This window comes from Aythya fuligula, chromosome Z, assembly GCF_009819795.1.
Source record: "Aythya fuligula isolate bAytFul2 chromosome Z, bAytFul2.pri, whole genome shotgun sequence".
Classification (NCBI taxonomy): Eukaryota; Metazoa; Chordata; class Aves; order Anseriformes; family Anatidae; genus Aythya; species Aythya fuligula.
The window spans coordinates 26,572,897-26,716,662 of NC_045593.1; the positions used below are offsets into that span (position 1 = coordinate 26,572,897).

At 40.7% G+C, this 143,766-nt stretch overlaps 5 protein-coding genes across 9 annotated transcripts; 3 read left to right on the top strand and 2 right to left on the bottom strand.

Annotated features, from left to right (window-relative positions):
- Positions 1–876: 876 nt before the first annotated feature.
- Positions 877–2,429, bottom strand: MED18 (mediator complex subunit 18). The gene is made up of 2 exons (XM_032206114.1): positions 2,342–2,429; positions 877–1,740 (listed from the first exon to the last, which is right to left on the bottom strand). Exons 1-2 carry the CDS (start codon positions 2,412–2,414, stop codon positions 1,187–1,189), a joined length of 627 nt encoding a protein of 208 aa, XP_032062005.1. The 5' UTR covers positions 2,415–2,429; the 3' UTR covers positions 877–1,186.
- A 5,553-nt stretch (positions 2,430–7,982) lies between these two features.
- Positions 7,983–24,969, bottom strand: HMGCR (3-hydroxy-3-methylglutaryl-CoA reductase). Of its 3 annotated transcripts, none has more exons than XM_032205426.1 (20): positions 24,929–24,969; positions 22,591–22,786; positions 21,667–21,778; positions 21,020–21,107; positions 20,812–20,896; positions 19,359–19,464; positions 18,505–18,611; positions 17,935–18,051; positions 17,370–17,521; positions 15,865–16,109; positions 15,572–15,741; positions 14,843–15,037; positions 14,085–14,243; positions 13,791–13,948; positions 12,698–12,803; positions 11,542–11,712; positions 10,804–10,944; positions 10,545–10,703; positions 10,189–10,343; positions 7,983–10,045 (listed from the first exon to the last, which is right to left on the bottom strand). In XM_032205426.1, the coding sequence occupies exons 2-20, from the start codon at positions 22,753–22,755 to the stop codon at positions 9,991–9,993; spliced, it is 2,646 nt and encodes an 881-aa protein (XP_032061317.1). In that variant the 5' UTR covers positions 22,756–22,786; positions 24,929–24,969; the 3' UTR covers positions 7,983–9,990. The 3 variants fall into 3 exon arrangements, with proteins under 3 accessions (XP_032061317.1, XP_032061315.1, XP_032061316.1); XM_032205424.1 differs by having other exon boundaries at positions 15,572–15,744; XM_032205425.1 differs by lacking the exon at positions 24,929–24,969 and adding an exon at positions 23,924–23,986 and having other exon boundaries at positions 15,572–15,744.
- Positions 24,970–26,937: 1,968 nt separating this feature from the next.
- Positions 26,938–47,709, top strand: LOC116500536 (ankyrin repeat domain-containing protein 31-like). Its single transcript, XM_032205615.1, has 9 exons — positions 26,938–27,035; positions 27,799–27,854; positions 29,401–29,471; positions 32,796–32,842; positions 33,460–33,554; positions 34,575–34,615; positions 40,526–41,194; positions 43,871–44,148; positions 44,922–47,709. Exons 1-9 carry the CDS (start codon positions 26,938–26,940, stop codon positions 45,094–45,096), a joined length of 1,530 nt encoding a protein of 509 aa, XP_032061506.1. The 3' UTR covers positions 45,097–47,709.
- Positions 47,659–76,758, top strand: LOC116500537 (ankyrin repeat domain-containing protein 31-like; the record flags this gene model as incomplete). Its single annotated transcript, XM_032205616.1, has 11 exons — positions 47,659–47,848; positions 50,536–50,678; positions 54,002–54,146; positions 56,581–56,642; positions 59,109–59,623; positions 62,091–62,155; positions 65,178–65,309; positions 66,466–66,608; positions 69,109–69,268; positions 74,944–75,172; positions 75,690–76,758. Coding segments are annotated over 11 exons (2,853 nt in total), but the record flags the coding sequence as incomplete, so codon positions are not given.
- Positions 76,759–97,530: 20,772 nt separating this feature from the next.
- Positions 97,531–117,883, top strand: GCNT4 (glucosaminyl (N-acetyl) transferase 4). Of its 3 annotated transcripts, XR_004254280.1 has the most exons (4): positions 97,531–97,631; positions 101,515–101,715; positions 113,405–115,787; positions 117,873–117,883. XR_004254280.1 is itself a non-coding variant. In XM_032205293.1 (3 exons), the coding sequence occupies exon 3, from the start codon at positions 113,406–113,408 to the stop codon at positions 114,771–114,773; it is 1,368 nt and encodes a 455-aa protein (XP_032061184.1). In that variant the 5' UTR covers positions 97,531–97,631; positions 101,515–101,715; position 113,405; the 3' UTR covers positions 114,774–116,566. The 3 variants fall into 3 exon arrangements, 2 of the variants coding, with proteins under 2 accessions (XP_032061184.1, XP_032061185.1); XM_032205293.1 differs by lacking the exon at positions 117,873–117,883 and having other exon boundaries at positions 113,405–116,566; XM_032205294.1 differs by lacking the exons at positions 101,515–101,715; positions 117,873–117,883 and having other exon boundaries at positions 97,626–97,631; positions 113,405–116,566.
- The last annotated feature ends 25,883 nt before the right edge of the window (positions 117,884–143,766 follow it).

The window sequence follows — 143,766 nt, forward strand, 5'->3', positions numbered from 1 at the left end:
GTATACTCTTGCTCTTTTGTGCTGTGCACAGTTCCTGGTTTTATGCTTGTTATAAACACCTCTTGCATTAAAGGCTATCAGTTTCATGTATTATTTAGAAATGTGTCCTGGTTTCAGTTAGAACAGAATTAATTTTCTTCCTAGTAGCTGGTGGAATGCTGTGTTTTGGCTTAGGATGAGAAGAGTGCTGATAACACCCCGATGTTTTAATTGTTGCAGAGCAGTGCTTATACCAAGCCAAGGACATCTCAGCCTTTTGCTCTGTCCTGCCAACAGGCAGGCTGGGGGTGCAGTAAGAGCTGGGAGGGGACAGACCCAGGACAGGTGACCCGAACTAGCCAAAGGGGTATTCCATACCATCTGGCATCATGCTAAACAATATATAGGGGTGGCTAGCCGGGGGGAGGGGGCCGGACTGCTCGGGGTTAAGCTGGGCATCGGTCAGCGGGTGGTGAGCAATTGCATTGTGCATCACTTGTTTGTACATATTATTAGTAGTAGTACTATTATCATCATTGTATTATTATTATTATTATTATTATTTTCCTGTCTTATTAAACTGTCTTCATCTCAACTCACGGGCTTCACTTTCCATTTCTCTCCCCCGTCCCAGAGAGGGAGGGGGAAGGGTGAGCGAACGGCTGCGTGGTGTTTAGCTGCCAGCCGGGTTAAACCACGACAAAATGTTAATAGGTGGTATACAAGAACAGTACTCTAAAAACAAAACAAAACTGCACTGAGGTGTAGGTACAAAGGCATGTGAATTCCACTAAGTTTGATGGATTACTAGGCATTATGCTTTCTAGCACGTATTTCCCCAACAAGAGGGGGGGACACTACCAATACTAGTATTTAATGATGTTTTGAATGGCATTGTTTTTCTAGAAGTGTCTCATTTTATTCAAAGAATCACAAAATCAGAGAATTGTAGGGGTTGGAAGGGACCCCCAGAGAGCATTGGTTTCAGACCCCTGCCAAAGCAGGTTCACTAGAGCAGGTAAATCACATCCTTTTTTTCACAATCCACAAATGTGTGAAAAAATACATAGTACCTGCAACTAGCAAAACATTGCTACGTAGTCCTTTACTCCCCTCTCCATGTTTTGATTTACCCTCAAAAGGTATTTTATAAAAACAACCCTGAAGGTCCCTGGCGAAAGCAATGCTTAGCTCCTCAGCTTTTCAATCACATTAACCTTTTAGGGTCAATTTTCTCCAGATGCACCAAAGGCTTTAGCTGCTCTGCAAAGTTCCTCATGTCATCGGAGACCACATCCTGTCCGGCTGGAGCCACCACGTTAAGCTCCACAAGGTAGGAGAGGGAGAGCGGCTCAATGTTATCCGTGTTGCCCGGCATCAGGATGCGGAAGATCTTGTAGACCATGATCTTCATGATGCCCTTGCGGAAGACGTGCCCCTTGGCCACAAACTCGTGGTCCATGCGGAAGCCCATCTCCACCAGGAAGTCCGTCAGGTTGTCCGACGTGGCGATGTCCACGCAGTTGCGCACCAGCGCGTGCCGGTTCTTGTCCCCGATCTCCGGCTGGCCCAGGTAGCGCAGGTGCCAGGGCATGCCGCTCTTGTCGATGGAGCGCCGCGCCCGCAGCACGAAGGGGCTGGCCTGCTGCCCCTTCAGCAGGAACACCATCTCGTGGTCCAGGAAGGTCTCGGGCTCCATGTTGTCGCACAAGCCGCGCAGGCGGTGCAGCAGGCTCTCCAGGCTCTGGTCCAGGACGCTGCCTGCGGCGGACAGAGACACAGCGGCTGTTGCCGACACCCCACAGACACTGTACACCCCAAATACCCCCAAAACCCCCCAAACACTCCCAACACACCCCAAATACACCAAACATATCCCTAACACACCCCAAATACCCCAAACACACCCCAAGCACCCCCAACACACCCCAAATACCCCAGCCACCCCCCTAACAATCCACAAACACCCCAAACACACCCCAAATACCCCAAACACCCCCAAATACCCCAAACACACCCCCAGCACACCCCAAATGCCCCAAACACCCCAAATACCTCAGCCACCCCCCTAACACTCCACAAACACCCCAAACACACCCCACATACCCCAAACACACCCCAAACACCCCAAGTACACTCCCAACACACTCCAAATACCCCACACACACCCCCAATACCCCAAACACACCCCAAGCATCCCCAACACAGCCCTAGTACCCCAAACACACCCCAAATACCTCCCAAACACCCCATGCGCACCCCAAACACCCCCCAACACACCCCAGACACACCCCGAGCGACCCCAAACTCCCCACACAACCCCCTCCCCCGGGCCAGGGCCGCCTGCCCGCGGGGTGCGCACCCTGCAGCAGGTACTCCATCATGTTGATGGTGCCGCCCGTCACGGGCATCATGGTAACGGGGGGCGCCTCCATGCTGCGGCCGGCGGCTGCCCGGGCGGCGGCGGCGGCTGGAGGCAGGGAGGGAGGGAAGGAAGGAGGAAGAAAAGGAAGGGAAGGAGGCAGGGAAGGAGAGGCGGCAGCACCGCCCCGCGGCCCGGAGGGGGCCTGCAGGCTGCGGGGAGCGGAGCCCCGAGCCCCGCCGCCCCGCAGCGCCCGGCGCTGAGGGCAGCAAATGGCGGAGGGGCGGGCACGGAGCCGCCTCAGGCTGCTGAGGGCTCCCGAGGCCGGCGGGCAGCTGCCGGCCGGGTGGGTCCCTGGTGGTTCTGCCCCATGCCCTGAGTAGCGGTACAACACCAGCAGTGCCCTGGGCTGGGCCACATTGGTATTTGGGGTGTTGGTGAGCACAGGTGGCTGCCCCCAAAAACAGGGCGTCCCGGCCCCAGAGCCCCGCACCGGCTGTGAAAAGGCAGCGCCCTGGAGCCGCCGAGCTGCACGGCTGCAGGAGGAGGCTCTGAAGGGCACCCTGGTAACTGCACCCCTGTGCCTTAAAAGTATCTTCCAGAGAGCTTTTCTTTCTGCCCTCGTTGAGGACGAGATGCAGCAGGCACAAAAGGCAGTTGGTCAGGCAGATGGAGGCGATGGATGGAGAGAAATGCAGATAGAAATAGAAGCTCAACACTGTATTTCCAGCCTCCTGCCTAGGTTCTGTTCCTTTTAAAACTCCCGTTATACATCTGTCTGTGGAAGGGAGGCTGAGTAGCATATGGGGCTGGGCCTTTAACTCAGCTCCATATCACATTGTGAATGCACAGAGCAGAAACCTCCCTGCAGAGCCCCTGCAGGGAAATTATCTCTGCAAAACAGGCAGTCCAGCCTCATTTATATGTTGAAACAGCATCAACAGCGAAGGGAGGGTCAGCTGAGTGTACGCTGGATGTAATTTTTTCCTTCCTTGTTACTAAAACTTTTTTTTTTTTTTTTTCATCTCACAGCCTTTGGTTCTGAATCGCCACTTTGTCACCTTTGTCAATCAAAACTGCTTTCAGAATATGCACGTGGCATTTTCCATTTGCTGGCACTGAATTAATAGCAGAAAGCCTCCCACCCCACAAATCTGACTGCACAGTTGTTAAAATTAATTACTCTACAGTTATACAATAGGCAATTTATATAGTGCATTGATTGCACAATTAAAAATTGTAAAAGTTGTTGACAATTTCAGCACTAGGACAACTCATTAAGAGATCTCATGTCTCAGCAGGTAACTCAGAGGGATTTGGTAGTGCTCAGCCATTTTGCCACAATGATGTGTCACTAGCTGAGCTACCATCTTAAATTATGGGCATAAATTTACAGCATAAAGACAGTGATAGAGAAGGCAACAAACATCAAATAACTGATGACATTGTCAGCCTCATTGTAATACAAGTTATGGTTTATTCTGTGCTACCTTGCTAAGCAGGAACATTTGTCAAGTGAGATGATAGTTTAATGAGATACAAGTGACTTCCAGACTTGGCTGTGTCCTTAAACTCTTACCACCAGAGCAAAAACTATAGTTGCATGTAGTTTTCTATGCTATGTGATTGTCCCTCTCTGGATCTTACATTACCTTTTTAGGCTGCTTTGTCAAATATCAAAGTAATTGCCATGAGAACATCTCTTCAGTGAGTGTCAAGTACTGATTTGCTGAAGACTAACCCAGAAACAATTTTCAGATTGGAAACCCAAGATAGTTCCTGCAAAAGTGCAATTCTCTTTAGTCAGAAACTGTGCCAAAGTGATACCTCTCCATGTGGCTCATTTTTCTCACTAAAGATAAACTCTCCTTAGAGCTGATATTCTCTAAAGTTGAAGTAACTTTAAATATTTTACTATCATTAAACGGGACGAGCTCACACAGAGCAAGGTAGTCCAGTGCCAGCTCTCATATGCAAAAGAAAGAAAATAAGCTGGACTGCTGTACATATTTTTACACTAGCACTTGGCTTGTTCTGAGTACCTTTTTAAAAAGTTGTGCCTCTGGCAATATACCAGTACACAGTATATATAATAAAGTAGGCTTAGTATGGGCTAACCACTGACTGAGGAAAAAAAAAAAAAAAAAAAAAAAGAGTGATGGTAAAACTACTGCCCCCTTATTTTAATGTATGTATAATGTAAAAATATGACTTTCAGTCCAGCTTTACATAGCTCTCTGTCAGCAGGGTGACTGCCTCCTCAGAGTTCCTGAAGACCCCTTCTCTGAGACTTTGGATTAATAACTATGTAGTCTACAACATAAAGGATTATGTAGTATACAACATAAAGGAAAAGGATTGTTGTGTGGGGGTTAGCAGGGCTGATCAATAGGGCTCTAAACTAGTTATGAAGGGGGAAAGAGAAAAACAGGCACACCAATGATAAGCTATGGGATGGTATGCCAAAATTTGAGGGACTGCATGCTAGTGAGATCCTTCACTGTGCTCCATGAGGTGCTGGCAACAATGAAGTACATGTGAAATGTTTCTGCACCAATGCAGGCAGCATGAGGAACAAGCAAGAGGAGCTCCAAGGCCTCATTTTAAGGCCAGTTCTCTTCAATGTTTTCATAAATGGCTTGGATGTGAGACCACAAGCTGTTTTGAGTAAGTTTGCAGACAACACTAAATTGGAAGAAGCTGTTGACTCTGTCGAGTGTGGGCAGACCTTGTGGAGAGATCTTGACAAATAGAGAGCTGGGCAGTCACCAACTACATGAAGTTTAACAAGAGCATGTTCCAGGTTCTGCACCTGAGATGGGGCAACCCTTCCTATACATACAGACTGGGAAATGAGGGGCTGAAGAGCTGCCCCGCAGAAAGGGATCTGGGGGCTCTGGTCAACAGCAAGTTGAACACGAGCCAGCAGTGTGCCCTGGCAGCCAGGAGGGGCAACCCTACCCTGGGGTGCACCAAGAAGGGATTGTCCTGCTCTGCTCGGTGCTGGTGAGGCCTCACCTCAGTACTGTGTGCAGTTTTGGGCACCACAGTGTAAAAAGGACATAAAACTATTAGAGAGCATCCAAAGAAGGGCTACAAAGATGGTGAAGGGTCTAGAGGGCAAGATGTATGAGGAGCAGCTGAGGGTCTTTGTTTTGTTCAGCCCCGAGCAGAGCAGGCTGAGGGGAGGCCTCATGGCGGCCTGCAGCTCCCTCACGAGGGCAGCGGAGGGGCAGGCGCTGAGCTCTGCTCTCTAGGAACAGCGACAGGACCCGAGGGAACGGCATGGAGCTGGGACAGGGGAGGGTCAGGCTGGGGGTTAGGGAAAGGGTCTGCACCCAGAGGGTGATTGGGCACTGGGACAGGGCAGTGGGCACAACACCAAGCCTGCCCTGCTGGAGTTCCTGGAGTGTTTTGACAGTGCTCTCAGACACGTCCTGATTTTTGGGTGGTCCTGCGCAGACTCAGGAATTGGACACCATTATCCTTGTGGGTCCCTTCCAGCTCCGGGTATTTTGTAATTCTCTGATTCTAACTCACCCTTACTGTGGGACTGCTTTCCATTTGTTCTCAGAGAACAGCATTTTAACACAGTGTGAGAGTAGAGCAGCTTTGTTTTCTCACCCATGCCCTTATGATTCTCCAGCATTCTGCTGAAGCAGCTGGGCAGTCAGCTAGCTAGGGGCTTGGTTGCCAGTCTCAGTCACCCCACCACATCTGTACAGATAGCCTAGGAGTCCTAGCAGGAATGCTGTTGGGTTCTGTGACTGGGGAAGAACCTAAAAAGCTGGAGCTAAAGCCCTTAGTGTTCCCCTTAGTAGATTATGAAACTGACTGAATACATGTATAAAGCAGTGGTGAAGATGGGACAGTAGGTAATTTTGCATTGTAATGTATTATACAGTGCAAGGGCCCTAGAGCACTCTAGATTAAGGGAAGCTTCAGAGGCAGACCTCCTCCCAGAGGATGGTACAAGGCAACGTTGGGCCCAGCAGCAATCTCTGTGTAGGAGGACAAGACCCAGAATTGTCAGCACTAGGAGCATCACTGGATGCAATTGCAACTAAAGTAAGATACAGCTGCCTGAAATACAAACTTCACCTGAGGCAACAGAGAGTATCTACGGAACAGAGATGCTGTTGCAGGAATAATGAGGGCACTGCTTGAAACCCAAACCATTGTCTCTCTGTACCAGCAGGTGTCATGCAGTGTTACTGCCATAAGCAAAGTGATGCAGGAAAAAGGAAAGAACCTCAAAGGAGGTGAGACATGTCCCAGAAGACAGGCAGGGATGATACATCTTAAAAGCACTATGAGCAGCAAGAAGTCTCACTTCAATTTGAAAGGCAGCTAGGAGAGGGAGGGTGGACCCTCTGCCACAGCTTTTATCAGAACTGTATTTGCATTAGCAGCAAGGGTTCATGCAAGGAATATGAACTGTCTGGACAGTGCTGTGTGTTGACATCCAGAATCAGTCTGGATGAACTGAAACCCTTTTGTGGGAATGAAGCTGATTCACAGCCCCACTCTTTTCTGGGAGCTGGCATGCCTGCCAGACAACTCCTTGCTGGGGGTCTTTGCTGACACACACACATTCAGTAACCAAGAAAGCGTCTGCTACAGGCTTCTGGCAGCACACCTATGTTAGGTATGAACATGGTCTGCACCCCCTCAGTGTGCAGACCATGCAGATGAGGAAGCTACTCATCCTGCCAGTAAGATTAGATAAGGGATGCTTCACTGATAACTTCTTAGTCTGGCTGAAATCGTAGTGGACAAAAAAAAATAAAATGTAATTAGTGAGAGCTGGAGCTACAGCACTCCCAAGCCTTATACCTGCAAAACTGTCAGACAGCAGGAGTGGGACTTGCAGTGTAGCAGGGTGAAAGCAGAATCAGGGCATAAAAGGAAGTAAAAGGGGAAGCAGACTAGCTTCCAAGCAGCTTTTACAATTTTATTTTGCCAGGATTTTAAAGTATTTGAAAAAAACTACAGTAATTGTAATAATATAGCATTTAGTTTGCTGCAGCTTTGGGAACCTGATTCCAGACAGCTGAGTTGGTTTTACCATGGAAAGTCAGACTACCCATATTTTGCAGTGGTATTGAAATACCCTACTGCAGGCAGTGAAATAGGAATCCTGTAGTTCCCTAAATTTTAACAGATATGAAAGGGTAACCTGTGATTCTGGTATAAAATGCATAGCACTGAGGAGACTGGAAAAGAATGCAGATTGCTTTGTCTGGTTGATTAGAGTGATGGATGTGACAAAGATCAAACCAGTGAGGAAAAGGAAAAATACATATATAAAGATCATATCTGTTCTTTTAATCTTTTAAAGGAAATGTGCAATAGCAGAACTTGTGTTATCAGGCAGTTGTTGATGTGATCCTAACATGTTCTTTCACTTTTCCATACTAACACATCTTGCAAGAACATAGGCAGTACTGCCTATTTCAATAAAAATATAGTTTCTGGGTGAAAGCTGTGTTTAGAATTCAGGTGGTAACTTAAAAAAGTAGGTTTGAAACTTATTTTAGTAGACACATGAGAAACTGCCAGAAGTACAATTCAACAATTTTGTGAGAAACATAAAGAACACACAAATAAGCCTTAACAAAAGGTACCACTAATGCTGAAGTGAAATGGACAAACCACACAATTTAGCTTTTATTTTATTTAATGTTTACAGGCTTCTGCAATAAAATATTCTAGTATCATATCCCCACTGTGTTGAGTACTGTATTGCAGTCCTTAAGCTTCATTTTATGTTGCTTAATAAGATCAGTGTCTATGATAACCTTAAAATATCACAATTAAACCAGTAAGTTTTCCATTGTTTTACTGAAACTGAAAAAGTAGTTCTGTACCAAAATGTACACAATTTAGTAATAATACAAAATGTTAATTCTGCAAGACAGAATGTCAGTTAAATCCACCAAAATGAACACTGAATGACCATTTATTGCCAGTACAGTGTTACTTTAAATAAGCTCACTGAATGAACATAGAAACCAAGTAGTTCCTCCTTAAATAAAATGGTAGCTATTAACAACAATACTGCAGGAAGATAAACATTCATGGTATTTACATGCTATCATAGCATATCTAGCATGTATGACTTCATGCTTGCACAGTAGCTTTATGAGCTCATTACAGTAATATTAATTTGTTGATGTACTACAAAACAACTCATCATGATTTATATCGAAGTTGCACTTTGAAGAGCACCTCTGCTTGTCACCCCATGAAAAATGCCACTGCATTCCTCTACAAAATCCAGCTAGTCCAATCCACTGATTCCACCCTAAATCCCTTTCCACCCCTCTCCCCCTAAAAATCATCATCAAGCATATTAACAATTTCCCTCCTGTGATCAACTAGACAGGGCAAGGCATTTAACAATCTTCCAAAAAGTGAATCAAACTAGAATACAATTGTGTTTTCTCTATTACATTAAGAACACCTGAGACTGCTTCACTGGTCCAAATACAATATTTTAATACAAAATCTGCTGTATTAACATCTCATTTCACTGAATTCCTTTAATTAGTACTTTTCATTTAAAAAAGACTTCTTAAATAAATACTCCACTGCCCCCCCAAAAAATAATAAAAAAAAAAGAATTAAAACATTAAAAAAAACCTGTAGCATTAAAGAACAGTATGATTTTCTGGCTTCATTTGATCTCAGCATAAGCAGTGGATACACACTTATTCCTGGGGAATAAGTGTCAAACACTAAAAACAAAAAACATTTAGCAATATGCAAACACGTTGTACATTAAGAGACTTCTTTTAAGAAGTGTAAACATCTGTTACTGACTTTTGTTGTCTGAATGCACTCCTAACCAAGAAGTTCAAGAAGCTGCATTTGCTTAAATTATTATGCTCTGACATGTGATCAGTTTCAATTTTTTGTACCTGAAGAAAATGACAGAATAGTTGAGATATTTTCCCCACTTCAGTACATACTAGATTTAAAAGGTCAGCACTTTGTAGGTCACAAGTTTTCTTTAAAGGAATAACCTAAACTGTAGAGTTAAAATATTGAATGCTGCTTAGCTGAAGCAGCAGCAAAGAAGTACTATATATTGACAGAGGTTTCTATAAAACTAATGTGATTTAATAAAAAGGTCTTGGAGCCAAAGACCTAACACTAACATCTGAAAGAAATTAAAACTGGGAGTTCATGGTAAGTGATCAGGTTTGCCATCACTTTACGAAGGACCAGTGCATTCAAGCCAAGGTTGGACAAACCAACTAACAAAAAAGAAAAAAGGAAAAAAGCCACCAACAAAACAAACAACTGTACAAAGTACATATCACTTTTCACCTTGCTAGTTACTAGGAGTTTACAAGTTGAAGTAATGTCAACTTGTAAAAACATAGGACTGACCCTTCAGAAGATGATGTGTAAGAGTGAGAATTCCAAAGCTATGTTCAAGACAGCTGACAGGACTTCTTTCATGAAGTTATCTCTAACCACTGAAGAAATAGTCTCACGCAAGTCCATTATCTCTCAGTTTATCGTCCATGGAAATCTGAATCAAAGGTGATTTTCATTCTAAACTTCACAGATTACTTTTTTTTTTTTCCTGTGCGCCTAGTCAGTTGGTGGAACAATTCTTCATTTCAAAGCTTTAGTATTCAAGCTGCCTTCTCAGTGCAGGTTCTTTGCAGATCTTGTAGATTTATTTTTGACCTGATAAAAACAGTAAGATAACCAAGTCAGTTACATTACAGTGACAGACTGTTGCTAAATGTTACAAATATTAATATAATTGTTATTGATCATGTATACTTGTAAAAAGGGCAAATAGCAGAGAAAGATAGGAAATTTCTTACCTATTGTGGGTCATGTGGCTTTTGACTAGATGCCCAGCAGCAAGAGCTGCCATTAGAGATAACTCCCCAGCCATCACTGTAGCACATACTATTTTAGCAAGCTGACGGGCATTTTCACCAGGGTTATCTTGGCTTGCACCTTGAACCCCTAACATCTGGAGGGAAAAAAAAATGATGTATTACACTGTGAAAACTAAGTAAATTTATGCTAAATTTGAATATTCGAGTTTTTATAAATTACATCTAATCAGCTAGCTTTAAATTTCTTTAATATTAAGCTTAATTCACACAACAGTGGAACATAATAAAAACAATGTGAAAGCAAGCTTTGATTCAGGAAGCTTCCTGCTTTATACCTGCAAACAGGCCTGCTGCGGAAGCAAGTTGGTGCCTCCACCAACAGTTCCTATTTCTATAGATGGCATCGTACAGCTGATGTACAGGTCTTCATTGGTGGCACCAGTCCGCTCCATCAAAGTGATGCAGTTAGAGCTGCCCACATTCTGTGCAGCATCCTTTAGATCAGGAAGAAGAAAAAAACATCACATTCAACTGAAGTGTTCAGTTAAGAGCTACTCTACTAAAGAAAAGCTGATTCGGTATAAACAAACTTACCTGACCACAGGCAATATAGATAGCTGTAACAATGTTTGCTGCATGTGCGTTGTAGCCACCTATGCTGCCAGCCATAGCAGAACCCACCAAATTTTTGTTTATGTTCACTTCAACTATATCTTCAGTAGTTGTCTTCAGTACCTAAACAAAGTGATAGGTTGTCCCTTAATCAGGAGTAGAAATACCCTATTTCATGTTAATCAGCCCTCCCCCCTAACCTCATTTGCTTCCATATGGAAATTTGACTCAATCGTTGTCATAGATGCCTACTTTTACTTTTGTTCAAAATCATGCAAGACAGTAACGCAGCTTCAGAATAACTGGTATCACTTAATCATCAGTTTCTCCTGTTGTAGGGGGTATATAAACTTTGACAAGAATGCCATGTTTGCGCAAGACAACAAATGAGTGAATTGATAAAAATTACTGACTTTAATCTGTAAAAGTCTATCAGGCTGTGGTATAATTTTTCAAAGGAAAAAAATGAAACTCCTAATGCTTTCGAATAGATTAAATATATAGCACATTTTCCTTTCACTGGCCTTTCAAAGAAAGAATATATAATCTATGAGATTCTCATGTGAAGTGATATATTGTACAGCAATAGTCTGAAAATACACACGGGAATAACCTTACAAGGAACGCAACTAACAGTTAATGACTTAAAATGTGTATCAATTTTGTAATATGCATACATTTTTATGAACCAAACTAAGTAAAAAGAATGCAGACACCTACTTCTTTAACAACTTTAGCTGGAATGACTGCTTCACAGACAACAGACTTCCCTCTTCCTTCTATCCAGTTTATAGCAGCGGGTTTTTTGTCTGTACAGTAGTTACCACTGATAGCTATAACCTGAAGATCTGGAAACTCCTCATTAAGTCTTGCCAGAGCTTTTTCAGTACCCTGTTAGAACAGAAACAGGTATGTATCATTAATTGTTAGCGTATTGATTATGGTTGCAAAGCAAGCTACTCAAGACCACTGGAATAGCAAGATCAGATGAAGTCTAATCAGATCACTAATTACAGATGAGGAAAAGAACAGAATTCCACAAGAAACCTGAAACAGGCACATATGGTAGCACAATCACCATCCTTTCTCTACATTCTGAGAATTACATAGAGAATAACAAACAGCACTGGGTTCTTGCCAGTACGTATGGATTCTCTGGATACATTCCAGGAGAAAAGGCATACATTTCCCATACTAGAGATAACAGCATGAACCAAGTCAAACATGACAGGCAAGAAATTAATTCATTTTGAATGCAGTTGTAAAGAGCTTCTCTACACTAGGAAATCAGACAGAAGGTCTGCTTTATTTAGTACTTATCTAGGGACAGACTCATTTCTGTAATGGTTCTAAGAAATTTTATATAGAACCTTTATATAGACTTTAATATTGACTGCTGATTCTATCTCAGACATGACACATACGATGCCTTATGCTGTTTAATGGTCTTCCACATTCATATTTAAAAAATAAAGACCAAACTATCCTGCTGGCACTTACCAGATTCCTCATCCTTTATTTGGAAAAAGTGATAAACACAGTAACAGATTAATTACTGATGGGTAAAATAAATCTTTGGCCCAAAACAACAGAATGAGCAGCTTAACTTCTATATTATCAGGAATACTTTATTTAAAAAAAAATACAAAGTTACTTTAACCTTTTTTTTCTTTGGTTGTTCTCATCCTCTTCTTGTTTATGCTCAAAAAGAACAAGCATTTATATATATATATTGTTTTATAGCACTGCGAACAGAGCTGCATCTTGTTTTTCACTTTCCAGCTTCACATACCAGGTAATCACAAATTAATAGCATACAATTTATTTTAACAGAAATACACATTTATTAAAAAGACTTATAGGGTCTGAACCTTACTTTGGAAATCATATTCATTCCCATTGCATCCCCTGTTCTTGACTGAAAACGGATATAAAGGTTCCGACCAGCCAAACTTATGAGAAGTTTTTGTAGGCGGGCAAACCTGCAAGAAAATGTAATGATTACTAAAATCCTTCAGAATTTTAAGTAGCAAAATGACAGTAACTCGTAGCACAGTGTAGTTAACAGCACTATCTGCCATCTGTTCTCCTCCTCCCTCAGCATAGGAAAAAATCTTCAGCTACCATGCATATAGTTCTCTTAAGTAAATACTTCAAAGTGTACTGCTCCTGAGAGCATTGGTTGCCTTTTTATGCTTTCTAGACCTTGGAAAATTTTATGTCAGTTTTACAGCACGGCAAAATCTCTTCCATCTTCAGCAATGGTGCAAGCTCCATAAATCAAAGCCTTATTCCTACAGAGTAAGGGCAATCAGGAACTGGGAAATACTGCACTTAAACAGCAGCATGAGTTGATTATCACCAAAATACATGCATGTCCGTGGTCAATGCTTGTAGGATCAGTAAGAAACAAAACGGATTAGGAAGATTTACAGAAAGATTTCATTAACAAAGCAAGTAATCCTAAGTCTTAGAAGAAACTCTAGGATTTGAAATAAACTTATTCTTAATACAGTTTTATTTTTTTTTTAAATGTTTCTGCTCTAGTTTTAATTTACCCTATATTCACTGGAACCATCATATTAGTAATATTATTAGTAGAGCTAGATTCCAAAGCTTAAATTACTTTTAGTATAGTGCTACAAAAAATACAGCTGAGTTTTAGAGCTTTAATGTTTTTTTTTTTTTTTTTTTTAACTGTTTAGGCAAAATAAATAATGCATTAATACAAAGCAAGGGTATTTGTTGATATGACACAATTGTTTACCACTTACTGCAAAATGTTTATTACTAGCCTAGCTGTAAAGGCAGAGTTACTTCTGTTTTCTTAAGATTCACACTACATGGGATAGGCAAAATGAAATGTGCCATTTCCTGCACTGCAGCATGCAGAAATAAAATTAGGAGCTTTCTACCATTCACAGAAGCCTTGTATCAGGAAATAAGGCCACAATAACCACTGTACTAACCTACTAGTGCTGTCAAAAGCTTCTTTCACTATTTTAAAGCCTTCAGGGCTTTCAAGCCAAGCCTTCACTTCTGCAGCCTGGCAAGCGCTGGGCAGCCTTACAACAGGTCCTCGAGTCATCCCATCTGCTAGAATGCGGCTACTTGCTCCTCCACCGAGCTACAAATCAAAGCAGAAGAGGAAACAAAATAAGATCGCTGAAACTGAATTTTAGCTTTTATTAAGTCAAAAATATGCCTTCTATCACCCCCAAATACGCTTTACAGAAAGTTTAAGCTTGTCAAATGGTACTTACACATATTGCTCTACATCCTCTATTGGTGCTTGCTACAAGACATCCTTCTGTTGTTGCCATCGGAACCTGAAACTCTTTGTTATCCAGATACAATGGTCCTGCTACGCCTACAGGAATAGGCATATAGCCAATCACATTCTCACAGCAAGCTCCCATAACCTTGTAAAAAAATAATACAAAAAGGTATCAGCAAGATTACGAGTTGAGTGGCACAGTATCATGCTACAAACTGTTTATGTGACTACAGCAAGGTATCTTAGCTAGAAACCCACAATCCTATGGATAAAGCAAACAATTCCCAGCCCCAAGAGCTGTAGCTATAGTTTTCAACAGATGATACTGTTAAAATCAAGTATTTGACGGATCTATTAAATCTTACTAAGTCTTAAATGCTCTTCAAAATTTAATAGCGTTAAGTGAATTTTAAATAAGTTTTCATTTTAACTTGAGATCAGTGTAATATATTCATTCACCTGAACTTATCCTCAGTATTGGCAGAATTACATATTTATGAGATAAGGCAACTGCATATCTTGGTTGGAAATATTTTTGGGTAAGCTACAAAACTAACTTACTTCTCTACGTTTAGAAACATTGAAGCAGTAAAAGCTAGTGCCATATATTTGCCTTTTTTTTTTTTTTTTAATATCAGTTTTGACCAAGCTTGTTAGTTAGTTCACACTTATCACTTTAAGCAAATGTTTCATAGATTTTTAAAACTGTTCACGGTGAGTTTTACTCGTCTGCTTTTTACTTACCAAAGAATAATTATAGTTCCTATAAGGAAGATATTGCAAAGAAGAAGGTTCAGGGAGTTTCTGTGATAACATCTGTCTGCGAATGGACACGCCTCGCTCCTGAGTTTCCATCAGGGTTTCCAGTTTGTATGCAGGAATATGCTTAGCATTAACTAAGCTGATAACCTCAGCATCAGTGAGGAATTTTGCTCCCTTCTGGAAATGTAAAGGATGGAGAAAGTAAGCATAGATTCTGTTGGTGAAAATCCTTTTAAACGTTTCCAAATGAAAGAAGGTAACTTTACTTTGGTAAGATCAGATCCTATCTAAAAGAACTGCCAATGTCAGGTTTTTGATCATATCCTGGCCTACTATAAAACTTTTTACACCCTCTTATAACTGAACTTAATGAAACCTCAAGTACTTGGTATGCCATGAACAATGAAGCTGCTTCTTCTCTCCAGCCCCATCTTGGAGAGAGATAATCATAATAGAAGACTTTTCATGTAAAACTTCAAAAACCATACACCTTTCTGATTTCCTCATCTCTATTAAGAAATAAATGCAACAGAAACTGACTGGAGCAGAAATAACTTATGAAAGGGATTTGTGTTCTCCACCTCTCCTTTACAAGTTCTTAAAGCCATGTAACTCTTTAACATCAATGGGATCATTTCAAAGCCAGAAAACAAACTGCAAAAGTTCTTAAATCAGATTTTGTCAGAAGCTATAAAAAAGTTTTTTCTATACCTTTGCATTTCCAAGAATACGAACACATTCCTCAATAGAACGAGGTTCTTTAGGTAACTCGATTTCCTCCTCTTTTCTATTAATAACTGAGGTAGTTTCCACAGCGTTGCTGCTGCCAACTACAAACGTAGCCTTGGTTGATGACTCTGCTAATACAGGTTTTATGACTTCTGCTGTATAAAGATAATTAAAATGAACTTTGGTTTACAAAAATCTTAAGTTTTGTTTTCAAATATAACATGCTAATACAGGTTTTCATTATCTGTTGCAAAGACTCAGATGCTAAAAATTACCATTGTCATCTCTGGGAACAGAAGCTGCTTCTACTGTGTTAGATTTCAGATTGTTTTTCAAAAGTCCAGATTGTTTCCTGCAACAGTTCTCAGGGACCTTCTTCTGAACCATCACTGGAGATATTATGGGATTCTTCAGTGAAAGCGTGGATTCAGTCTCTGCTTGCTCAAAAAAGATGTATTTCACAGCAAGAAGAAGGGCTAATCCAAGAGTGATTACTTGCTCAATATCCATACTGGCCATTCTATAAAAGGACAAAAATCAATAATTAAATGTATGATATGATTTGTGTGTTTTAACAACGTTCTGACACCCATTTCTTTTAGGAAGGACAGTAGTTTGATCATCATTTATACACTTATTCAGATGCCAGTCAAAACACATTTTCTAACAGGGAATTCAAGTGTGCTAGTTTAGGGTAGAGAATTCTTTCTTTGTATTATTAGCATATGTATTTTCAGATTTCATTAACTATTTACAAAATCTTAGTTAAAGAGCAGTCTCAGTAAAAGAAATGACTACAATAATCACTATTCAACAGGTAAATCATATTCATTTAACACCTATCTCCCAATTATAAAGTAGAAAGAGTCAATCAATTATCATCCTCTGCCACTAATGACTACTGTGGTGCAAGCTGAATTTCTGAGACGGGGGGAAAATACTCTGTAAGACACAGTTCTGAATTCTCAGAAGAAATACTGAACCACAGCTGCTCAGCTTTCAGATGAGCTGAGGCAAAAGCAATACTGACATGGATCTCTTTTTATACTTTTATGTGAATGGTCAGAGACTGCAGAAATAACGACACTAGCACAGTCAGAAAGCTTAACTTTTCAGTGTGCTCTGAAAAGTGACAGGGTTGTTGGGAAAAGATGGTGTTATCATAGAATCAGAATAGTTTGGGTTGGAAGGGACTTTAAATACCATCTATTTCCAACCCCCCTGCCATGGTCAGGGCCCTCACCCACTACACGAGGTTGCCTAAAGCCCAATCCAACCTGGCCTTGAACACTGTGTGTTGGGAAGTGCACATCCACATCTTCTCTGGGCAACCTGTTCCAGTGCCTCACCACCCCCATAGTAAAGAATTTCTTCCTAATATCTAATCTAAATCTACCCTCTTTTAGTTGAAAACCATTACTCCTTGTCCTATCACTACAATCCCTGACAGAGTCCTTCCCCAGGCCCTCTTTAGGTATGGAGGTCTCCCCAGAGCCATCTCAGGTTGAACAGCTCCTGCTGCCTCAGCCTCTCTTCAAAGGAGAGGTGCTCCAGCCCTCCAGTCTCAGTTATGATGCATCCAGTAGAGCTGCCTCCTGATCTTTCTTATTACTTCAAGGAGACTAAAGTATAGCAAAATATTGAAGTATTTCTTACAAAATGTCATCTTAGGTTTCCAGAAATTCTGGTCAGCTTTGTAGGTTTGTTGCTGTTGCACCCTAAGGACCACTGCCTGGAGAATACACCATGACACACTTGTCTCTTATGTGAAGTCACTTACCGAGAAAGGTAGAACTGCCATAGTGAAACATTAGGTTCAATCCTCTTTGGTGCGTTCTCATCCAATCCCACTGAATTTTCTGCTGTACTGTTTTGAGAAGTTGGTTCTGCTATCCACCGACTATGGGCATGAACAAGAACCAAACCCAGTGACTGTATTAAAAACAAAAAGACAGACAAATATTTTTTTCAACTGTAATTAGTTATCTAACCTACTAAAATTAATTGTTTTCATTTTTTGTTTCCCATGCCTCACAAGTCTAAAGCTAAAGGGTTCTGTCCTCCTTCCATCTACATCATTTAGTACCCAGCACAGTCTTCCTCTTCCTCATTAGTAAGCAGAGGAAGCTGAACACATGTACACATGAAAAGCCAGAAGAGTTTTATATAGAAATGGCATACGCAGGAAGACTGTAAATGTATATACATGGGACATGATTAAAAACTACCACAGTTAGCTAGAGCAATGGACTGCAGAACACTAGTCTACAGAAAACAAAGGCTTTATTAGTTTTCCAAAGACACCTTACTGACTGCGTAATAACAGGTGAAATAAAGCCACAAACCATAATCATTTTGACCCTCTGTGTTACAGGATTTGGTTTATTTTCTTCTTCTTCCAGAACACGAGCAAAATGGCTAAGCTGCCATATCGGACGTCCTTCACGACTCTCTCGGGAAAGCTGTAAAAACAAATAAAACCAGGTTTTATTTAGCAGCTATCTGAAGAACAAGCAAGTGATCAAATAGAAATACAGTGTTAAAGCTTATTTACCAAAAAAGTTTTTTTTTTTTTTAAATCAAATTTGTCAACAAAAGAATTGGTATACAGTCTACTGTAGAGTCTATATTAGAGTTTAAACCCTGGATAGCCATTAATTTAAACTGTTTTGTTTTTTTTTTCCCTCCTTTGCTTTAGATTAGAACTCAGACCGTTGACTGTGATTTGTTTACAGTAGCATTAAGAAGTTACTGCCCATCAGCAGAGCCACAGTAACTCTTTCTGTGCATTCCCTCTGCTCACTTCAAAAGGAAGACAAACATGCTGGCATATACCTCAGTGAAGAAATGCATAGCCTAGCAGAAGTGCAGAGTCTGAATACTAAGCTCAATTGCTGTCTTTAGGTGGGTCTTACCTCTAATACCAGAGACACACAAGCTGGAAAGAAGGTCATGAAGACGAAATAGTTGGCAAGAACAGACATACAGCCAAAACAGCACATAATTTCAAGTTGTCGCACACCTACAAAAAAAAAAAAAAAGCGTGTTTATTTTTGTTTTTTTTTTTTTTTACATTTGAATATGCAAGGAGGCTTTTTATAATACTTGAAGAACAGTTTCTGAAACCATTAAACTGACACTGCAGATTATAGAAGGAATTGCCTAGATTAATGAAAAATAACCACATTAAGCCCTGACATTTTGTATTAGCCTGTTCTAAGCACAATATGTATTTACACAAAAATTGTAAAGTGTAAATGTAAATAAAAATAATTAGTTTACTATGATTTTTAAAGCTTTATGCTGGAAGTTTGAAACTCTTCCCTTATCTAAGCAAAGATCAGTTAACCAACATTATGTAATGAAAACCCTTGTAAAAGATGGCCAATTAAGTGTTCAGGAAATAAGAATATGTGCCCCACCTGCACTTTCACAAGTGTTAAAGTTACACATTACAGAATGCCCTTAATAAAGATAAATGAGCTAGCAGTGTAAATCATTCAAAAGTTAAAACAACAGCAAGAAAAAAATAACTATATGCTATACCACAACGAGTTTTTTCCTAGATATAAACAGGAAAACTGCTTATCAACATAAATTTCCCCCTCTTTCTCTGTCCCCCAAAATAGCCAAACAAATAGATTGGCTTTCCGTTCCCATAGATAACACATTTCTTGAAACACTTAATGTGTTTCATTTCAGCCTTTTTTTTTTTTTTTTTAAAAAAAAAAAACTGGCAAGACTTAGACCTTTAGACTTGATCACTCACCTGACATAGTACCAACACCGATCACAAGACACTCCACAAGTGCATCCAGTGTAAATGTGGGACCTAAAATTGCCATTCCACGTGAAATATTTTCTCTTACTTCATCCTAAAAGGAAAAATTTCTCTCCATTACAATAAGGACAAAAAAATCAAAGTAAGGTACAACATGCATAACATGATTAGTAAATTGACTGTTACAGTGATAAGGCTTTATAAAACAGACATTGAAAAATGAACTACTGTGGATAGAACGCATTCTTTAATTGCTTGGTTTCTCATAAGCTGTTATGCTTTGACAGTCTTTATTTATGCAACAGGGTTATTTAATTTCCAAATTCTTCATCTTTGGTTCATCACTATTCTAGGCTCCTATGACAACGATGAGCACAGACTTTAATTAATGTACACTCAGAAGATTAAGAGTTCTACACCTTAACACAAAACTGCTTCTGTCATGACATCTCAAAAGTTCTTCTAACCAGGTATCTGTAACCTAACTTGTTATATTTCTTTCTGTAACTATCTAGACTCAGCTTAACGAAAAAAAGGAATATAAAAGATACTGAAGTTTTCCCCTGGCAAAAAGAAATGAACTTTTTCCAAATGCCAGGCATGGATAACTCTAGGGGTCCACTGCTGTTTTGTTTTTCTCCCCGTTTGATTAATTTCAATCAAGGAAAAGCTGTAGTGAAAATGTATTTGTGATTTAAAAAAAAATAAATAAAGAAGGATATAGTCACATTTACATAGTGAAGTGAAATTAATTTTTTTTACAACATAGAATATTAAGAAATAAACATTCCCATGTACAATGGGCAAAACATACTGTTTATTCTTCACATTGTGCTGTATTAACAGCATTAATGTATCACAGAATGGTTTAGGTTGGAATGGACCTCTGGAGGTCATCTGGTCCAATCCTCCTGCTCAGCCTGGGACAGCTACTGCAGGTCAGGCACAACCATGTCCAGGCAGGTTTTGAGCATCTCCGAGTAGATTTCCAAAATTAGAGCAAGATTGTGCTTGTATGCCATAAATATGCCATATTTGTTCTGAATTTTGTCTAGAAATATGCTTTTTCCTGTACTAGCATTATAACTTTAGATATCTGTTTAGGTGCTGTTCCTGAGACCTACAGAATAATTTTCCTATCCATAACTGTTCTATGGAAGGCTTTGGTCTAGCCTCGCTAACAGAGGTATAGGCAATGCCATTTAAAGTTCTGATCTTATAAAGCACTCATACATAAAATTAACTTAGCTAACATGACTGTATCGTGGTATTCTTCACTTGGAACACTGACCTGGATTAATGACAGTACAGAACACAGATTACATCTGATCCTTTTTGCGTATCACTAATACCACGTTCACCTGTGCATCTCTCCCTGTGGATTTTTCATCTAGGAACACTAAATGCAAAAGCCCCACTGCAAGAAAAAAAAAAAACTAACCTGTGAATTGGAACTCAGTGCAAATTTGGCTAATGCACTTGCTCTTGAAAGATCGATCAGAAGTAGGAAAAATGGTAAAGCTTCACTGAAAAAAACAAACAAAAAACCAAACAGGAACACATTAGTAATCAAATTCAAGATTTAAAATTCACTCCACTGAAGAAAAAAAATTCAAGCAAGAAATCCATAACGATAATTCACTACTTACTTTAAACCTGTCAATTCTTTATCCAAGAAGTGAATTACCACTGTACTAAAAACAAAGCTTGAGAAGATTGTGAAGAGGCCAGCAATACCTTAAAAAAAAAGCAAAAATATTTATGTATTTATATACACACACACATATTTGGGGGGGAGTGAACAAAACCAAAATAAACAAAAAAAAACTTATACTTCTAAATCAATCTAGATGTTAATGAATGACAACTCATCTCAGACTGCATTAAGAGCAGTTGAAGTACAAACTGATATGGATGCACTTTTTATAAGGATATTTAAATCCAAGATTTGTACAGTATTCAAAATAAGACTTTGAAAAATAGAAGCCATAAACCTTCTCATTTATTATCTGAAAAAAACGAGAACTGGCTTAAGCAGCACTAATTACTAATTTTTAGAGTTTAGCATAATATATAGATATTTCAAGAGTTGTGTTTCCAATGTTCATACAATCCTACACAATGTCTCTTACAAAATTGCATTTCAATTTTTTGCTAGACAGCAGAATGTTCTGCAGAGATCTAAGTAAACCTGTTCTGTATATAAGTAATGAAGTGCTAACATTCATCACTGATTTATAGTACAAAAAGCAAACAATTAAAATGCATACACCAAATAGAAAATCAGATAGAGTACCTAAAATGTATTTTGATCCAAGTTGCCTTAGGTTCTGAAATTGGAAATATATATAAAGGATTGCTATACAGCGTGTGATTGTCAGTATTATGATGTCACTGCTCAGCACATCCTGCATGAAACACAAAAGGGATTTAGTTAGCGTTTACATTTATCAGTAACTTGTTAGGTTTCACTAATAACAATAAAAAAAATCCCCTGTGAAGCAGCACTTATGATGAAGGTGTTTTGTTTTTTTCCCCCTGAATGAAACAACAATCACTGCTAGCCTGCCGTAAAAATAAAATATTGCAAAATATTAATCACGTCCTTGTTCACAAAAAAAAATATTAGGTTTAATCACAGAACGGCTGAGGCTGGCAGGGCCTTCCAGCCAAACTCCCTGCCCAAGCAGGGACACCCAGAGCAGGGTGCCCAGGACCATGCTCAGGCAGGTGGCTAAAGACCTCCAAGGATGGAGACACCACGTCTCTAGGCAGCCTGTGTCTGTGCTCCATCACCTACACAGTCCAGAAGTGCTGCCTGGTGTACAGGGGTAACCTCCTATGTTCCATTCTGTACCCACTGCCTCTTGTCTTAGCCCTGGGCACTGCTGAGAAGAGCCCGGCTTCGTCCTCTTTCACCCTTCCTTCAGGGATTTACAGACACAGCTAAGATGCCCCAAGACTCCTCTTCACCAGGCTCAACAGTCCCAGCTCTCTCAGCCTTTTCCCATAGGAGAGATGCTGTAGGTGTAATGAAAACCTTCTGCAGCACACCACTGCTTGCATACAGCTTTAAAAATCTAGTATGGGAAAGAAGGCAATAAAGAGGTTTTGCCACAGTTATACTCATTCTAATATATCACAGCCTAATCTTATTCTACTGGATCCCATCAATTACCTGATTAACAATAAGTAGTATAACATGAATTTAAATCCTTACTTCTTCAAGTTTTGGGCATTCATAATTCCAGCCACAGATCTTATCGTTCCCAGTGAACATCTTCATCGACATCATACAGATGGTGAGAGTCACCGTTCCCACAATGACTTCCCATGGATGAGAAGCCACAAAAAGGCCATGCATTCGAAAGAGTCTGGACAACATTTTCAGGACTGTTTTTCTATCCTTAGCAAACCTGCAACAACGACAAAAAAATATTTCACACAAGCAAATTCGAGTTTCAGGGGAAAAGGACAGAGCTGTATAAATTCTTGCAAGTCATCCCTCAGGATGTCTCAAAGCCAGCTATGTAACAGATGAGTAAGGAAACTCATCTTCAAACTTCTGTTAAAAAACATATTTATTTCTAGTATTCTGAAATTTAGTATGATCTGCTCCTGCCTTCTCAGTCCACTTTTTTCTTAAAACAAACAAACAATACACATCTCCCTTATCTCTTTGAAGTGCCTTGCTTACAATTCTCCTCCACTCTCAGTTAACGTTCACATTTTTTAGTACCTCCTACTGTCATGCAGTTTCAACACCATTTTGACTCCAACTTCTTGTTTTTACCACCAGCATACGTAAGCACTCGCTAAATTCTGTTGCTTCTTTCTATCAAAAGATACTAACTTTGACTAAACAAGTTACCAACAAACCATTGCTGGTAATTCTCAACTTCAGCAGTAGGAATCTCAATGTTACCTTCCTTCGATTGTGTCTTCTCTACTTGCTGATAAATATTCTTTGCTGATTCAAGTTAATTACATTCAAAGCATTTCTTTCTTCACCTCAAATACACTAATCCTTCTCAAATATAGTATTCTGCAACAGTTCTCTGTACCGTAACTAATTCCCAGGTTACTGATGCATTTCATCATCCCCTTTGCTTTAAATGGATTACAAACATTCAGGAAAAATGCTCACACCTTTCCACGTAACTGAGAACACGGATGCTCCTTCTCTTGTAAAATCTGCATCCTAGTCCATTTGCTCTGTGTTGTACCTTTAGACTTCAAGTTCATCGAGGATATTTACTTATGTTTTATAGTGCACAAACAAAATGCCATAAAATTGTCTCTTAAAATACGTTAGTATCGGAACTTTGCTTTTCCCATTGCACATAATCAACAACTTCCAAAACTCTTACTCTGAATGTTAACTATATAGCCACATACTAAGGTTCAAAAGACTTAGATAGCACTCTGTCTTTTACTTCCAAATACAGAACTATATATAATGTCAGTACCAACCCAGCACTGTGGAGGTTTCCATAGCAGATTGAGGGCTCCACACCATCACACTGAAGTGGATAGAAATCCACTCATGTTACCTTGAAATTAACAATCCAACCACCAGGCTTTCAGGAAGACAGTCTTGCTATTTATTTCTTGTGCTCTGACACCACAAACGCAGCTGAAATTTGTTGTAGAAAATAATAAATCGAGGAAATCTATCTGCTCAGTGTTACTCAAGATGCCAGAGTCATGCTGGTTGTCAGACTGCCTTCCTACCAGCGCCTACTAAGCATCAATAGCACCGATGTATTTTTCTTTATCCTCCCACAGCGAAGGTGTCAGGACTTTTGTGTCTGATGGAGCCTACTGAGTAACATCATTAAGAGTACTGCCTTCCACATGAACAATTTTTTCCATTTCCTTTGAAAGGAAGGAAGAAAAAAGAAAAGCCCTCAAACGAAGACAGCTTGCTTGCCTTTTTCCCCAAAAATTCTTTTAAAGGTCAACATTACGCCTTGTTTTCCCCCTCTAACATCAGCTGCTTAGCATTTTATGGATTTGCCTACATAGTCTTTTATGAGTTTATGTTCTTCCAGAACTGTTTCACAGCAGCATTATGTTTTTTTTTCCTCAGCAGCACTGACAGTACCATTTAACCGGAAAGATAAAGACATAGTCAGGGTAATATCTTACTCCCAAAGATTTTGAAACACAAACGGAAATACAAAAGGCCTGGTAATATGCTGGAAAAGCACTGGTGCTGTTGAATATAAGGCTGCTTCAGGAAAACCAAAAATCAGCAGTTATCAAATGAGGATATAGAGACATCGCGAGGCTTAAAATTATAAATACGGCTCCGAGCGATGTTAACTGCCGGCATTTATAAAACCAGTTAAAGAACTGCTGCTAGGCCCAGGCAAACGCCATCCCAGAAATACATTCCATCCAAGTTTCCTCACGTTTGGGCAGGGCAGAGCAGGGATTCCCGTCCCGCTCAGCGTGCAACCACCTCCCGCTGCCCCCGCGGCACCCCCACCGAGCCGGGCCCCTCGGGAGGCCGCTTCACCCCCCCTCCCCGCCGCCCGCCGCCCGCCGCTCACCGCTCCGGGCCGCCCGGGCCCGCTCCGTGCCCGGCCTCGCCGCCCCGCGCCGCGCCGCGCACTGAGGCGGCCGCCCCGCCCCGCGCAAGGACACCCGGGGCACGGCGCCGCGGCCGCCGCCATCGCCCGATCGCGCAGCCAATGGCGAGCGGCCGCCACGCCCGGCCCGCGCCGCGTCACCCGCCGCGTCGCCGGGGCAACGGCCCGCCCAGCGCCGCGCGGGGCCCGGCGCTCGATCAGCAGCGGCGAACACGCCATCTCGCCACGGGGCCGCCCGGCCAATGGGCCGCCGCGCTGCTCTCGCCGCGCCTGCCGATTGGGCGGCGGGAGGCGGCTTATTTACATACGGCGATCGAGCGACGGGGTCGCCCCGCCCCCGCGCGGCGCGCTGAGGGGAGGGGCGCGGCCCGGCCCCGCCCCGCCCCGGCGCGATAAGGGAGGCTTGGGGGGGGGGGGGTGTGCGCCCATGGCGGCCGGAATTGCTCCTGGCGAGGGGGAGAGGCTCTCCTGGGCTCAGCTATCCGCCTGCTACCGCTGTCACCCACTACACCCTGTCCCCAAGCACCACGTCCAGCCCTTCCCTAAACACCCCCAGGGATGGTGACTCCACCACCTCCCTGGGCAACCCGTCCCAGTGCCTGACGGCTCTTTCTGAGCAGAAATGTCTCCTCATTGCCAACCTGAACCTCCCCTGGCACAACTTGAGGCCATTCCCTCCAATCCTATCACCAATTACCCGTGAGAAGAGGCCGACCCCCAGCTCCCCACACCTGCATGTCAGTGTATCACCCCCTCACTCACATGGCCGCCCTGTGTTGCCAGGTCTGAGCAATGCCAGGCTGACGAGTTTCAAACGAAACTCAACCTGCAACGATTTTCCTATGGACAATTTACACATTGGGCTTTCCAAATCTGCTTCTTACGCACGCCATTTAGAAATATTTCGAGGCACACCATATGTCAGTTACTGTGCGGCAAAGCATTGACGTAATTCTGTAGTAAAAATAATAATAAAAATAAAAGATACACTGATGAAAGGTTTCCTGAAAACTCCACCCAAAGCAGCTGTTATGAGTGGGGAAATTATTCATGCCAGCTCAGTCTTTTAACACATACTACACTTTGGATTCTCAACATGATATGCAGAGATCCTGACAACTTGCTGCTGCGTATCCCTGTCCCCAGCTCGCTTCTTTCTTAATGTGCATTTTCTTGAGCATCTCACCTTTATTCGCAGAAAAGTAAAACATTACCACCAAGCTTTCTGGAGTAATTTGGTAATGTGCAACTGCAATTGCTATAATTGCATGTGGATATGACTAAGTCAAACCAAAACAGCAATTTGTACACACTTGCAGCAATTATGTATAATCGTTATGTAATTCAAGATAGCCTTTATTATCTTTCTCTGTTTTCTATGCTTTTTCTGCAGCATTTTTTTTTTTTTGTGGTCTTGTTTTTGCTTATTTGAATAGTCTGTGATGGAATCTAATTTAGAAATTAATCTGAATGCTTAATTTTATCATCAAGCTCAGTGTGGGCATGAGTCAGAACCATGATTTGGAATTTATAGGGATTGTATATATATATGGAATAAGGTTTCCTGCGGTATATTTTTTATTTCGATTCTTATTTTTGTATCTGCAGCTCTCCCTGGCCCACAGACCAGCTTGACTCTGTCAGTGACCATGGCAATAGCGCTGGCCCGGCTGCTGTGGCCATGGAAGGCAAGGCTGAGGCAGCGCAGGCCTGCGTGACGAAAACGCTTCCATTTTAAAGGTGATCACCGGGTTACCAGCCGCAAATATTGCAAAACCCACAACATTTCAGTATCTTTACTAATAATTCCGTATCGCGAATGCCCGGCCCCGCTCCCCACAAGATGGCCGCCACTCCTGAGGAGACCACTGGGGGGGGGGGGCGGGAAGCGGGGCGGGGCGCGATCGCGGGGCGCCCGGAGGAGACGGAGAGGGAGAGGAGGGGAGCGGGGAGGCGGCGGCGGCGGCGCCATGGGGGAGCTGATGTGGAGCAGCGACAGCGAAGAGACGGTGGTGGAGGGCTCGGTGTCGGAGAGCGATGTGGACGACGAGGAGTTCCGCAGGAGGAGGTTCAGGCGGGCGTGGCGCGGGAGGAGCCGCGGGCCCGGCGGAGGGGGGCTGGGGGAGCCCGCGCCGCCCTGAGGCGAGCAGCGCCCGAACCCCGGCCGACGTCCTGCAGGGCAAAGCGTCTAAAACATCTCTCACACAAACAAACACCTCCACGGGTTTTCACGAATGTGTGGTTTTAGCTTTTTAGTCAGTGAGGTGAAAGCATTCCCAGCATCCTGCTTCAGAGAAAATAAAAATGAAGTGCCATCAAATAAGATTGTTGCTCACGTTGGTGCTCTGCAGTTTTAATGCCGTTCTTACATTTTTTTTTTTCCATATTCTTTAAAGTGTTGCAAAGAGCTGAAACTGCCAAGCATCTGCGCTTCTTATTTGTACTTATTTTGAATCTCAATATTGGCTGGTAATACGTGGAAGCGATGCAGTTCCCTACATAAGGCTTAAAATGCAGAGCAACAGTATAATGCGTATATAGCATCATGGTTTGGGAGTGCTTCACAACTGGTATTTTTGTTAGATGGTACTCATCTAGGTTTGCAACATCCTCACAAAGTAAGCTAATAAGGTTTGCCTAAACTGCTTATTGAGCTTATGGGGATGGAAAGAGGGTTGTCCAAATGTTTGATCTCTCTTCTCTTCTCTTCTCTTCTCTTCTCTTCTCTTCTCTTCTCTTCTCTTCTCTTCTCTTCTCTTCTCTTCTCTTCTCTTCTCTTCTCTTCTCTTCTCTTCTCTTCTCTTCTCTTCTCTTCTCTTCTCTTTCTAAAGGTTATCTGTTTTTGATAAGGACACGGATTTAACAGCAGAAATGAAAAAGAATCAAGGTAGGACAGATTCTTTTCTCAGTCTGAGTTTTTTCAGTGAACTCCTTCTGCGGATGTTGCCAGAGTCCATAATGCTGAAATTTAAATGTTGCATTCTTTTGAAACGCAAGTTATCACTAACTAAATCCATGTTTTTAACTGGTAGTTTACCAAAATAAATAAGTAAATCACATTTTGAAAAACCGTTTTGCTCTTAATTTCACCATTCTTTCTACGTGCTATAAGTGAGAATGCTTTGCTTAGGAAGTGCATGAAGAATATCCTTTACATTTCGGTACATTTATGTGCATTGTATTTGAACAGAAGGAAATGAATGGAATATACATGTATACATCCCCATAAACTCACGTGAAACTACAGTAGCATATACTAGTGGAAAAAGTTTTACATTTGTTAAATAGATCCATTCTCTTCAAATACTTAAGTGCATTATTCTAAGTGCATTATTAACTATGTTAAATGTAAATGTGTGCACATTCAATTAACAACATAAAATCTCCTTCAAGAACTCTGTTGAAAGAGGTTACATGAACAAATATCTGGTAGTTACATGACAATTCTACTGTAATGTCCTTGGCTGTTTAACACAATTCATTTCTTTTCCTTAATGTTTTACTCTGGCAATATACAGACTGCCTACTCTTAAGTGACACAAGATATTCTTCAGGATTCTTTTCGTTCATTTTTTTTGCCAATTTGAAAACCTGATTGGATTCAAAACTACCTGTTTTTTTGTTTTTGTTTTTGTTTTTTAATCAAACTAGTCTTAGTTAGTGTACATTTTATCTACAGTCCGTTGAAATCTGAAATTTTTTCCTATTGCTGCCATCGCCTGATGCTGAACCTTTTGAAGTTGCTAAGTAGTTTTGTCTGAGGAGAGACGCATTTGAACTTATCCTTTTGACCTTACCTATGGTTATCCACAGAAATAAGAACTTGGCAACGTTCTTGGTTGGTAAACGATGATTTAAAGTGTGTTCTTTTGACTTGCTCTTCAGTTTGTGGTAGGAGGGGGTATTTACCTGAGGGTTGGGGTTTCTTTTTCTGTTTCTATGAATGTGACACCTTAAAATATTTTTAGCATTTTCCCTGTGGTACTTTATATTAGTGTTATACTTAGAGTTATTATTTCATTATTCATATATTTGTGCATACTTGTCCGGTAGCAATTTGGTGATTAGATGCATATCATAAACACTAATTTCAAGAGTATTTTCTTCATGTCAGTGTTGTGGTTTTGTAGCCTAAGGCTCCAGCCCTGGGGGTTTCCCTTTTGTTTCTCTTTTTATTTATTTATTTTTCTCCAGGGTTCTCCCTCTGTGTAGTCATCTTGAAAAGCATTGTATCTGGAAGTGTACATATTTTTACTCAGTTTTATTCATCTCTCCTATGCTGTAGCTTAAAAAATTTAGTTAGACTGATAAACCATTCAAGTCTATTGCATATTAGAGATTTTGATACATACAGAGATTTATGGAACCATAAGACAACAAAACCGCCTTTTATTACTGCATTTTGCCACTGAAATTTTTTTTTTTTTTTCTAGGAGTTTGCTCTCCAGAAATCGCTTTTATGCGTATAGCTCATGATCATATGTATGGACTAAAAGCAAAACAGGTAAATCCAGTATGTACAGAAATGATACATCTCCTTCTACACATATCTAGCTATTAATAATTAATAAAATCACTGAGCCTGCCATTCTTTTTGTGCAAAACAGATTGGTGGCCTGCAGCTGAAGTGTATTTTATGGGGAAAAAAGTTGTCACATACGTAGCACATTTTCTCCAGGATTGTATCAAAGTCTCTTCCTTGGTATTTTATGAGTTTACAGCCTTTCAGGTTCGAACCTTTTATTATGTTCCCTTCAGGTGTGAAAGATAACTATCTGGGTTGACCAGAATACACCCTTGGTTACTCATAACGGAGCTGTGATCCAACACTGGGACAATTGTTTCTTTATAAAAGAATGAGATAATAATCTGAAAAGCAGAATAAAATCTCTGTTTATGTGGTGACTGGGCAATTATTCTAATCTGTGTGTAATTCTGGGTTCTCTAATCTACCAATTAGCCTAGTTTTTAATGTATTTGGCACAGTCCATAGCCAGCCTATTAAATTCTGTTCTGTTGAGCAATCAGCTTTCCACCCTTATATGGCATCTTCATGTGAATAGAAACAGGTTCCTATTCTTTAACAAAAATTCTTTTTAAGCCTGTGACTATCATGCTACTTACAGTATTGTGGTTCAAAAATAGTATATATTGTATCCTTACCCCAGTACAAGCGGAGATTTAAAAAAAAAAATAAACCATTCCCTAAATTGCAATGGCTATACTGAAAAGACACTCCTTCTACTGAAGTGAATGTTATTAATAGAGGGCTACAGTATAGCAAATAAATTTGGTTGGCTGTCAGCAAAGGAAACACTGAACTAAATTGAAAAGATGTTATTTTAAAGGCTTCTCTCCCTAAATTTGTTTTACTGCTGGAGTTGTTTTGACTGAGGCTTATTCAAGGACAGAGGGAAGGAGAAGTGTGCCCACTTGCTTATTACTTCGCTCCTCTGGGAGCTGATCTGACCATACACTGCCTGAATTAAGTCTTTGGCTTTGTGGCTGTCACCAGAGCAGCCAGTCAGCAATCCCAATAAGGGATTCTTCCAAGTCTAAGACAGACAAACCTCTTCTCCCCAAAATGAAGAGTCAGAAAACCAAAGAATTGTCAAATACGTTAGCAAATAGTTGGGTTAATTCTCACTTTTTTTTATTATTATTTTTTTTAGTGAGATCTATATAGCACGCCACTGGCAGCTTGATCATCAACAGCATGGTGTCAGTTTCAAGTTTAAATGGTTACTGAAGGCAGTGACCAACTGTGTTTGGCTTTCATCCTTACTACTTCCATGTGTAGACTGCAACAATGCGGCTTTTCAGCCACTCCAAGAGCCAACATGGAATGTGATTACACCAAAGCCTTTCCTTTAGCTGCATCCTTGGAAATGGTTTATGTGAATACCACATCTTGATGTGATGTGCTGTGAGGGTTGTGCGGCCAGAGGGTTGTGTGGAGCAGTGAGTTTCTGCAGGAAATGCAGCGCCTGTTCCTGTTGTTCTGAAGAGCCTTGGCTTGTTGTGTACTTGAGGTGGGTTGGCAACAGCTTTGGATGTGGAGTCCTGTCTTTGATTCTGCCATGTAAGAGGCTGTCCTTAAGATTTTTCTACCACCAGAGATTTTGTAGCCTTCAGGTCCTTTCAACCAGACAAGTCATTTCCGTTACCTATTAAAACCCTATTCCATAGGTTGTTCATGCAGGCCCCATGATTCACCTTCGTTGGGCTTTTTTTTTTTCCTTTTCCAGTTTAGTGAAGTGCATGTAAAATTATTAGGTGGCACTTAAATCTTATAAACTTCAGTCTTTTAAACACCTCCAGAATCCCTTCAAATGACCGTGTAAATGAAAGGTCACATGGGAAGAACCAGTTGAGTTTTGCAGGAATTTCCTTACCAAAAGCAATACAGCGGGACAGAAGGCTGTTCCCAGTGTTCCCAGTACATGCAGTCTGTGGCCACAAATACTGCGTGTGTAACTTTCATGATTTGAGAAAACCTCTCAACAAGACTGTTGCTATGAGTGATAGACTGACTTTGCATAGAACCTAATATTTTAGCAGATTATGTAACTCCTTCATCTGAGGTACAGAGGTAGTCCACTGAGCTTTAAGTCACTTCCTGAGCAATGTTACCCAAGCAGAGATTTACTAGTCATGCTGCTATCCTCCAGACCTCACTTGGTCTCTGGATAATGTTCAGTGTAAATATCCAGGCTGATTTGTACTAAGGATATATTTAGCAAAGTCAATAACTTTCTGCCAGCTATGCTGTTGCCATATTTTGGAACTAGATCAGTCAGTAATTATTGCATAAGCTATTTCTAAAAGATCTGTTCTGTTCTTTGGAACCTTTCAGTAGTCATTCCTGCTGGGTGATCACAACTTGTTACTTTTCAGCTCTTTGCTAAAAAGGTTGTGATTATTGTGTAACTAGTACCTAGTGCAGGCTGAGTAAGTCATCGTTGCGTGTCCACACAAAGATGTTGTTTCCCAAAGTTATAGTTCTGTGAATGTTCTCAACTACGTGCCAATAATTTGCTTGAAATTGCAGCCAGTAATACTCAATCTTCACCTCATCTAGAACTCTTCTCCAATTCATTTGCTTGTCTTCATCTTCCCTAAGTTGCCTTGGACTTTGCATAACGTCTTCATTTTCAAAACTTGAGATTTTTCTCTCCTCAGAGTGCAGTCAGAGGCACAGAAAGCATCCAAGCTCCTTTTACTGAAGAACTTGAATTTGTCCCCTGCTCTGACTTCAGCTTTTTTCTTATCTACGTGATCTTTCCTGTGTTTTTGTGCAGTGGCCCTGACTTCTTGTGCCATTTAGAGCTTGTTGATGTGCAGGTCTTGTCATCTGAGAAGTTCCTTAATTCTTCCTTTTCCAGGGATATTCAGAGCTGAATAATAAACTCCACAATATCTGAAACAGCTTGTTTAATTAGAACAAGGAATTGTTCCAAAAAACAAAGGTTAAAATTGGGAGTTCAAATATAAATATCTTGTAGTTTAATCTTCTGATGTATGAAACAGCCAAAGTTCAAAGTAGTCATCTTGTAATTGCATAGGTGTGTTTTCCTCCTGCGTGAGTTTTCATTTACAATCTTGATTTGTGTTTTGACATTTCTTTAAATAACCCAAAAAAAAAAAAAAAAAAAAAAAGATTAAAGAGAAGTGGCTTTTTTATCGTATTAGTAAGGTATGTAAAGACCTGATCCAAAAATGCTATTACAGAAGGAAGAAGATAAGCATATAGCAATGCTGAGAAAGTTAATAATGAAGTACTTTGTTTACTAAGTTGCTAAAACACTTTTCTGTTGTTGTTGTCTAGATACCTCAAGAGAAATATGCACCTGACGAGTCTCAGTCTCTCCTGCAGTGAGTATAGTACATCACACAGGAATTCCAGTCAGGCACACTGTAACTAGACCATTCCCATATACCTCAATTTGTATGTTATTTCATTCCCAATGTCTTACTGTGAAGCAGTTTTCTTATTTGTTTAGTGAAGGATATATTCATGTCAGAGGTAATCCTGTGTCCCATATCGGTCAAACTGTACCCATATTTGTCTGTATTGATGGCATTGCCTTTAATGATATTAGGATATAAGCAGCTAGACAAATAGAAAAAAAAAGTAATTAAAAAAATTATTGGACCTTTTGGTCTTAGAAATTACGGAAGAATTTCAGTACAGGATGGATTTATAACAGAAGGGTGGATTTATAACAGAAGTACAGAAATAAGTAATACAAAATTGGAAGGGGCCTTTTAAATTTAGAGGATGAGTGTACAACCAGAGGTAGCTCAACTCAGGAGATCAGGAAGTCTTAATTACTGCACGCCCTTGTATGCCTCTGAAATAACTTCAGTTGTTTCTATAAATAATTATAAATACAAAACTGCATAAATTAATTTACTGTGGAAATTTTCTTAAGCTGAGACGATTACAATTCATTCTGAATAGGACTTGTTATTTTATTATTTAATTCTAGGGGCTGGATAAACTATCCATTGCTTACTGAAAATATTTCTAAGCCTGCTTTCTCACTAAATTCTGCAGCAGAGGGACAGCAAAATAATTCTTTAGGTATGTTGTACACTGTATGAAACTGCAAGTTGCTCTAGGTATAGCAAAATCATTTGAGAAGCTGAAGATGAGTATCCTTATAGATTGATTTAGAGTCTGAATATATGTGACCTTTTCAACTGTTGCTTAGTTTTCATAGTTGCCTGTTAGTACTCTATTAGGACTGTTTGAAAAAAAAAAAAAATCCTAAGCCAGTGGTATATTTCCAGCTTAAAATTACTTTATTGTTACGGAATTTTTTGGCAAAAGTTACAGGTCACATGGTTGTCAAGTGCCATATAGATGTGTCAGATAAGCATGGATGTGAGTAACAGACACTGAGGGTTCCTACATGTTTCTTATTAGTGCTTCCAAGAATAAAAACATCTCTAAGAAAGGAGACTTTAAAATGCTACCACTCCTTCCCCAGATCTGTTTCGCATCTTTCTGCTGCTACTTCATCTGTACTTTTTTTTTTTTTCCGTGTGCTCCCAGTAACACAGTACTGCCCCATCTGTTTTGTTGCTCCTCCTCAGCAAATTTTTGCTAACCAGAACCCATTCACTTTATTTGTGATTAATTTTCACTAAACTGAGTGTAAGGTCATCTTCCCAGGGAGTTCTATGAATATCAAAACAGAGTGATGTGAGGAAGGGATGTGGGACCAGCCCCTTTCAGAGGCGGTATTTTTTTTGTACTGTATCACTTGTATTGTCTAATTGCATTGTAATTACAGAGGGCAGGGAACATGTCTCATCCTTTGGAATGGGTGGTAATTTCAACTCCTGGTAGTCTTTGGAAGCACAGGTCTCTAAATCACAGTTAAGAAAAGTGACAAAGTACCACTGGAACATAATTGGAATATAACAAGGGGTCTAACTAGAAAACTTACTGTTAGGAAATATGAACATAGTCGTTTTTAAGAATGTTTGAGACTTAATCAGAAGGTATAGTCTCATTTTATTAGAAATTATGGAAACATCCAGAGGTCAAATTCAGTGGTAGTACAACTGAAATATTTGTTTGCTCTCCTAAATTTAGATATGACGGTGATTGGATTTCAGAGAGATTCAGAAGGAAAGGTTAGTGTATTTCTACAACTTAATATATAGAAAATTTCATCTAATTGAATTACCATTGGAAAATATTTTACTGAAAAATACCAGGTTCTTTCATTTTTAAAAGCAGGCACATACCTATAGAAACCAACACCGAGCACATTAGATGTAAAGGTCTTGGGCACTAACCTAGGCTTTATTCAGTTATCTGCTTTTTGGGTAGGAACTACAGCTAATAAGCTTACAGGGCGTAAGCAGTAACAGTGAAGCATGGCAAAATTGTCATGACACAGAGTCTATAAGGCTGTGGCTTAAATTGAAGTGGTGAAGACTTCTAGTGGCTTAAAACCTGTTCCCCACCAATGAAAGTTATGGAAAAGGCATTAGGAAGGTCTCTGTGGAGGAACAAAGTATCTGTAACTGTCCTGTTTGGGAGCAGAGATTCATTCATGTTTATAGTGCCGAAATAGGCACTACCAGTCTCTTTATGTCCTTGCTAATCCCAAAGCTGCTCATGAATTACAGATTTCACTGCTGATCGTGTAGAAGCGAAGGCACAGCTTTGGAGCTACCTTTTCCACCATTTGTCAGCTGCCTTCTCAGAGATTTTGAATCAGGGATGATTCCACTCTGGTGTAAGCCCATCTAATTGGGTGTTGCAGGGTGCTGCATATTTTCCTTGTAACTTGTTTCTGCTGCTTCTTTGCCAGCACTAGTACTTGTTTGACCCCCATCATGAAGCGAGGTTTGGGGAACAACTTTCAGACATTGTTCATCTTTTTTTTTTTTTTTTTAAATTTGGCTTTGTTGTTTTAGCCAAGTTACCTTTTCAAGCCAGCTCTACTGAAGATTAGATAAGTGGAAATGCATAGCTTCCAGCAAACATAAGGCTGGGATTGCAGCAAGACTAATTTATATAAGCTTAATGCAACCTAAATGTTATGAATGTAACTCACACGCAACGCTGATTATTTTAAAAATTATATGCTTGTAGGCACTGTTTTTGCCCATAAAACAAAGAAAACCTTGGAGGGAAGAGGGAATACCCCCCATCTTTAATAAACTAACAAAAATTTCAACTACATATTAGTGAAACATCCAACCCACAAGGATCTAGAACAGGAGTTGAGTCTGCAACCACTGACTTAAACATCCAGTGGTCAAATGTGCCTTTGTTACCCCTCCTCTCCTCCTTTTCCTTCCAGCACAGTCCAGTCATGTTTTTTTTTTTTTTTTTTTTTTTTTTTTTTTTGTGGTGATTTAAGTCCAAGCTGTAATGAAGGACTTGAGCATATTTATCTCCATCCAGCAGAGGGAGTGCTGGCAGCATTTCATGAAGAGTTTCTTGGCCTTTGTATTAAATGTCTTTATGCTGTTGTCTACAGCCATGATTTTACTTGTATCTGGTCTGCTACCTCCGCATGGTTATCTCCCACTATTGCCCTTGTGAGGCACAGTGTCATCTTTGTGCTTTTTGATTTTTAGTCTCAGTTCTCTCCTGACTGGCTCACGGCTCTCAGGCCTGTGGATGTTGGACAAGGAAACTCAGTGAAATTAGTTTCTGCAGGAAAAAATAACTGCTATTACCAGCTCCTATTGCAGTGTCATGGACCATCATGAGAATTTCTGCAGCTCTGGCAACATCAGCTGCACTGGTTGTAGAGAAACAAGAGGACCTTGGTGCGTGCATGGAATGCTTGCTGCCATCTGCAGCTTCTTAGGAAAACTGCCATTAGCTTACAGCAAGATACCAGTATCAGAACTTCTTCATGAAAAATATACAACTATCAATATGCAACTATAATAGTGGGTTTAGTAAATAAAACATTCCTATTGTGCAGAATGGAACAAAAATAGAACCTAAATGCCTTGAAACAAATGCCTGTAGAGAATAGCTAAATCAAGTGTATTGAGAAGACCTCCACAGAGGATATTTCAGGTGCCTGGAGTAGGAAGGTTGGGATTTATCACTGATGGTGAATTCTTTCCATATTGGCTCATGGTGACACTGCCAAGATCTGAGAGCTGCAGGAAAACCTATTGTGAGAGGAACCTACGACCATCACAGCTTCTGTGTACTGATTTGAAGAAAGGGCAGGACAGACACCTTGACAACCAGCAGTGAGTCATTGGGCATGTTGTCTTTTTTATGTAGTCCTGGAAATACAAGAGAAAGTCAATAATTAACGTGATCTCTAGAAATCATGACACCATAAATTGAGTCTTACTGAATTTTCTTGATTTTGATAAAATAGCAGCCTTGATTTGTGTTCTGGTTTGCCTGTCACTAGTGTGGCCAGTACCGTTCAAAGTCTTCATGAATGACCTGGACAATGGAACAGCATGAACTCTCAGAAAGCTCACAGACTGTGCTAGGACGAGTGACAGACACGTTGGACAGCTGTGTTGCCAATAGGAGGGACATGGACAAGCTGGTCAGAGAGGAATCACATGAAGTTCAGCAAGGGAAATCACAAAGTCCTTTATTTGCAGAGCTGTAACTGCATCCACCAGGACATACTAGGGACCAACTGGCTGAAAAACAGCTCTGCAGTGAAGGACCTCAGGGTCCTGTGGACAATAAGCTGACCATGGTCTAGCGATGCACACTTGTGGCAAAGGAGGACAATATCCTGGGCTGCACTAGGAAATGTTGCCAGCAGGTCTGCCAGCGGGTCCTTCCCCTCTGTTCAGCACTGATGAAGCCACAGAGATGATAAAGGACTGGAGCATCTTTCACATGAGGACAGGCTGAGAGAGTGGGGACTCCTCAGCCTGGAGAAGAGAAAGACTAGGGGAATCTTATCAACGTGTGTAAACAACTGATAGGAGTGAAGATGACTGATGAAGATGACTGTCAGTAGTCTGTATTTCTCAGTCTCTGTAGTTCAGCACTGTTAGCTCAAGAGGCAATGCACACAAATGAAAACCAAAGATATTCCATCTGAACACAGGAAGACACTTTTTTACTGTAAAGGTGGCCACAAAGTGGAACAGGTTGCTGAGAGAGGTTGTGGAGACTGTATATGTGGAGGTACTCGAAACCTGACTGGATGTGGTGCTGGGCAAAGTGCCACAGCCAGCACTGCTTGCGCAGTGAAGTTGGATTAGGTGATTGCAAGGGCTTCCCTTCCAACCTCAACTACCCTCTGACTCTCTTTGTGTACCTCTCATGTCCTGGTATACATGTATTGCAATTGTGTTCAGCTGAGCACTCTCCCAAAAGCTGGGAGTGTTGAGCCTTCTGAAGCCTTAACTCTTTTGTAGTGATTCTCTCTTATGTGTGTGTTTTGAAGGACTGAATTTCTCTGCTGTTGTTTGACACAGGGCTAGCAGAAATAGGAGTCCCCTTCATATGTCTGCTGCACCCTCATTACTTACACTTCTGCACTATTCAGCCCATTTCTATCTTTTGTAACATTTCCAAGACACGATCCATAGCGCCAAATAGCCACCAGTTTATCAACAACTTTTTAATTGTCCTTGTATCTCAAGATTCACAAAAGCGATTTGAATGCACTGCCATCTGCTGGAAGTATCGTGTCTCATACAAGCTTGTTCATACAGTTCACGCGGAGTTAGACATACAAGGCTTGTCTAAGTCTGGCTTTGAGGCTTTTAACCTACAGTTTCTGTATCTGCAGTCAAGGTTTCTTAGATGAGACTTTGATTTCAGTGTCCTTCTGCTTCCTCCTGTGCGAGGTTCTGAATCAGCTGAGGCTGGATTTGAATGTGGATTTGAATGCTCAGCTCTTACCCAGCGTGTGCTTCCTGGGTGAGATGGGGTGACGAGATTCTGGGCTAATGCTGTAAGGTCAAGAGGATTTGTGCCTGGATTAAGGAGCACCACGATTTGGATTTGTACCAGAAGTAATTGAGACATGAGGGTAGTGGGATTTGGACCAAGGCTTTCTAAGTACCCTGAATGTGTTCAGTGGAAGACATTCACAGATACCATGAGATGGCTGGTATTCCGCCCTCTCCCTCACTCCGAAATAAGCAAGTTAATGCCAATGAGATACCTTTACTTGTTGGTATTCTTTTATAGGAACCCCTTCATGAAATGAATTGTTTGAAGCATAGCTCATCTGGTAAAAGATGGACCTGAACCTGCATTAACCACAATACTGATATTTTACTGCTGAGCTACTGACTGAGGATGAGTTTTGCTCTTCCCTTGAGTGAAACTTTTGTGTATTCATACCAGAGTTACCAGATTGGGGTACACAAAAGAGAGAGTTCCCTGTTTAAGAATCCTGCTGATGCTTCCTTTCAGTTGCCAGCTGGCTCAGCCCTGCTCCTTCAGCAGCTCTCCCATACATTTCCAACAGACAATGGGAGGTGTAGAGACCTTAGGCACTAGGGCTTTAAGTGTCTTTATGGGTAAGTGGCAGCTAAGGATTTTGTTTGGAGAGGGAAAGTTTGGGCTTACGTTCTGCAGATTTTGGTTACTTGTAGTTGCACAGGATAACCCACTGGCATGTACTAACAGAAACAAGTGCTGGAGAAATACAGGCTTTATAGGTAGGTGGAGGTTTTCTGAATACCAGTCACATTTAAGTGTTGGATTTCAGCTGGCATTTGGGTGTTCAGGGTCTTGGCAAATTAGCCACTTATGGCTGACTGCTCCTTCTTCATTAACATAAATGTCAGTTTCACCTACCCTTCATCTGGTACACCGAACCTTTTTGGTAGAAAATAAATAATATACATACCTGCCATTTATACCATAGTTCTGTAAGTACGGAAGGTTATGTCAGTGTTTTCTTCTCCCCAGTTGTTTAAAGTTTGAAAAATTGGAGAAGTGGTCTAAAAATAGACTGTAACTCAGTGCAGGAAAGTAAAACATAGGCAGTACTAAAAAAGGAGCCATTAGCTGCACAATGTAGGAAAGAGCAGATGGGAAAAAAATTTCAACAAGGGATCATACATGCACGTTTATAATGGCTTACAAACTGAACATGTGCCAACAGAGTCAATTTTCTGCCCTTTCTGTTTTATTATGTGTAGAAGAACCTTTAACATATCTGGTAACATAATTTATCAAAAAAATTACAAAAATATGTTACCAGCAGTGTTACAGAATTCTTGCACTGCAGAGTATTGCCACTTGCTGGCAGTAAGAGTCTAAAAATATATTGAAAGAAATTATCTTAAGATCCACTATTATTAAGCAACACCACAATTACATGCAGACATCATATGGAAATACATGTTTTAGGCTTGCAGAAGCATTTGAAGCAGGAAAAGGAAAAAAAAAGAAAAACCTATTAATTGGTATAAAAATGGGTGCATGGGTTGAAAGCAACTGCAAGTAATTCGAGAAACAACAGCAGTATTTCTTTTACAAAAACAGTTGTAGTTTGTGGATCTGTGCCAGTGTAGAAACTCGAATGTGCAGCCTCCAGAGATACTCCTGAGATTTTGACCTAAAGCTTGTGAGGCACAAATGCTCCATACCTTGGGATCCACAGAAACATCTAATCAAAACTTACAGTACGTAGTGTTTAACTGAGTATGCTTTTTATTCTGTATGTCCACTTTCATTATTTCTGTGTGACAGAAGTTTTTAATGCCTTTCTTTTAAGACCTTTTAACATCTTCAGGTCATTGGCAATGGCATAAAATCCTTGACTTCATAACAGATTTAGTCTCTCATTCTGATTTTTACTGCTAGGGAATGTAACAGCTGCTCTGCTTTTGAAACTGAGACATCACTCTAGCCCTTACTAAGAAAGCGTATGAATTCTTAGGGTAGGCTTACAGGTCTTAGAGTGTATGCAAAAAGTGTAAACAAATCATGGATACTGATGACTTCTAAAATAAATGTTGATTACATGCATTTTATAAAGAGTTGTTCCGTTCCCTTTTGTAATTTTTTCTTTTTTTCTTTTCTTTTTTCTTTTTTTTTTTCTTTTTCTTTTTAATGCGTAGATTTCACAGAAAACAAGTTATGAAGGTCTCTCTCCAGAAACAAGCCTGCATCCAGATGCCTTTCTGGAGGAGATAATAGCAGTTTCAAAGGAACAGACACCACAAGATTTATTTCCACATGCTTTAGAAGATTGCCAGAGAACCTGCATGACCATGATTGACACAGATAACAGTGTAAAAGAACAATCCTGTAATAATGATACAGATCTATCATTGGCAACCCTAGGAAATGTTTTCACGGAACCACTAGTGCTCCCTGAACAGAGCATAGAGACTGCTGAACTTGAAGTCAGTGATTTGTTGAAACCTCTCAGTGATTCCGAGAGTCCTAAAATGATAAACCAATTGCATGACATATTAGACTACCAGGGTCATGTCTTTTCCAGTGATATATCAGCAGATGAGAACAGTGATGCCCTTCCAGTAGAGCTTGTGACAGCTCTGAATTCCTTGTCAGGGTCTGTAATACAGTCTGACAGTCCTGTAGCACCAAGCAAGAGACAGCTTACCGCTGAGGAAGAGCAGTTAAATTCGGAACCCAGTACTCCCCAGCAAGATGATGACTGTACACAAATAACAAACCTGTCTGAGCCTCAGCTTCCTACGATTCACGTGGAAGAAATAAAAGCCTTAACAGGATCTAACTTGCAGAGGACAACAAATGAGCAAGTACATAAGTAATTTAATCAGTATTTGAAAAGTTATGTTTATCAGAAGATATTTTCTATAATAGTCAAATTACTAGGAGATGCAATCTTAACAGGGAATAAACTGGCATCAGTAATTTAAATGCCTAATACATTATTTTTGTTTTACAGTATTATTTTAGTTTGTTTCTGTTTTGATATATCCATGTTATGAAACAGGCTGAACTTGCTGGGATGGGAAAATCAAGTGAAGTCAGTGGCTGATGTGGAAATCTAGAGTCAGCATGGAAGTTTCAAAAACTCCTGGTACCAATGCATGTCTTCTTTGTCTGACATAGTTTCCAAGGAAAGTTCCAAACCACTCTTCGGTTATTCCACTGTAACCCACTGGCATATACTAGCCAATTTTAACTCTAGATTTCTGCCTTACCCTGTGTTGTTGTTGTGCTTTTCCCATACTAGAGTACGCTGTTTTCTGCTTTCATGTCCCCTGCCACTGTAGCATACAAATACTTTGCAAGTATTACAAAAAGAAATTATAGCTGTGTCTTTCCCACAGACTGGCAGGGAAACCCTTGCATTCAGGGATTTTTTACAGGTACATTTAGAATTGCATTTAGAATTCAATAACACAAAGGCAGAAATGTAGAGGGGGACATGAAGGGAAAGCGATACCGTAGTGTCTTCCTATTTAGGTTATAGTAAAGGAAAGAGGACACATAGGGGAAGTAGGTTTACGCTAAGGAGTACAGTAGACATCCCTTGTAAATCTGGAATCAGGTTCTCTGTGTTGTCTTGGAATAATCTGGAGCTGAAAATCAACAATAAACCATGTATAACTAGATACTTTAGGTGGTTGTGTAGCCACTGTGCTTCCACAGAACGGCATAAAGCATCCCAAAGCTGCCAGTTGTTTCAATCTATTGTTGGTAATATTAACTGAATATAACAAGGTGTAATAAAATGCTAATTTAAAGGTGCTGAAAGGTCTCTAAGGTAATTCTCTCAGACCCACAGCAACCTACATAGTGGTGGTTTCTGAAATTTGTAGCTCTGTGAAGCTGAATATATAGTTTTACTCAATATTATTACAGTTAAGGCTGTGGAGCAGGGTTCTTTGGGGATGTGGATCTATAATCTATTTTAAAATAATAATCAATTGTATTATTATTTTTTAATGTCTCCATCTGCTGTTTTTGAAAGTAGAAAGTAGGCAGGCAATTTGATGACAAAGAAATCTAGGATATCTGTTTTAGTAACTGTTGCTTTCTGGCAGTATATTGTTCTCCTTGGTTGTTTCTCATCCTTGTTTATTCAGAGGATCTTTCTTGTGGTGAAACAAGGACTCAAAAGAGGAGAGCCTGTACAGCCCTGTAGATGTAATCGGCATGGTAGATAGCTCATTTGCTGTAATATATAGTCCCTTATAAAGCAAGTGACTTTTATTTTCTTTGAAATGTTTTCTTCTCTTTCTCAAACCCTTTTCTCATTGCAGATGTAATGCAATAGAAAGTACTGCATTGATTCAATTTTGTAAACTGAAATATTTGTTTTCACCCAAATGCTGTGTTACAATGCATCATGTCTTGGTCTGAGGGGACCGGATCTAGGTATGGGATTCGACTCCTCATCAGCCTTTCTGCTGAATATGTAAATTCTAAAAATATCAGTGACTCTTCCATTTCCACCTGTGTCCCAGGAAAGGAGTATCAAGTTCTCCCACATAGCTGTGAAAGAATTCATATGCATGTGTGCTGAGGGTGTGCCCTAGGAGCTTTCAGCATTAGTCAAGCGTGTAATAAGCTAATGAGTACTCAAGCCATTTCAGCAACTTGAGAGATGCCTCAACAGCACGTCATACTCACTTGACTAAATTTGTGAATAAACTCAAGTAACTCAAATGAACTTCCATGTGATGACATGTAATTAGGATGGAATTTTTCTCACTGACTGTTAGAGAAAAGCCTCTGGTGTTAAGCAGTAATTTAAGTTCCCCATTGCACATCTTAGGATGAGGTGAATCACTCTGAAAGCTGCTGTTCCTCTTCATCTGTGGTAGGGGAACTGGCATGTTTAGTGTCATTTAGATGCCTGTTTTTTAGAAGGCTGAAGGTAAATGAAGTGATTCTCTTCTGTGGTGGCTGTAGCTTAGGGATGGTGTGTCTTCAGAAACAGCTTCTCAGGTGGTAGTTACTGAGCCTCAGGTGAAACATGGTTCCAGATCTTGTGCACTTTTCCAGATTTGTGCAAGAGTGGAATAAGAAGGGTTAGCTTAAGACGTCATAAATGTCACAGTATATTTTCATGACAGGAGCTTGTGTCCATAGGAAACTGAAATGAATCTGCTAAGTTGTTTCACACATCCAGCTAAACAACTTACAGATAATAATAATTTTTGTTCCCTGTCAGCCAGGCTAGATTTACTACCTAAGTTGTGATTCTGAGTATCATACTTGCCATGGCTGGCTCTCCCACTACATGGTGTGGCATTCTACTTCAGGAGTGCCTCTCCTATGAAAACGTAACGTCTCCGGTATCTAGAATTCCAGTTTCTCACTTAAGAAACTCTGTTATCTGTGAGCACATATATCATTTATAACAAAGTGTTTTTTGAGTTCTTATATTATACAGCCCTTGTTTTAATTGCATGCTTACCAGTTGCTTGTAATATTTTTATTTATTTATTTTTTTGTCACAGCTTGAGGGTGATCAGCAGAAAGGGAAAGAAGCAATTTCAGATTATTGGAGTGCCATCTCTAATGAAAAACAAAATGAGGAGGGAAGTTTGCATTCAGTGGAGACTGTTGTATGTGCAGAAACCAATAAAACAGCATCAGGGAGAACAATGCAGCTAGAAGAGTCCTCCTCAATAAAGTGCAGAGATAGTATTTCCTGTCATCACCACACGCTGGAAGAGACACAGCAGAGTATGTCTCACAATCACAATACAACAAGAAACAAACCCAAGGATTTTAGGTACGACGAAGTCATGTGCAGTATTCTCAAATTTTTCTTTTTATTAATCTAACAAATGTAATTCATACAGACTGCTCATTCCTCACATTAGTGATTTTAGGTGATCCAAAAGTAAAGGTTTTCCTTCTATTTAAAGATCTGGAAGTCGGTTTCTTTACTCTTTACCATTTATTCAGTACTGCCTAAGCTAGCATATATCCTAGCATGCTATTGGAAACTTCATTTTAAAATCAAATATGTTAACCTTCTTAGGTCTATCACAAATACCAATTAATATAGGGAAGAACTTGTTTCTGGAGAACAAGTCCTACGAGGAGCGGCTGAGGGAGCTGGGCTTGTTCAGCCTGGAGAAGAGGAGGCTCAGGGGCGACCTTATCTCTCTCTATAGGTACCTCAAGGGAGGCTGTAGCGAGGTGGGGGTTGGCCTGTTCTCCCACGTGTCTGGTGACAGGACGAGGGGGAATGGGCTAAAGTTGCGCCAGGGGAGTTTTAGGTTAGATGTTAGGAAGAACTTCTTTACTGAAAGGGTTGTTAGACATTGGAACAGGCTGCCCAGGGAAGTGGTGGAGTCACCATCCCTGGAAGTCTTCAAAAGACGTTTAGATGTAGAGCTTAGTGATATGGTTTAGTGGGGACTGTTAGCATTAGGTCAGAGGTTGGACTCGATGATCTTGAGGTCTCTTCCAACCTAGAAATTCTGTGATTCTGTGATTCTGTGAAATTCTGTGATTCTGTGAAAATACTTGTTTTGATTCTAAAAAATCTCTTGTCAGTAAAATTCAGAAACCTGCTTCTAAAGACAAGGAAGATCTAGAAACCAACATGTACCAAGAAATAACTCCAAATGAGGATAAAAATGCTGAGGAGATAAGGAGAAGCAAAAGAATCAAAGATAAAATGAGTAAGATATTCTTTCATACTTATCAGACAGGTTATTTTTTTATTTGAAAAACTATACTAAATCAAATATAATTCATAGCCTTTACAATATATTGTGGCATGAATTTGTTTTAAAAGTTGGCATAAACATTTATTTTAATAATTCAAATTATTAATAATTCCCCTTCCTTGTTTAAATCTGTGTACGAGCAACCTAACAGTTGACTTGTAAACACAAGCTCATTAGGAATCATGAGAATTTTTCCAGGATGCATTTTTAATCATGGAATGAAACATTTATTGTATATTCTAAAAAGCAGAAGAAAAATGTTTTATTACAGAGTGAGAATGTTGATCATAATTCTGTTATCTAGTATTCAGGGTGCAACATTATTCTGAGGGCAATGGCATCCCCAAGAACTGACCGATACAAAGCAGTTTATTTTATTTTAAATGCCTGCTGCTGTTTTTCTGTCTGTTTATGTATAGGATTATAGGCCTTCACTATCACATTCACTGAGCACTCTTTGAAGTATTCTTCCTTGCAGTATTCTTTGTCAGAGAGAAAGATTGCTATTTTTCATCTTTTGAAGGTGAACGCAAAGAAATTCTTTGGCTCATAGAGAAAGTGTGTAGGAGAATACAGACTTTCCACATTCACATGCTTACCCCAGAGCCAGCCTGTAAGACTTGGGTATTAAAAGTTTATTTTTCTTAAAGCCTGCTCAATCTGTTTTTATCTGTGCAGTTACAAACATTTAAACAGATTTAAAGGTTCAGAAGTATTTGAACTGTAACAGCTACATTATCTTACAAAACAAGAATAATTCTACCAGCAATTAACAATCCTTCTCTCTTACAGGGTTTCAGTATTCCCAGTGGAAGTACTATTTTTGTGAGATTTAAAGTTGCATGACTAACTGCTCATCTATTTCATGACTTAGTAGTTTCTACTTAAAAAACAGGCTGTTGTTTTTAGCATAATTTCTGCAGAAAGCATTGCACTGCCTATAGAGGTAGCTTCATGTTAATCCATCTAACAAGTTTACTTCCCTTTTGCATCAAACCTAGCCATCAGGAGCCTGTGAGTCATCTTAACCTGGTAGTTCACTGAAAAAACAGCACCAGTAAAGTTTCATTTTGGGTCAGCAAGCATCACTTGTTTTATGCATGGTCTGACACAAGGAAGGTGGTAGGGAAGGTAGAGTACCAGTGGCAGCAAATAGGTCCTCTTGAAGTAATACCTAATTAAATTGGATTAAGTATAAAAAAATTGCACCGTGTTCAATGAATATTTGCATGGTGTAACCCCTTCTGAAATTCTTGGCTGATTTAGAATAACTTTGATTAAGCTATAAAATGATTAAGGTCTTGCAAGGCTGGATAGGTAGAAGAGAAAGACTTCTCATGTGCTCAGTTGAAGGAAGGTGCAGGGTAAGTCTCTAGCTACTGGATTCTAAAAATCTATGCAGAGTTGAACACTTAAAAAGGTCGGGAGTAGGGGCTTACAGTATGCCAGGATGCACAAAGCAGTGGAGTCATCAGGCTCCATGAGTTACAGCTCTAAGAGAACAATGTCTTTAAAGGTGTTGCTTAAAATTTCTATTTGTGACACTCAGCTGGAGTTTTAGGACCAGCAAAAGGGCCACACAGGTGGAATTTTAGGGACACATCTGCCACAGACTGTGGAGGAGCAGTGGATATCGCATGCACTCCCTGCAAACCTAAGATTTTCCATTAGTAGATCAACTAATGGTCTGAGCCATTTGAGTTTCCTGCAGGCCATCTTCTTGTCTTACTCTTTTCTTTCTTTCCTCCCTGTTTTTCAGAAGAGGCAGCAGACTCCATGCAATGAGAGGAGGTAATGGGATTGTGCTGCTGGTAAAGTGCAGGACAGCTCATCTATATATTGGAAATCATTTTGTCCAAACTGAAGAGCATAATGGGTGCATAATGCGAGACAGCATTTCCTTTGTAAAATAATAAACAAAAAAAAATAATGATGGTTTGCTGTGCTTTTTATGTTTAGTATTCTGACACCCAAGCAGAGATAATGGATAGCTAATGAGGGTTTTGGTCCAACTGTTTTCCTCACTGACAAATAGCTGAGCTGGTTGTGAAGTAATAGGGAAATACGAAGGAGCTAATTTCATTCCCTATCCTGGTGTAAATGCTTCTTGCTCGTAAAGGAGAGGTTTTAAAGCGTAAATGAGTACAAAATCTACTGATGAATTTGGCCGTTAAGAAGAAAGAATTCATTGAGTTGCTTGATTAGCTATTGAAATCTGCTTATCATGTAATGGGTTGTAGCCTAGAATAGCAGTTTTATCAACTGGTGGGAAACAATGCATTTTGAAAAAATGTAATTGAAAAACAAAAGGCTAAACTTAGTACCTTTTTGCGAAGTTATTTTCCTGTGTGGTGAACTTGAGTTGGGAGATTTGTTATGGAATTCACTATGGCCTCTTTTATTGAGTGTGATTGTTATTTACTTGGTAATGTCTCTTTTGATATATTTATTTCTGCTAGATCAAATGAACGTTTTCTCTCTCCAGAAGGCTTATCCACTAATTCTAATGCAATCTGAAGCCAAGGTAAGAGAGGAAATATATTTTTCTGTAAACAGATCTTTTAAATTATTTTTTTTCAGGACTAGAATCCTATTTTGTAAATCCTTGTTGCCCCATATCACTTTCAAGAATAAATAGGAGGAATATTTTTGGTGAGACCTTACTTCATAGAGCTGTTGTTGAAGAAGATACAGACCTTGTACGTAACATAATAAAATCTGGTGCAAATGTAAATGCTCAGGATTATGCTGGTAAGTTACAATTATATTAGAGTACTATTTTCCAAATAAGTGTCTAGCTATAACTAATATTATGAGTTTGTGCAGTGAAAGAAATTGTGGTTTTGTGACTGGTCAGTAGATTATTGAATTTTTATTAGTTTAGCTTGTTAACTCTTTTTGAGAAAGTTCATACATATAAAAGTATATTAGAAAATTTTGCTGAAAAAGTAAGCAATCAAAAACTTAGGCAAAGCTACAATTATGTTTACTTAACCTTAATTCATTGATCTGTGTGTTCTCATCACAATACAGTCCCTTAAGTAAATAATCAACTTAATGTGCTTCACAGATTTTCTTTTAATTCTTAGAGTGTGTCCATCTTGTACAGGGGCTAAGATTTCCAAATTGTGATGTGGGAACAAAAATACGTTGTCCTGCAGTTAAAGACTGTTGCATAATTCAGGCATGTAACAGACCAAAAGTAAGCTAGACATTTTGTCTTCTGGAACATACTGACAGATAAATTGAGTCAGGTGCAGATTTTGTATTTCCACAGCAGAGGACCCTGGCATTTGAACTCACAGAGTGACCTGTACATTAACTTCTGCTAGAGCTAGATGAGAAAGTATTTTGTTGGTGGGTTTCAAAGCCAGCAACTGACAACAGAGGAGCATTGATAGGGTGTTGTCAACTGCAATCTGTGTGAGCAAGTGTACTAAAGTACAGTGGTTCCAGTTTTTGGTCTCATTGCTGCTTCCTTTTTCAGCCTCTGCACCTTTTGCCAGGCCACAGTTTCCTAATCCCCCAGACTCTGGCATCCGTCTTTTGATGTGAAAGGAGCACAACTGCACAAAATGTGCTTTGTCTGAACTCCTTGAAAAGATGGGAAGCTGACCTGACCCTGCTCCTTTCTTTTACAGTGAGGGAGGTGTAACCAGAGAGGAATTGCCAGACCCGTGCCATTTTAAAATCCACTTTCATCTCACTCTGGAAAATCACTGTTCTAATGATTATATTCTGGCCCTGTGCCCTGTCTTTTCCTTTAAAACCCTCCACCAGTAATTATACATATCTTAACCTCATCTTTTTCATTCCTCCTCCACTTCATTATTCTGCTTCAGAACTTTACTGAATACCTGAGGTTGATTTTTTTTCACCTTTTATTTTCCAGACATCAGTATGAGGGATATGGGAGAGACACAGTCTGTGCTCTCAGTTTGAGCCTTGGTTCACAGTCCCCTTAGGGAGCAGAAGAGTATTTGCAATGAAGCTTGTGCTTCTCTATAGTCTGTGGAGAAACAAGTTGCTGAACTGTAATGATTGTCTATTAAACACATTCCAGGTGCAGTTTTTCAGGGGACTATTAGTATATCAGATAAAAGATACTTTTTACAGATGGGGAAATAGGTGCCTTCACTTAAGTGTCCTTCTTCCTCTTTTCCTTAACAGATTTCAAGCTTTATCTCCAGAGTAGAGTTACCAGAGTTTCTTAATGAGCTATAGGTGCTCTATTATATTGTTAAAGAAAAATTCATCTTGAAGCACTGTCAGCATTAGGCGATGTAGAACTTAGCTGAGTTTTGAGCACTTGGGAACAAAGCCTAATAGCACAAAGTTTTTAGGCAACCCAGTGCAATATCCTGTGTACATAATAAAGCCAATTCTGTGCAAGTATACGTTGTTCTGGGTTGGGTAGTGTAGAAGAGAGCCTCAAGAGTTTTACCTTTCCAATTAAATTAAGATATTTTCACTTAATGAGACCAGAACAGTCTTAACAAACAATTTAGTATGAAAATGAAGCTCAGACAACCTTCTAGTAATGGAAGATAGTTGAAGAGTAAGGCTGTCCATCAAAATGGTCTTCTGTAGGGAACGCTAGTTTGAGAGGTGGGAGACAGGAATTGGAAGATCTTCTGCTTTTTCTCTTTTCTCACTGTACAAAGAAAAACGTAATAAATGTTTAAGGAGCTGACATGGAACTATGCTAATCCCAGTCCAAAGACTTGTGTTCTACCTTCTGTTTTTCCTCAACACCTCCTTCATGGGGTATAATTGTTCCATGGACCATGAAGCTAATACCATGGCTTATTCCATACAGCTAGGAATGGATGTGGAACTTCAGTAAGTATTTTGTAATGCTTTCTTTAGAAACTTGAATTTGAACCATTCTTGGATAGTGTTAAAAAACATTTTTGGAGATGTTGCCTTACTGTTTCCATTTGCAAATATATATTTCTAAGATGTGGCCTTATACATAACTCCAGGTTTTTATTTTGTCTCCTCTTTCTCACCAGCCCTCTTTATCATGGCCATAAAAATAAAAAGAAATCCTAGAAAATTAACTTGTTCTTGAAATAGCATATACATTGCCTTCATGGAGAAATAACTAAGGTGGAATAATTTTTCTTTTTTTTTTTTTTTTTTTTTCTCAAAAGAAGTTTCAAAAGAACTATCAAATCTAAACCTAACATTGTTACAGCAGCATATCGTTCTTCAGTGAGTGCATATTTCAACAAAAGACTGAGAGCTCACAACACTTTTGATATTTTAATAAATATTTCTTTATACAACTTACTGTAAAATGCATCAGTTTTCAACTTGTCAATATGTCCTTCTGGAATATTTATCACGTAGAAAATCTAACACTGACCTGTTTTTTTATAAATTACACAAATGCGAAACACAATTTTCAGTTGTCAGGATTTCTTTTTTCATAGGCTGGACTGCACTGCATGAAGCAAGTGTCCGAGGCTGTTACAGGATAGCAAATGAACTTTTGAAAGCAGGAGCTGATGTTGATGCTAGAGGAAGTGAACAAATAACACCGTTGCAAGATGCAGTTAAGGAAGGCCATTATGAGGTATATTCCGATTTTAATGTAAATTGTGGTTTGGGAATAGAAATTATTGTTGTTAATCCAGAAAGTTACGTAGTCTTACTAAATGTGGGTTTGTCCTTTCAGATTATGTGTTAATTCAGGAGTGAATAAGTCTTTTCTGTCTAATTTCTGTTCAAACCGTTGCATTCACAAGATTTATTTATTTATTTATTTATTTATTTATTATTTTTTAGATTTTTTTTTTTGTTGTTATTGTGTAACATTGTTTTACAAGATTTATCCAATAGCATAAGTGAGTTGTTTTTTATAAGTGTTTGGAACAATGGCTGAAGTGCTGAGGAATAGGTTCCTGCTGTTTAATGCTACTTATTTCACATACCTTATAATCACTTCGCAGAGTCATTTCATGACCTGAGCACTCTTTTGGAGTTTTAATGTTTTTTGTTTGTTTGTTTGTTTGTTTGTTTCATGTTTCAGTAAATGTGCATGTATGGTGTGCAGATGTGCAGATACAAGTATACACAGACATTTTTTGGGTAAAAATGCATAGCGTAGACAGTCATGAATACGTGCCTTTGTATTTTAGATTTAATTAGATGTATATGTTAATTTAGATGTATTTTAATCTTAAACAGAAAGGCAACTGAATATTCAGTGTGAATTAGTGTGAATGATGATGGTAAATTCTATGGTTTCATAGTCTGTGTCTGAATTCTAGATCCTCTTTCAGTCTGGTAGTGGTTGCCTCCACCTGCATGTGTCTGTTCTTAGGGTGGCCCAAATTCCTGTTGTAGTTCTGCATGTTGCTTTTACCTGCTGCCTGCTTCTTCCTCTAGAAGTGCACATTTGCTGCCTAACATTTATTAATTTCCATGATTTCTTTTAAAGAACTTTTATACGATATAATAAGATTTGACCCTAAGCATTTGCTCTCTTTCAGTTTCCCAATCAATATAAGACTTAACTTGTTCCTCCCCAGGTACCTCTGGATGAAGAGAGGGCTTTTGGATAACATTTTTTTTCTGAGACCAAGCCCCAGGCTTGGTTTCTACCTGCAGTCAAGAGATTGCAGACTCTTGGGGGTTCATGAAATATTTCTGAGATCACTGAAAGTACCTAAGCTACCGTGTCCATGGTTGGGCATGAAGGACTCTGCATCTCCACAAGTAATATTGAAGGATCAGCAACTTGAACAGTGTTGTAAAAACACTGGTCTCTGCTAGGTCACTTGGGACACTTCTGCACTGGGCTTACATGGCAAGGTTTTGGTAACAGGGGTGGCCTCTTTGCGCAGAGCCCAGCAGCTGCCCCATGTCAGATCAGAGCCAGCTCCAGATGGCTTCAAAAGGGACCTGCTGCTGGACAGAGCCAAGCCCGGAGCAATGCTGGCTGGGCCTCTGGGAGAGCAGATTAAAGAAAGGGGAAAAAAAACTGCTGCACCTCAGCAGCTGGGAGAGAGGAGTGAGCAGCAGCCCTGCAGCCCCCAAGTGAGTGCAGCAGGAGGGCAGGAGGTGCTCCAGGCAGGCAGCAGCAGTTCCCCTGCGGGCTGTGCAGGGAGAGGCCCCTGGTGGAGCAGGCTGTCCCCCTGCAGCCCATGGGTCCCACATGGAGCAGATCTCCACGCTGCAGCCCCCCCATGGGTGGAGGAGCCCCCGGTGGAGCAGGGGCCAAGGAAGGAGCGGTGGAGACGAAGCATCAGGGACTGACTGCAGCCCCCATTCCCCATTTCCATGTGTTACTTGGTGGGAGGAGGTAGAAGGCAGAAGGTAAATGGGGGTAGAAGGTAGATGGGGGGAAGGTGGTTGTATTTTGCTTTTATTTTCTTCACTGCTCTGGCCTGCAAGTGATAGGTCATAAATTATATTATTCTCCCTATGCTGAGTCTGTTTTGCCTGTGACGAAAATTGATGAGTGAGCTCCCTGTCCTTATCTCAGTCCTTTAGCCTTTTCTATTTTGTTCTCCTTTCCCTTTGAGGAGTGGGAGTGAGAGAGTGGTTGTGGTGGAGTTTGGCTGCCCAGCTGGGTAAAACCACCACAGCATCAACATCAATCAACACAAAGCTGAGTTATGAGTTATCTGAGCTGGCATATTCACGGGGAATGGTACTGCACAGCAGGGCTCAGTACAGTTACATCACTGTAGTGGTCCAGCAGGCTTAATTTTTGCTGCTTTGGTAATATGGCATTTGTACGTGCTTCTTTAAAAGCTACTTTTTCTGCGTTGTGTTACTATTGTAGATTGGAAACACAGAATTTGACTGCCTCATTCCTTTCCCCACCTGCAATATTGCAAAATTAATTTCTTACTTCACAAAAATGGTAAGCATATGGAAGACTTTAAGACTTTCTCATAGTAAAATTAAGGAGGAGAGCATACACGTGTGATGTGCAGCTCAAAACCTCATTAAGGAAGAAGTTCTCAACATTCCTGTATGAAAGAGTTCATAGATTTGAGACAACTTGTGAAGGCCAAGAGGGTTTTTGCTGTGAATTGAATACTTTTTTTTTATTTGCTTTGTTGTTAGAAGAATGTATGAATTGAGCAAACTTTGCTAGCAATTCTATCAGTAGCAATCTGCTTAGAAGGAACGAGGGACTTTAAATGCATGGGTGAGGGATAATAGATGATAATAGATGTGGAACAGAGAGAATGGCAAAGGTACAAGTAAAAACACACTAGTGCTGGAATAAGACTGCAGCATTAGCCACAGAAAAGAAATCATCAGATTGTAAATTTTCCATGTTTTAAAAAAGTGTTCTTTAAAGCTAGGTGGAACGTTTTGCCGAAGTGATCGTTTCGTGAACAACAACACAATCAGGCTTTGCATTTTGTAAAGAAGCTGAAATGTCAGTAAGACTGTCTGAATGGGTTTCCTTTGACCTGATGTACTTTATACATCTGAAATAGCTGCCAATTCCCTCTGCAGGCAAAAAGAGTCTCAATAAAGTACACACTTATAGTACACCGTATTTTCTCCCAAAGTAGATGTCTTAAGCAGGTAAACTGACTCATATCCTAAAATTGCTTGTTATTTTCCACCAGTTAAGGGCTTAGGGACTGATGAATCCTAGCTTGTGTTTTGGGAGGCCGTGGCTTAGTGGCATCAGGTTAATCACTGGATACAATTTTTAAGCATAAAAACAAGATTTTAGAATAATTATGCATCTAGGAGAATACTTAAGATATATTAACTAGTAGAGGGAAGGACTATTTATTGTAGGCTTTAGATTTATTTTTAGTTGCTCATGTTCTCAAGTTCACCAGAGAGAAACATTTATAAAGAAGGAGTATGAAAAATATTGCCAGAAGAGAAACAATCTCAGAAAAAGCCTTGTTTTTCTAGGTGGCAGCATTATTGCTTTGGTATGGAGCTGATCCCTTATTAAAAAATGAGGAGGGGAGATGTGCATTAGAAGAAGCTTCTGACCAATCTATGAAGAGACTGCTTAAAAGCTATCTACTAAAATCCAGAGGAGATTCAGTATCAGGTGGGTATCCTGGTTTCAAGTAGGATAGAGTTAATTTTCCTCCTAGTAGCTGGTATGGTGCTGCGGCATTTAGGATGAGAAGAGTGCTGATTACACCCTGATGGTTTAATTGTTGCAGAGCAGTGCTTACACCAAGCCAAGGACATTTCAGCTTCTCGCTCTGTCCTGCCAGCGGGCAGGCTGGGGGTGCAGCAGGAGCTGGGAGGCGACAGACCCAGGACAGCTGACCCCAACTGCCCAAAGGGGCATCCCGTACCGTATGGGGTCATGCTGATAAGATAAGGGTGGCTAGCGGGGTAGGGGGCCGGACTGCTCAGGGTTAGGCTGGGCATTGGTCAGCATGTGGTGAGCAACTGCATTGTGCATCACTTGTTTCATACACATCATTATTAGCAGTACTATTATCATTATCATTATTATTTTCCTTTACTTTCTATCCTAATAAACTGTCTTTACCTCTACTCATAGGCTGCCATTTTTTTCCGATTCTCTCCTCCACCCCATGGGGGGTGAGGGGAGGGTGAGTGAAAGGCTGTGTGGTGCTTAGCTGCCCCCTGTGTTAAACCACAACAGTGGAGAAATTGTGCTGACATATTATCGTTATTTAATGAAGGAACTCAGAACATCCGTTTCACAATATTTCCCTAAATATAGATAGTAATTCCACGGACTTGACTTTAGTTAAGGCTTGGCCTTAGCTGCTGATGTTAGGGCAGGGACTAGGGTTAAGTTACAATTTAGGGGTAATAGTGTAGCTGAACTACCATAAAGACTGAGTTTGCAGGGTGTTGGTAGGAGAATGTTTAGGCTAAGACGAGAGTTGGATCCTGTACCGTCTTAGGAGGTAAGTTGAGAAGACAATTCAGAAGGGGCTGTTTGGTCAGGGGCAGATCTAAAGTAGTGCCACAAGGTAAGCCTTGATTAGAGGTGGAATTAGGACTGTTGGACCCTGATGAGTCTGTTTGGGATGTAGCAGATTTCAGTGTGGAAGGAATACCCAGAATAAACTTAGAGTCAGGGCTGTAAGAATCATATTGTGGCTTGGGTTGGAAGGGATCTTAAAGAACAGCTACTTCCAACCCCCCTGCCATGGATCACTAAATCAGCTTGCTCCGGGCCTTGTCCAACCTGGTCTTGAACATCTCCAGGGATGAGGGATCCAGTGCTTCTCTGGGCAACCTGTGTCAGTGCCTCACCACCCTCTGAGTGAAGAATTTCCACCTAATCTCTGATCTAAATCTCCCCTCTTTTAATTTAGAACCATTCCCCCATGGTTTTAAAGGAGTAAGGAGTGGGCAGAAATTACTGGCTTCAAATATGAGGGAAATAGAAATTAAAGCTGCTGGCAGGGATTGCTGTACTTAGGAGCTTAAGGCTGCTGTACTACGGTTTAAGGCTGCAGCCACCAAAAATCATCTTGATATTCTGATTCTTACAAAGATTGGTGGGATAGGACTATGTTCAAAATTAGGGTTTGGATTAGGATTTGGCCTAATCAGTGTTCAGTAGCTGGGCCATTAGGCTTGATTTAGGACTAAGACTGGCAGGAGCCACTGGACTAACAGTGATCCTAGGGCTAGAGTTAACATCTGGTAAGGGAGATTCCCAGAACTGTTAGAAAAAGAGTTACCATGCTGTGAAATGCCTGTTAAATTTGAGGCTGGTTCCATCATAGGTTGTTGGGCAAGAGTTGGGGTTCATGTTGCAGTGAAAGTAACAAAGGGTGATGAGCTAGATTTTTGTTCAATATGGCATGGCCAGTCTAGTTTTAAGAATACATTGAGAAAAAAATGAATAAATTGACTTGGGTGGATTAAATAAGTATATTAATATCTAAGGCCAGAACCTGGTAGCTGCTGTACTCTTTTTTTGCCATTTTGTCAGCACAGAGAGCAGCTGGAATGCTGAAGCAATCCACCAGCAAGGCACTGAACTGGTGCTAGGAAATATCCCTACTTGTTTGTATACCAATGGCCTGGCTTTAGCTACTTCATCCCCTTCCCTGCCAAAGTATGGTATGCAGGGAAAGACATAAGTATCCCATTATCACTGGCTCCAGAAAAGTCTCTTGGGAACCAGAGGTGCCTATTTTAAGTTAGGGAAGCATAGTAGCTCCTCTAAGTTTCAAAAAGAATTGCTCAAATCACTGATCTGAAAAATTTGGAAACATAATGTCAAACTCCAGTCCATCCTCTTCTGGTTTGTACGAAGTCCCTTCTGCAGTGAAGATTGGGCGTCAATATTTGGATATGTATTTGATGTATTGGTATGTTTTATATTCTAATAAAAACCCTGTGGCTTAGTAAGTTTCTCGACAGCTAAATGTGGTAGGTACTGTTGCACAAGATTTTGGACACAATACACAATATGTACAAAGCAAATAATTATGGTCCCTTTTCAGTAATCATTCCCTTCTGTCTTATTTTCTTTTCAGGTGGAGATGATGCAGAGAATACATTAAGTGCTCAAAGTGTAGATGATATAAACCTGCACCGGGTACATTTTTACAAAGATGTACAAAGAATTCTGATATTAATTTGATGCTGGACAGTTATGGGATTGCTAGCTCTCTTCAGGAAACTGAAGCAGACAACTGTTTCTGAAATGTGTTTCAAAAACAGCACATAATGTACTAGATGCTTTGTATCCAGGAGGGACTGAGGCAGGGTGACATTCTTGGCTTGGACTGGCGCACGCTTCGTTGGGTTAGAAACTGGCTGGATAGCCGGGCCCAAAGAGTCGTGGTGAATGGAGCCAAGTCCAGTTGGAGGCCAGTCACTAGTGGCGTCCCCCAGGGCTCGGTGCTGGGGCCGGTCCTCTTTAATATCTTCATCGATGATCTGGACGAGGGCATCGAGTGCACCCTCAGTAAGTTCGCAGATGACACCAAGTTAGGTGCGTGTGTCGATCTGCTTGAGGGTACGAAGGCTCTGCAGGAGGATCTGGAGAGGCTGCACCGATGGGCTGAGGTCAACTGCATGAAGTTTAACAAGGCCAAGTGCCGGGTCCTGCACCTGGGGCGCAATAACCCCAAGCAGAGCTACAGGCTGGGAGAGGAATGGTTGGAGAGCTGCCAGGCAGAGAAGGACCTGGGAGTGATGGTGGATAGTCGGCTGAATATGAGCCAGCAGTGTGCTCAGGTGGCCAAGAAGGCCAACAGCATCCTGGCTTGTATCAGGAACAGCGTGACCAGCAGGGCTAGGGAGGTGATCGTCCCCCTGTACTCGGCTCTGGTGAGGCCGCACCTCGAGTACTGTGTTCAGTTTTGGGCCCCTCGCTACAAGAAGGACATGGAGGTGCTTGAGCGGGTGCAGAGAAGGGCGACGAAGCTGGTGAGGGGCCTGGAGAACAAGTCCTACGAGGAGCGGCTGAGGGAGCTGGGCTTGTTCAGCCTGGAGAAAAGGAGGCTCAGGGGTGACCTTATCGCTCTTTTTAGGTACCTCAAGGGAGGCTGTAGCGAGGTGGGGGTTGGCCTGTTCTCCCACGTGCCTGGTGACAGGACGAGGGGGAATGGGCTTAAGTTGAGCCAGGGGAGTTTTAGGTTAGATGTTAGGAAGAACTTCTTCACTGAAAGGGTTGTGAGGCACTGGAACAGGCTGCCCAGGGAAGTGGTGGAGTCACCATCCCTGGAAGTCTTCAAAAGACGCTTAGATGTAGAGCTTAGGGATATGGTTTAGTGGAGGGCTGTTAGCGTTAGGTTGGAGGTTGGACTCGATGACCTTGAGGTCTCTTCCAACCTAGAAAATTCTGTGATTCTGTGATTTGGCAAACAGTTGCTGATCCTTGATGTTACTTGGGATAAGCTGCAGCCTCATGAAGATGCAAGACAGAGGCAATCAGCTGTCTCTCGTGAACAGTGGTTCTTACTGAGTTTTTGCAAGTGCTGTAGTGGTAATTTACAACAACCATGGTACATCAGTGCCTCTTAGTAGTTGTAGAAACCTGACTGAAACTGCAAAATATTGTCTGTCTGGTAGTACTTGGATAGCTGCTTCTTGCAGCCATGCATTAAATTGTATTTATTTGGTTTCGATAGGAGAAGATTAGGCAGCTACTGCGTTGCTCAAGGTTGCAGATAGCACAGTTCAACATACTAAACTTACTAAAGCATCAAAGTTTTTGCTTAAAATGAACAAAGAAATTTGTTAAAATTTACAAAAAAAATAAAATAAAATACAGTTCTTTGGGATAGTGAAGGCAGAAAACAATGGGAAAAAAAATAAAAAATATACACATTCAAAAACGCAAATATATCTGTTACTGATATAACAGAGGCTACGGACAAAACTAAAACTGCTCAGAAATAGTGTTACTCAGAGTTCATAAACATGAGAAATATTTGTCTTCTTTATATCCACCTGTATACCAAGGAACAATTAAATTACAGAAAACATGTTTCCCTGATGCTGGATGTAACAAAACAGGCATCACTGTTGTTGTTTCCAGTTATAATTGCTGCATTCCAGTTAATTCAGGAAAACTGAGCTTGCTAAATTGGACAGGACTGCAACAGGAACATGAATTCAACAGTGATAACAATGAAAATCAATTTAAAAAAAGAAAAAAGGCAGAAATGGCAGAAGTTCAGCAATTCTGCCCTAATAGGGGAGGTGATCACCAGTTTGTGTTTCTTTGCATCATTGTTTTCTGGATAAAAAGTGTGTACAGCATTTGGAGACTACTGATTTAAGAGAACCTGATTCTCAGTCAATATTTGCTTTGACTTCCTCTCACAATGTATCTGCTGTAAAGTCATAACAGGAAATCCAAGAATTAGGAGAGTGATCAACGTCTCAAGCAGAGTAACAGTAATAGTTTGACTGATGGGAATCTAAATACTGATATGAGAGTACCTTCAGATCAAATCATTTCTTTGCAAAACTTGACAAATAAATTTAATGTTGATGGAAATGAAATGAATAGGATCTGATTTTAAAACTTTCTTTGCCTTTGTTTGTACAGATTTCCTTACAGACAGATGAGTCTGTACTAGCAGGTGCGAAGCTTACTGGTACAGGGAGAGCAGACATATTGCAACAGACTACTGTAAATGAGGTGCAAAACATTCATATTGATATATTGGATGATGGAACCAGCTGCATTGAACAGACACCTCAAACAAATACAGAAGCAATTGTGGCACGTGAGCTTTCAGCAGCTACTAGTGGTGAAAGTGTTTCTAGAAGTCTTTCTAATTCTACTGGTGGTGCACTAAGTACCATTGAAGAAAAAGCTCCACGACCAGAGAAAGGATGGAGGATCCTGCTTAATGCAGAAGAAGGTGCTGGAGGCTGTCCAACTGAAGCAACTGAAAATGCTAGTAGTATAGAGATCCATTTTACAGCTTTACAACTCCATGAAAATGAAGCACATCAAATTAAACGTAAGAGTCAGGAGCTTCAGGAGGCCAACTCAAAATCAGGTTTGCATTTCAGTATTAAGACAGACAAGAAAGCTCCTTATTCATTTCAGACTGTGTAAAATGCACAGAAAGAAACCTCCCAGAAAATGCCTACAATGTTTTTATTTGTAAATAATTATTTTATCTGTTTGTTATAAGCATTCTGTGTATTTTACTTAAAAAAAAAAAAAAACACCAACAAAACACACACAAAAATAAAAAATCACAGCTGTGGATTTCCAGAACATGTTTATCGTCATGAATAAATGGCAAAAAAATGTTTTGGTACAGCCCACCATGCCAGATTAACTATTTGGTCATTTTTGCCTTTTTTTTTTTTTTTTGGGGGGGGGGGGGGGGGGGGGGGGGAGAGGCTATTTTATATAAATGTCTCCATTGTATTTATCAAAATGTGACCAGAATGTTTGTTGCATTAATCATTAATTAGAGTGAATTTCTTAAGCACCTTATTTTTTTAATACTTACAAATCAATAAAGGCCCTTTTTTCACAAAAGAATCTTTGACTCTTTTGGATTCAATCTCAGTACATTAACATACAGTGAATAGTGAACAAACTATTTATTATGTTAAAGTATTTTCAAAAATTGAGTGAGTACTGCAGTGGTATTTTAACCTAGACTAGGTGGTCATTTTAACATAAATTTTAACATCATTTAACACATTACAGTGTATTAAGGCATAGTTATTCCAAGTTCTTTTGTTAAAATGACAGGTGAAGGAGGGTTTGCTGGAATGAATGGAATAGAAGACATTGAAGAAAATGAAGAAGGAAGTAGAAAAAGCAATGTGTTCTCACAGTTAACTGAAGCAGAAGAAATCCAAACTAAAAAAATGAGATTAGACCTACAGGAGACAAGCCAAAAGACAGACTTGTGTTCTAGTAGCAGTAAATACAAGCTTTCATCTAATCAATCACAATTCAATCAAGCATCAGAACAGCTAACGTCTAAGAAATCAGGTGAAAGGTTAATTATATTTTATTGAAAGAGTGTTGCTGTTTTCTTCCCCAGACATACAGGAGGAAGGCTTCTTGTAATACCAGAGTGAAAGCATGGAAAAATGTGAATAGAATACTAAACAAATAGTCTTGTGAGTTACAAATACTTGAAATATTGCCAGAAGTCAGTTTTAAAGAATGGGTATTCTTACTCTGTTTTATGTACGTTGCATTCATCAGTCTCTTCAGCATGGTAATTGAGGAGATGCAGAATCATACCTGGGAGCTTTAAATAACACTAAATTGATACCCAGGTAACTAAGTTACTTAAATGAGAGTTTGATACTAAATTGGTCTTCAGTGAGGTATTTAATATATCAGGTAAAATTGCCTCTCAGTGTACCTGACACACATATATTCACTTATATTTTTATATACTATATATATTAGGCACTTATATTTTTATATACTATATATATTAGGCACTAATATATATTAGGCATTAATATATTATTTATATATTAAATCAGCATACACTTAGGCTGAACCTACTGCAGTAGGAGGCTCTAGTGCCCTGCAACAAGCTCTTCTGCCTGCTCATATATTTTTCTGTTTAAAAGTTTCATCACATGTGTTAAGACTTACATTTATTTTGAAGTCTTGCCTTCACCATAAAGCCCTGATCCAACAGATTATTCATCATAACCCCCAAGTATTTTTCAGTTACGTCTTTTTGATGTAAAAAAAAACAACAAAAAAAAACATTTTTTTTTCTGGAACCACCATAGTACTCAAGACTTATAAAACCAAAGCCCATTGTTCAGATGGGATGCCTCCTCTTTTAAAACCTTTGAATGTAATGTATCTGGACTGCTGATTCAGAAACGTTTATTTTCATTACATTTTGGCATTCTTCTTAATTTGTGTTGAAATGAGAAGTACCATGTCATTAAAAGACAAGAATTCCTTGTGTAGCTTTGCCTAGATGCAGAATGGAGTATTTGTCTTCATTGTTATCTCAGAGAATTCTGAAATTTCTGTCTGGTAATTACAGGTTTGAGGAATTTGTTTTTGCTTTAATATATCTGTAAATACTGCCTTTTTAGGATTTTTGCTGGCTGTGACTATTTCCTTGTATTCCTTTGTTTTTCCATATCATTCTTCTACAACTTACTTGTATTTTCTATTATACACATTTATATACACATTTTATACATTTTTTCATTTTTCATTTAATATTCCACTCTCTCCCAGGTCTCTAACCTGGCCTTCCTAAGCCAGACTTGACATGGCTTCTGTGAAAAGTAGTTGTGTCCTGCAAAATACTATTTCTGTTTCTACCTTTGCTGGCAACAATTGACTTCCTTTTGGTGACTTTGATCTTGATGCTTACTAGTTTTATATGTTGAATTAAGGAATCACCAACTAATCTTGGCAACATCCTGTAACAGTCATGATGCCATGACAAAATTAACAAGTAAACTACACAAGGTTCTTGCTGATCTTTTCTCTTTTATGGTCACAGTCTTCTTGTTCTCTTCCGTCTTCAGTTGTACAGAATTCTGTTTCCTTATTCTGTCTCAGGTGGTTTCTGTTTTTTGATCCATCTCAGGTTTCTGTTGTCTTGAACTTCCGGCCTGCAAGCTCTTGTATTCCTTTGGAAATGAAAGGGTGGGTGGAAAGCAGTCAATGCTTCTTTCTACTTACTGTTCTGCAATATTTGGCAGTGTCAATACTTAGCTTTCCTATCTCCAAATTGGTTCCTCCTGTTGTAGGAAACACTTTTTGCATCATTCTGGAAAGAAAACATGGCATAATTGATACATGGCACCATCTGCTTCTAATTATTGCAAGAATAAACACTTCTGACTATCATTCCTTTCCCTCTGAATGTCCTTCTCTGCAGCTCCTATGCTTCTGCTCAGTATTTATAGTGAGGTGTGTACACCTTGATACATTTTGGATTTTATTTTACTTTACATGTTTTATCTCCTTTACACATAATTCAGAATTTTAATAAACTTTATCCCAAACATGGGTCTTAAATTTTGGTGTCCTGTGGAATATCATTTCACAGATCACTTTTTTTTTTTTTTTAACTTTCTTTTTTTTAGGTTTGTTTTCAAGAGAGATTCTTTTTTTTTTCTGCTAAAATTTAATTATTTCCTTCATTGCAGAAGAACGTTGCTGTTTGACAGGTCATGGGAGAAAATGTAGCTCTTTTTATAACTGAATGCATTAATCACTTTGGAGACTGGGAAAATGGCATTCAGATGCAGCAGAAAAAGTGGAAGATAGGATAATGTTTCCTGGCTTGCAGCATTTTCACATGTTTTTGTTGTTTCATGCCTTTTCTTCATTAACTGGCTTTTGTATCTTAGCTGCTTGTTCTGTGTCGTAGTGACCTTCCTTATGCTATTTTATTTTTGAATAAATAATTCCTATTCCTAAATGGACACATACACAGTGCCACTTTTATCTACATTCAGTCACCTGTTAGGGTATCAACATTCATACTCTGCTTACAGAGAATTGATTTGTGGGAAAAATTACTCAGACCAGTGGTGAAGTATACTAATATCTGAAGAAGCTGTTGAAGTATTGCTGCTTAATCAAATCTGACTTGGCTACTGTAACCTCTCCACCTTGTCTTTGTTCTGGCAGTTACTAGATCTCGTATTTGCCAAGATCCTGATCCTTCCTGCTTATGATACACCTGGCAATGTACTTCATGGAAAACTATGATTCACATACCAATGTCACATTATGCTTTTGCAAATGTTTCCTAACAAGCATGAAGAATACTGTTGTACATCACAACTTAACTGGAAAACTTTGCAATTATTTCTGTTCACGTGCAACCAATATTGCTAAGGGTCATTAGCTTAATGTGCTGTTGTGCACCCCTTTTTTTTTTTTTCTCCTTCATCTCCATAAAGAGTCCCTAGGACATTTTCCCATGAATCAAAGGAAAAAAAAAAAAAAGCAAGGACCAGAAAGTGGATGATTGCTTTGGGAGTTCAGACCCAGAAGCTTTTAGACAAAATACAGTACATTATCTTACAGAAGAGTAGGTCTCAGGCTGGAGTATTTCCATAATGTGCTCCCTTCTGCATGCTCTAGAATCATAGTTTTCATTTGAAAAAGAAAGTCTTCAGCTATTTTGTTTGCCAATACGATGTGGGCCAAGCACATTCATTACAAAGCTGGCTGCCCAAATGCCTTTTGACAGGTTATAAATGGCCTATGTTGAGCTCTGTGCTGCCACGGTCTCACTGCAGCAGGATCTGAATGAGCTAAAGTTAATATGGATATATCCTCACCACATGTTTATCTTTAATATATTTGCAATATATCTTTCTTATGCTTCCAAACAGTCCTAGATGACAAGCTCAGTAGTTTACAATAAAGAAAACCTTGAAAAGACGGATTTTCCATGAGGCAGAAGGAACCTAAGCTGTCAAATCACAAAAGATGTTTGATAGCAATGGTTACTGGTAACTGAAAATATCTGAGAAGACAACTTATCTGATGAGAAGAGGAAAATGGGGATGCAGGGACTAATTGTTCATATAAATACTTACAAAAAATGGATAAGATTTGCAAAATTCTTACTTGAAGCCTGTTTTTCTTTTTTAGATGTATTTCAGATTTTTAAGAAATTGGGGAAAGGACCAAATGAATTATTATAATTTTTTTTTTTTTTTGAAACTCTGATAGCACAGTATTAAAACAGTAAGAACAGGATTTAAAAAAAAAAAAAAAAAGCTAATGTGTGGTAGAGCTTTTGAAGATTTATACATGCTTTGAATATTGAAACATGTCTTTTGGGGGCCTTACTCTATATGTAGAATTAATACTTTTTTAATCTGCTTTTTTTCTTTGTATCACCTCCAATTTTATGCCTGTTACCTGAAGCCTGAGAATTAGCACCTATTTGATCATATGATACTGTTTAAAGCAGACGTATTTTTTTTTGTGAACCAATAAGAAAAGGATTAAATCAAGTTTATTTACCCTCATGAGTCCAGTGCTGCACCGGTTTAATTAAAAGGCAGTTCAGCTGTGTTAGATGACATCAATCAAAAATATATAATTTGTCTATGGGATTTTGTCACATCATAGCTGTAGAAATATCTTCTGTAGAAATGTATGGCTTCCATAATAAAGAATCCAGAATGGAGAAGTGGTAATGGTCAACACTCCACTTTTATGTACTTTCTTAAATACTTCAATTTGCAAATTTAATATATCTGGCAGGTATGCCTGGTAACTTACAAGAAATTTATGGAGAAATGTGACAAGCTTCCTACCACGATATGTTATAAAACTATTCGACCTTGTTATCTTTTCAGTTCATCCCTGAACTGTTGTACCCTTCTTAAGTCATCTAGATCTGAACTGTGTATGTTTTGGCATCGAATGTGTTTGTTTTCCACACTATTATGCAGTACTTTTCTAAACTTTTGATATAGTCAGTTAATAGTACTGACTAATTAAGGTCACAGTATTGCACAAATTTACAGTAATCCAAATGAGTTAGGAAACTTAATCCCTCTTATAATTAAACGTTTTTTATTGTTCATTTTGAGCATCCAATATGTGTTCAGAATCTCCCCTATCTAACAGAAGGGAAGATGTAATTTTACATGTTACCTGTAAATACAACAGGTGGATCAAAGAAGAAAAAGAGAAATGAAAAAGGAGAAACTAAGCTGCATATTGCTGCTAGGAGAGGAAATTTGTCTTTGGTGAAAACTCTGATATCATCTGGAATTCTTGTCAATGAACAGGACAATGCAGGTTTGAATATGGCTCTCATGAACTTGTTTTAAATATAGTTTTATGTAACGTGTATATTTGGTTTTATGTAATTCATATAATTTTAATATAATTATGTATTCTTGATTTATTTTTGAGATTCTTGAAACTGTTCAACCACAATCCTGTAGCAAATAGCTTCTCTTCATTAGTGTTACATATTTATTAAATAAACACAGTTTGTATTTTTTTGTTCAAATGTTTTTATAACAATTACAAATAAGACATATTAATTCTTGGAAATATAGTGTTCAGCAGAGCAAAGGTGCTGTTATGACTGCATATTAGTGCTTATAAAGTCATACATGCACACGTACATTTATCACATACAGCATTTATACGAAGCCCTTATAGTGATGGGGTGTGTGACAAACTGTGGAGAGTTGTTCTATTTTTTATATTTATGACTACTTTAAACTCATTTCTTCTCTCCTGATGTGTGGGCTTACTGGTAAGGGTAAGTGTGTCTACTTTAGTATTTGATTCCAAACTTTTCAGATGGGTAAAGGAGAAGAGGGGAGGAAGTCATTTAGTCAGTTCAAGCAGTCAGTGAACCTCTGGATTTGTGCCGCGGAATGGAGCAAATGCAGCCTTTCCCTCAGCAGGGACATTAATCAGGGTATGCTCCTCTGTTGAAGAGCACACTGTCAGAGAGCGTATGGAAGGTTGGTAACTGTGAGACCTACAGCCTCTATTAAATTTGACTGGAATAGACCAGTGGCCTGGGAAGTTCAGAGGGAGCTGATGCTCTTGATGAATATATACTCATTTGTGAAGCACAATCACACGAATCGTATTTCCTTAGGAAATTTTCCTTGGGAAATAAGGGTAAAAATCATATAAATTTCTTACTCTTTCTACTCAACATTTTTTGTTTGTATCTTCTATTGTTTCTAGTGGTGTAGTAGAGAAGTAAAAAATATTTTTCTAGCTAATGCTGGATACAGTTTTCGCTGAAGTAAGCTGAATTACACAGGAAATAATTTATATTAGTATGGTGATTCTTTGTTTAAAGTTAGTCTTAAAGATAATAATCCAATGTGTATTTTAAAGCAAACACCGCAAAATTGTGTAATTGCTATTTAATGATTTGTGTGGATGTTTCCAAATCAGATCCATGTCGTCTTGCTTTGATTAGGTTGGACAGCACTTCATGAAGCTTCCAATGGTGGTTTTACTGAAGTGATCTTAGAATTACTGAAAGCTGGTGCTAATGTTAACAGCAGAAGCATGGATGGTGTTTTGCCCATACATGATGCTGTTTCTGGCAATTATTTGGAGGTACATTTTTCTTTTAATTATGCTACCTAAACCTGATGTCCAGGAGTGGGCCAGCAAAGTAAAATGCTGGTTTAAATAAGAAAAGTCAAAGTTACTAATACAATTTTAGTATTTTTAGTATTTTAATTAGTATATTAATTAGGAAATAAATATTTTAATTCGTATATTAATTAGGAAATAAATCAACATTCTTCGAGTTGATGAAAATGAGAATAATTATTATTTTTCAGTAGTGACAATTGAAGCTGTACAATCAATTGACATTTTCAGTCCAGTGTACAAATCAGCAAAGTTCATAAGCAATAAATAGTTCTCTCCCACAAATTGGGTGTCTTTAAAATAATACTGAAATATTGAGCATTCTAAATTTGAATTCTATAGATGTGTTTTGAGTTAGATAATTTTCCCATTAAATTAGATTAAAGCAAGCATAGTTTAACTCTCAAAATATAATTTTTAAAGGAAAATCATATTTAAAGACAAACGATGGATTTTTCCAAAAATTTAATCATTTCAGGCAAACATATTTGCCTGATTCGACCAAAAATCAATGAATAATTCTGGTACACCTACACATCCATATTTTGATATTTAGAAAATTAATGAGAAGAATTTAATTAAGTTTTCATGAATACACTTCCTATTGAAACATACAGGATTTGTAAAGATGTTTCAGAAGACAAAATACTGACTAAGAGATCTGAGATGTTTTGTAGGCTAGGGAAAGAAGAAAATCTTCACCTGTTAATGAAAAACTGGTTGCTTTTTAAAACAGAAGGCTTTGCTCATTTTTTGGTGGTGGTGAAGGTTTTTATTTGTTTTTTATTTGTTTGTTTGTTTTTTTCTTTACACGATGTAAATAACAAGTTAAGAAGTATCACAATAACCAAAGAAAATACCAGATTTATTCAAAAAGCAATATAAAAATATATTGTCATAATTTTTCACTTTTGTAAATCTTTCTGAACCATGAATATTTGCTTGATGCCCATTTAAAAATATTTCGATTTACTGTTAAGGAAATCCATCCAAAGTTCAACTTCATTTTAAGACTGTAGAGGAGATGTTGAAGTCTATTCAACAGACAAAGGAGGGGATACATTTCTAAGAGCATTTGACACTGCATGTATCTTACAAAAGTCCCTGCCAATGGCCAGTCTTCAGTTTGGAGCTCTTTAGTGATCATGCATAAAACTGGTTCAGGGAGATGATCAAATGGAAAACTAATCCTCCAAAAACAAGGCTTAGTTTAGATTAGCCCCTTGAGCCAGTTTAAGAATTGTGCTAGTGTAAGGAAAAGCATGGGTTGGGGTGGCACACAGTGGGTAGTGACTGGGATAACTGTCTGTGGGAATGTGGCCTATATGCATTTGGGTTCTCCCACACTGGAGAGTCCCAAATGTAGGCTGGGACTTCCTTACAAGCATGTACTTGGGGTTTATAATGTGCAAAGTAAGAAAACAGTTGTGGAAGCAGCTTTGTATCCATGTGTAACTGGTAAAACACACTCCTCCAGCTCAGCCAAATGTCTGCCTTTTATTTGAACAAACAAATAAATAAAATGTTGTTTTGGCACAGTGAGTTCCAGGGAACTGAGCATAGAAAGATGATGCCAGATTGACTCAAACGTACCTCCTCTATTTCCATCAAAAGAGCTGATTTTTTGTTGTATTTATCTTTTCTGTGAGGCATCCCATTTATCTTCTCTGTGAGGCAAGATAATATGAAGGAGGCGATTTCACAGTCCTGGTACCTAACTGTCAGTAAGATTCTTGAAAACATGCAAACTATTATTCAGTATTTGTGGGCAAAACCAATAGAGAAGGTTATGACTGATTATGCCACTACTTTAGAGGCAGCACCACGGATTTTGAAATTCCATGGGGTGTTCTTCTTTTGGTATTTAACAGTATTCTGAATATTTGCAATGTAAGAAAATTAGAAGTGTTAAAAATGAGAAATCATATGTATGAAAATTCTTTACTATCCAACCTCTGGCCCCCTCAATGCTTTCATATGAGCTCAGTTTTAAAGGGAAATGATTCCACAGATGCCACTAATCTCTTTTCCACATTTTAAAAGTAAGCAGATGTATAAGTGATTTTGAATTAGAGAAGAAATCAGAGTGCATAGCTGAAAGACAAAAAACTATTAAATGTCTTGAGAAAAAAAAACAAAAAAAACCACCACCACTGCCAACAACAACAACAAAAAAACACTTTTCTGCTCTTTGTTCACAATAAAATTCACCAGTTTCTATTATTTAGGTCTAGGATGTTTTGTAGCTACTGTCTACTCTAGTGATTCACAAGTTGTCCTTTTAAAATTTGTTATTGTAAAGAAAGAAGGATAAAATAAGAGCCCAAAGAACTTGGCTCTACACGTGTAACAGGTTTTAGGGTATCTTATTTGCACCTTTGTTACTCGTGGCTTACCATAGCTAGTTGTGGTATACTTCTACATCAAGAATAATCACAATACAAATTATAATATGTAATAGGCAGCCAGGATTCTACTACAGCATGGAGCAAATCCCTGTGAGAGAGCCAGTTCTGGGAAAAGTGCTTTGGATGAAGCTTGTGATGATGAAATGAAAGAACTGCTTAAGTCTTATGGTGCTATGGACTCTGTACTTCCTGTTGCAACTGCTGAGGTTACAGGTATGTTGGTTTCGTAATGTAAAAAATAGGATTATCATGTAAATCCTAGGGTCTGTAGTCTTAGTGCAGAACTGTGCATTAGATTGCTGCTGATTTGCAGAGCTGCATACTGTCTGGCACAGGTATGTTTAACTCTGTTAACAACTGATTAGGATTTATTTATTTATTTTCAGAAAATAGGCTGGTGGAGTCACCATCCCTGGAAGTCTTCAAAAGACGTTTAGATGTAGAGCTTAGGGATATGGTTTAGTGGAGGGCTGTTAGCGTTAGGTTGGAGGTTGGACTCGATGACCTTGAGGTCTCTTCCAACCTAGGAAATTCTGTGATTCTGTGATTCTGTGATTCTATGTTGTTTGTTTTTTTTTTTTTCCTCCTGAGAATCTAAGGAATAAGGACATATTTGGCTCTTCAGATTTTCATTGGCTTCCATACTTTCTTTTACAGGACCTTTGTGTTTTGTTTTTTTTTTTTTTTTTTTTTTTTAAATTGTAGCTTTAAAGACTATGCTGCCTAAAACCAATCTCATTTGCATATACAAGATATCTTTTTTTATAGTATGATCTGACATTACATTTTTGTAATCTGTGTGAGCTAATTTAACCTATGGTGCAATTTCCTCCTGCACTTTCATTTTTAATTATATTTCTTCTTCTTCTTCTTCTTTTTTTTTTTTTTTTTAATTGCAAAGAGACGAACTGTCTTAGGTTAAGAAGAGCAAAAAGTTGTTCTGAGTGCTGCAAAAATGATGATGCAGCTTTGAAGCGACAGAATGAGAAATCCTGTGTGGTGAGTATGGACAATAGAAGAGTTTTGTTACATTGATTCATAGTGTAGTACTGTATAGCATCATTTACTGACTGAATAACATAAAAATGTCTGAATAACATTAGAATCTATGTAAAGAACAGTATGATGCTCAGTAAATAATAAATTTGTGGATTATCACTTCTCTCAGTTCATGATTTCCATGTATTTATACTTATTTTGCAAATAGTAGACAACATATAGATATTTTTTATTCCTTATATGAATAGAAAAAGGTGAGGAATCCTGAGCCTTTTCAATACATTTCCAAAATGGCTCTTTGAAAGTGTAATGATTTTTCTTCATAATGAAGGCATTTAGAAATTGTTTAATCTTTGTTTAAAACACCAGCAAAGACTTTTGCACAAGTTTTATGTGCAAGTTTTATGTTTTACCCATATGCTATATGTATGTTGTCTAGGTGATAATTTCATGGTGAAATTCACTATTTAATCCCTGCAGTGCACTCAGAGGTGGGACTCTGAGCAAAGACAAGTCTGAACTCCTGGGCAAAACCAGGCTGTGAAAGCCCCTTGCAGAGCATAGCTTTAGTACTATGTGTATCTGTTGTATCAGTGCCCCCATGACCTTCTCACAGAAGCTGCTCCCGACCTGGAATGACTTGAGTCCACCAGTACTTACCCTGCAGGCCATGCAGGATATGGTGCATTTGACCCTACTTCTTGCTATAACTCTTGTATTTGTTAACAGGAGTCTGTTGTAGCCATACAAGATACCAAAAAGAAGCAGAAAGAACTGTTGCTACTTGAACTGAGAACTTCCAAAGATGCAGGTTGATGTAAATTCAAGTTGTTTCAGTTATTTTTTGTAAATATCTAATATCATCACTTTAGAAATAGTATTGCAAGTAACAAGTAATGGTATTTACATATCTCCTTTGGAATATATAGTTTGACAATAAGAATTTAATAGCAGTTCCCAGATAAGTGTATTTACTTGAATAGAATCATAGAACTATAGAATATCCCAAGTTGGAAGGGACTTACAAGGATCGTTGAGTCCAACTCCTGGCTCCACACAGGTCTACCCAAAAATCAGAATTCAGACCATATGACTGCGAGCATAGTCCAAATGCTTCTTAAACTCTGATAGGTTATGGTGCTTTGACTCCCTAGGGAGCCTGTTCCATTGCATGACCACCCTCTCAGTGACAAACCTCTTCCTGATATCCAGCCTGAACCTCCCCTCTCACAGCTCGACTCCATTCCATTGGGTCCTATCGCTGGTTCCCAGAGAGCAGAGCTCAGTGCCTGCCCCTACGCTCCCCTCGTGAGGAAGCTGTAGACTGCGATGAGGTCTCCCCTCAGCCTGCTCTTTCCCAGGCTGAACAATGCAAGTGACCTCAGCCGCTCCTTGTATGTCTTCCCTTTTACTTCCCATTTACAAAAGAATGAATGTAATAATAAAAAAGGGAAGCATGCCACTTGGAGGCATGAAAATATTATATGTTTCAAATCAACTTAATCATATAAATAAGGATCATCAGATAAAAATGCACGCTGTTGGTCAGTGACAAGTATGAAATTCTTTCGGAGCCCCTCCATGATCAGGAATATGTGCCTGTAATAGTAAAAAATAATGGATGCAGCATTTTCATTCTCGTGCAAATGCACTTTCAGGAGCCTAAAATAATTTATGAGGGTAAAAAATACGGCAAACATTATTGATGATGGGCAGTTTCAGAAATGCTGGTGCCTGGAGGTGTAATTTGTCTTAGTCTATCAAATCTCAGTTCAGATTAGTCTCAAGAGACAACTAAGTGACCCTGACTTCCTAAAACATCATGATGCTGGTGCTGCATAGCTGTTTAAGCATATTGTGTCTGTGCCACAACTGTTTAAGTGGCAAAGCTTGCTGCAGGAAGACTTTTGACAAAAGAGTCTCTCCAGCTGCCTCTGCCAGCTAGATGGGACTGTGTACTTTGCAGCAGATCATGCACATTAAAAAGTTTTGCTTCCTCACAGAAAAGAAAGTTTTGTTTATTTATTTATTTCCCTGAAAATAGCTTGGAGCTTTCAAATTATATTTAAAATATACCTTCAAAAGCAAATATTAAATATGGAATTGTGCAGATTTGTAGTCTCCAAGTCAAATGTACGGATTATGAGCTGTTAATTAAAATCATATTTGCTTGAAAAATGTTCGACAAAGAGACATATGATAGGCAGAAATCTGTATGCATGTTAAAGCTTTGTGCATGATAAGGCTGAAACAAAGATCTATGCAATTTCATAAATGAGGAAAAGAAAAGTATCAGACTATTACTCTTTAGGGATATGAATGAAATGAACATGATGATTGGTATAGACTGCTGACTAAGACGTTAATAATGTAGCACCTCTTAAATAAAATCATGGTTACTGCCTGTGGAGAAGCTCAAGACTGAACAAGAATATAGGATTATATTGACAAATTTACAGCATAGAATAAAACCATCAAGGTGTTTACATGGAGTACAATTTACTCTAAAAAATAGATTCAAATTCTCTACTAAGTTATCTTAAGCTTACATTTGAGGGTTATGAGGTACTGGAGCTGGTTGCCCAGAGAAGCTGTGGATGCACCATGCCTGGAGGTGTCTAAGGCCAGGCTGGATGGGGCTTTGGGCAGCCTGGTCTGGTGGGATTTGTCCCTGCCCACAGCAGGGGTTTGGAACTAGATGGTGTTTAAGGTCCCTTCCAACAAACCATTCTGTGATTCTATGATTAATAACAGTAGTATTTTAATATTTTTTCTAGTGAAAAAAATGAGTACTGGTAGATACTGTGAAGTAAGTTATTGGAAACATAAATGCAATTTTAATAATATAATTATCCAGTTTCTGTGGTAATGGAGATTTCATATCTCCTCTTTTATAATCTTAGAAATGAGATTATATGTTCACTGTATTATTCCAGTGGTATCTCCTGATCATGACTTCTGAGCTCTCTTTTTGATATCTGTCTAAGAAAATAAGAGATATAGAGAAGAAATTTTAATCATTCCTCTTATTTCAGAAAAATATGGCTAACAAATGTGACAATTTCTAATCATATTTTGTCTTGTACTATGTATTAGATAGTATGTAGGACTGTGATACATATGTTTTTAGCATATATTAAACTAAGATCAGTCTAAACTCATCAAACTGTTTTATAATACTAAAATACGAATGTTTTATCTACCTTCTTACACTTGTGTAACTTCTGCATGGAGCCTCACATACCGTTATTGTTATGCAACTCCTTGCAACACAAATAAACTTCAAAAAAGTTTCAGTTCTTACCAGCCACAGGGCAGTTCTTTAATCTGTCCTGTTCTCATAATGACTTTCTAGGCTAGGCACTTGCACCTCAAAATTTTCTGATACTCAGACTACTTCAGTTTAAATTGAACTTGTGTTTAGTTCTTCCTGGGAGCATTTTCTTTGGAAATTCTCTACTTGTAAATAGCTTTTAATGTGAATGACTGTATTAGGTTATGCTGTAAAAATATGTTTGTACTTTAGCTGTGCATTTGCTACATCAAAAATGTTATTACTATTATTATTTTCTAATTCTTATTGCCATCATAATTTTGATTATATCAAAATATTGGACAGATGTGTATGTCCAAAGGCTGTGTCAGATACAAAATACTTTGAATGAAATGTTTGCAAAACAGAAGACAGAAAGGGATGCCCTTGCTAAAAAATACAGGTACGTGGAATACAAGGTTTATATTTACAGGAATTCTTTAAAGCAGTACTGATAGATGTAATTAGAAGTATACAGTAGTGTGAAAGCAAAAATACGTGCTCCTCATTCAGATTTTGCTGAGTCTTTATCGATATTGGCTTCAGTTACTTCCAGTAAGAGGTAAATTACACAGAATATGTAAAATATGAGAAAGAAAGACAGTTTTATGTGAAGAGAAGTTAGGGTTCCAAACTATCCTTGTGAACAAGCTAGTGACTGAATTAAAAAACAAGGGCAATGTAATTAATTTAATATTTTCACAGTTTTATCTGTCTTCTAATAATGAGAATTAAACTGTTCTAGAGAAAAACGATAAAAATTTCTGGGTATTGCAGATACCCTGCAGCTAATGCAACAGCTGTCCATCAACAGTAATGAGCCAAATTACATTATATTTCCTTTTTATTATTTATATGGTATAAAGTTTATTTTAAACTAATTAACATAAGCTTTTGCCACTCAAGATATGAATATACAGAATATGTGGAAGCATCATCATGTTTTTTTATCTTTCTGTTATTCACTTAGTTGGCCCAGGGAGAGATACTACTTACATGTATACTTCTCTATTTCAGTATGTTCCTTTGAAGATATTAAAATGTTTCTCTCACCTAAGAAAAATGAGGGGAAAAAAGCACTGTATTTGTCAGTGGCTGTAAATTGCTTTGCCTTTGTCATTCTAGTTGCACTATCTTTGCTTTGTACTTTCTCTTCAGTTGCAGCTTCTTTCTGTGCCTATTTGGCAATAAAGCAACAAAACTTCCCAGAGAAACAGTGCTAGAAAAATGTGTGGAGCCTCACAGGCTTCTGTGGTATTCTGTAGTTGTCAAGACTTACTAATATCAGTGATCAATGATATGCTGATACACTGATCAAATCATGGATGCTAAGCACATGACAGCAAGCAGTACCACAGTCAGAATGGAACACCAATACAGTCACATTGTTATTTATCTGTCCTTGTTCTGTACGAACTAGTCTTGCTGTACCTCTGTCCTGATCCCCTCTACAGCCTCTCTTTTCTCGGATTGGGATAGTGTTACTTGCATGGCATCTCTGCTGTGGGTGGAGTTAAAAGCAAATTGCACTGCTGTTCCTTTGCCCATACTTCGTGGTATTCCTCTGTCTTTCCAGCAAGGAGACAGAGCAATGGTGCAATCAATTGTCTCATGAGGGGAGATGAGGAGAAAAGAGTATTAGGCCATGCTGGTGGTTCTTGTGCCAAAGGAAGTGGGAAAACAAGGAATTCCCTTCTATCAGGAGGTGAATCCCTGGAAAGAGTCTTACAGGGAGACCAGCTCAACCAGGACCAGTTCAACCAGGAAGCAAGACTTGATGAAGGGAAAGAGATTTCCAAACTGACGTACAGCTTCCTAAAATGCTTTTGTCTGAATGGTCATGTGATATTATTACAGTTTTGGTGTTCACTAAATGTTTTACAGTGGAAGACCATAAAAATGTCTTGTAGTACTTCCATGCTTCCTTTAGAAATTCATTCTAAGCTCATTGTAAAAGGCTCCAAACCTGAGCTGCAAAGGCTTTGAATTCAATGAACCATCGCTACTTGCAATGATAAAAGGCTGGCCAATGGTAATAGAGACCCAGGTTAGATTCTAGGAGTGAAGGGTGGTATAAGTTTTTTTTCTGTAGTTTTGGTGCTTTCATGCTACATCTAGACAGAATTATGCAGTTTGTTGTATGAAACCTTGGATCCGAACCATAAACTTTATACATGATTATACGTTGTTCAAATTTTAAATGTTGGTATAGTCCTTGGAAATCTACTTTGTTTTTAGTGAGTTACATATGTTATACTGTTTTTGTTCTCTGTTCATAGTAACTACGGGGTCTTTAAATGTGACTTTTCTAATTTTCTGTAGGGCTTCAGTGGAATCTTTTAAGAAGGGAGCACTGAGGGAACAAGTAGTTAACCTTGCTTCCAGGCAAAAGAGTCTGTTGACTGTTGCCCAAAACCAGGAGGAGTTAGTCCAGAAAATACAAAATTACAGAAAAACAAAGCAAGTATTCAGAGAAGCACAGTTAGAGCACCAATTCTCAAACACAGTTTTTTCCTATGGAAATGGTAAAGGACCAGGTTTAGCTGCTGATGAAATCATGCATCCTGATGTAGTTATATCTGATACAGGGCCTGGTGCCAGCATGCCTAATGGAAACAGAGTAGAAGCACATCTCTCTTTAGAAAATAGATTTTCAGCTCAGGAATGCAGCCAACATCCAAACAACTGCTTGGCTGAGAGAGAAGCAAATAAAGAAGCAATTAGAAGCAAAGAGGTTTCCGATCATACTTCTACATCTAAAAAGACGATAAGAAAATACCCCTTCAATACTATGTCAAATGCTGTAGAAGTGGTGACTGTGTCTTCAGAAACTGCTGGTTCCACTACTGAAACAAAGAATTCACAGCAAAATAACATTGATTGTGTAGCAGTTGCAGAGCAAGGAAACAAGTCTTTACATCCCACTTCAGTGACCAACACATTAAATATTTCAGAAGCCCGAAGCACTGTTGTCAATAACAATGTTTGTCAGCCAGGCAGTGACTGTCAGCAGGTTCTTACAGATGAGGATTTACACAGATATGTAAATAAGAAAGAAGTTTTCCAGCAGCAGCACCAGCAAGTAATTGTGTCAACATCCACAGAGAACTTTCCAAATACTCTGCAGAAAATGATCTTTCAGTGCAGTGAGAACCCATTTAATGACAACTTAGTGCTTACAGATCTTACAGCAAACACAGATTATCCAGCAAGCCTTAGTAAGAAATCTTCCCAGGGCTATAGTTATCAGGAATGTGAACAAAAACAAGTGAAGTATGAAAGAAAAAACAAGAAGAAGCTTCAGTTGATAGATCTTCTTCAGTTGGGAAGGATTAAGCCAGGAGAAAATGTTTTAGAATTCAAACTGCAGGTAATTGTTGAGATAGAATAATGCTAATATTAGCAAATAATTAAAAAACACTAAAATGGGGAAACAGCAGTCTGTATCTTCAGCTTTTGGTAGTGAAAAAATTTATGCATTAGTTATGGATAATTTTTTATGTGTTTTGAGGGAAAATGCTACATATAATGTATTCTGTTATCCCATGGCTTTAACGCCCAAAACACTGAATATGTAAAGTTTGTGCTTAACTTTGCATTATTGGTTTCTTAGTATTTCCTATTGCTAAAAAACAGGGTGGAATTGCTAGTTGGTCTACATTGTGTAATACCCAGCTTTCAGACTGAAAGGAGGGGGTACGTTAAAGTCCTTATGACTATGTGATTTTTGAAGCAACTGTCAGGTCCCTCAAATAAATTAATGTAACACTAAGGATTTCACTGTGCCATGGCAGACCTGAAAGCATGCAAAATTACTTGCTTACACGCCAGCTGGTTTTGGAGTCTGATGCGAACCACATTTTCAAAAAGTAAAAGTAAAATCAACCTCTTTTTAATATAAAAACATGCCCCCGTGCTTCCAAATACAAAGCAGATTTGCAAGACAGCTGCCAGGGAACTGGCTTTGTATTGAGTAAACGATGGAATTATTGACTGAATTCCCAGCTGTGAGTTAGTTGATTTCCAGGGCAACATATTGACTAAAATATGAAAGGTTCTTTTCAGCTAATCAGGTATAGTTAATGTAGAAAAGACCCTCATTTATGCACCTACAATCTGCTCAGGAATGCTTTTCTGCTGAGAGCAGCTGTTTGGAGTGTTACTGTGATTAGTAACATAAGACAGTGTTAGCAAGTTACAGCTCTCTACACTGAGTCCTGTACACATTCTTCATATTGTTGAAGGAAATGTAATATTCCTCCAAACCCCAAGATGACTAATTTCAAGGATGAAGAATTTGGTATGCTTACTGTTGTATCTGAAGACCATTACCTATGATATCAGCCTGATACATGTAGGTGTGAGGAATTATAACCCTATTTTAAAATGTTGATGTTGGGGGTTTACAGAAGTCAGTGGTTTTTAGTAGAATGAAAATGGCACTCATTTATGTCTTAGAAGACAGTGAGTATTGTAGAGATTGGAGTTAAGAAGCCAGTATCCGTTGCACTGCAAAGAAGTGATGATCAGTAAAGTTCCCTTCTTTATAGTTACAGTTGTGAGCTATGAGCCTGTAAACTGGATTTAGTGTTCATCAGAATGTTTGGGTTAAACATCTTCATTTAGGTTCTTACGGACAGAGAGCCAAGCCATTTGTCGTGGTAGAAGGTAGTTGAATCTGATGGATCATTCTCCTTTTGTGACTGTTTAACCTCGTGCATGCTAGGCAAAGTTAGCAAGTTCTAACAGTCCACAATCAACAATCTACCAATCAACAACTATTTTTGCTGCGTTAGCCAGTATAACAAGACCAGTATAACAAAACCATAACTTACTGATCTGTAAACAACTGTAAGCCATGTTTCCAGAGGTGCATTTAAGTTTTCAGAACTGGTCTGTGTTAGTCTCCCAAAGAGACAGTAACAATAAATTCTTTTATACTTAATTTTGCGTAAGGTAAGGCTGTCAGGTTTCTCCTTTTAATGTCTCTTGATGTAGATAAAGTTTTGTGCAAATATGTTGAATCTTTGAAATGTTGAAATGTTGGAATTGTACTGTGACATGGATTTATTCCACACAGCTAAGAGACTGACTTCGAGTTACATTTTTCTGGGGTTTGAGTTCCTAAGTTCTCTTTTGCAAATTAATTTCTTCACAGCTCTGTTATGTCTAAGAGGAAATAAAGTGGAAATACTGTTCTGACAAGCACTTGTTATTAAAATGAACTTGATCTCAAACCTAGGGTGAGTTGTCCTCTGACAGTGTTAACTATGGGGCCAAAACATCTTCTTCTGTTGGAATAGATCCTCTTATCTTATGTATCACAGTTTATGCTACATAGTGGCAATGATTTTTTTTTTTTTTTTTGAGAAAAAACAAGCTAGCTGCAACATTGCAGTTATATCATCCTTCATTATTTTCCCATATTTTTAGGATTTTAATTTAGATTTGTTGATTTATGAATTAAAAATTCCTCCTTAATTTTTATTTCTTAGGAATTTAGTCATAAAGCCACACTCCTAGAGAATGGCAAGATCAAAACAAGTGAAAACAAAATACTTCAGAATCCAGTTCAGTGGGTTAAAGACCTATTAGGAAGTGATATTTCTGTGACATGGAAATATGTGTGGAACAAGGTAGGCCTGATTTTACTCTCTGAAATAATACTAATAAATAGGAATAACAAATTCCACAAATCTCTAACTCAGAAGGTAAAATGCAGTTAGAAAATATTTTCACCATTTAGGACCTCTAGTTCTTAGTTCTTAAAACAGAAGACAGTACAAGCCTAAATTGTAAAGTCTTCTTACTGTGAACGAATGAGCAGCAAACAGAGAGGTACATAACCCCAAACAGAGAGGTACATAACCCCAGAAAAAGAGCAGATATACAGTGATGAACTAGTTCAGAGACTGTGGAATGCCCACTCTGTAAGCTCTCAGTGCTTTTAAAGATTAGTTTTAAAAATGATTAAGAGACTGACAGGAAAAGCTGAAAGGTAGTTAAGAGAACAAAAAGGAGCAATCTTACTGAAATGTCAGAGTGTCAGGGACAAATGTTGCAAAAACAGTGGCATGGTTTACAGGGCTTAGCAGATAAAGTATGTTTTGTCAGTCAGAATTCAAATAAGCAGAATTACTGCTTGATATTGATAGACACAGATTAGACTATTATATGCATAAACTCAATACTATAAGAAAAGTGAAAATTTGTCACCTATCAGGAAGGCAAAACAAAACAAAACAAAACACAAAGTAATTAGAATGACCAGTTAGTGATTTAGATCTGTTTGTACAGGTTATGTATCATGGGACACAGCTGTCAAAACTTCTTGTTGAAGAAGTGCCTGTTTCTAATGACCTGGAATTACCATCACAACAAAGAGAGCCCTTGGGTATGTACCACAAAATCTAATATTCACCATGACTGAAAGCAGCAGAAAGTGATTTCTAAAGAGCTTAAATTCCAATTTCATCCACTGCTTTCTGATTTATTCTTTTCTACATGTGTTTTGTAGATCTTGGGCTTGAAACATAGTGACAGTAATTACTAGTTACCTTTAAAGAAGTACATGTTTCTTTTCTTTCACAATGTGGTTGTGTTGAGAGAATAATTATGACATGGCTGCTATATAAAAATATTTATGTAAAATTTTGTCTAAAATATTTAATATAGAAAAAAAGTGAAGATTTTAATAAGTGAATTTAATACTTTGTTTACTCTGTTGGAAACCCAGATAGACGAATATCTTAATTGTATGTACATATTAAAGTCATACTGAATAATCTGTGTCAGTGGAAATCTTCTGGTATGTTAAAGCAACATTAATAACTAGGGAGACATATTATTCTCTAGAAATAATCAGTCATAAGAAACGGAGTGCATTAATATGAGAAAATGACATTGAATAGTTTTTTTCAGAACTGCACAGTAGACCTAAGAACTTTAGCCTGATTTTGATAACTGATGTGCTTCCAGGGAAACCCAGGTGTCTTTGACAGTCATTGCACTTGGAATCTGAAAAGCTTTTAGGCTCTTGTAATTGGGTCTGTTAATTTGATGAGTCAGTGCACCTCACGTGAACTGGGATACCAGGCTTGGTCTGTTCTTAAGATACTAAAAGTAAATTAAGATATATTCTTGTAAAATATCTAATCTGATATTCAAACTATCATGTTCTACTGATAATTGCTTCAGGATAAGAACACTAAGATGATGAGATTATATTGTCCTGCTTCAGTAAGTTAAATTTTTACTGGGTGTAAGAGACTTAAAAAATGGATTTAGTCTCTATCTTTTTATAGGCTTTTGAATATTTCACTACTTCTTATAAATTTCTCCTCTCATGGAAGATTTATGATAAATATTATAACTTCTAAAACAGGGAAATCAGTTTCTTCGAAGAATAACTTGAAAAACATAAATCAGACTGGGGATCAGTAAATGTGTTTATTATTATTATTATTATTATTAATAATCTATTTATTTATTTATTTATTTATTTATTTTCATGCTTTTCATAGACAGCCCAGGGTGTTCTAGGGTAATCTAGAAAAGAGTAAATACTCTTTTTGTGTTGTTTTTTTGAGGTTTTGTGTTCTCAAGTGTAATGTAAGATCATATTAATGTTCAACCGTTAGTCCTAGGTGGGAAATTGAGGAGGGAAAGCTGAAGTGTTCTTGCTTTCAGTTCCATTTCAGATACTACATGGCCAGATACATACTAGGAAATTAAACAGGGTCTTAAAAATTTCCAGAAGATGATTAACCTCTGTTGTTGTACTGTGAGAATGGTTGCAGGTGGTTTGAGAGAGAGCTTATTCCAAGGGCAACTCCCAAGGGGCACTTTGCCTGCAGTCAGCCTGCTCGAGAGCGTAGGAAGGTTTGTTAATATGGATGCAAGCTACTAACAAGCACACTTCTATTCTCTAATATATAACATAACAGTCCTAATATGTAATATTATTTTTTAAATACATAATCAAACACTACATGTGTATTTTATAATAGAAGTGTATCCTGCTTATTTGAGGAATAACTCTTTTCTTTTTTTTTTCTGAAATAATGAATTGTATTCACTTCAATGCATTCCAGAACACTGCTAGAAGAGAATACTGGGCCTGATGATTTGACTATTTTCAGAGCAGAATGCCATTATTTTAAGTAATACCCTTGCACTTCTTCCAGCTTTCCATATGTAGAGCTTAGGGATATGGTTTAGTGGAGGGCTGTTAGCGTTAGGTTGGAGGTTGGACTCGATGACCTTGAGGTCTCTTCCAACCTAGAAAATTCTGTGATTCTGTGATTCTGTGATATTTTAGCTCAATGTTCTGGTCACTGAGCTATTGTATGAAGAGGATGGGATAGTGGGAAGAAAATGATGTGGCAGTGGCTGTATCTAGTCATCTTTTAACAGCAAGAAACAGCTACTACTGAATTTTGCATACAGACCAATGTAGGAAGCATGTCCTAAGAACCTTTAATAAATTAAGGCTCTTATGCAAGACAGGTGAAGGAGTTCCTGTTCTGTGGCTGCTGATAGCATAAGAAAAGTCCTAGTTTTTCAGCTTTTTGAGATGGAGGTTCTTCCAGGATTGTATAGTAGCAGAAGTTTAGGCCCTTGAGGAAGGTTAATGGAAACTACTTGAAGATCCCATTAAGCAAAAAAAAAATTTATTTTTATTTATTTATTTATTTTTAAACAGTGTTTAACAGAAGTTTTACAAATTGCAGTTTGGGAGTGAATTATCTAAATCCCAACTAAACTGTACTTTAGACACCTATGCCTCTTCTTTAAGTCTGAGCCTTTAGTATCTTGTAGGATCACACTAGCAGGAATTACTGTATTCAAGTCTGAGTGAGAAATAAACATTGAGAAGATATACAATAATTCTAGACTGTCTGTATTTGGAGAAGCAGAATAAACTATGATTATGTGGTTTAGAATTTATTCCTGTGTCCTTTCTGATAAATGCTGTAAAGACATAATGTTTACGAAAAAATGGCCAGGAGTAAGCAAGGATTCAGAAGCAGATGTCAGCTGAAGAGCAGATGTCAGTTGCAGAGCAGATGTTCATTTCAGAGATTTTACATTTCAGTGGCTTAAAATAAAAGCATAGCCAGTTTTAACAGCAAGTGTAATACATACATACATTTTCCAGGTTGCTATTTTGGGAAGGTGGTCTTTGGAAAACAGTGTGACTGGTGCAGTTCTTGGGCCCTGGTAATCCCTGACTGCCTTTAATAGCCATTGGACACCTGCAAATATTAGAATGACTCCCTACCTTTAGTTTATGAATGATGCAAAAACTATGAGTAATAAAGGGTGTTTTCAAGGAAATTGGGGTGATTTCTTAATGGCTGATCCATGGAAACTGTTTCAGAATGTTGATGCTAGTGTTACTTCAGGTATTGAGCATGAAATGAGTGACTGAGCTCAGGAGGATTGCATGAAAGCAAATAAGAGTAGTTTTGTTGTGATCATACATGATACCACATGTTTCTGCTTTCCTTGAGACATGCAATGAAACTCATGCATATTTAGTAGGCTACTTTTCAAGCTAAATTTGTATGGCATCTAAAGTAATTTTGCCAAGGAAAAAAGAGAATGCCCCAGTCATCATCTAGCAGCTACAGCTCAGATGTAAAGCAGCAGAAAACCAAAACCTCCTTACGTATTAAAGAATGTCAAGCTGAGTGGGAATTTCAGGATTTGCCTTCAAGAAAGATAAAAATCGTAACTATTCTGTACGTTAAAGCATTAAACCACCAGCACTAGATAATACTGTTATAAATAAATAGAACAATGTTGTCTTCATCTTTTTGCATTCCCAGGAAAGAATTTTATCACAAGGGAGCCAAGCAACCACACCCAGCACTGCCTGAGTCCCTGCACTGACTCTGTTGCTCTGCCTGTTGGGAGCTTTGACCTGAGCAACATGCATCCAAGAACTCAGACAGAAACTGTGAAAGCATTGCTATGCACTGAAAGAGAAGCAGCTGAAAGTCTCCCAGTTACCAGAGAATTAAGGAGTAAGTTTTGCTGTTTGTTTGTTTATTTTATTAACTGGTTAAAAAAAAAAAAATAAGGTGGGGCAGGGGATATAAAGCAGTTACACAAGGAAAAAAGAAAGTAGGTTGAAGGGAATTGATTTGTCTGGGGGAGGGAAGGAGTGCTGGGGAAAAATGATGACTCTGCTGATGGGTTAGATTGATCTAAAAGAGGTAATAATTAAGTTTTTGAGAGCTCTGTATGTTCTACTCTCCTGCATCCAAATTAGAAACATTTTGTTATTTTGATGTAGTTAACAAAATAACTCTATGTCATTTGAAGTATTTAGTTGCTTGTCTCCACAGAGTAAGAGCAAAGACAAATGTTTTCTGGAAGAGAAATATGATATAACAGCACTGTGGAATAACATAATGAGTGTAGTCTAATTCAGAGAGAAGAGAGGAAATGTTACTGAAGATGCTGAGATCTGTGTGGAGTTCACTGAGCTTTTAAATTTGTATTTTCAGTATTACATGCTGATTGCACATTATCTGTAGTATTTGCAGAATTTCAACAGTGCTTACTGCACTTTGAGCTAGCATTTTTGCCTCTACTACTGTTGATTACACCCCAGCCCTGTTGACCACCAACAGCCCTGATCAACAGCAGTGCAGAGTCAGAGCAGTCAGCTCACACCCTCACCATGGCCAGTGTCACTGTGCACTGGAGTGGGTAACAGTGCTGAGTCGGTTCCTGCTGTGGCAAACAGGAACAAGGCTATATATCAGAGGTGAAGTGTCTACGTCTGTGTCAACCGCTGTAAACCAAAAGGGTATCCACACTGTAGAGCAATTCCTTACGATACTTCAAGACTATACATAGGCCCTTCAGCTGCAGTACAAAAGTTGAAGTAAAACCTGGAGTTGAGAATCTTCTGCAGAAAATGCTTTGTTAGCCTAGTTCTCTGTGTGTTTGTGTGCGTGTGTTATAAAAGAAATTAGACTGAGTGTCTTAACTGCCAGGGCAGAATATTTGGAGGGAGGTGGTTTTAAAATCACAAAAGATAGATTATATAGATTATATAATTATAAAAGTTTATATATTAATTATAAAGATTATATAGATTATATAATACATTGTCTTAACATTTATGTTTCAACCAACCAACCAAACAGGCTGAACTCCCTTTGATATGAATTGAAAAGTTACACGTTATGGCTCACAGGAACTGTGTTTCTCTGCTAAACAAATGATTAGCCAGCCATGTTCATTTTTTCTCAAGGTACTAGTTGTACTTCTGCTTACCAACGTAACTGTCTCGTAGCATGTGTGGTCCTTGTTGCCCTATTATCTGTGTGCTAACTTCTGGAAACTTCTAGCAAGAGGGTAGGTTCATTTTATACAGAAAAGTTCATTTTGTAGACAAAAATCCCCACTCTAACAGATGTGGGGATTATGCAAAAATAAAAATGTATAATAAAATAAAAATTAGTAACTTGGAAATCCACAGAAACATTGTTCTATGTATAGATTTTTTAATTATTTGCTGCAATTACTCTTTTAAGTGAAGGAAGGAACTGCTTATTGTGCAGTATAATCTTTAAAAAAATGTAACAAACAAACCTTTTTCCACTTTTTGAGCTTGCAGAACCCAAACCTTTTGTATCCACTTCTGAGGAGAACCTTTTCAGATTTCAAGTCTGAACAAAAATATTTTTGAATATAAATTATCAAAATCAAACTCTTAGTTAGGAATGAAAATTCTTTAAAAACAAATGTCTCAGTGTATTTTATCAAATCTCTTAAATGAAGCTTTGGAAGTGCCATGAGAACGCATATAGCTCAAAGATGGATTTGCTGTATTGTTTGCCCTTTACATTTGTTTCCTAAGAAACATTCAGATGCACAACGCCATTGCATCTTTACTTCATGCTAAATAAATTCTGAATGTAAAGCTCAGCCAATTTAAATTGACTTTTAACTAGTTTTCTTTTGCGGCTTCACTAGTCCTGGAAAAATGATAGAAGTGTAATTAATTTCAGTTTTCTTGCTAGTCAGTCTTATCTTCTTGTCCTTACGCAGTAGAAAGTTGTGAGGCTGAAACTGCTGATGTGGCAGGAGAATATTTAAATCCAAGTGCTTCAGCAGCATGAAACAGAACTATGAAGTGTATCTATACCTCATAGACAGGTGTAACATTAGGGTACTAGTAAACATTGCATATACGTATTGGCAAGAATCTTCTATTAGATTTTAAATTGTGAACTCTTCAGAAGAGGGGTCTCTTTGCTTCATTGAACTTGTTGAAATATTACTTAGGTATTACTCCAAAACCCAAATCTGGCCCAGTGTAGATTATATTTCCTTGCCTTAAGTAACTGTAATGTAAAGAAAGGTAACCAATACTTGAAAGCTTGTAATACTTTCGGTGCTGCATAGAGTTCCAATTCAGAGCTCCAGATTCTGCAAGGCTTAGAGAACTAAGTCAGAAACTACTTTCAGTAAAAAACTCTGCAACTATTATCTTAATATTTTTGGAGAATAGCTGAAAAAGATTTTGAACATTTAGTGATTCCAAAATCAGTATGTGAATCAAGAACCCCAAGATTAATTCTTCTTTCTTTCCTTTTTTTTTTTTTTTTTTTTTTTTTTTGGTGTGGGGTGAAGGCAGGGGAAGACACACAAAACATCATGACTCACAGGAGCTTGACTCTGTATATCTGAATTTTGTGGTTGGGAATTACTGAAGTAGTGGCCCACCATCACCATCAATAATGGCAATAATTATATGGAAGAGGAGAAGTACAGAGAAGTGTAAAAAAAAAAAAATAAAGTCCACAGCATCTTACAAATATGCTTCCTGCATTTAATAGATGTGTCTTCCTTGTTACCTGTAGCAGAGTATTCATTAACCATACAATGTCCTTATTTATGTGATTGTAAAAGACAGGGGCATGCACTATATATTATTTATATTTTCTGCTACTTTATATTTTGTACTTTGGAAACAGTGTGAGATCATAGACTAATACTTCTATCCAGAATATTTTTCCGTCTCAGTTATTTCATGGTACGTCTATTATTTGAGTTCTGGCTTCAAAAGTTTATTTTTGATAGTGTTTGAATGCATGCTGTGTTCTCTTCATTATGACTTAAAGACAAAATATTTAAAAATATTTTCCAGCACTTCTAAGTTCCAGACATTTGCTTTAGGTAGTTACGTACTTTATGAAGAAGCAAATAGTTCTGTCAGCACAATTTACAAAGCTGTATTTTCCAGTAACTTTGCATGCCATTACTGAAGTATAGGCTTATTCCTTCTGCACATTTTTCCTTTCCAAAATCCTCTACCTGCTCTTATGTGACTGCCAGCAAGGTAAAAGGCAGAATGTTGTGTGACTGACTGGGAGTTGAGCTGAGTGGCTAGCAAGAACCAAACAAAATTCACTTTTGAGGTGGTCAAAAAAGGAAAAACAAGAAAAAGTTATCAAGGACTACATGTTGTGGAAACCAATTGTAAGATTTTAATTTATGTGATTTCTTACCTGTTTTTTTTTTTTTTTTTATTAATTAATTTCTGAAACTGGAACATCACTTCAAAAGTACCTAGGTGACAGTGAGAGTGATCTCACAGAACCATAGACTAATGTAGGTCAGATGGCACCTCTGGAGGTCTCCAGCCCTGCCTCCTGCTCAAAGCAGGGCCAACTTCCAAGTTAGATAAGGTTGCTCCAGGCCTTGCCCAGTCAATTTTTGAATATCTTCAAGGATGGATGTTCCACAACGTCTCGGTACAAGCTGTTCCAGTGCTTGACCATGCTCATGGTGACCTTTTTTCCATATATCTATGTTGGAATCTTATATGTTACAATTACTGACAATTGCTTCTTTTTCCTCTGCATAAGAGACTCATTTTCTTAGGAAGTCTGGCTAAAAGTAAGTAAACTGACTCCTAAAAGCTTTAAGCAGTGGCTCTCTGGCCTTTTTATTTTGTGAAAAAAAAATAAATAAATAAAAAAGGTGTAAGGGAAATCCTTTGATAACTGACCTTTCAGTTGCACATAGCGGCTTTTCATCTGCTTTGGTGGTCTTGTGGAGACCGCGAGAATACTAAGACAAACAGAACTGTTGTAGATAACGTTCCAAATACACATCAGTCTTTTTTCTACCTTACTCAAGAAAGCAATAAATGAAAAGCAATGTGATTAACAGCAAGCCTCAAGAGGAAGTGCTTTCAGCTGCTGTGTTGCTTGAAACAGGGAAAAGACAGACTTTTTTTTTTGGTCAAATTAAGGCAGTTAGTAGACAACCTCATACCTCATAATCTTACCTTGATGAGCATTTGAGTAATATTGCACTTTTTTTTTTCTTTCTTTTTTGTTTTTTCAGGACCAATTTTTCACGAAGTTGGAACAAATCTTCTAAGGAAAACAATTCAGTGTTTAAATCACCACACAATAACAGCTAGGGAGAAGTCTCTAGAAGTTGTTCTGAGACTCCACATAAAATCCATTGAATGAATCACAGCTCTTGTAGATTTTGCCAGTGCACAAAAAGCACGAACTATTGGTTTTTCTATCAAATAATTGTTCTGACCTGAGCTGTAAATTGACTTATACATTATCTTCTGTTTCTTCCAATCTACAATGCACTGTGCTGTAAATTGTGAGAATTTTAAAGTGATAGTTTTTAATTACTCAGGGTTGGTTCTGGAGCTGGTTCTTACTAACTTGGCACATTAAACTCAGGTTTTCTAAAATGCTTAGAAATAATTTTAGGGAATTCTGTATGTGCCTTCCATATGAGTACACAAATGAATTATTGTCTAATCAAGTATAAAATAATAGCTCAAAATAGTAAGTCTAAAAAGAGAGAAGCCTGTGGTGAGAACCTGCAGCCTGATAGTCAGAGTGAGAAATAGTCTCCTATTAATCCTTTAAGAGCAATCTTACTGCCTTTTAATAAATGATATTGGTAAATACATTGATATCGGTAAATGCATTTGTTGGAGAATTTACTAATTTGGTATTTCAGTAGAATGATTGACTTAATCCAGAAACGGAAAGGTCATCTGGACAGCTGTGTAAAAATATTTCGGTTAGAAAAAAAAGTAATCAGGCATAATGTTTTATATTATATATATATATATATATATATATATATATATATACACACATATATATATTTTTTTAAATAAATTCAGTCCTGAGTATAGATTCTTTTATGGGAGTCTGTATACATTTCAAGATTGATATTTGTGTATTTGTCAATAATGCCTCTCAGCTTTTGGGGAAAAATAAAATTACAGCTACACTGAAGACAGTAAGATCTGCTGAGACTTAAATTATTCTCTCTTTTCCCTGATAGCCTATTGTAACATTTTATTTCTATATTGTAACATTCTCTTTCTGCAAGGAATTTACTATTTTGTGTTCCCAGACTGGTAAATAAGAAACTTAAAATACTTTAATACAGCAGCGCAATGACCCTGAAGAGTAGCAATTCAGAGTGTATGATATCGTACAAAGTATTCATTACTGGCTAGCATGCATATGCCCAATGTATCTAGCAAATGAGAAAAAAATGATACAGTATAAGATTATGATGTGGGCACAGGTTTTAATGGGGAGTGATATACTGTATTTATATCACCTATATAGGCACTGCTTGCAGAAAAGCTATGAAGTATTATTAATATTACACTTTTTTTTTTTTCCCCCCAGATATTTAGAAATAAATTTGCTAGTAACTGTATCTTTCCACAAAGTATATAATCTCATTGACTGTGTTGCAGGAACAATACTTCCTGCTACAAGAAATATAAAAATAATTAAAGAAATTTCAGTGTAAACCTTGAAACTGATGCCTTAGAATAAAAGGCATGAATTCCTGCTCTTTAATCGTGCCTGCAAGTTCTTTTTCCATACAGAAGCAGAGTGTAACAAGAAAGGTCACTGTTATGAAATGAATTCAGAGAAGAATGACTCTAGATACCTAATCATTTTTTTCTGCTTTATGACATTGCTTTTGTCAATCTTACTGGAGGACAAAAAGAAAGAATGAAGTCCTGCAAAATACTGTTCTTTATTGAGCAGAAGAAGAAACAGTACTTTCTCAAATCTACCATTTTATCTAGCATCAAGAGAATAGAATAATGGTTTGTGAAAGCATGAATTAAATTCCAAATTATTGCCATGCCAATTCTATTTATAGGCAAATGATGAACTGAACCTACAGATGATCTGTGGTGAGTAGCTGTCTGATACGTGAATGAAAGAAACATAGGCTGGGTGCTCTAAGTCCTCCTGATACAATTTTAGCTGTGTGCTAAACTGCAGCTGATCATTATAATCCATTAGTTAGCTTCCAAATGGAAATGATTCATTTATTTATTTCACAGGATGTTACAAATAATCTTCAAATTTTTGAAAGGGGATTAACTACCAATATAAAAAATACAGCAGGTGTATTTGATAAATTATTTTTTGGGGGAGGAAAAAGTGTTTTCAAAATCAGGACAGTGGTGGATGCAGAGTGTCACAAAGCTAGTAGCCAAAATCCTGTAGCCTGTATCTTTTAGGGAATACCTCACCTTTGGGTATCTGAATTGGATGTCACGTCTGATTGTTAGACAAAGATCACTAATCTGTTTGTAAAGGCAAAGATATTGGACTACAGGATACAGGGAATGAGAATCTGTCAGAATGAAGACCTACATCATGTGAAGTGAGTCAAGAACTGTGGGGAGACCTGGAAAGAAGAAAAAGCATTTTGAGGGGAAAAAGCAACAAGACAAACAAAAACAGTTACCATGGAGCATCTTATTTTGTCAGAGAAAGATACAGTCTTACAATGATGAACTGTCCACTGTCATCTAATTTTCCAAGATGCCAATTAATGTCTTAATTAGCTGAAATAAGTCATTTGCAACATTACCACTAGCAGGGGCAGAACTCATGTGCCTCAGTTCAGTAGCAGCCTCGTAAGAGTCACGGGATCTAAATGTTGTTTATGTGAGGTGCTGGCTGTCATTTCTGGGTGTGAAGGGCCAAAGGCTGCTGGGGTTCCTGGCTTATGGCTGGTGTTCTCTGTTTGGGGTCCTGAAAGGAGCACAGAAGAAACCCGAGAATCCTGAAATCTAAGGCTGTTTTTTTTGTTCTAAATCTTCACTGCCTAATCGTAGATCAACTGCTGACATCTTTCAGTGTGTTGTCCTTAGAGTTTCTCTTTGCTGATGCATCTGTAGCCCACATCTAGACTTACTGCACCTAACCAGATCAACTTGAGCTAGATGAATAGCATCTCCTGTGACTTTGCTACAGATAGCACAAATCAGTTAGGCTTTCTCTCAGGTGTAGCAATAACCTTCACCTGTATTACAGAAGTGTGGACACTAGATTGACTGCTGCCTGTATATTGACTCAAATATGCTGGTGGTTATAATGCAAGAGCATTTAAATAACTTTTACAGATAATTTACACCAGTAAAATAGTTACAAAATGCTTAATGTTATCTCTGGATGGTTTCAGCAATTTCTAATTGGAAACAATACTGGTAGGATAGCCATTTAAAAATAAAAGTAATAATTAAAAAAAAAAGATCTTTCAGGGGATATTTTAGTGATCAGAAAATGGAGGCTGCACAGTAGTAGCAATCATTGGTGACTAACCTTTATGCAAACTGGAGATTCTGGTCTGACATTTATATTTTTGTACCACTAATGGGAATTATCCTTAAATAGCATTTTCAGGTTCTTATCTACCACAGAAGCAAGGTCTTGTAAAGTTGTAACAAAACAAAAACAGAAGTTGAAAAACATTTAAAAAGGCTTCAAAAATATAAGGCTGAAAGAGATACCAATGCACACAGAGAAGTTCTTGGCAGGCGGGATGGAAAATGTACCAAGGGAATATGTTTTCCCCAGGTTTACAGGAAAAAAAAAAAAAAAAAAAAAAAGAAAAAGAAGTTAATTCTGATATTGATAATGATTGGTACTTTATCTTCTAGTTTATGAGGGTGGAAGAAAACTGAGAGCACTTGACAAGACAGCAAAGGTGGTAAAGCAGAGAAAAACCCTGGCTATGTGCACACTACCTGCCTAAGCTTTTTTCTGAACCTGAGGCACACAGTTGAGTTTTGGATAGTAGCATGGGAGCAGTTCTGCACTGCTAAAAGCCTGTAAGCTGCCAGTAAGGGGAAGGGAGTTAACAGATGGCAAAAGGGAGAAAGGAAACTTCAAAGTGGGTATTAAAGTGATAAACATAATAGAAAGCAAAGAGAGAAAAGGGAAGAAGAGCTGAGAAAGAAAAAGGGAAATGAGAACAAAGCGAGTCGCTTATTTCAGAATACGGAGTAAGAAACACAGAGACTAAATGTTAAGAAACTGATTGATACCTGCTAAGGAACAAGAGATTGTGTGTGGATGTAGAAACTCTTTTACCCAACACTGCTGTTCAGAACCAAGGCGGAGGCTTTGGTGTGTATAAATTGTAGTGCTTTTGCTAACCATTACCTAAAATTACTAAAAATTAGAGGTTAGAATGAAAAGGATTTTTTTTTGTTTGCTTCTGTTTTTTTTTGTTTGTGTGTTTTTGTTTTTAAAGTATACACTCAGGTAAATTTGTATTTATAATAGAATGCTGGTGTTTAGGTGTTTACTTTACAAAATCTTCATCCAATTGGTAAAACATTAATTTGTCCCAAAGGAATCAGCAAAGAAAGCCATCTGCTGCCGGCAAATCAACGAACAAAACCAATGGATTTATCTGGTCATAACTTTATTACACTTCCAAATTTGATTTTAGATTTTTTGTAAGTTAGAATATTGCAGTGAGAGTGCTGAAAAGATCATTTCCACAAGTGAAAAATGAATGTCTTTTCTCCAATTATGATATGAAAAAACATTGTTCACATAACTTCAGACTTTGCCAAGAAGTTTCCCTGTGCTGACCTGCAATATGTGGGCATTTCAGGATGAAAAAGCTTTTTCAACACATTGAAACAGGTTGAAGTCATGCCTGTCATGTTACTCTAGACCCAGTATTAATGATAACCTTTCAGTTTCTGCCAGTTTATTTTATCAAAATATTCCCAGGCTTGCTTTTAAGATTTTTTTTTTCCTGAAGACATTGTCCTTAGAACTGTTTTGTAACTTCCCATTCAGGCATTCCTCCTTACACCCTTCGAAAATTACTTCCAGTTGAGTGTGTAAGGGACCCCTGGTGTGACTGACCACTCCTTCATAAGAGGTACAAGCTTTGTGTGAGGAGCACTGCGATGTTACCTCTCGGATGGGGCATGCATTCAGCCTGCCTGTCTTTGTTTGCCGTAGTTCAAGATACTTCAATATACACTAGCCATCAGATTATAGCTCCACCGTGCTTTCTTTTTTTTTTTTTTTTTTTTTCCATTATGCATTGTGTTATGCCAGGGACATACTGAAGACACACTGGGGGTGTAAAATATGGAGTGATATCCTATTGTCACTGAAGTGAGAAGTTTTGCTGTGTGGAACAACACACACCCTCACGTGCAAGATCGTGTATTTGCAGTTCTGAACTCAGACCTCTCACTTTTATTAGTAATTTGCTGCTTCTCTGCATCGGGTGGCGAGTGATCAAGAAATGGCAGGCAACTGCTCATTGAGCATGAGACACAGTTAAAAGGTCCGATACCTACAAGACATGCAGATTTTTCATCACTAGGACCTACCAGTGTGGTCAGTGCAGTGACTCTCTCGTGCATGTTGGAATTGTTGTAGGTAACACAGTTAGAAAACTTTGGTGACAAAGGAAGACAAACTCCTGGCATGGCACATCAGAAAGGAGTGCAAGCCAAATGACCACCTGCTGTACCTTGAGACATGTTTTCTCTGTATTTTAACAAGTATTTCTTTTGGCCAGTCTAATCCTCTTGAAATACCTGTCCTCAAGACACTGAACACCATCAGAACACGTTTATTTTAAACAGAGGCCATCACCACTTTTCATGACAATCCTTCCCAGCCAGCATCTGCTACATGTGGCAGTTTCCATGTTGGGCTGGTTGTGGCAGCTCTAGCATTGTGCGTACCCATACTGAGTGGATGAAAGAGGAACAAATCCCAGTAACTCTGAAAACAGCAGTCTCAAGTGCCTGTTGGATTCTGCACCCCTATGGAAAAAACAAACAAACAAACAAAAAACATTTGTTGCTGGATCTCAACTCTGTCATTTTGTTACTGATTTTAACAGTAAAAACTACAAGTTCAGTTGCTCTGGCAGCAACACAAATGCCTTAAACTCACGCGTTGCAGTAGTTGCTTCCGTCCAGCAGGTATGTAAATACTGCAAATACCCATTGTTCAATGCTGTATTTTTTTTTTTTGTATAAACGTGTACAGCTTCATTTTGGAATTCATTGGAGTCCATTCAGGATTATAGGAAGGACGTGGTGAGAGGGATCCTCACCCTGAGCACCAAAACACATAGCACTGCCTTGTCTCACTGAAGTCTGTGTAAGTGCTGTGCAAGTACTGTGGTAGCACCACGGGTGAGATATCTGGGGTCTTAGGCTACGAGCATCCTAGGGCACAGGGATCTGTGATGCCTTCGTGGTTCTAACAAATTACTAACACCTGTGTAATTAATAGTGCCAGTGATTGCTTTCTCTTGCTTCAGCATGCATTGTGTAATCATTTGCATTCATTTTCAACAGGCTCTTCTATCCAGTTCAACTCAGTAGAAAGTCTGACACAAGTTGTAAATGAGACATTACTTCTACGTACAGAGGAATTTCTACCATGGTCTGTAATGGAAAAGCACTGGAATTTCTACCTAGCATGTGAAGATTTTGGATTCTGAAGACTTCTTGAGTGCTAACATTATTTTTTTTCATCAACATTTAGAAGTAAACATTTGAACTTCTAGAACCAAGTGCTTTGTTACCGTCATTCTGATAAATCATTTGCCCAGCACTTGGAATGGACTGAAAGGTTGTTTCAGTAAATGAGAAACTGAAGAGTACTTTGTAGCAGGTGAAAGTAACTGTCAATATTGAATTTTGTGCTTTAACATCATTAAATGGGAAAGTAGACAATGGCCTGTTATATGCTGGTGCGCAATGAAATATAGTCTGTGTTGGTAAGTTTGTGTGATACTCCACTGATTTCTCTGCCTTCCTACCTGCCCGTGCTTGACAGTACCAGGCAGGTACCAACACCAATGCTCACTTTTGGTGAGCAATGCTTTTGGTGAGCAATGCTTTTGGTGAGCAATGCTTCCAGAGCACATGCTATCAGAAGTGGCTGCAAATGCTTGTGCAATAACGTGAGCTGTTAGGCAGAAGTCAAGACGGGCAACTTTGAAAATAACCAGCAACTTTGCTTTACTGGGCATGGTTATATACAAACATTTGAGAATGGGATGTATGTTGTGAGAGGTTAGAAAAGGGCTCTTAACATTTCAGAGTGCTCAGGGAAATTCCATTGGTGTTGCAACCAAATCTATCTGATAGTCAAAAAATGCACCAGCGTCTGGCAGGAAATACACCGAGCCCATTCCTGGTAAATGGATTTTTCCAGGATGTTTAACAACATCCTATGTTCCCACCCTGATCTGTGGAGGCTTTCTATTTGTTCTTATTTTACAATGTGTGAATCTGCCTCGGTAGGGTATTCATAACACATTTGACTGTCATGAGAGTTATCTGCATTCAAGTGGTGTTCTTGCTCTTTCATTCCCCAGATTGTAAGGAGAGATGAAATAATAACACCTACTACTCCTAACTCCAGTGAATGGGGTGAGAAATACCTCCTGTCAATACCTAACATCCTCAGCTCTCTATCTGGAGTCAGAAGAGCTGTTCTGCAGGGATTTGATTAGTGTCTTAAGTGGGAGAAGGTTTAGGGAAAAGAGAGAGGGGTCTGACGGGCAGAGTTAGTACTCTGCCCTGGGATGCATGAGCAATCATTGCCTGATGGGCTATAAAGATTTAAAAAAAAAAAAAAAAAAAAAAAAAAAAAAAAAGTTAAAGGCTACTGACTGACAGGTATTTAGTAAAGGTCAGTTTCCATGCAAAAAGAAAATGGAACATTCTCACAGCTGTTGCAGCAAAACAAACCTGAAGGCATATTGGTTTAAAGGAACTGTTCATTCGGATGGAGGGAAGTAGTTTTTCATTAGAAGTTGAAGATTTTTGACTGTTAAAATTACTGCCGAGTTACTTATGTGTTTGCCTGACTTCTTTGTTACCAGATGTTTAATAAAATTGCGGTATAAAAACTGGGAGGACTTGACAGTAATGCTTCTCGCCCATCATTATATTAACACGATTCGATGACCTAAGGCAGTACAAAGATACGGTGACAAAAGTCTGAATGATTCAAAACAGGTAGAGAGGTAAAAATGCAGAGAGCGACATGAAAACAGCTCGTTAACACCTGAAGTAAAAGTCAGTTACCAGCTTGTTGTTGCTGTTGTTTGATATTTGTATTGCATGGAAGCATCTTAAGAAAGGCTTTAGCTTGACAACCAATGTAGGGTTCTACTTCCTAAATCTTCCAACGATTAATTTTTTATGTTGTGCCTACTGGAATCTTTTTCTTAATGTAGAGACCCACTAAGAGACGACAAAAGTCCTGCCACCACCAGTAGGATGTTTTGGTTTCTTTGATCAAATTTTTTCTTTCTGAGTGTAGTTCTGGGGGTCTAAGGCAGGCAGCTATCAGTGATCCTGAGCACCGCAGGATAACGAAGCATCCTCTCATGACTGGCAAGCAGCAAGGGCTAGTCCTCGCAGCCCTTCTGCTTCTGTCACCATCCAGTTCTCTTTCTTAGCAAAACGCCTCTCTACTTGGCCTGTGAATTAGTGCGTGTTTTGTGCTGTGCAGAATGAAGGGGACAGGACAAGAAATGCAAGGAATACAAAACCCGTGGCATTCTGCCTGTTGTTAGCATTCAGATGGGGAACAGGAGGAGAAGGAGATGATGCCGGGAACAAAGGCCACAAATTCAGACATGTATTTCCACCAATTTATTTATTTATGTATTGCCACGATGGAGTAAAATAAAACCTCAGTGAGAAGATTAATACCAGTGAGGAAGAATGCAAGGCACAAAACAAAAGCGTGAGAGGGAAGGAAGATAAGCAGCTGGGAGGCAGACAATGCAACACAGAGTCAGAGGTTCTGAGGCCAGAAGCGGCCGATGTGAAAATCTGACCTCCTGCATAACGTAGGCCATAGGTTATTAAATGGTAAAAGCGAGGGAGACGAGGGGAAAAGAGACAAGAAGCAAAGACAAAGATACGGATAGAGCTAAATACGCTCTCGGCAGAGGATCAGCACAGAGCATTGTGCCTTCTTGCCGGCAAAGCTGAACTCTAAGAGGCAAGAATAGGTAAGGTTAGAGAAACGTGGGAACGGAGGGCAGCTATGGGAAGCTGTCAAAAACCCTGCACGGTGCAAACACCCTCAGAAGATGCCCCAGCGTAACGTCACTGTAGGAATCCTGGTAAATTCTTGGAGCAGCTGGAGTTGGCAAGTGTTTTGTGATTATGACACAGAGGAAAAGACTTCTTCTTTTTTTTTTTTTTTTTTTTCCTCCTTGGATCTCAGACAATGTTAATCGGGGGAAAAACGCCCCGTTTAAAGGATTGAGGGAATGAACCACTTCACATGAGAGCTTTAGGCTCTGTTTCTCCATCTGCCAGCAGCCCGATGGCCATTTGCAGCCGCTGACCGTGCCCGGCTGCAGGTGAGCCAAGTGCCCGGCTGCCGCCAACATTGCCCACCGGCTCCGGGCTGTGCTGCGAGGACGTGCATCCTCCTCCTCCTCCTTCTGCTCCTCCTCATCTTCCTCCTCCTCCTCCTCCTGCCCGTCCCGGCCCCAAGTTTCCTCGCGGAGCAGCGCGCAGGGGCCGCGGAGGCTCCGCGCTGCCCGGCAAACTTGGAGGCTCGGCGGCGGAGTTTGGAGAGAGGAAGCGGGAGGAAGGAAGAGAAGGAGGAGAAGAAGGAGAAGGAGGAGAAGGAGAAGGAGAAGGAGAAGGAGAAGGAGGAGGAGAAGGAGGAGGAGGAGGAGGAGGAGGAAGGGGCGCGGCGCCGCTTCGCGGGCGCACTGCTGCGCGGGGGCGACAGAGCAGAGCAGGGCAGGGCGCGGCGGCAGGACAGGCGGACAGGAGGACAAGCAGGACAGGAGGACAAGCAGACAGGAGGACAAGCAGACAGAAGGACGAGGAGTGCCGGTGCTTTCAGTCTTTTCGGTGTCGACGTCCGCGAGTGCCGCCGAGGAGCTCCGGTAAGAACTCGCGTGCGCCCCAGAAGTTGCGCGCAGGGGGATTTTGGGGCTGGCAGCGGGACGAGGAGGGGGCTGCGGGGCAGGCGGGCGCCCTGCGCGCCCCGAGGAGCCCCCGGGGCACCACCGAGCCCCTTCCCCGGCCGCCGGTACCAGCCCGGCGCGGTTTTGTAACAGGAACTGAATCTGCCGGGGAGCTGGCGAAGGCTCCGGTTCTGTCAGCGCTCGGTGCATTGCTAAAACCCCGTGCGTTAGGCTGTGGGAGCGCTTTGTCTGCCAAGCGCTCTTACTTTTTTCTCCAGTGCGGCTCTTTTTCCTTCTAGGGAAGCAGAAGAGTAAGGATCTGTCAGAAAGAAATGTTTGGAGGTTGTTTGTTATTTTTTTTCCCCCTCAAGAAGAGACAGTAGCAGCTTCAGTCTTTTTATGGGCTGAACAGACTTACTAGGGGAAAGCTCTCAGAGAGAGACCCTACAGGGACCTTGCCTTGAGGTTATGGGTAGCACAAAGTGGGTTTTGGGGTTAACTCGGTCAGTTCATCCCACCCAAAGACTTGCTTGCTCCACGGAACATCCCCTAAATTGTTCCAAAGCATTAGTCCATCAACCAGCGGTACTGGAGTAATTTCAGCTCTTGCAAAGCCTTTTTTTTTTCTTTTTCTTTTTTTCTTTCTTTTTTTTTTTTTTTTCTTTTTTTTCCACTTGATAGCCTGGGAGAGAGATGGGTGAGTGGGGATATGACAGGTAAACTTGAAACTGGAGTGAAGGCAGCCAAGGAGGGAAGAGCTGCTTGCTTGCTTGCTGTCTTCCGGGACAAGGGCTACAACTATTGAGTGACGCTGGTAGGCAGAAGATTGAAAACAAGTGAGAGAAAGTGGTTTTCTTACAGGGTGTGTGGATCAGCTGTGGAGTGCTTTGCCCCTCGATGTCTCCTGGATATCCAAAAATTTACAGGGGTTCAAAAGCAAACGTAGAGTTTCACGGCAGAAAGTCACAGTGTGCTGGTGCTGTGAAATGGAAGTTGTAACTCCTGGCTTTGTCGATTTCTGAACTATAAGTAGGCACAAACTGAAAGGATACATGGAGAAGGTGTAGCAGAATGCTTCTTCTTTTTCTGTCCTTCATCCTCTTCCCAAGCACCCACCTTTGTATGCTCAGGGGCAGCGCCCAGGGCTGGAGGGGCCCCGTGGGCTGGGCGGGATGTGCCCGTTCCTACAAGACATGGGAAGGGACGTGGGATGCTGCCGTGCTTGTGCATCTGTGGCTGGTGGTCACATATCTGCTACCCGGGGGTTTGGGTTCTGGTTTTTGTGCATTTCTGGGTACGCTGCCTGCCTGTAAAGGCAATAAAGATCAGTGACAGCACTGGCTAGCACTTTGTGATGCATGATCCTAATTAGTGAGCAATTCTTAAGGACAACTTTTGAAAAGTGGTAATAGTGGGAAGGAAAAATTAGCAGTTTTGGATTGCTTTGGATTACAGTGGGGATGCAGGAAAGGGGGACCAAACACTGAAATCCGCTATTGTGCCAGTTGTTGTGACTTTGTGGATGTCAGTCTGTGCTGTATGTGCTATTTCCTGGTGTAATATCTGCAAATTGTGCTGGTCAATCACCAGACTGTCTGATCATCTCAAAAATAGATCTCCCAAATTCTTCAGAAGTAGCTCAGGACATCCAGGAAGGATTGACCAAAGGCAAAATTCAAAGAGTACAAAGGGTCAAGCAGTGTGTTATCAGCACATACAAAGAAACTGGTGAGTACTGATGCACAGAATTCAGAGAAACCAAGATAATGCTGAAACATTCATAGGGAACAGATAAGTTCAGAGATCTTGCCAGTCTGTCAGCTGTTTATTCTTTCCGCTGAGGCCCTTTTGGGCATCCACAGTGTACGGTGTGGCTTCAAGAGGAGTCCTTGGACCTGTGAATCTCCCCTGTGGAAGCTTTGTGTCAATTAGCAGAACAGATGGAGAGCATTTCCAGACTTCTGCCGAAAGGTTTCAGGAAAGGACAATAGATGCAATACAGAAAGGGATTTTGGAAAAGTGTTAGGTTTTGCTCAACACCAGGAATTGAGCACCAGAGAGGTGCTGACATTATTCTTGCTGGTTACTCTGCCTGTACACAGCAGAAGAAACTACTTTGGGTAGGGTTAGGTGAGGCTGCCCCGATGTGAGCTCCAGAGGCTGGCTGCCGGAGCAATTTGGTCCTGCTAGCAGATGATGCTACAAGGGCTTTAGCAGAGCTTATGGTGTTTGCTGTTCCAGCTGCGGAATGGCATCAGCAGTCACACGGCGACTGTAGCGTTTGAGGTTTCCCAGGAAATATCAATGAAGGAGTGAAGAGACATGGAGGATGAGTCACAGAAAGCTTGTTTCTGGAGCATAAACCGCAGGGTGCCGAATCCAGCAGGGGAAGTAAGTTTGGTCTAACTCTGTCAACAAGCCAAGCCTCATCAGATTGCTGGCTGGCGAATTCTGGGGGGGGCTCACGGGGATTTGCCACCTGACGGAGGGCGAAGGACAGCCATGGCAAACGCCAAGTTCCCAGACCACATCATGCCCAGGCACATCACCCGCTGTCAGCTGGTGATGGATCACGTAAACAACCGGGGAAAATTCCTGCAGTCGCTGTAATCTCTATGTTCCTAGTGTGTTCATCAATTAATGGCACCTGTGTGTCTGAGGCATGGGGGCAGCGCCACGGGGGGGGATCCCAGGACCACCCTTCCCTGGGAAGCTGCCATGCTGTGCCCACGTGCTGTGACAGGGATGCTGCCAACTGTTCCAGGCCCCTCGACCAAGCTCTGAGAGCTGTTGGTACCAGTTTGGGGTGGAGCACAGGCTGTGGGCTCCGTGGTTTGTAAGCCCACGTGAAGGGGAAGGCTGGTGGTGAAGAGGGGGCTGGTGAGCAAAATGCTTTGGTTGAAGTCTGGGCGGAGAGGAGAAATCTGTATGACTGATTGGGGTACAGCTACTGTGCTTTCCTCAGCAGAAAGTACCGTGGCATTTATATACTGTACATGCTGACGGTACACCGTGTGGTTTCTCAGATTTCTTCGTGAGTGTTGCATGTGTGAAGCTTATCAGTAGTAGCACAGAAGTAGATTTCTTGATGTATGAGAGACTTGAAACAGGATGTGGGATGCTTATGAATAGGTGGGCTTGCAGGGCAGATTGTCATGCCTAAAACAATCTCCAGAAAGGATCACTGTGACCTTTGCTGTGATACGTAGCCCAGACTCCTGTCCTTGGGTCCGTAGCCGAGGTCCCTTATCCGAGGACTCAGCAAGGAATTTGGGACATGAAGTCAAAGGATGCTGGAAGCATCCAACACCCTGGCATCACATCCACCTCTGGACCGTGGGCAGCAAGCTGCCTCTGAGCTGGGTGCTGGGGTTTCGGCTGTGGGGAGGACAGCTCCAGGGAGCAGCACGGGGCCCTCGCCCACCAGCAGAGGTGTTTTGCCCCATCTGTGCCCATCCCCTCAGGGGCCAGCACCCGTGGAGCCCCGGTGTCCCCCCACTCTGCCAGTCACTGCACCCACCTTGGCATGGCCCTGGTCCTGTGTGACCCCTGCCAGGCTGGGGAAGTCGCTTGCCAAGGCTTGAACTCAGGAGGGCTTTTGGCAGGTGCTTCTCCTGTCAGGGAGATTTCCCTCTTCATGTTCACCTTGCCCTGCTGTGGAAGGGAATGTGGTTGCTTGGACGTGAGCTGCTCTTTTTTAGGATTGTTTTTCCCCCGTGCTTGGGAGTGCTACGTGGATGAACAGAAATAGGTGCTTGTGGTTTGACTAAAGACTTCCGTGGCTTGCCATACAGAGCTACACTCATTATTTTTCAACAATTTTTTTACACATTATTATTATTATTACTATTACTCTTTGCAGGCAATGATGTCCCTGCTCCATACGTCTGTCCGACTTCGCACGCGCTTGAAAGGCCGACCGACCTGAACGTGGTGCCGTCAGCATGGGGCGGGCAGAGTGGCTTCATTTCACCACCACATCGGCTGTGCCTGCGTGGTTCCTCCTGGGCAGGGCGCCCTGAAGTGTTCCCCAGGGAAAAGAGACCAAAGCAACATCCAGGAGGTGGGTCTGCAGCTCGGTGTACATGGTGTCACCGATACGGCAGCTGTGATGCTGGTTGAGAAGGCTTTGGCTCGGTAGGAATTGACTTGAGGGATGCAATTTACAGCCAGGGTCTGCAGAAAAGAGCCTGTGAGAAGCTCGGCAGGAAGGTGAAGGCATTCTTGCTGTTGGGGGAACAGGAGAAATAGGCTCAGCCGCTCACTGCAGCCTTTCTGGAGCACGGTGCAGCTTCTCCTGCCTCCTTCTCCGACAGGAAACTTCCACCCTCTCTTATGCCGACCGTGCTTGCCAATGTACACAAGCTTTGCCCTTGTGGGCCTGATTTTTATGCTGTGCAGTAGTCTGGGGGTAAAGGTTAACCCTCACTCCACCATAGACTTATTATTACTTTAAACTCTCATATGAACCAGAGAGAAGCTGTTCAAACCTGGCTTGCCCCAAGTTAGAAGTGAGTAAACTCTATTTACCTGTGTTGGTTTTTCTTTTTTTTTTTTTTTTCTTTCCATTTTTAAATCCTCTTTGACTCCTGCCTTTAAGTTCTTGAAAAACATGGATATGGCCACCTCTTACAGTTAGAGAGCTTAAATACTCACCTTGCAGGTGATGAGGGCTTGAGAGCTTTCTCAGCTGACCATCCCTGGGCTTTCCAAACACCTCTGTGTCCTAGCAGGGCTGCAGGACAGAGTAGTTTGGGACATACCAAGGGATTTGGTGAGAGGTTTTTCTTTTTAGGCACTCAGCAGAGCTGCTTCCAGTAAAAGTTACTCTGAAGTAATTGTGGCTGGTGGGGGAGGCTGAGGAGCTGGGCTTACTTCTCCCTTGGGGGGCCGTCTCCTTGCACCACCTTGCAGCAGCCACTTGCCTCTTTTACTGGCTGAAGAGCAGAGACCAGACTTCCCTTACTGTGACTTATTTCTGGGACATAAACATGCAGGAAATTATGTCAGGTGTTCTACTGCAATTATGAGAATCACCTACATGTTGACTGCAGTGAGAAAGGAGCACTTGGCCTTTTCTAAGGAACATTTACAGAGTTAGGACCGGGGACAGAGAGATGATCAAAGTAACTTACTGTCAGCACAGCAGGTTCTGTAAGGAAGCACAAATCTATGTATCCCACGCAATAAAGTGTCCCAATATTTAGTGCTGGCATGACAAAATCATTGCCAGACAGGGCGAAGTCAGAGGTGATAACCAGAGCTGCTTACTCTTTGCTGAATCTGTATTTCCCATCTGCACAGACATTGTCGTTTCTCTTCCAGAAGCACAAACAAAATGAGCAGCGTTAAACTGTGGATTTTATTGTTATTGTTGTTCCTTGGGCACCACGTTGTTTTAAATCTTCAGGGTCTTAAAACTGGCAGGCTTACTGTTTAAATGGCTTGGGTCGAAAAGTAATGGGGTATTATTCCACGTCCTGAACCTCACAAATAGAGGTCCATAAAACAGCTCAGAAGTAATTGGGAAAAGCAGGAGTTTCTTAGTTCTGTGGTTGTCAGTCACTCAGAGGAAATCTGTGTATGACATCAGGCAGGTCAAAACAAGGGGGTGAGCTGTGGGGAAGGATGCTGGCAGTGGGCACTGCTGCCTGGTGCAGGGGCATAGCCTGAGGTGCCAGGCTGTTCTTACTGGGGCTCCAGCACGAGGATGTACGGGTCAGAAAAATGGGTGGAAAAACAAACAAACCGGATAGATCAACTGGTCTAGATTTGATGCCAGTATAAAGCATTCCTACAGGAGCTCCGAGATCCCTATCATAGATGAATCTGCAATGAAAATAACCAGCTAGCAGCAGTAAATACTAGTACATGAATGAATTAATTTTCCCAGCTAGCAGCACTGAATAATCACGTAGAGATAAAAGTTTAACTCAGCCAGACGGTTTACTAAAGGAAAAAAAAAATCACTTAGCAAAGCACATCACTGCTTTTCTCCTTCCCTGGCTTCCCAGGGACGTTTTGTTCTGCCTTCCCCAGAGACCTCTCCAGCAGCTTGGTTTACACAGAGCGGAGGGGAAACCAGGAGCTAACTGCATCTTTCTGCAGAGCCAGCAGTGAAGACCAAGTCTGCACACACCTACTGTGGGAGTGGGTGTGTGTAAGGCAAAGAGAGGTCTCTAATGAGGGAGAGGAGAGAGGAGATCTTTTCCCAGAGTGTTTTTGCCTGAAAAAGGAAAGGTTCCTGTTGCTCCCGCTGTTGTATGGTAATGCTGCTGTGCAGCACTGAGGCACACGGTAGTCTGGCTTCCAAGGAAAGGTGTGGACACTGGTTTTGACTCAGGTGCCTCTGAGAGCTGGAGGAGCAGCAAGTCAGATCAAGCACATGTTTTGCTGCTCTGTTTGCTTTCTTTTTTTCTCTTCTCCTTAATGCCACTCACATGAAATCACCTACCCCAATTGATCCCTCTCTCCATTCTACTCTTTCATCTTTTCCCCCACTCCTTTTCTGCTTCTCCTACTTTTTTCAGCACCCGTCCCTTTCCCACTGTTTGGTTGTGGTTTTGTTTTTACTGAAGTTGTGGAGGGGGAGCTGCCTGGTTCCTGCAGAGCGTCTGCAGAAGGGCTTCTGCATGGGAGAAATGACAACACGGTGGGGCAGGAGCACTCCTGCTGACCTGCATATCCACTCCCTCTCCTTTCACAGATTTTCTTTCAGAATTTATATTTCCCCTTGATTCTTGCTCTGTGACAGGCACAAAATCAGGTTTCCTTTTGATGGTATTCATAGCGAGTACAATGTATTCCACATACAGTGAGGAGAGTGTGCTGCCTACTTACAGCTTGAATTTTCCAGGAATCCCTGTTTTGGTATGCCATGGCCTGGGTTAACCACTCCCAAGCTGAGCTGATAACAGATAAAGAGTTGGTTCCCACCCGCTGGCCCTCTGGCATGACACCAGCAATCTCATGTGGCCTCTGTGACCCAGTGCAGGGAGCCGCAGACCTCTCAGATGGGTAACGGTGGAGCAGAAAATAAACAGTATGTGTTGGAGACGCATGTTGAAGGGAGGCCAGGGCTGTTGTTCTCCTGCATCTCCACACAGCCGGTGGTTGAGCTTGGAATTTTGTTTGCTTACCAAACAGGTCCTTCAGGAAGGACTGGCAGAGGGCAGAGCAGGAGGGCCAGCGGGTATTGACTGATGCAAATCTTGCGTTCCTTGGGGAAGTCGCTGTGCAGGGACTGACGCAGGCAGGTGCATTGCAAGCTTCCTCAGGTAGCTCTGCCTGCTTGCTCCATCCTGTACCCAGAGCTCCTTCCCCTCTCTGTGGGCTGCACAGCACCAGCCTGCCCTGAGCAGAGATCTGGGTGCTCCTAGTGTGAAATCCACCTGCAGCAGGCTCTGGGCTGCTATGACGGACCCTGGTGGCTCAGCACAGCTCCTCCACATGGGCAGCATCCATGAAAAGCACCTCAGATATTGTGGCTGTTGCTTTAAAAGAACAGCTTTTTGGAAACTGGTTTGTTCCCAAGCAGGCTCTTTCCAGCAACCATCTGCGAGTTATCTGCCATATAGGAAGGGAGGCTTCTGGAGGGGTTGGAGCTGGTTCCTCGGTGATGGAGGGGTCTGCTCTCTTTTTGCAGCAAGAAAGGCAGTCGGTTTCTGGCTTGCAGTGCTGATACAGGGACGTGAGAAGTGGTGATTGCTTGCATTGCAGAAGAGACTCGCCATGCAGGGCAAGAGGCAAGTGAAAGCCAACCACCTGTTCCCGCTCAGGGCGAAGGCAGCTGCAGGCTCCTCCTGCACAAAAATGATGTTGGCATTGCTGAGTTGCACAGACTTGGATCTGCAGTTACTCCCAGTGTGTGCAGTATATGGAAATGGTAGAAATAACAATGTGAGGAGCAGTGGCAGAGCACTGGGCTCCCTCAGGAGCCAGAGCTCTGCATATGTAAGCCATTAGGATCCCAGCAAAGTGGAAACATGCCTTCAGAGAGGCAGCACGAGCCCAAAGCCTGCAAGTTTCTCCACGTGGCTGAGGGAGATCTGCCCATTTCAGTCAGCTGTTTGAGTCCCTCCTTAACCCTTTAGAGCAGGGAAGTCTGAAAGAGAGCTGAAGCAGCTGAAGCCCTCATGGCTACAAGACATTGGAGCAGGAGGACACCGGCAGCCTTGGTCCTCCAGGGCGACTGAGGCCTACCAGAGGAGCCCCTGGGCTGGCCTCTCTCCACAGCTCCTGAACACCATCCTGGAGCACTGCTTTTTGGGGCAGTGGCTCTCCTGGGGATGCCTCCTCTATTTTCCTCACAGCCTGATCTTGGGGTGGAACTGATTGTCCTTTGCAGTTCCTACCATCTTTCCAATGCACTGCAGAGGGACCTCAGACAGTTTGGCAGATGTGGGGCAAAGTGTGTCACACACAAGTGCATGGTACAGTGACTGGGACAGGAGCCTGCCAGCTAAATGTGAAGGCACATGGCTGTCCACACAGCTTGCAGAGCAGCAGTGGTGCCCACGATGCTGGGGATTCTCTGAGCAGCTTGCATCTGGTGTTAGCGGCGCGCCTGACCTTTGCTGAACCATTTTCAGGGATAGCCATTTAAATTTCAATATCACGGAGGGCACACTAGGGCCTGGCTGTCAGTCAGAACAGCTGTAATTAATGCCTGTGGTTCGTGAGGGAAAGCTTTTAGCCGGACTGCTCCCCAGCCACCGCTCTGCTGCTCCACCTGAAGCCCGAGTGCCTGTGGATGGGATTTCCTCCTCTGCTCGGCTCCTATGTTTGCTTTTGTGTGGTGGCCAAACCCTGAGTGGTGTGCGTGGATTTATAAGAACAGAAACCTTTGGTGCAGCGACCTTTGCAGCTGAGGACTGAGCATATTCCTGAAGAGGCTAGAGTGCTGTACGTGGGGGGTGGATGCTCTGCCTTTGCTCAGTTAATCGCAGCAGTTGTGAAGGGAGGAGCCACTTTCAGGAGTAAGTACCTTGTAGTGTGCAGAAATGTTAGCAGCCGTCTGAGCTGGAATTATACTTGTTTTCATATTTATATTTTTTTCTCTCCCAAAAGAATTCTAAAAGTGGGTTTTAATTTACCTTCACTTAGCCTTTCCTTGGCTTTCACCCTGTAAGAAATTAATATGTCAAGCAATTACTGTCTTTTAGTATAGAAATTCCACATTTCTGTGTTGTTTCTGTAAGCTGTGTTGTAAAATCTGAGAGAAATAGCCAAGAGAAATAGCCACCAGCTCAATTTGCCTCACTTACCCTAACACTGCACATTATTTCTACCTCTGTGGAAATGTCCCAGTATGAACTTGGCGTTGACTGTGCTATGTGATTGACCCAAGCAGGTTGTCTATGGCTTTTGTACAGGTGCAAATGCTGCTTTCCACGTTTATGATGTGCAACTGCAGGGGATTGCACATTTCTGGGTACTCCACAGCTTTAATTTATGTTTCCAGACTGCTGGAATAAGACAGACTAGTTTGCAAGCAGGAACACCTTTTCTTTTTTTTTTTTTTCTTTCTCAGAAAGGTGAACTTCAGCACATCTCGCTGATAGCAGCAAGCAGAGACCATTGAGGTAGCGGGTTTTCTACAGTCACGCTTCCCTGATCAGACCATACATCATTTCCCCAAATCTTTGCTGTGTTACCTGAAATATACACAGTATGTATATACACACGTGTTATTTCCTCTGTTCTCATTGCCTTGTCCCCATGTTGCTGCAACTCAGTAGAAACCCAGGTCTCAGTGTGCATTTTCTGGCATGTTGGTGCCATCAGCTTGGCCTTCCTTGCCAGTGCTTCCCTGAGCTGGCCATGGCTCTGCTCATAACTATCAGCACTTTCAGTACTCCGCGAGCTCATGGGGCTAAGGAAGAAGTCCTGCGAAGGAAGCTTTTCCTACAGTTTTTTCCACTGTTTTAATTCCAGCAACACTTGAGTTTCACTGCCACGAGATGAGTCAAAATACTGGTTGCTTGGCTAGTGTTTCGGGACAAAGAGAGGAGAAAAAAAAAAAAAAAAAAGCAAACCACTGTACTCCAGTTTTATGGGCTTTACAGGTTTTTATGAGTGGTTTCTGAGCTACAGAAGAGCTGCAGAAATCTTCTGCAGCCTCCCAAAAGATGAGACATGCACGTTGGATTGAAGCCCGTAGGAGGGAGTGGAGCACCACTGACTACTTGCAGAAGGCTGTTATTTTCTGGTCCTCCTGTAAGCCCAGCATCACTGCTTTAGACACAGGGCACTGTGAAGTGCATTGGAGGTGAGGACTGATAGTTCCTCTTCAACAACAGCCGGCTCAGGCTTCCCTCCATGCCCCTCGGGAGTATTTATTCTGCTGGTGAAGGCTAGCACAGCTCCTGCATTCATCATCAAGAACATCCTGCATCTTCTTCATCCACTGTAATGGATCTAACTAGCAGCCCCTATTCTGTCCCAACAGGAGATAAAAGCAGATTCCGAGAACAGAGCAATGGTCACAGTAAGTGTTCCTGTTGGTAAAAGTTTCCTGTCAGGGCTCTTGGTGGATGATAATTGCCTTATGTTATGGTGCCAGAGAATTGAGCCTTCTGTCCATATTTCTGCCTTGGCTAATGCAATTCTCTGGGAATTCCCAATAGCCAGCTGATTGCCTAATTCTTTCTTGAATCCTGCTGAACTCATGGTCTTTATGATACCTTCTGACAGATGGTAAACACGTGTTGTGTAAGAACACATGCATGTTCTTACACAATACAAATGTGTTTACCTTGTATTTGTTGCATGCCTGTTTTCTCTGAACATCTCCTGATCTTGCATTACGGATGCAAGGGATAAATACAAACACCCATTTGTCTTCTCTGAGTCATCCAGTACTTTGCATCCCACACAGCAAGTGCCCAGGCCAGACACTGTGTATGTGTGTATGTACACCAGCTGTGCAACCTGTGTTGTTTACAAGATGTGATCAACCTTCATCCATTCCTGCCAGAATCTTGCGTGCAGAAGAAAAAAAGATGCAGACATGTTAGGAAACTTGGCAAGATGGCAATGCCATCCTCCCTTCCTCGTATAAAATCCTTGTCCAGGATCACTGGGCCTACATATTGTACAAAGAGCAGGATGTTAGCACCTGAGGAAAAAGAAATACATGGGTGAGATAACCATCATGGTCAGTGCTGAAGCACCTAAGTAGGTGCTTCAGGTAGTTCTAGGTGACCATCTGTAGCATGCTGTTCTTTCCCTTCCTCTTTCAGAGATGATGGTGCATGTGGTACAGTGCAGTGTCCAAGAGGGGCTTCAAGTGCTGCATTGTGCTAAGAAACAAGAGCTATGCACTGGTATCAAAAACTGTCACTACAACTTCACTGTCACTACATCAGGCTGCCCAAAGCCCCATCCAAGCTGTCATTGAACACCTCCAGGGATGGGGCATCCACAGCTTCTCTGGGCAACCTGTACCAGTGCCTCACCACCCTCTGAGTGAAGAATTTCTTCCTAATATCTAATCTAAATACACTATCTTTTAGTTTAAAGCCATTACCCTTTGTTCTATCACTACATGCCCTTGTAAAAAGTCCCTCTCCATCTCTCCTGCAGGCCCCCTTTAGGTACTGGAAGGCTGCTCTAAGGTCTCCCCAGAGCTTCTCTTCTCCAGGCTGAACAACCCCAACTCCCTCAGTCTGTCTTTATAGAAGAGGTGCTCCAGCCCCTCGATCATCCTCATGGCCCTGATCTAGGCTCATTCTAATATAATAATTCCATGTCCTTGTTCTGCAGGGCGCCCCAGAGCTGAATGAAGTACTCCAGGTGGGGTCTCAGGAGAGCAGAGCAGAGGGGGAGAATCACCTCCCTCACCCTGCTGGCCACAGTTGGCTTTCTGGGCTGCAAGTGCATGTTGCCAGCTCACGTGGAGCTTCTCATCACCCAGCACCCCCAAGTCCTACTCCTCAGGGCTGCTTGCAATCCATTCTCCACCCAGCCTGTGTGGTGCTTGGGATTCCCTCAGCCCATAAGCACTTGGCCTTGTTGAACCTCACGAGGTTCACACAGGCCCACCTCTCAAGCTTGTCCAGGTCCCTCTGGATGGCATCCCTTCCCTCCAGCGTGTCCACTGCAACACTCAGCTTGGTGTCATCAGAAAACTTGATGAGGGTGCACTCAGTCCCACTGTCCATGTCACCAACAAAGATGTTAAGCAGTGCTTGTCCCAGTACTGACCACTGAGGAACACCACTTGTTACTGTTCTCCACTTGGACATCAAGCCCTTGACCACAGCTCTTTGAGTGCAACCATCCGGCCTATTCCTTACCCACTGAGTGGTTCATCCATCAAATCCACGTCTCTCCAATTTAGAGACATAAATGTTGTCTGGGATAGGGTCAAATACTTTGCACAAATCCAGGCAGATGATGTCAGTTGCTCTTCCCGTATCCACCAGTGCTGTAACCCTATTGTGAATGGACACCAGATCTGTGAGGCACAATTTGCCCTTAGTAAATTCCAGTCTCCTGCTGAAATTAACTTCATTCTGGTTACAGGCAAATATTTTGTGCCTAAAGAGTAAAGTTGTTGCCCCTGTACCGGTATACTGACCCTGCCCTTGCATTCCTTGGAAGTAACAACAGAGAATATGAATTTAATATATTAAGAGTGGGGCAGGAGGGACAGTGAGATACTGGTAGTGGTGAACTGCACTGCTGGAGAGTGGCTGGGATCACTCATGGCCTGATTCTGTCTGTACCACTGTGGTGATAGTGATACTGTGTTTTGTAAAAGCACAGATGAGGCTGTGGATATAATTGCAGACTCCTTGTGCTCTCTCATCTGACCAGATCCAGGCCTGGACCAGGGAGAGAGCCTCCATAAACAAGGGATTCAGTGGAGGAGCTGCAATTTCTTACCAGTGCTCATTAGTTCCTTTCTTCATGAGGAATTCAAACCACATCACCACAATCTTGTGGGTTTCTATAACCTCTTTTTATGGCACAATAGTTTCTTTTGACTGGCAGTGCCAAAAACCATAGGAACGTTAAACGGAGCTGAGCACAGATCCTTTTCCATCATCTGGGAAGAAGGAAGCCTCAGTGCTGCCCAGGTGATTTCCTGCACATCCTGGCCTGCCTACAGACCACACCATACTCCAGTAGTCCAAGGTAACCGTGGTGTCCTGGCTTGTTTGCTGGAACACCTAGAGACGGAATGTTTGATGCTGGGCAGTCGCTGGAGATTTGTTCCCTTCCAGCACGTAGTGATCTCCGCTCAGCCAGGCGTGACATTGGTTGTCCTTGGTAGCTAGTGAGACAACAAGGCAGTCGCCAGGTAGGTTGCCCACAGAGATCACACTCCACATTTCTGCTTCCTGCAAAGAAAAAGTAGAAGAAAGAAAAAGGAAGAAGAAGAAGGAAGCAGGTGAAGGGGAAACCTTGTCTAGACAGTGAGACATTGATTAGACCTTGGGAGTTTTGGTTTAGAGAAGTGAAGGCACACAAGCGCTGGCTAAGGAAGAAGCTGGGGTCTTGGCTTTGTGATAATGGAGCATTGCAAAGAGAGATCTGTTTTTTTTTGTTTGTTTGTTTGTTTTTCTCATAATTTGTTAATATGCGCGGTGGCTGTAAAACCTACAGAGAGTTGCCAAGCTCTGGCTTCTGCAAAATAGGTATATTACTGTACCCCCTTCCCCAGTCTCTAGCTGGCACCCCTGTGTGAAACATAGAGTACCAGGGACTCAGGCAAGCTTGGTGAGCCTGCATGGGCACCCACATGTAGGCTTGCATCAGGCTGCATGTATTTACTCAGGAAAGGTGGCATTTCCTTCTTCTTTCTGTTGCCCCTCACAGAGAAAGTAACAGGGAAAGAAAAACACAGGGAGGGCAGACTAATGAAACAACTCAATTTTGGCAGGATAAGTTTTGACTGTGAAACTAGAGTTTGCAAGACCTGACCACTGTGGGTATGTTAAAGATCCCTAAGTTAGCTGCACACACATCTCAGAACTTGATTTTAAATCTATACCTGGAACCTGCAGCCATCTGACCACTCCTGGTGGTCCCACCATTTTATTCCTACCCATAACTGCACCTGAAAACTGGGAAGAGGGGGAAGCTCCAAATTTTTTGAAAGGAATTGTCTTGGCATTGCATGTGGAAGCATAGCTCCTGTTGGGGTTGGTACAGGAGAGGAGAAGGCACAGTATCACAGGTGCTTGCCTAACACTTGTTGCAGGAATTGATGGAGAAGAGTTGTGTTAAGCCATCCATCCACCTGGCTTTAATTCTGGGAATGACTGGGAGCTGTTTTGCTATGCCATCATCACCTGCTGCACAGCTTCAGGAACAAGAGAGCACACAGTACTTCAACCATGCTCCCTGTCTTGTGCCTAACAAGGGGGAGGGAGGGAGAGGACTTTGTGGGAAGACATACAGAAAAGCTGGTCACTGTTCAGAGAACTTCCTGTCATGGCACTATGTAACAATCCTCCCAAATCATCTCATTGGTTTGCAAAAAGACTGTGTTGTTTCTGTTCTGAACTGAAGCCTTTCTGTCCTTGTTACAGCACTGCACAATGTTTACAGCAGGTTATGTGCACCCTTCAGCTGACTGCACATGCAAAGTTTCAATAGCTTGTCTGATGCCTTCACTCTGAGGCATTCTGGAACAGCTTATTCTTGAAAGAAATTACTGGGAGCTGTTCTGCATGAATGGTTCAATGTAGCGAGAAAATAGAGTTTAAACTAATGCTGCACCTGGATGTGGACCCTGGTCTAATTTTAGTTCAGGGATAACAATAATGCTGCTTGCACTCAACTGGTAAGGCAAAAATATATGGAAACAGGATCATTGTGTTTAGCTTTCACTGCAGTAATACCTCAGTTGTTAAGTTGCTTCACATAAATGATATTGCACACCCTGTTTCAAAAAAAAAAAGGCTGTGGCTGTGCCTTTGCAGTCACAGCTGAGGTTGAATCACACAGCAAAGAACAGGAGAGATGCTCTGCTTCCCACTGCTGTCCCTCCTGCCTTCAAAGGCTGTATTATACGCTCCCTCCAGTGGATGGAAATATCGTCTTCATCTGTCTTTTTTCAGGGAGGATTAGCAGTATTTTCAAGAAGGAATCTGGATGTAGGGAGGACTTTGGACATATCCTGCTGGGAGGGGAGGAAGGAAATCCATTTCCCTCTGGACCTTTTCATTGGCCAACCCTAGTGTCAAAGACAATGAGGATGCTCTGACTGAATTTTAAAACTTTCAGGTTTATTAATTAATTAATTTATTTTATTAATTTTTAACTTTTAAATACAGAAAGTTGTTAAACATGCATTCTTTGCAGACTCATGAGAGAGTCTCTTGCCACACCCAGTGAATTACCTGGAGTTACCTGGGAAAATACACTTTCCTCTACTCGTTTAGAGGACAGTCATGTTTCTGCCAATGCAGGGGTTGCTGTACCTCAGTTTATGACTCAAATGAAGAAAAGAGGTCTGAAAAATAAACAATAGGAGTCTTATTCCAACACACTTATCTAGCTGGTTATTATCTGAAATCAGAGTTGTTTTATTGCTTTCAATCAGATAGTTAAAGGTAATAAAATCATTGCCTATTATTGTGGCAAAATCTGTCCTTAAATTAATGTGATGATTAAAGAGAAAGGTGATGCTTCTGCTGTAGCCAGACCAGTGAGCTCCTGTTTTTGTCAAAAGCTGTAATTGCCTCTGATGCATTGTTCCTATTGTAAAATGTCAATTTATCTCTGTTTTCTTACAGAATGAAGAGGCATAAGTGTCCCTACAGATGTCCCACAAGAAGGAAGATTCTGATTTTGTGTTTCACGGGGTGGGTGATTGCACTCCTGAAACTCCTCCATGTTGAAAGACATTTTTTTCCATCTAAGGGCATTTATTTGGTTGAGCACTTCTTGAGCACTTCTTCTTATGTTAGAAACAGGTATTCCTACCTTAGAAATCACTTTCAGTATGAAATTAATTGTTCATCTATATATGAACAAGATCCCCAAGAAATTGGCAAGAGTTTAGAGATAAGAAGAAAAGATATAATTGATTTAGATGATGCAGATATCATAGCAATGACGAATGATTGCCACATTTATCGCACACTTAGGAAATACCACCTAAAACCTGTTTCTCCAGAGGAAGAGAATTTTCCATTAGCCTATTCTTTGGTTGTTCACAAAGATGCAGTAATGGTAGAAAGGCTCATACATTCACTGTACAGTCATCAAAATATATACTGCATCCATTATGACCAAAAAGCAACAAAAAGCTTCAAATCTGCAATGAACAATCTAGCTAAATGTTTCCCCAATATTTTCATTGCATCAAAACTGGAGACAGTGGACTACGCACATATTTCGAGGCTGCAAGCAGATTTCAATTGTTTGTCTGATCTGATGGACTCTACAGTTCCCTGGAAGTATGTTATTAACTTGTGTGGCCAAGATTTCCCTTTGAGGTCAAATTTCCAGTTGGTCGCTGAATTGAAGAAACTCAATGGGGGAAACATGCTGGAAACTGTAAAGCCAAGCAGCAGCAAAAGAGAACGATTTACTTATCACTATGAACTTATGAAAGTGCCTTACGAATACATGCAGATGCCTGTGAAAACCAACGTTTCCAAGAACCCGCCACCTCATAATATTGAGGTGTTTGTAGGCAGTGCCTATTTTGTTTTAAGTCGAGCTTTTATTCAGTACACCCTCAGAAGCTCTCTTGCAAAAGATTTTTTTGATTGGTCAAGGGATACCTACTCTCCGGATGAACATTTCTGGGCCACTCTTGTACGTGTTCCTGGGGTGCCTGGGGAAATTTCAAGGTCAGCCCAGGACATCACAGACCTTCAGAGCAAAACTCGATTGGTGAAATGGAATTATCTTGAAGAACATTTATATCCTCCATGCACTGGTACCCACCTTCGCAGTGTCTGTATCTATGGGGCTGCAGAATTACGATGGCTTATGAATTATGGGCATTGGTTTGCCAATAAGTTTGACTCCAAAGTAGACCCCGTCCTGATAAAATGTTTGGCAGAAAAACTGGCAGAGCAACAGAAAGAGTGGGTTTATTTGTCCTCTGACAAATATTTTCTGCGTATAAGTTCTGTGAATACCTCGCTATAGCAGTACCACTCTCCCTGCTCTCAGTATTGTGTACTGCTGCAGCAAGGGGCCTGGAGTTCTGCCCTGACCTGCTGCAGGAGGCTGCCAGGAGAACTGCTCCTTCTGCACAAGGTCCAGGGCCCTGGGGAGACGTGTACCTGGCCACCTATTTATGAAAAGTCATGTGTCTCTGGTTCACCATTTTGTAACTTGCTACAACGATCCTGTTACTGTTCTTCAAGGTGATTTTGGAAGGTTAAGGTTTGCTTTTGGAGACTCTGGCACTATCCTGATGGAATATTCCAGAAATGTTTATCATCAAGCGTGTTTGTGTCTTTCTTAAGGAACCCCACCGTGCCTGTTTGCCCTTCCCCTTTTCCTTCATTTTTGTTTTTCATTAAGGTGTGAATCAAAGACCTCTATATCTGCTACCTCAGGAAAAGTGGAAGTGCCCAGCTCACAGACAAAGCCAAGAGAACGCGACACCACATGAGCCATGTGGCCTCCCCAGCCAGCCTGAAGCCCCAAACTCCCCCTCTGCGGGAGCGAGCAGAGCTCTCTGTAACGTGAATGTGGCTGGATGACACAAGGAGAAGAAATCCTTGGACACCACATTGCACTTGGCATTGTTTCCTTCTCCCAGCTCATCTGCGCGTTGTCTTTCTTTCTGTGGAGTGTGTGTTCAGGGGCTGTGCCACACATGTGGAGTGGGTGGTGGTGGATTGAAAACAGCCTCTGTGAACATGCGTGAATAATGCACTACTCCTCTTCAAGGGTAGCAAGGGTTTGTCCTAATGGCAGCCCTTAAAAGTAGATACCCATGCCAAAAGATGTCTGCCTTCGTATCTATCCCTGCCAATAGAAATACCCTCCTGTGAAATCCCAGTCCTTCTGGGACAGTATTTTTACACGTGGTGGATAACAACTGCTATTTCTAATTAACACTGAGTAGTGTGGTGCTATGCGGAAACACAAAACACGCTACATCCAGCAGCAATCATCAGAACAGCCATGCTGCAGAAATGCAGGCCCTGTGTAGAAGTGGCTTTCTGTGCAAGTCTTACAGCCTCACACTGCCATGACCCCAGGCTGATGTCTGTACTTTAGAGCAGTTCAGAGTTATAGCAGCCATCCTTCTGGCCACCCATGCTTCCCAAGGCCCATGTCAGGCCTGCTGGTAGCAAAGGGGTCGGGTGGCTTCCTCTCAGCTGGGCTGCCACACCACACGCTGAGGGAAACCTTGGTCAGTGCAGGACTCTTGTGGCTAAGAAATGCCCCTTGGCATTTTGGGGGATTCTCTGCAATGTTGCTGTGCCACCAGCTCAGTTTTGGCGGTTCCAGAGGACTCCGCAGTCTAGCTTTCTCTGTGTTACTGTCCCATTTCTATGCACCTGGCTCTTGTGAAAGGCACCCATGAGATGCCACAATAATGATCATGCCCTGTACCCACGAGAAAACTTTGTTTCTTCTTTGAGTTGAAGGAACCAAGTCATTCCTTGGTCTGGGATTTTGTTTCTAAGTGCAGTCCTGGTCAGCTTGTTTGTGGCTTGAGGTTGGGTTTGAGTCAATAGTCGTGGGCCTTTTCCCCCATTTGTGACACTGATTTCCTATGAGTTCTCAGACGAGTCATCTGACTTTTCTGTTCCAGCTGTAAAATGGGAACAACAATGCTCTACTACCTTGTTAAGCACTTACAAATGTATGGATGATGGCTGAGGTGGGTTGTTTGCACAATAGTAATTGCTGATCAAAACCATTGATGAAGTTTTGTGTGTGTGCAGGTCAAGTATCTCTTTGATGTACTGTTTCTCAAATAAATGGGGATTATTTTTAAAGTGTGTGTTTGTTATTTTGGTGATTTACCATGTCTGCCCAGGGCTGTTCTGACTTGACTGGGGTTATAGAAATTTTGTAGAATATGAGACATTGGTGGTATGTACAGATTCATACATCAGTACTTATATATAAAAGTAGAGGATTCCACATGGAAAAAGGTTAATAAAAGAGAATGTTAGGATGCCAGAAGAACATGTCTTAGCCTTCTATACACATAAATTTATGTTTAATGATATATTTATTTACTTTTTTATTTAGTTAAACTGATTTTTTATTTATATGTATGGACATACACACATCCCAGTTTGTATTTGAATGGTTTGCTCTGTCATAAATTGATAAACCAAACAGACCAGCATGTTAAACTTAGCTGAAGTAAATAATTTTAACCAATGTGCAATTTTGTACTACTTTTACTGAGTTGGGTTGAGTGATATCTTTAATATAACTAGTCTGAAATAAGGCAGTGTGTGCTTTGCAGGTAATAAAGATGACAGTGTAAGGAAGCATCATCCAGTACAGTGGTATGTTTGATAGCTGAGAAGGTACAAGTTTGCATAGTTGCAACTTCATGGAATGCAAATTTACTACGGAATTATAAAGATGCCTATTTTCTGAATGTGACTTAAAGGCCAACCAAATCTGTAGAAAGGCAGTTCTCAAAATCACAGGATTTTTCTGGCTGGAAAATCATCTAATGCAGCCCCTGGCACAACATGTCCCAGTGTTTCCAGGTTCAAAAATGGACAAAATATAAGTTCCTTAACTTTTGAATAATATTATCTAGTTTTTGCTGTTGTTGGTGGTTTTGTTTTGTTTTGTTTTGTTGTGTTTTGTTTTGTTTGACATTGCTATTAGCAATGTAGATACCATGTTGATGCCTCTGTCTTTGTTTTGTTCAGGATATCCCACACTGTCTTTCTGCCACTCATCCTGCCCAGTGCTGATCACATGGAGCACTTGGAGCACTTGGACTATCAGTTAACCTAATTTTCCTGTGCAGCAAGGATGTGTATGCAGGGCACTAGTGTTGTTCCTGGCTGCCAGTACAGGTCCAAAACCAGCCCACTGTTTTTATTTAGTGTCTGGAAACAGTAAAGATGCTAAATGTGTCCTAAAATAAAAAAGTTAAGGGAACAAGAAAAAGAACTAATACACTGTGGGGACAACATTTGTACAACTTATCTCACTAATGATTTTATTAGGCTGGACATGGAATCAGGAAGATAATATATACAAACATAAATGCCTCACTACATGTTTTCTTTGATGTTGGAATAAAAGGATTGGAAGAGAAACATTAGAAACTAGACACCCAACCTATAACTGTAATTAAAATACACTTGGTCTGTTAAGCATTTCTGTGACTGCTGTGTCACTACCATGACATTGGAATCAGAATGTATAAACATTATAAAAACATTTTTGGGTTAGCAAATACGGAGTTTAAGAGCCACATGAATGCATATTTACAGCATGACCTCAATTTTTAGTTCAGGTACAATATCTGTGTGTATTTGAAGTTTTTATAGAATGTGCTTATTTCTTGGTGTGGTAGTTCCCATTTACATAGAAATCCTATTGCAGAACATTGTGATCCATTAGTAATGAGGTGTAAATCTTCACTGGAAGTACCTCAGCACTGTTCAGTCTTTCAAGCCAACAGTTGAGTACTATTCTGATCCTTTTTTTCAAGACTATCAGACTCCTGGAGTTTCCTATGGCTAAAGTACACTAATCCTTAGAGCAGCAATCCTCATTAGAAAGGGGAGAAAGGAAAAGCTGTGACACTCTGGACTGGAAATTTTCTCAGCCGAGGCAGAAAGGAGTCAGAAGGTATATTGAAAAGGGAGACAGGGAAAATACATCTTTTTGCTACAGAGCTGCCACATACGTGTCTTAGTAGAGATTTGCTTAAGTGGAAATGCTTGCCTATAGCATGGTTTCTGCTGCCATCTTTGATCAAGGCATGCAAGACTTGCATTAGTATATTTTGAAAATTAAGGTAATTTAGGAGAAAATGCCCAGAGCTCATATCAGCCTCTATTCTTGTAAAAAGTGTGCTTTGAAAAATCTTGAAAGTTTACTGCAGCTTGACTATATTTTAACAAAATTACTTAGAATATTGTAGTATTTCATCAGAAAGGGCTGAAGAAAGAGCCTGTGATTTTTTTGCTCAAGGCAGGTCAATGGTTTTTAATGATGTTTTCTGCATTATCTGTAGAAATCAATTTAAACAATGTGCTAATGCGAAAAATTTGTGATGGACTTCAACCTTGCATCTCAAGTGTTTGCTATAACACTTTTGAGTTTATTTAAAAGACTCTTCCCTGGGCTACAATTAGAGACTTCATTGTGATTTAATTAAAAGCAGCAGCTTTTCTATTGCTGAGCCTCTTTTCAATGCCTGAGTTTGTTCTCTCAGACTGAAAAGATGGCAAGTCCAAGCTTTACCTGGGGCAATGAGAAGGAAATTAGAGAGTACAATGAGATGCGGCAGGTGGCATTATTACCACCACAGCTGGGAAATGAGAACAACTGCATCATAGACCATAGAGGTTCAAGTCACCATTTATTCACAAACACGACAGGAACTGGAAATCATACAGTTGGATTGTCTACCTGCAAATATTTTAGCACTAAATTGCTAGTAGGTTTAGGAAGTAAGGACACACACCTCCATCCTCAGTCCAAGAGAGACCTGGACATACTGGAGAGAGTCCAGCATAGGGCTACCAAGATCATGAAGAGACTGTAGCACCTTTCCTGTGAGGACAGGAAGAGAGCTGGGACTGTTCAGCCTGGAAAAGAGAAGGCTCAGGGAGATCTTATCCATGTCTGTAAACACTTGAAGGGATGGTGCAAAAAAGAAATGGTGCCCAGTGGCAGGACAAGAGACAATGGTCACAAATTAAAACACAGGAGGTTCCCTGTGAATATCAGGAGGCACTTTACTGTGTGGGTGATGGAGTACTGGCACAGCTTGCAGAGTCTCCATCCTTGGAGATCTTCAAAAGCCACCAGGACATGATCCTGGACAACCTGCTCTGGGTGTCCCTGCTTGAGCAGGGAGGTTGGACCAAATGGCCTCCAAAGGTCCTCTGCCAATCTCATCTGATACATGGAAAAATTTGCTGTAGACAAATTGTAAGACCATTCATTTAGCAGAAAAGTCTTCATCCTGAAAGAGTTTTAAATGACAGAATTGATGGCATCATATTTTTATTTTCTCCAAGAGATATTATACTTGCTTTTGTTTCCTATGGTATTTTCTTGCTGATTAATAATGCAACCCAGATCCTTTGTGGCCTTAAGATCAGCATATCAATTAGTTTTTGCTTTTCATTTATTCTAAACTTCTTTGGAGTCCAGAACTTGCTTTCTGTCCAACAACAGGTCTAAGGGCTCTCAATAAAATCAATATATGGCATGGCTGAATTTCCATTTAATGGGCAGGATATATGCATGTGTTCAGCTACTCTGGGCCTGACCTGGTACAACACTTATGAGCTTCCATCACCAGGAGATTACCCAAATTTTATTCTGCTTGTGTTTCAAGAGAAAGTAATCCTCTGTTTGTATGCCAAACAACCTCTTTCTCTTGCCCCCAGATTCTGCTTGGTACAGGCAGAGCTACACATAAAAAAACTGTGTCAAGAAGATGCATCTGAAGGAGTATGATTATGTACATCATCAGAAAAGAGGGAAAAACAGTTGGTTAAAAACTTTGTTCCAAGTTATTGAAGAAATGGATGATGCTGGGACTGGACAAGGATAAAATGCATGCAGCTGCATTACATGCAGCTTGTTGGAGACTTACTTCTCTGACTGCTATATTTCCACTAATGTTTTCAAAAAGCATTCTTATTTCCAAGATTTTTCTTAACTGGAATGTGAATGCCAGCAGTTGATAAAGCTTCATCCCTCTTCTTTGCAGAACAGAGATGTTCTGCAAAACAATGAGCATGTTTAGATGGTTTATTTCTTTGCCAGGCCTTCAATTCCAGCCTTGCTATATGGCAGAGAAAAATAACGAGAGAATTAAATAGAAAAGCCTCTGGCCATCTGCACACAAGAGATCAGACAACACACCTTCCCAAGAATGGGGCTGCCTCAACAAACCAAGCTGGAGGAGGAGTCAGCCCACTCAGTCAGTGGAGGAAACACTGCCTCTCTTTCAATTCCTTAGAGCATATCAGCATTATAATTTTTGAAATCAGTCAGCTAATTGTATGTGGTATGTGGTATTGTGGTATTCATCAGCTGAAGTTTGTAATCCAGGAATTCTTCCTCACAGCTTTCTTAAATGAAAATTTACTTAAAGTCTCTGCACATACATTTTATGAATGGACACAGTAGGTCATCCTAGTAGGTCCTCATTTGAAGCCACTGTTGTGGAGCTGCTGAATCCAGCCCCGTGTGATTAGAATTGCTTTACAACAAACTGTTCCCAAAGCCTTCCTACAAGCGTATTTGGTTTTGTTTCCTCTGTCTGCTGGGTAAAAAACTCCTAAAAAATCTTTGTGGGATATTTTCTATTGAGTCTGTTGTTGTGATCAACCATTTGATCATGTTCTTCCTTCTTGTGATTTCTGTGGAAAACCAAATCCATATGTGTCTCCTTGTTAATCAGTGCAGTTGACCCTGCTGATGCAGATGAACAGTGTGCTGAATCTTTAATAGAAAATGAGTTATGGATGAGTGATTGACCAGATAAAATTAAAACAACACCTAAAGAGAAGGGAAGGCAGACAAAAAGAAGTTATGTCAGTGCTTCTGATAGGTGGAGATACCTGCATTTTTTTTTTTTTCTCTCTCTTTCTCTTTCTCTTTCTCTCTCTCTCTCTTTTTTTTATTTATTTTTATTTTTTTTTTTTTAACCCTAGGCAAAAAGCAACTTGATCTTGGGTCATAAATGCAGAAAGTGAACAAATCAGCTACTACAACAATGCTTAATCTAGCAGACAGAAATTTAGTGAAGGTCCAGTGGCTGGACCACAATGCCAGATATTAGCAATAAAATTCAAATTATGACTCTTTTTCAGAAAGGGAATTTGGCTTTGGAACAAATTACTGAAGAACATGTTTAATACGGTGTAATTCGGAGACATTGCTAGTTAAATAGTAATGCTTACTTGAAGGCTTGAAGTAGGCATTACTCCATGGTCTGCACTATGCAGCAGACAGGTTTCATTTGATGATTTGATTCATTAGATTTGTCTACAGATAAAGTCATAGAAACCACAGCTAAATTCAAGTGGAAGTATGAATTGCTCATATTGACCATTACAAACATAAAGGACCCTTGCATTAATTAGCACCAGTGATGACCTACATGTAAAAATGGCTATCTTGAATTATTCTGCTCTTGTTGAAGCACCTGAAGCCCTATTCATAGGAGTAGTTACACCTATTTAACACGGTTTATCTTTATGCGGTTTATTCTCATTAGGAAGGAGGATAGGCAGTGGAGGAGAAGGTCATCTGTACACCACAGATAGAAACTGCTGCATCAGTAAGAAGCCATCAGCCTAATCAAAGATGTTATTCTGTAAGATTGCATCAACTCAGAGCCCTAGCATACAAGTGTACAAGCAAAGTCAATGGTCAGTGATGAAAACCCATCCTCAAAGTCAAGATGAAGATTTTAGTAGGCCACGCATTACTGAAAAACATCTGCAAATGGAGGTTAATGAAACGGTGCCAGTGCTGCATGGTTGCACCCTGAATGCTCCTTGGTGTACAGCAATTGCTGTTTCTCCCAGCTGACTCCTGTGTCAGGCTTCACAGTGTTTATCCTCACTGCTTCTTGCCTCCACTGGAGTCCCATTCCTGCCACCAGGCTAATCTAAAAAAATTACAGAATGGGGCTTACTGAAAGGATTTCTGAGGAGTATAATTCTTGACAGTCATTAAAGAGTTTTTTCTGTTCCCCAAGTGAGATGTCTCCTGGCTCCTTGCAGCTCCTGTGATGGGCATATTTTCTGCACACAGACTGTTTTCTCCTTGTTTTCCAACGTCAAGAAAGGCCTCTACAGCAAATCAGTGTTACACTGCTTCTAAAAATCTTAAATATTTAATGACTCTCATTATTATTATTATTATTATTATTATTATTATTATTATTATTATTATTATTATTAGTTTATTCATTTTTGTTTTATTAAAGCAATAAGAATGCTCATCAGTAGACCATGGTTCTGCAGCTGCATTGGACTGAACAACTTGGGACAAACTACATAACCCTACATTTATGAAATGTTTGTTTCATAATTAAACAGGCAAAAAGAAAACAACAACAAGAACCAGTTTTTAGACGCTGTTCTGGGAGCAGGGCTATTTTATGAAGACAACAGTATCTTCTGGGGCTGGTGGCAGTGCTGGAGAGGGTACTGAAGAGGGGTTATGGTAGGGAGATCAGGAGGGATGTGTCCCCTCGACACAGCCCTGCCAGACCCAAACAGTGGGAGCTGGGAGAACTTAGCTGGAGAGGAGGGCTGGAGAAGCCAGCTGGGGAGGCTGGGTGTAGCAAGGGATATCTGGCACTGATGATGCTGCAGGGTGAAAAGTGATGGCAGGGGAGAGGTGGTGGGGAGCAGCCTGTGAATTACAAATAAGATCTGAAGGGCTAGAAGGTTTTCTTTTTTCATTACGCGTTTTGTTGTTTCAGTTTCTGCCAGTATTTTTCCATTATAACTTCTACTGCTTTGAGAAGTTCATGTTATCTAAGATAATCTCCAATTTAAGATCTCGGCCAGTGCAATAATCACATGCCTAAGGCCTTATCTCCTTCCTAGATATGTATGTAAAGAAATAGTCTGAGGGCCCAGATATAGCCAAAATTGTGCAATTTTATGTATGTTGACTTCATGATGCTTAACTGAGCCATTCTTGAAGCAGTATTGCTTTTGTTGTTGTCCCACCCCATATCCAAACAAAGACGGAAATTCATGCAGTTCTGTGTTTTGCATACTGCAAGCAACCAGGAGTGAGACCAAAATGTGAGCGATACCATGACAAAGAAGAGACCACGTATCACAGATGCACAATATCTCTGGAAAAGAACTCTAAAGGTACGCAAAAGTGAATTTCGTCTGTGTTCTGTTATGACAAAGACATTTAAATAATGACAGTAGAATTTAATTACATTTTGATTTGAAGTAAAGCTCTGAGCTTGGTATTGAATTACTGTGAGGCTTTGCGTGAGTTACTAGTAAACTTGTCAGAAAATATCTGCTGAAACTGCTGTTCTACAGAATACTGGACTCCTGATTAAGTTATTTGTTCTGCAACCATATTTACTTCCCTTTGGGTGGGGAAAAAAATCTTTAAAGATTTTTCTTGTTGACTGAATATGAAAAACTTTCAGATTAAACATTTTCCTAATTTTTCAGTGAGGATACTTCTAGTCATGGTAATATATAGCATACTGTTGGAAGTTAATTGGTTAGTTAATGTTTGTTATTGGTTAGTTAATGTTTGCAAAATGTTTAGAAGAACAGAAGTGCTAATGAAAGTTATGCAAACAAGTCTCAAGGCAGGGTTTTACCAAATACTAATAACTTGATGGCATATATAAAGTCTTCAAATAACCTCCAAAATATATTCCTTCTTCTGCTGTCTCTTTCTCTAATCTTTCCCTTTTGACTTGTCCTCTGTGTCACTCTTTTGCACCTGCACCTAGGTAAGTTCTGCTTTGGAGCCTGTCTGTGACACCACTTGACCCTGTAAAACCAATGATGAATGAATTACTCATGTGTGTGCTGCCTTTGATGGACAGATGGAAAACTTCCTTGTCATAGTCTTTAAACCTGTGGTCTAAGATGAATAAGGAAGCAATATGAACAGGAGCTAAGAGTTTGGACTTAGCTACCCACCCAGCATGCACAGAACCAGAGCGTTCAGAGCATGTACTGAAATTCTGAGACTTGGTGTCAGTTTTAGTATGAAAAGTTTACATGATTCTTGTGGAGTAAGCTACCAACAAATGACAAACAAGCAGTTTTTTTCTAGTGGGAAGTAAGCTGCTGGTAAACACTTTGTAAGTCTGTATAGGTGTACATTTGTCCTTATTACCTCTCTGCCATAAGTAAATATTTGACTTGCTGATTGGCACATAGCTCTTCAATATGTAAGCATATGTATGGTGCATGGTACAGCAGTTACCAATATGGTACTTACTTCTGGATACAGAAAGTTGGTTTTTGTTCAGTAATTTATAAAAATGAATCATGCTTTTGCCATCAGCTTTGCAAATGTCTGCAGCCCAGATAGGTCACTCTGAGAATCCTTCTCTGATTGCTTTATACCAACTTCCTCTCATAGTATTAAAATAAAATAAATAAAACAACTCTGATCAGTATGTTCAGATGGTTAATATAGATGGGTATAAATAGATGGATATGGAAATCCCTCTGTATGTGCGCATCTGTGTGTGCATAGATCCTGATTAGGGGCTTTCTGTCCTTATTTGACCTGTCTATTGTTTATTTTGTGCTTTTCTTTCTAGCCTACATAATTGTCATGCAACCACCATGAAGCCCACAGAGCAGTTCTTGTGCTGCTTGTGAGCACAGAGTGGCTGAATAGTGGACTTTATGAAGGCTGAGCTTGGTTATAATAAATGTTATTTTATGCTTCAGAATCCGGGGCCAGCAGGACTGGTGAACATGAGGTCAGTCAGGGAATGCAAGTAAGATAGCAAATGCATTAAAGCCTGCTGCAGCTGTTTACACTGCACAGGCAGATCCTAGCAACTGTATTTAGGCAACTAATGAAATTATAGCCAAAGTAATTTCCTAATGGTGATTTGCTCATCTTTTCATCAGTTTACTTTCAGCTTACTCATCTGCACTTATACACATTAGCTGTGTTCTTATTACCTAAAAGGTACAACTACCTTTCCTCATCCAAAGATCTGCTCACTGATTGAGGAACCCATTCTGCACCTCTGCAGATCTGTGATGTAATGACAGAGAGGCTGTTGCTCTTCTGCTGACAAACCAGATGTAACTTATATTTCTTTAGACCTTCCTTCCCTTGGAGGCCAGTAGTAAAAAAGGTATGTATTACAGAAAGGAATGGGGAAGAGCATTTGAAATTCCTGCATTTGTCCACCACATTTGGAGGAGCTGAACCATTGTTATGTCCACTAAGTGTTGTAATGGAAAGTGGTTGCTTCTGAAATACAGTCTTTTCCAGAGTAAAGAAAAAAGATGTTTTGTAGTCCACTGGAACAAAGAAGAGCTATTTGGGATTGATAATAATTTAGAGAAGTGACAACTCTGTAGTTTAGAGCTTGTTGGGAAAAAAAATAGAAAAAGAAAGAAGAAAAAGAAAGAAAAAAAGCACCCAAAGAAACTCAGTGCTGTTACCACAGCATGGAGGTAAAAGGCTTTTTACAGAGCAAGGGATTCTGAGCCATTCTGATTTGTTATGCTAAAGTAATCCCTTCAGACCAAAGCTTACTCTTCCTTTCCCTATGGGTTATGTGTCTATATGCTGGTAAAGTCCCACTTGGGGAATACCATGACTGTGGGACTCAAGGGTAAGAGCTATCTTTTAATTCCAACCTTTTCATGAGGCTAGTAGTTAGCAGAAGATAGCACTGGAATTAATGTATGCTAATCATCAGTGGCAGAACAGATTAAGAGTTTAATCAGAGCTCCTCTGTCCAAGAGCTCCATGTCCCTCTTACACTGGGGAGCCCAGAACTAGACACAATACTCCAGGTGGGGTCTCACAAGGGCTGAGCAGAGGAGCAGGATCACCTCCCTTGACCTGCTGGGAATTCTGCACTCTGTCCCTCCATCCAGGCCACAGACGAGTACTGACCAGTACTTGACCCAGTACTGACCAAGTACCGACCCCCCCCGGGGACACCATTAGCTACAGGCCTCCAGCCAGACTGTGCTGCTGATCACAGCCCTCTGAGCTCTGCCATCCAGGCAGTTCTCAATGCACCTCACTGCCCACTCTCCTAACACACGATTCCTGAGCTTACCTGTCATGATGTTGTGGGAGACAGTGTCAAAAGCCTTGCTGAAGTCAAGGTGGACAACAGCCATTGCTCTCCCCTCATCTACCCAGCCAGTCATTCCATCACAGAAGGCTCTCAGATGGGTTAAGCATGATTTGCCCTTGGGGAATGCACACTGACTGCTCTTGATCACCTTTTCCTCTACACGATTAGAGAAGACCTCCAGGATGAGCTGTTGATGGACACCTGTCCAGGGATGGAGGCAGGGTGACTGGCCTGTAGTTCCCTGAGTCCTCCTTCTTGCCCTTTTTGAAGGCTGGCGTGACATCGGCTTTCTTCCAGACCTCAGGCACCTTCCCCGTTCTCCACAACCTTTCAAAGCTGTTGGGTAGCGGCGTACCGATAACATCTGCCAGTTCCCTCGGTGCTTGTGAGTGCGTCCCATCTGGGCCCATGGGTTTGTGAATATGATGTTTGCCTAAATGGTCTCTAACCCGATCCTCCCCAGCCAAGAGAAAGTCTGCCTTTCTCCAGAGTTTCCCTCATGTCCCAAGGGTCTGGGATTCCTCAGGGCTGGCTGTAGCAGTAAAGACTGAAGCAGAGAAGGCATTTGGTAACTCTGCCTTCTCTGTATCCTTAGTCACAAGGGCACCCTTCCATTCAGCAATGGGCCCACATTTTTCTTAGTTTTCTTCTTGTTATCAATGTATGGTAACAGCCAAAGAGTATGTTCCCAGCGAGGCAGCACATCTTTAAACTGTCAAAGTAGTCACACTGACAAATTACATTTTATTACTATTTAATAAAGAACACAAGCAAAATAGTAAATAGTACTTGATAGTTTATTTTATTGGTGGAATGATTTTATTTTCCATCCTTTTATCACTTATTATTTCTGTTTTATTTTCTATTTTATTTTTTTTTCATTGTATTAATCTCTCTGGAAATATTTATTGCTTTCCAGCCAGCCAGCCTGAGAATGTGCTCCCCAGACAGAATGTGTTCATGAAGTTCACATGTGCCCACCTCTCAAGCCTATACAGGTCCCACTGGATGGCACTCCATCCCTCCAGCATGTGACTGCACCACACAGCTTGGTGACATCGGCAAAGTTGCTGAAGGTGCACTCAATTATAGCTACATGCCAAAAACACACATTAAAAAAACAAACAATCAAACAAACAAAAAACCAGAAGTTTCACCATGGATTTTATTTTTATTTTTTCTTTATTTGTAGAATTATTCCAGTTCTTATGTAGAAACTTCTGGCTTAATATATTGTTGTATTTATTTAATGTTAAAATATATATATGTATTAGTCAAGTGGCTGGACTTGCCTCAAACCTGTCACCTTCACATTCCCAACCAGAAAGCACATCTTTAAACTGTGAAACTACTTGCATGGACAAATTCCATTTAATTATTATTTAATGAATAACGTGTACAAAATATTAAATAATATTTGATTTATTACTTTATTGATCAAATGTTTTTTATTTAATATCATAGTTATTATTTTTATTGTTTTGTATTTTATATTTATTTATTCTCTGTGTTCATCTACATTAAAGTATTTATTGCTCCTCAGCCAGCCAGCCAGAGAATGTGCTCCCCAGCCAGTCAGCCAGCCAGCAAATCTGTTCCCCAGCCCGCCAGGCAGAGAATGTGCTCCTCAGCCAGCCAGCCACAAAAAAGAGTCAGTCCACAGCCATCCAGAGAGAGTCGGTCCCCAGCCAGGCAGAGGGAGAGTCAGTGCCCAGCCAGCCAGTCAGAAAGTCTGCTCCCCTGACAGCCATTCATAGAGTCATTTAAATTATTCCTATTTCCCAGTAGTATGGTCACACAAGGAGTCAAGTGCCTGGGGTCCTGGCCACTCATTACGCTGGTGCAGTTCGCATAGCAGTGCCTTGATGTACTAGGAGGAGATGGAGCACTTCCCTTTCCTCTTCTCCTCCACGCCACAATAGCCCTTAAGAATTTTGAACATCCTATGCTATGTCTCTGGAATGTGTTTCTGGTTTTGTTCCTTGTTTATCAACTATTTAAGACCACCACCCACAGGTCCACTGAGGCAGCAAAGTTGGGAGCGGCGGGTGTTGTAGAGCATGGACAAGTACCTATGACAGTGGGCACCTCCAGTGTTTTGCAATTTCACCCCTGAACAAGTACAAAATCCTGAAAAACTAGTAAAATATTTGCAAAATGTATGCTGTCACTTGGGCAATTCCAGAGAGATACAAGTCACTGCAACGTGTTGGGGCCTGGTCCATGCCAACTGAGCTGCACTCAACACTAATCCAAGGTCAGCAACAGCCCTGCAGCCACTCCAGGCCCTCCGACTGGCCCTCCTGCTGCTACTACCACAGTGACAGGCCCTGACACCACAATGACAGGCCCTGCTGCCACTGTGACAGGCCCTGCTGCCACTCCAACCACCATGACAAGACCCATGGCTGCTCCAACCCCCATGACAGGCCCAGCAGCTGGGCCACAGGTGCAATCTGTGCTGGTATCTATCTTCCCTGTACATTATGCAAAACAATGGATGAGCTTAAAAAGCCTGATGAAAGTGTCTCCTAGAGCAACATTTGGCAAAAGATATTTCACAGAGCAAGAATACTGCCACTGTCCTCCTTGACAGATTACTCCCAATAGAAGAGAAAGCTGGGTTAACTCCTAAAAGACAGGGGTGCTTTAATAACCACTACTAAATCACCCCACATAATAAAGAGGACAACTTTTATAAAATAATCATACGTCCAATATGGCAGGTTTTTCTATGAAAGCTTGTATACAGGTGGCTGTTTAACATACTACTTATTTAATTCTAGTTAATATATGGTTCAACTGCAGCACAATAAATAACCTCATGCTACCTGCCAAAACCATACGATAAAAATAAATAAATAAATAAATGAACAAACCACACACACACACCAAATACATACATATATCTATATTTGTCATTGATTTAAAGTAGGATTTTACTTGTAATTTTAAATTATGATTCCAGTCCTTACTTTGAAAATAGATTCCTGTTAATAATATTCTCATATTTATGTCATGTTTTAAAAAAGCCCAAGTCAACCAGCCAGACCTTACCATACCTGTCACCTTCATGTTCCCCAGTCAGCCAGCCACAAAACATGCACCCCATCCGGCACGTCCTTGAACTGACAAATTCCATTTTATTCCTTTTTCATAAAGAACACAGAGAAATTACTATTTTATATAATTATGGTATTATTCAAAAGTTTTTATTTCCATTTATTTTTTGTTAATATTTTATTAATTCATGGCATTGATTTCTCTGGAAATATTTAGTGCTTCTGAGCCAGCCTGCCAGAGAGTCTGCTCCCCCACGAGCCAGCCAGAGAAAGAGCTCCACAGCCAGTATATCTGAAATGGTGAACCTATCTATACCAACAAAATCATTTTATTCTGAGTAGTAAAGAAAACAAAGCACTAAAGAGTACATGATTTATTATTAATTGTATTGGTTAATGTATTTATTTTATTTTATTTTATTTTATTTTATTTTATTTTATTTTATTTTATTTATTTTATTTTATTTTATTTTATTTTATTTATTTTCAGGTTTTTTTTTTTTTTTTTTTTTTTTTTTTTTTTTTAACCATAGTTTATTTTTATTTAAACATATTATTGATTTAACTGGAAATATTAAGTTCTCCCCAACCAGCCAGCCAGAGAATCTGCTCCCCAGCCAGCCAGCCAGAGAATGTGCTCCCCAGCAAGCCAGATAGAGTGTGCTCCTCGACCAGCCAGCCAGACTGTCTTCTCCCCGGCAAGCCAACCAGAGAGTGTGGTCCCCAGCCAGCCAGAGAATGTACTGCCCAGCCAGCCAGCCAGAGAGACTGCTCCCCTGCCAGCCAGCCAGAGTTGGTCCCCAGCCAGCCAGCCAGAGATTCTGCTCCCTGGCCAGTGAAGTACCTGGGGTCCTGGCCACTTGTTACCCTGGCGCAGTCAGCATAGCGGTGCCTTGATGTACCAGGAGGAGATGGAGCACTTGCTCGTGTGGATTCAGTACTCACAGGATCCAGTAGAGCTGTGTCATCCCACCATACCTGCAGCACATCGCCACCGTGTCCCCCTGTGGCAGGAAGCAAAAGCAGTGCTTTCAGGCCCTTGGCACCCTCTACTCCTCCCCAGAATCCCTGCAGCACCCCCACTGCCCTCATCCACTCCATCCACATCCCTCCTCTCCTTCCCCCGCCATGGGCACCCCTTACATATGGAGGAGAAGTCTCACCTACTATTGTGAACGAGACAATGGCAAAACGGCTCACAACCCCTCTGTGGCCAATCCAGCTGACAAGCGACATGTCACAGGGACCCTGAGCGTTGTAGAACCCAGCACCCAGCATGCCTGGTTCCAAATGGCAGTTACAAATCCACGTTTGGTTAGGTACGTGGGCCAATTTTCACATTTATTTTGTTATTTGCATCACTGGTTTCCCATTGTCATCAATTTGCAAACAGCAGTTGGAATCACTGGATGGCCAACAATGTGGACATTCTGTTTGGGATCTATTACAGACCACCAAACCAGGATGAAGAGACAGATGAGGCATTCTGCAAGCAGCTGGCAGAAGTCATGCAATTGCCAGCACTTGTTCTTATGGGGCACTTTAACTTCCCAGACATGCTGGAAATACAATACAGCCGTGAGGAAGCAGGCTAGGAGGTTCCTGGAGTGCACAGAAGACAGCTTTCTGACTCAGATGGTTAGTGAGCCTACCATGGGGGGTGCCCCACTAGACCTGCTGTTCATGAACAGAGAAGGACTGGTGGGAGATGTGGTGGTAGGAAGCTGTCTCAGGCAGAGTGACCACAAAATGACAGAGTTCTCTATTCTTGGTGAAGTCAAGAGGGGTTGTCAGTAAAACTGCTACCTTGGATTTCCAGTGGGCAGACTTTGAATTGGTCAGGACTCCAGTAGGGAGGGTCCCTTGGGGGGCAGTCCTGAAGGGTAGAGGAGTCCAGAAAGGTTGGATGCTCCTCAAGCAGGAAGTCTGAAAGGTGCAGAAGTAGGCTGTCCCTGTGTGCTGTAAGATGAGACAGTGGAGAAGACCAGCATGACTGAACACAGAACTTTTGTTGTGTATTCAGGAGAAAAAGAGAATCTATGTCCAGTGGAAGGAGGGATAGGCAATTCATGGAGAGTACAAGGAAGTTGCCAGCATATGCAAAGAAAAAATCAGGAAGGCTGAAGCCCAGCACAAGCTCAACCTGACCACTTTGTTAAGGATAACAAAAAATGGTTTTACAAATATATTAACAGTAAGAGGAGGGCCATGGAGAATCTCCATCCTTTACTGGACGCAGATGGAAACATGACTACTGAGGATAAGGAAAAGGTTGAGGTTCTTAATGCCTCCTTTACATCTGTCTTTACTAGTCAGACCACTTTTCCTTGGGGTACTCAGCCTCACAACCTGGAAGTCTGGCATGGGGAGCAGAAGAACCTTCCCACAGTTCAGGTGGAAACAGTTAGAGACCTGCTGCTCCTGTCACATGTCCATGGGGTCAGAAGGGATCCACCCAAGGGTACTACGGAAGTTGGCAGATGTGATTGCTGTGTAGTAATGTAGAGTAGCAGTGAATGGAGTGAAATCCAGCTGGCAATCATTCACAAGTGGTGTTCCCCAGGGGTTGGTGTTGGGACCCATCCTCTTTAATATCTTTGTTGATCATTTGGATGAGGGAATTGAGAGCACCCTCAGTAAGCTTGCAGATGACACCAAGTTGGGGGAAGTGTTGACCTGCAGGAGGGTACGAAGGCCCTGCAGAGGGACTTGGACAGATTGGATCAGTGGGCAGAGGCCAATGGGATGAAGTTCAGTATGACTAAGAGCTGGGTCCTGCACTTTGGTCACAACAATCCCATGCAATGCTACAGGCTTGGGGCAGAGTGGCTGGAAAGCTCTGCAAAAGAAAAGGACCTGGGGGTGCTCATCGATGCTCACCTGAACACGAGCTGGCAGTGTGCCCAGGTGGCCAAGAAGGCCAATGGCATCCTGGCTTGTATATAGTGCAACCAGAAGGACCAGGGAGGTGATCGCCCCCCTGTACTCAGCTCTGGTGAGGCTGCACCTCGAGTGCTGTGTTCAGCTTTGGGCCCCTCAGCACAAGAAGGACATCGAGGCCCTGGAGCATGTCCAGAGAAGGGCTACGAAACTGGTGAAGGGCCTGGAACACAAGTCCTGTGAGGAGTGGCTGAGGGAACTGAGGTTGTTCAGTCTGGAGAAGAGGAAGCTCAGGGGAGACCTTACTGCTCTCTACAATTACCTGAAAGAAGGTTGTGGGGAGCTGCGGGTTGGCCTTTTCTTACAGATAACCAGCAATAGGACTAGAGAGAATGGTCTCAAGTTGTGCCAGAGGAGGTTTAGGTTAGAAATTAGGAGAAATTTCTTCTGAGAAACAGTAGTCAGGCATTGGAACAGGTTGCGTGGTGTCACCATCCCTGGGGGTGCTTAAGGAAAGATTGGACCTGGTGCTTAGGGACATGGTATAGTGGGTGATATTAGTAGTAGGGTTATGGTTGGACCAGATGATCTTATAGGTCTCTTCCAACCTTAATGATTTTATGAAGGGAGCTCGAACACTGCAGTACATTGATGACATAATCATGTAGGGCCATACAGCAGCAGAAGTTTTTGAGAAAGGGAAGAAAATAGTCCAATTCCTTCTGAAAGTTGGTTTTGCCATAGAGCAAAGTAAGATCAAGGAACCTGCACTAGAAATCCAGTTCTTGCGATTGGCAGGTAAAACGTTCTTGGTAAAGTAGCAGGATGGACATTGTCAGAACCCCATGGATGTGATCAACAACATGACAGCTTTGTCTCCACCAGCTAGCCTAAAGAAAACACAAGCTTTCCTAGGTCTTGTGGAGTTCAGAAGAATGCATGTTCCAGGCTACAGTCAGTTTGTGAGCCCTCTATATTGAGCAACTCAAAAGAGGAACTATTTCAAGCAGGGCCCTGAGCAACAACAACCTTTGAAAAGACTAAACAGGAAATAGCTCGTGCGGTAGCCCTTGGGACCGCCCAAACAGCACCAGCTGTGCAAAACATGCTTTACACTGCAGCTGGGGAGCATTGGCCTCACCTGGAGCCTCCAGCAGAAAACCCCAGGAGAAACTCAAGGTTGACTTCTGGATTTCTGGAGAGGGGGTATTGAGGATCAGAAGCCCAGTACACCCCAGCTGAAAAGGAGATACTAACAGTGTATGAGGCTGTTCAAGCTGCTTCAGAGTTTGTTGGTACAGAAGCACAGCTCCTCTTAGCACCACGGCTACCTGTGTTACATTGGTTGTTCAAAGTGGCAATGCCTTCTATACATCATGCAACTGACACGATGTGGAGTAAGTCAGCAGCATTAGTTACACAACAGGCTTGAATGGGGAAACCCAGCTGCTCAGGAATCCTGGAAGAGATAATGGACTGGCCAGAAGGCAGCGATTTTGGAGTATCAGCTGAAGAGGTGACTTGTGCCAAAGAGGCACCACCATATATATAATGAGTTGCCAGAAGATGAAAAGCACTATGTTTTGTTCACTGATGGATCCTGCTGTGTAGTAGGAAACTATCAGAAGTGGAAAGCTGCTGTGTGGATTCCCACACAGCAAGTCATGGAAGCTAGGAAGGGAACAGTGAGTTGAGTTGGTTTGCAGAAGTGAAAGCTATCCAATCAGCCTTAAAAATTGCATAATGGGAAAAGTGGCCAGTACTGTATATGCTGAGTACTCTATATATACTGGATGGTGGCAAACACTCTGTGGGGGTGGCTACAACAATGGAAACAGAGCAACTGTTTTGAGTCTGACAGTGGGAGTCACTTCAAAACAATCTTGTCACCTCCTGGGCCAAGAGGCACGCCACTGAATGGGCCTATCACATGCCTATCACCCACAAGCCTCTTGAAAGTTTGAGAGGTATAATGCACTGTTAAAGACTATGCTATGGGTATTGGGTGCTGGGACATGGAAACACTGGGGCGTGAATTTACCAGAAGCCACTTGGCTGGTTAACACCAGGCAATCTGACAACCATCTTCTGGTGGAGTTCAGCTGCCCAGCATGGTGAAACCACCCCACCCCTGAGCAGACAAATGCTGACTTTTAATAGCTGAGGCGCAGGTACACATTGGTGAGGAGGAAGAAGTATGTCCTTCAAGGTGGTGGACCGGCTAGGACAGTTTCTCAACAGCCAAGATGCAGGCCTGTAGGGGAACAGACAGATTTTCTCTGTATTGCCAGACTGGACACAAGATTCACTGCTGATCCCATCCTATCACTCCAATTCATCGCTGTCAGCGTGCTGGTGTGTGATGATGGTGCACTCTGTACAAACTTCTGCCACATGGAGCATGTGCACTGGACTTCATTGGGATCTTTGGGTGTCTGGTCATTGCCCAAATCACTATAAACCATCTCCAGCACTGCTAATTCCCTCATGTGCTGGAGCTCTTTCTCCATGGTGGTCCACTTGCCTAGTTGATATACAGTATCTTCCTTGAAGGGACAGCTTTCCTTCAAGCCTGACAGGAATCACCTCCAGAGGCTAAGAACCTGCACCCCTCTCCCCACGTCTCTGTCAGTGACCCTTTCTCTAAAGAGGGATCCCAACTGCTTGGCTTCTTTGCCTTCTAGTTCCTGGCTACTGGCCCCACTGTCCCAGCATCGAAGGAGCCAGGTGAGAATGTGCTCACCTGGGTGATGACTGAAATCCCTTTGTACGTCTCATAACTCACTCAGGGATAGGGATCGAGTGGTTTCTGATTCATTTATGATTTCTGTCTCTTCTTCCTCCTCTCTTTGTGATGGCTCTGCATTAGAGCTGCCTGCCTTTTCCACTTCTCCCTCACAGAACTTCTAGCAGGAGCTTCTTCCCTTACTAAACGAGCTGACTTCCACTTCCATTGTTTTGCCTTGACTGTGGGGGTGACTGACACCATAGGTGGTTGGTCCTCTGGTTTAGCTGCAGTGTGTTTTGTCTGGTTATCAGATTCAGACATCTCCTCCTCCCCCTTGAGGGTGCTGGGTAGTGTTAACTACCCTCTGATAGGCACAGGCTATCCACTGGAAAAGACAACTGTGACGTTTATGTTTGCTGATATCAAGAGGTCTCTCATGCAAAGAAGTTAGTTAGCAGCTGGCTACTGAAAGCATTTGTTGTACCAAGAAGCAGGGCTACTGCAAGCATTTGTTGTACCAAGAAGCAGTGCAACTGTGGTGAATATGAATCTTGATAAAATTACTGCAACAAAAGCAGACACAGCAGTATGTATATATGATAAGAATAATGAGAAATATCAGAAAGTTTTATTTCCTGAAAATTGCTGTTTTGTGTTTTGCACATGATGTTCCTGTGAATTTCATGCAAAGAGGAAGCTGTGCTACACCGTCTCCAGGGTAGTTTGTCTAACCAGAAGCTGCCAGCAATAGAATTTACAGTTAAAAAAAAAAAATGTAATTCAGTTAGTTTGCTGGCTTCTATAGCAGCAATAGAACAAATGCATCAGAGAGCAGTTTACTGATTTAGCAAGCCTAATCCTCCACTTCACTTTTCATCTCAGACAGCCCTGGTATGAAAAGCTATTAGGAAAACTCCCTGAAAAACAATGTGTCATATTTTGTACAGATCACTTGAGAAAAGGGTACTTACCATGCCTTCCTGAAAGGCACGGTAATGACCTGAAAGAGCTTTTGAAAGATTGTTTTAGGCTTGGCCTTATTGCAGAGAAGACAGATAGTGAAGGTCACTTACATTCTCTGTGCTATGGTGATGATTTTATTCTTTGCTGATGGTTCGTGGAGAGCTCTAGGAAGAGCTTTGGTGCCTAAATCTCATCTAGCAGTCTCTTCAGACACTGACTTTCAGAGCAGTGAGTCAGACACAGTTCAGGAGTGCAGCCTTCCTTTTAACAAAATCACTGCCTTTGATTTTGTGAGTGTCAGTGCTTCACTAAGGACAAAAAAACTCTGGGACTGGGCACCTGAGGCATCACTTCTATGTGGTGAGTGTGTGACTTGCACAGAGCACCCGCACGGTTTGTGCAGTGACTCAGAAGGCAGGTCTGCAGCTGCAAGGCTTGTGACAGAGGGGGAAAGAGGTTCCTGCTACAGCAGCTTCTCCACAAGATGCAGCAGAGGGGTATATTTTATTTTTATTTTATTTTTATTTTTTTAAGCAAAGTTGAAATCCAGCCCTTTGGGCTATGATTGATTTCCTTGTACAGAACATGAGCTAGACACTCAGATTGGCAAGCAGTGCTGCTTTGCAGAACCCTTTACAGCTCACCTGATATACCATCACATAAGTCCACTATTCATCCAGCTGCATTTATGGGTGTGTTAAAATGGAGGAAATGGGCAGCTGTGCTTAGCCAAGCTGCTCAGATTCAGAGACACTTGTTCTGCCAAGTCCTGTGCCTTTTTGTGTGTCCCCAGTACAAGCTTTGCCTCTGCTGGAGCCATCCTATAGTGTGCAGTGCTCTGTGCTGCTGCCCAGTGGCTCTGCAGTTGCAGCTCTATGCACTCCCAGGAGAAAAGGATATGGGATCTTTAAGGATCATGAGTGCTAACACCTTTGATTTTCTTACCTGCAGCTCTGCTGCATCTTCTTTAATAAAGAAGAGGTACAGCCCCCTGAGTTTCCAAGCACCCCTGAGTAGTACTCAGGGATTCCTAGGACATACTTGGTTCAAATCTGAGATTAACAGTCAGGCAAAATGGTTTCAGGAAGAAAAGAATCATGCAGTCTGCCTTGGTCAGTGATGCTGGGCATTTTATGCAGGCAAAATGAAGTGACCAGAGTCCTGGAAGCTGGAAGCAAGATGCGTTCCCTGCTGTTCATTTGCATTAGATATTGTACAAACAAACAAACAAACAAACATTAAGCTCCAGCGTTTAATATCCATTTGTTTCATATACAAGCTATTAAGATATTGCTTAGAGCATTTCCAGGACACTTTGATATGCAGAGATAACTACTGACCTAGGAAAATCTTTCCATTCTGTGTAATCCAACCCCCAATAATTAGGTCTTCTAACAAATGAACCAGTTCATAATCCTGTCAGCGCAGAGGTAAGAAAGATATGATTAATTTAATGAAAAATTACATTAAAATTAGAACAGGGTGCTGCAATGTGGGACAGCTAGTCATACACATTTATAATCACTAAGATTTCTACCAAATGACACAAGAATTCCACAGCTCCCCTCTTCTTTTCCAACACAGAAACCCATTCACTGTTTGAGGATGAATGATACTTCATATTTTTCATGGAGATGGCTCTTAAAAACAGTCTGCTGTCCTGTTGCCAGTGATTGTCTAGTAGTGACAGGAAGTGACTTGTGTGATTCACCAAACAGAAAAAGAGGTGTGATTTCTGGTGAAAGTAAAAATGCCAGGAAGGTGCTGCTCAGTTCAGCTAACCATGACACATTAATACTTGCCTATTAAAAGCAATGCAAATGATGGAAAATGAGGCTGTGCTCAACTGGATAACAGGGGAATATGGGGAGTGGTTCATAGCTGGGAGATGACTGAGATTCAAGCAAGTCAGTAGCTGTAAGACAATGATTCAAAGCTCAGGACTGAGTTGGTCTGGGAAAGAGCAAGCCAGTCAAAGGCAGCAAAGTAATTGCAAAACCAGTGACAGAAATGGATAGCTATAGGATAAAGCTAGAGAATAGGGCAGTGCTTGCTATCTTGATTGCATGCGCATAAGGAACATGTCAGAGAATGATTGATGCATCTGTAGAAATCGAGGAAGCCCAATTTTCCACTATACAGTTGAGTTAGACTGGATTTTCTTAAATAAATTGATGCCCAGCAGCCTGTGGTTTTGTCTCTTACAACCCTCAGCAATGAGTCATGTTTATTGCTACCCAGAAACCTGAATTGCTGGCAAGGGTTGCCTTTGTTGTATTGTAGACCATCATCTTTGCTTGTGGAAAGTGGAACAAAAGATTGTATTTCAATGGCACTCATCCACTGTCTCTGGGAGAAAGTGGCTCAGGCTCTGTATGGTGCCTGGGAATATCAAGAGACTCAAATGTTTACATGGTAACTTCATATATAAAAGACCTTTAGGGTTTGTCACCTAAGAGGTCTTTCTGATGGGTGGCTGAAAGTATCCTATGGAATAAATAGCAGAATATCCTGCTGTAAAACTTTTTTTTTTTTTTTTTTCCTAATATTCACAGAAATGTTACCACTGTCTGGGACAGAGTGTTGTCTGTAAGAAAAAATGTTCACTGTCTATGTCTTGTCAGTGATCAAAGCACTTCTTTGTTTCTGGCTGCATTTTATACCTCTTTTGCCTGGTTGTATGCAAAGATAAAGTTCTGCAAGAGCCACAGCAGGAAAGGCAGGTAGTAATGGTAAGCATGCTGCTCTCCGATGGGAGCATCTGTTTCCATCCATGGATCCACAAGCAAGTCCCATTGTGATATTGTTCTGGAGGGGACAGAGGCAAGTCTGCAGACTGGAGGGGGTACTTCTGGATATTCCCCATGAGGCTCGAGGTTACTCTGCTCCTTTAAGGGGTTACTGATTGCTCGCAGAATCAAATGCTGTGCTTTTGATTCTCAAAATCAATGAAGGTGCTTGAAAGTACCTCAGCAGGATCTGTAGTGTTGCAGGATGCAGCCTCCTATGTTTGGCTTGTATTTTCAGTTGTGAAGTGTTTGTCCTTTCAGACAAGCATCATTTTCATTTGCAGCTAGCAGTGGTAAGCAAGGGACTAAACTGTTTGTGTTTTACAGGGTGAAGAGCACTCTTTGAAGAAAGCAGCACAAACAGGAAAACAGAAAAGAGGAGGCAAAGGGGCTTTGGCTTGAACTCGGTGAGTTCATTTTACTGTGAGCTGAGCAGCAAAATCACAGTGAATCCTAAGACCATGTTGCCAAGAGTGATCTCTCTTCTCAGCTGTGGATCAGAAAACTTAAGGATGATGAAGGGAATCTGTCTTGACAGGCAGGAATGGTTTTTGAAGTCACATTCAGGTGGGTGCACAGGATTGAAGGCTGTGTCCTGCCAGGTGGCTGTGAGAGGCCGACCCACAGTCTGTGGGATGAGGAGGGGAGGCTGCTGGAGCCCCTCCGTGACCCCCAGGCACAGCCCCCGGCAGAATGCCTGCTCCTCCCTGCAGCTGGCTGTTGCCTCGTGCTTATCCGGTGCTGCTGGGAGCTGGAGAGCTGGTAAGTGAGAAGTGGGGTCTGTGTCTTTCCTGTTGCTTTGCTGAACTTCCTTTTGCCCTAGGCCAGCTCTGCACGTTGCAAAGCTTGGTGAACTCAGAGGCTGAAATTTGAGGAAAGAGATAAGGATGGGTGTTTGCATTGCAGCCCGAGGAAGAAGAGCTAATACAAAAGTACATCTTCAAAGAAATCCCACAAATGGAAAAACAAAAACAAAAACAACTTGCTTTTTTTAGAATTAACAGCATCCTGGGTAAGTAAAAAAAAAAAAAAAAAAAAAGGAAAAAAGAAAAAAGAAACTTGCAAAGGGATATCTTGCAGGCTGACTCTCAAACAGTGGAGCAATCTGACATGATTTGGGTGGAGAAAGCATGAGGAAACCACAAGGACTGCCATCTGTAACCAGATGCTTGTCCTCTTTTCTGACTGTAATGGTTAACAAAATTGAATCTGTGCTAATGAGATAGTCTCTGAGGAAGCCTGCTAGGAAAGGAGCTTCAGCAGTTTTTGGGAAAAAAAAATTAAACTCTTTCAGAGAATAAGCTTGTAGATGTCTGCACAACAAAAGAAGAATCTGCCATTCCTCTTGGCTTACCAGGCTCAAGCACTTGGCAAGAAGTCCCAAGTGCCCAGTACGCAGGGTGTGAGTAACTATTCTGTGTCAGAGGCTGCAAGGAGGCCTTCAGGTTTCTGATCCAGCCAACCCTGGATCAAAGCAACTTGTATTTCTGCTGCAGGACTTTTTGCATCCAGGAGCTCACTGGAAGGGACAGCTTAGTCAGGCTGCCTCTGGTCAGTCACCATGCCAAAGAGCATGTACTGTGTTCCTCTGTAAGCATTTATGTGTGTATTTATGTAGCATTATTGTGTCTATTTATGTAGGTGCACATGTATCAGTGCACACCTGTCTGCAAGCACAGTTATAAAATATATATATTCTAAATGCAAGGTCTTACATTTTCTTTGCTGATTCACAGGTCATTATGTTTGTACCTTTCAGAAAGAAAATACTGCAGACAGCATGTACAATTTTTGTCTTTGGACTCTACTTAAGCCTGTCTTGTTCTTCTCTAACCTTAGGTAGGTGTTTTCATGAGTATAAAGTGTGTTAATGACTCTGTCTGGCTGATTTCTTCTGTTTCACTGAGTGGCCACTAAACCATTTTGTGGTAATTTGCTCAGATAAGAATGAACTCATCCTTTATGCTGTCCCCTTACTCCTGCTGGCTGTACTAGGGCATTGCCTAGATTTGATCTTTGGGATCTCCCTTTGCTACTTACTAGGGTTTTCAATGGCAATTTTTAAAATATGTGTTGAAAAGAGAAGAACAAAGGTTGTGAATTTTCAGCATTCAGACTCCACTCCTCTGTGCTTTTGCTGGCCCTACACAACCCATACCCATAATCCCCGTGTCCCTGTTGCCCTTCTCTAGTCTGTCAAAAAGACTCACCTATTTGTTTCCCTTCTTTCCTCACATCTGCTTTTGCTGTGTCCCAGATAGCAGCAACCTCCTTCATAGAACATTTCTTCCATGAGGTCCTAACCATCTCCTAAGGCAATAAAAATAAATCTCCCAGAAACTTAAAAGGTTGTCATTGCCTGGCATATCTATAAGCTCTTGTTGCTGACTATATCCTCTTGCCCTAGCATATGCTTTCCTGCCACAGCATTGGTTATTGCCACTCATTGAACAGTAGTTTAATTTACAGTGTTGTGGGTCTTACGGACATGAGCTGGCTTTACTTGTGAATTAGCTGGAGAAAAATTGGTGATTCAGGTTGCATTTTACATCAAAGAAATCTACAGTAGCTCTTTTTACTCTAGTGGATCCACCTTGTTTTTAGACTAAAAGAAGTTAATTCTATGGAGAAAGATCATTCAGAAGATTGAGGAGCACAAAATGCAGCTGTTTGATTGTAAGCTCATTGATAAATACCATATGCATAAATATCTACAAAATACCTTGGTAAATTCATCATCACCTTATGGGTACCAGAGGGTGAAAATTCACAAGACATTCTTTTCAGTGCTTCTAAGAGTTTTTTTGTTCTTGTTGTTCAAAGTATATGTATGGATAGCAGAAATATTAATAACTAAGTAGAAACAAGAAGGAATAATCTGATTATAATGGTATTATATATGAGAAAATGTAAGAGGGAAAAAACAATAGATTGGGTTATCACTGAGGCACTTCTAGCCTGTGTCCTACTAAAAGCCTAAGCTGCTCATTTGCAGAACACGAAACTTAAGCCTGTGTATGAATGTGAGCAGTCCATGGAGATGTAACTACAGTTTGCAATCAATCAGCTGTCAGTAAGGCAAATTGTTTTCTAGAGAAATGTTTTAGAGACTTGTCTGAATGCTGCATAGGAAACAATGTTTTTCCAAAGTCCTTCTGGACCTCTATAAAAAAGAATCACCACCAATGTCAAGGGATCAGAACCCAAGTCCTGGTGCATTGTTAAACGTTATGGATTATGGTGGCTATTTGGAAGACCCAAGAGAGTGCTGGAACTGGCCATGGAAATAGAAAATTAAGATATAGAAATTTTCAGCCTCCAGAGTTTGCATATCTATCTGTCTAACTGCATAGTCATAAACTTCTGAAATACATTTTGATTCTTCATTAGGAACAAAGTTCATTATCATACTCAGTCTCAGACAATTTTCAGTGGGGAAAATACTAATTACTTACAATGCTTGAATATGCTGAGCTTTTTATTGAGGGCAGTTTTTGTTACGGCACTGAGCTTCATGCTCAGAGGAGTTCTGCATTTAGCTGCCTCCCAGAGGTCCTGTCTGACTTCTGCTGAAATCTGTCATACAGACAATCAGTCAAAGGAACATGTACAACAAAATCCTCCTCATTCAGCAGCTGTATTGGGTGGGGGGCCATAAAAGCGAGCAGACTGAATCTGCTGGATTTCACCCTTTGCTGGCAGGCCTCTGTGTAGTACCATCCTGATCTTTGTGCATCTTGGTTTTGTGCAAGGCACAAGGCAAGCATAAATTGGACAGAAAGGTGAGAGAAGATTTTCCACCCTTCAGCTTGGGGCACAGGGCACACGCAATGACAATGACAAAATTAGTCAGATGAAGAAATTCTGCAACACTGGAATCTCATATTTTGTAACAACACTGCTGACCTGGGTATATGGGAAAACAGGGCTAGCTGTAGTCAAGTCAAAGAAAGAAATGGCCTAGGGCAGCAAAATGGCATGGATTTGTTTTTGCCTATGCCAGGTAGTTGAAATGCTGGGCTGGTGGTGCTACTTCTACCAAGAAAGTGTTTTGAGGTATTCAGAGCTTGCTCTCCTAAGTGGCAGCACTTGTTTTTCCAAACTCTCCCACAGCTGATAGCAAAGGAACAGCAAAATTAATGCTCCACAGTTACTTTTCCATTACTTTTTCCCTTCCTGGGTGAGCAGCAACATGACCTTGGTCTAGCTCTGGCCCTTATTTCTCACATGGCTAGGCAAGACTCGATGTGGTTCTACAGCAAATATCTGCAGTGCTGGTTTATCTGGGCATGGGCAAGTTTGTGGCCTTGAAGGTGAAAAAAAAAAAATGAAGTGTAGATCTGTTGTGCTCGGACAGGAAATAGAGTATTTTTCAGACTCTTCTGCACACGAAGAGAAGCATCTTATCTGTGTCATCTGGTCAGCGAAGGCATGCAGAAAAGTCTTCACAGTTCATCAGATACTGGGTTAGTCAGGAAAGCTGAATCCAGATTATTAAGAATAATCTGTATTACTGAAGTGTTCAAGGCACTGGGCAATGCCTTTGGCAATCCAACCCTACCTAACTTAGCATAGTAGGCACAAAGAAATTCTGTAGCCAGAAAGATCACTGCATCCACGAAAATGAGGCTATGTTTGGTTCTGAGCTGTTTAGAGACACCCAGCATTACACTGCGGTGCAAAACAGGGCAATCAGTTCGAGGACAATTCAGTGTTGCACTGTTCTATCACT

What these genes read in the sequence shown, in the direction of transcription:
- MED18 (XM_032206114.1), bottom strand. Translation starts at nt 2,414, where the DNA reads ATGGAGGCGCCCCCCGTTACCATGATGCCCGTGACGGGCGGCACCATC. An exon ending in GATGGAGTACCTGCTGCAGG is followed by an intron (nt 1,741 to 2,341) that starts GTGCGCACCCCG and finishes TGTCCGCCGCAG; the next exon opens with GCAGCGTCCTGGACCAGAGC.
- GCNT4 (XM_032205293.1), top strand. Translation starts at nt 113,406, where the DNA reads ATGAAGAGGCATAAGTGTCCCTACAGATGTCCCACAAGAAGGAAGATT.
- LOC116500536 (XM_032205615.1), top strand. Translation starts at nt 26,938, where the DNA reads ATGGGGGAGCTGATGTGGAGCAGCGACAGCGAAGAGACGGTGGTGGAG. An exon ending in GAGTCTCAGTCTCTCCTGCA is followed by an intron (nt 32,843 to 33,459) that starts GTGAGTATAGTA and finishes ATTTAATTCTAG; the next exon opens with GGGCTGGATAAACTATCCAT. An exon ending in AGAGGACAACAAATGAGCAA is followed by an intron (nt 41,195 to 43,870) that starts GTACATAAGTAA and finishes TTTTTGTCACAG; the next exon opens with CTTGAGGGTGATCAGCAGAA.
- HMGCR (XM_032205424.1), bottom strand. Translation starts at nt 22,755, where the DNA reads ATGTTGTCCAGACTCTTTCGAATGCATGGCCTTTTTGTGGCTTCTCAT. An exon ending in TGTTCCCAGAGATGACAATG is followed by an intron (nt 15,745 to 15,864) that starts GTAATTTTTAGC and finishes ATCTTTATACAG; the next exon opens with CAGAAGTCATAAAACCTGTA. An exon ending in GTATTCTTGGAAATGCAAAG is followed by an intron (nt 15,038 to 15,571) that starts GTATAGAAAAAA and finishes TTACATTTCCAG; the next exon opens with AAGGGAGCAAAATTCCTCAC.